The sequence below is a fragment of the Leucoraja erinacea genome, chromosome 29 (genome assembly GCF_028641065.1).
Source record: "Leucoraja erinacea ecotype New England chromosome 29, Leri_hhj_1, whole genome shotgun sequence".
In the NCBI taxonomy this organism is placed as follows: Eukaryota; Metazoa; Chordata; class Chondrichthyes; order Rajiformes; family Rajidae; genus Leucoraja; species Leucoraja erinaceus.
Genome location: NC_073405.1, coordinates 29452049 through 29596227, shown reverse-complemented (window position 1 = coordinate 29596227; position 144179 = coordinate 29452049). Strand labels below are relative to the sequence as shown.

Here is a 144179-nt window from a genome sequence, read left to right as displayed (position 1 = left end):
CAGTTTAAGAATAAAGGAGAGGCCATTTAGGGCTGAGATGAGGAAAAACTTTTTCACCCAGAGAGTTGTGAATCTGTGGAATTCTCTTCCACAGAAGCCAGTGGAGGACAATTGACTGGATGTTTTCAAGAGAGAGATTTAGCTCTTAGGGCTAACAGAATCAAGGGATATGAGGAAAAAGCAGGAAGGGTTTTCGATGATCAGCCATGATCAAATTGAATGGCGATGCTGGCTCGAAGGGCTGAATTGCCTACTCCTGCACCTATTTTTATAAGTTTCTATGTAACTGTCCAACTGTTTTTTAAAACCTCCATTAGCGGCATGTTTCATACCCCCACCATTCTTGTCCAGTTAAATCTTTCCCCCTTCGCCTTAAATCTATGTCCTCTGGTCCGGGATTCACCTACTCTGGGCAAGAGACTGTGCACCTACCCGATCTATTCCTCTCATCATGTTTACACCTTTATAAGATCACCCCTCATCCTCCTGCACTCCAAGGAATAGAGTCACAACCTACTCAACCTCTCCCCATGGATCAGACCCTCGAGTCCTGGCAACATCCTCATAAATCGTCTCAGCACCCTTTCCATCTTGACACTATCTTTCCTACATCATGGTGCACCGAACTGAACACAATGCTCAAAATGCGGCCCCACAAACGCTTTATAAAACTGCAACATGACCTCCCAACTTTTACACTCAATATAGAATATACATATAGTACGTACATACTCAATAGTTGTTTAAGAAGAAACTGCAGATGCTGGAGAATTGAAGGTACACAAAAAAGCTGGAGAAACTCAGCGGGTGCAGCAGCATCTATGGAGCGAAGGAAATAGGCAACATTTCGGGCCAAAACCCTTCTTCAGGCTGATGTAGGGGGGGGGGGGGAAGGGGGGGGGGGGGAGGAAGTAGAAAAGGAAGAGGAGGAGCCAGAGGGCTGAGGGAGAGCTGAGAAGGGGAGGAGACAATAAGGGCTACCGGACATTGGAGGTCAATGTTCATGCCACTGGGATATAAACTGCCCAAGTGAAATATGAGGTGCAGCTCCTCCAATCACCTGTGGTGCTCACTCTGGCCATGGAGGAGGCCCAGGACATAAAGGTCGGATTCGGAATGGGAGGGGGAGTTGAAGTGCTGAACCACAGGGAGGTCACGTTGGTTAATGCGGAGGTGTTCGGCGAAACGATCGCCAAGCCTACGCCTGGTCTCATTGATGTAGATCAGCTGACATCTAGAGCAGCGGATGTAATAGATGAGGTTGGAGGAGGTGCAGGTGAACATCTGCCGCACCTGGAACGGCTGCTTGGGTCCTTGAATGGAGTCGAGGGGGGAGGTAAAGCGACAAGTGTAGCATCTCTTGCGGTTGCAAGGGAAAGTGCCCGGGGAGGGGGTGATGCGGGTGGGAAGGGAAGAATTGAGCAGAGAGTTACGGAGGGAGCGGTCTTTGCGGAAAGCAGATGGGGGGGAGATGGGAAGATGTGGCAAGTGGTGGGGTCACGTTCTCCAATTTCCGGTAGCCCTTATTGTCTCCTCACCTTCTCAGCTCTCCCTCAGCCCACTGGCTCCTCCTCTTCCCTTCTTCCCGCCCCCCCCCCACCCTACATCAGTCTGAAGAAGATCTTTGCAGAAGCCTATTTCCTTCGCTCCATAGATGCTGCCGCACCCACTGAGTTTCTCCAGCACTTTTGTCTACTCAATAGTTGTGTGCTTTAGGAAGCTATGGGATGAATCCACATCTACCGGCCACTGTATCCAGACATTTTAGAGAATGTAACCACTGCTGACTAAAATAGAGCTGAGGTGACCTTTACTAGAGTGAACATACCCTGCTGCAATTACTCGTAATGCAGCAGTAATAATGGACTGCTGGAACAGAATGGGAAATGAAACATAGATAATCTATAAAGATGCACTTTGCGGAAGATTAAAGACTGATAATAATTACAATTATAATAATGCTGACAATTACATTGCATTCGATCAGTTCTCACCGTTTAGCTGCACAGCTCATTCACAAACATCGGAAATTTAGTTCAGCTCAGTTTAGTTCATTGTCACGTGCAACGATGTACAGTGAAAAGCTTTTGTTGCATGCTAAGTCGTCAGCAGAAAGTCTACACGTGATTACAATCGAGCCATCCACAGTGTACAGATACAAGATTAGAGAATAACTTTTGGTGGAAGGTATAGCCAAAAAAGTCCGATCAAAGATAGTGCGAGGGTCACCAATGAGGTAGTAGTTCAGGACTGCTCTCTAGTTGTGGTACGATGGTTCAGTTTAAGGAGTTTCAAATACGTAAAGAAGGTTTTTGCACAACCCACACCCGCCCGCCACCCATCACCACACCCCCCCCCCCCAACCCCACCCCTTCCCCCCCCTCCCCCTCCCCACCCCCTCACCATACACATACTTGCAGGCTTGGAGACATGAAGTCGAAAGACATACAGCAGTGAAACAGGCCATTTGGCCTAATCTGCCCATACCGACCAAAATGCCCCATCTACGCTAGTCACACCTGGCCACCTGGCCCAATATCCATTCAAACCTTTCTTACCCATGTACCTGTCTAAATATCTTTAATATATTGCTACTGTACCTGCCTTGTCTGAAGAAAGGTCCCTAATCAAAACATCACCTAACTATGTTCTCGTTAGATGCTGCCTGAACTGTTGAGTTACTCAAACAGACTAAAGAATGATCCCGACCTAAAGCTTCACTTTTCAATATTCTCCAGAGATGCTGCCTGACCCGCTGAGTTACTCCAGCACTTTGCATCTTTTTGTCTCTACTCAACACCCTGACTGATGAGGGCCAGTGTATCGAAAGCCTTCTTGACCACCCTGTCTACCTTCAATAGAATTCCAGGACCGTGACTGAAGCGGGTGTCACGGTGGTGCAGCGGGTAGAGCTGCTGCCTCACGGCGCCAGTGAGCCGTGTTCGATCCTGACCTTGGTTCTTGGTTCTTGGGTCCTCCAAAATATTCCAACTGGAGGTGGTGAAGGGAGGGATTAAGCCAGAAAGGGTATAAAGAACACACACTATAGAATTTGACATAAAACATAAAACATCCCCACACAGCAGAATCAAAGTTCCCCACTGTGTGGGAAGGCACCAAAGTCAGTCTCTTCCTCCACTGTTCCCCGTGGTCAGGGCCTCCCCGTGCCCTCCGCAGTTGCAGCTACGGGCGGCCCGATGTCCAGGACCGCTCGCCGGGGTGACACAAGTCCGACGTCGGGGCTGCGGGACGTCCTCAGCGGCGTGGACACCAGAGTCGGCCCCCTCCTACCGGAGTCGGCGGCTTGCAAAGTCCGCAGGCCGCGCCGGGTGGAGACTGCTGCTGTAGACCCTCTGCAAGGCGCCCCAGGACTCCACGATGTTGTTCAGCGCCGCCCGCGTTGGAAGCTCTCCGCACCAGAGCTCCACGATGTTGGAGCAGCGGCCCAACGCTCCGGAGCTCCAAACGGCGACCCAGGTAGGCATCGCCCGCTCCGCGGTGACTCCAGCGCTGCGCCGCCGCTGTAGCAGCCCTGGTCCGGTTCCCGGTCCCCGGCAGGAAAAGCCGCTCCGATCCAGCTGGTAGGCCGCGAGGTGGGGGGCGAGGACGCGACTCGGAGAAATAGTCGCGTCCCCGCCAGGAAGAGTCTGGGAAACGGTTTCCCCCTTACCCTGCCCCCCTCCCCCACATAGAAAAGTTAAAGTTTCCCGCAACACAAAACTTTAGACTAACTAAAAATAAAAAAAAGATTGAAATAACAGACAGGCTGTACAGAGGCTGCTGCAGTGCAGTGCCCCCTCCCTATATGCCGGCTGTGGTTGGTTGCATATTCTTCCTGGGGCCACGTGGGTTTCCTCTGGGTGCTCCACTTTCCTCCCATTTCCTAAAGATGTACAGGTTTGTAGGTTAATCTGAAAATTGCCTTTAGTGTGTAGATAGTGGATGAGAAAGTGGTATAACATAGAACATGCTCCCCACAAGGTACTATGCAATACTCTTTTATTGTTTATTCATTAAAGCAGGCCATCTGAACACCTTTGAAACTTATCAAGCATAAAACAACCTAACGGCCTATTCAATGCATTTTAATTATTATTTTCCAGACAGGAAAAGGCATGGAGAACAGAAGGCAACAAACGGAATGGTCAGCAAGTCCCTGCAGGCTAACTCTTCTGTAAGAAATGTTAGCGGATGGTATCCAACCAGACACAACATCTAGTGAGCAAGGTGGAGAAAAGAAATTAGCTTTTGATTTTCACAATTTATATCATTTACCTCCCTCCGGCTTCACATTTCACTCCTCTTTAGTTTAGTTTAATATAGAGATACAGCGGGGAAACAGGTCATTCAGCTCACCGAGTTCGTGCCGAACAGTGATCCCCGCACACTTACACACATGAGGGACAATTTTCAATTATACCAAGGCAATTAACCTACAAACCTGTACGTCGTTGGAGTGTGGGAGTAAACCAGAGATCTCGGACAAAACCCACGCTGATCACAGGGAGAAGGTACAAACTCCGTACAGACAGCACCCACGGGCAGAATCGAACCTGCTGTCTGGCGCTGTTAGGCAGCAACTCTACAGCTGCGCCACCATTTACACAGAGGGTGGCGGGTGTCTGGAACACACTGCCAGGCGTGGGTTGGGACAGATATGATTGTGGCATTTAAGATCGCACCAACCCGCGATTCCCGCATTCTGACACAATCCTAGGGACAACTTACATTTACACCAAGCCGATTAATGTACAATCCTGCACATCTTTGGAGTATGGGAGGAAACTGAAAATCTTGGAGAAAATCCACACAGGTCACGGGGAGAACGTACAAATTCCGTTCAGACAGCACCCGTAGTCGGGAACGAACCCGGGTCTCTGGGGTTGTAAGGCAGCAGCTCTACCGCTGCGCCACCGTCCCACCTTCGTTTCTCCTTATTTATGACACCATGACAGGTATGTTAGTGGCATTTAAAAGACTTTTGGATAGGTATTTGGTTGGCAGGTAATGGAGGAATATGGGTTATGGGCAAGTTGGTAAGTGATGCTCTTGGCATCATGTTTGGCACAGACATTGTTGGTCGAAGGGCCTGTTCTTGCACTGTACTGTTCTATGCTCTATATCCAATGGATACAGAGCAATAACTTACAGTGAAAACCTATCATAGGTTTTCCCAGAATGGAAAAACTCAAAGCACAATCTGTTAGCTGTGAACCGACGAACAAAATGAATTGACTCCACCCTCAGAGGCATTGAAAGGAAATAGCTATATATTTTTTTAAACTTGTGCAATTAACATAATATTCACAGCTTCACATTTTTCACCTACAGCTCGCTCTTCTAGATTTAGTTAAGTAGTCTTCAGTGGCAAAGGATAGCCTTGGGCAGGGACACATTTAACTTGATGCATGGTTAATGCAGTGTCCCTAAAACAAGACTTTGTTTTCACCCACATTTGACAGGAGAAATTGATGGCACGATATAATAGCTGTAACTTAGGGACCTCCAACTCCTGTTCCAACACTGCCTTGTCTCCTGTCTGCCTCTACCATAGATTAGTTTTGTCCTTAGTTTAGTTTAGAGATTCAGCGCGGAAACAGCCCTTTCGGCCCACTGAGTCCGCATCGACCAGCGATCCCCGCACATTAACACCATCCTACATGCTCTAGGGACAATTTACATTTACACCAAGCCAAATAACCTACAAACCTGTGCATCTTTGGAGTGTGAGAGGAAGCCAAAGATCTCTGAACAAAAACCCACGCGGTCATGGGGAGAACGTACAAACTCCGTACAGACAGCACCCATAGTCGGGATCGAACCCGGGTCTCCGGCGCTGCAAGCGATGTAAGGCAGCAACTCTACCGTGGTTGGTGCGTGCAAGGCACATGATAGAATGAACTTTTTGAAAAGATTAATTGTTCATAAGTTCATGTCATAGGAGCCATTCGGCCCATCAAGTCTACTCCACCATTTAATCATGGCTGATCTATCCTACCCTCTCAACCTCATTCTTCTGCCTTCACCCCATAACCCCTGACACCTGTACCAGTCACTTATCTGTCAATCTCTGTGTTAAGAATGTCCATTGATTTGGCCTCCACAACAGTCAGTGGCAATGAATTCCACTGATTCACCACCCTCTGACAAAATAAATTCCTCTTCATCTCATTTCTAAAGGTAATTCCTTTAATTCTGAGGCTGTGCCCTCTAGTTCTAGATTCCTCTACGAGTGGAAACATACTCTTCACCAAAGATACCTCTAGTATCTTTGCTCTCCACATCCACTCTATCTTGGCCTTTCAATATTAAAATGCTAATTATACATTTGTACCTCCTGCTAACCATAGATTTGTAACTTGTCCTTCTACACAAATACAATTAGAGCAGATTTTGGTTTTGCCGAATGCCCAACCAGGTGCTAACAATAAATTGATTGATATGATGGATTTATTGAAAGATACAGCTTGAGAACAGGCCCTTGGCCGACCATCGATCGTCCATTCACACTAGTTCTAGGCTTTCCTACTTTGGCATCCACTCCCAACACACTAGGGACAATTTTACAGAGGGCTAATTAATCTACAAGCCAGCAAGGATTTGGGATGTGGGAGGAAACCGGTGCACCAGGAGGAAACCCACGCGGTCACAGGGAGAACGTGCAAACTCCCCGCCGGCAGCACCCGAGAACAGAATCAAGTCTCTGGTGCTACCTGCTGTGCTATTGTGCCACATGCGTGCAAAATATATAGTTACTTTGAGATCAAACGGCAACGATCGATTAGCAGAACGATGCCCTTCAACCCCTCACGCAACTCTCCAGAAGCTGAAGGGGAGATGTATTTCTCACAGCGCCAGTGACCCGGGTTCGATCCTGACTATGGGTGCTGAACGTGTGGAGTTTGTACATTCTCTCTGTGACAGCCTGGGTGCTCCGGTTTCCTCCCACGCTCCAAAGGCATACAGGTTTGTTGGTTAATTGGGGCTTCTGTAAATTGCCGGGTATCGGACACAGAACTAGTGTACGGGTGCTCGTGGGTCAGTGTGAACTCAGTGGGCTGAAGGGCCTGCGTTCATGCTGTTTGTCTCCGACTTTGTGACATTTATTCCTCGCTGTTTAAAAGTGCCTTCTCTTGCCATGGGTGTGTGTTCCCTTTAAACACACCAGCTCACATCACCCTTTCATGCTGCTGCTGTGACCTGTTCCCCAGCCCTGGCTGTTTGCTGCAGAAAGCTCCTGAAATTGTGGCTTGAGGTCTGCTCCAGGCCTGGCCGAGGGCTTCCTCCCATATGGTGGCCAGATGCGAGCGCCAACTGGTGCTCTGACGCAGCCCGCGGGCTGAAGCAGCAGAAGTACCAAGCTGCTGGTCAGAGGCATCAAAGGAGACGGGGGATGGACAACAAGTCAGGAAATGTCCGACACAATTTCATTCTGACTCCACTTTAGAGTTACTTGAATCGTAATGTCACTGACATCTAGAAATCCCTAACAGTCATCAGGCTATTAGACACAAAGAGAGACACAAATCTGGAGTAACTCAGCGGGACAGGCAGCAGCTCTGGAGAGAAGGAATGGGTAACGTTTCTGGTCGACCCTTCTTCAGACTATTAAACATGACAACCTCTAAATAAGCTCTGAACTATTTAAACGTAGGGGCATTGGTTTCATGTTTTGGCACTATTATTGTTTGTTTGTTCTTATGTACGTGTGCTTGTTGTGTGTGTGTATGCATATATATTTATATATATATGTATGTGTATACACGTGTATATATATGTGAGTGGGGCTATGTATGTATGTATATATATCTATATACACAAACACTGAACTTTTTTTCTCATTGATTATATTGTGTACAGTGTACGATGTTTACATATTGTGTTGCGCTGCTGCTAGTAAGAATGTTGTTGTTCTGTATGGGACATATGACAATAAAATACTCTTGACTATTACAAACCAGGGATTTGAGCAGAAATGCTCTCAGTGCACAGTGGTTATGCACGTGGCGTGGGTTATTGTGGTATTCTATGCAGTTTAACGAGCAGTTAATGATGCATGCTTCAATAGTGCACCTGCACAGTGAAAATCGTTCTGCATATTTACACTTGCGAGTGCCGACATGCTTTGGCGCCATTTCCACACGTCCGTTCCTCCCCCGCGCTTGGAGATGTTCCCGGTCCAAGCGAGCCCCAGGCTCCTGCCGGGCATTTCCTCCGTCGCCTTCCACTGGATCGGCCCTGCAAACCGACGTCCCTCTCAACACTAATTGGATAAAACTGCAATGGACCAACAACAACTTAAACCATCACAAGAATGTTAAAGCAAGAGTGAACTCTCATTGTAACGGATCGCAGGCATGTGAATGATGTCCGTTGTTGCCGATTGTCCACTGTAACAGTAGGGAGGTACGATGACGCAGCGGTAGAGTTTCTGCCTTAAGGGCCTGTCCCACTGACGCGACCTTTCAGCGACTGTCTTCGACCTTCAAGCTCGAGGGTACTCGCCTGAAAACCTCGAGCTGGATCGACTATCAGCAATGAAACCGCGATACCGACCACACACACACACACACACACACACACACACACACACACACACACACACACACACACACACACACACGAACAGCCACACAAACACAGATACACACAAACAAAAAACCAAACACACACACACACACACACGCGCACACACACACACACACACACCTACACACACACACACACACACACAGACCCCACACACACACACACACACACACACACACACACACACACACATACCCACACACACACACACACACACACACACGTCCCCCACACACACACACACACACACACACACACACACACACACACACACACACACACACACACACACACACACACACACACACACACACACACACACACACACACACACCGGAAAAGCGGGAGCCAGGGAAAGCGGTGGGGGAACGCTTTCTGAAATTCACATCCGTGATGAACAATAAGGTAAAAGACGGCTGCATTTTGTGGCCTTGCACCCTGTGTACGGTAAGTCCTTTAGAGAGGGTGGGGATGGGGGGGGGGGAGGGGAGAGAAGGCGAGGGAGGGAGGGAGAAGGGGAGAGAAGGGGGGGGGGGGAGAAGGGGAGAAGGAGTGGAGACACTTTTAAGCAATCAGACAACGTTTAATAAAGATTAGCAGGCATTTAATATTACCGGTCGGTTTTCCTTGGTCCTGAAAACTCCAATGAGCCAATTGCCCGGTCAGCGAAGGGGATTGCCTACGGCTGCCCTCGACTGCCTGTAACTAAATAGCGACCCCACTCCACTGCACTACGCATTCAAAAGAACCATGCCGACCAAATTCTACTCACGGAAAATTTTTCAAAATGCTGAAAATGTTTCCTTGACCAAACTGAGGCCGCATTTAGAGCATTGTGTTCAGTTCTGGGCACCATGTTATAGGAAAGACGTTGTCAAGCTCGAAAGGGTGCAGAGAAGATATATGAGGATGTTGCCAGGACTGAGCTACAGGGAGAGGTTGAGCAGGCTAGGACTCTATTCCTTGGAGCACAGGAGGAAGAGGGATGATCGTATCATGGTTTACAAAATCATGAGAGGAATAGATTGGGTAAATGCACAGAATTTCTTGCCCAGTGAAGGTGCATCGAGGACCAGTGGACATAGGTTTAAGGTGAGGGGGGCAACACATTTAATAGGAACCTGAGGGGTTTCTATTAAACTAATTGTCCATTGAGCTAACCGCACCCAAGTCTGCCAGCAACGTGGCAAATTTGACCCAAATCCCAAACTGCAAGAGCTACGTAAGTCCAGGCCAAGACTCACAGAGGCTGGGAGACTGCATTGTTATTGCTTCTCCTTGTGCCTAATGTGGAGAAAAGGGAGAAAGAGGCCAACAAGCATGACAGAACCACCAATGTGGAGACACTAAATGGAGCTCAAAGGAAGGTGTGGTGGGAACTATTTAATTGAGGTGTAAGGGGTTTTTAATTTTTAGATTCTAGTTTTAAATGCAGTGTGGAAACAGGCCCTTCATCACACTGAGTCCATGCCAACCTGCAATCAACCTGTATCCTTGTTCTATCCTAGGGGTAATTTTTACAGATGCCAACCAACCTACTAGCCTTTACGTCTTTGGAGTGTGGGAGGAAACCGGATCCAACAGAGCAAGCCCACGCGGTCACAGGGAGAACGTGCAAACTCTGTACAGACAGCACCCGTAGTCAGGATCGAACCCGGGTCTCCGGCACTGTAAGGCAGCAACTCAACCTCTGTGCCACCCTGTCACCCCAGTATTGGTCCATGTGGCATGTTTGAAGGGTTAGATTGGCTCAGGAGTCTATGCTGTCAATTAAACTTTACTGAGATGCAGTTTTGGTAAGACTCAGACCTGACAAATATTCTGTCCTTTTCCAAGCCGACACATGCCTCAGTTGGGAATAGTTTTGAGCTTGTACATTCTTGTAAATAATTAATAGCCTACTGACTACAAACACCAGTGGTGGTGGCATTGAATCTTCTAATTCAATAAAGATTTCATGATTATCCTGATGAGATGCAAGTTGACTCCTTTAGACTTTAGAGATACGGAGCGGAAACAGGCCCTTCAGCCCACTGAGTCCACACTGACCAGGGATCAACATGTACACTTGCCCTATCCTACAACACTAGGGGTAATTTACAATTTCTACTGAAGGCAATTAACCTACAGACCTGGATAAACGCAAAGTGCTGGAGTAACTCAATGGGTTAAATAACATCTCTGCAGAAAAACAATGGGTAACCCTTCTTCAGAATGTAGAGGGGAGGAGGCAGGCGGGGGACTGGAGGAAACAAAAGGCCAGAACAAAGCAGGGCCAGCAACAGATGACCATGGAAGGGTGGAGCCCACAATGGCCCATTGTTGGCTTGTGAAGTGGTGATAACGAAGCGACACAAGGATGCGAACAGTGGAAATGGTAGGATGATAGGGTTGGGGGAGGGGGGAGGGGATGTGGGGGAGGGATGTGGGGGGAGGGGGAGGGGGAGGGGGGAGGGAGGGAAATGTAAGGTTTACTTCAAAATTAGAGAAATCAACGTTCATACCGGTGGGTTGTAAGCTGTCCAGGCAAAATATGAGGTGCTGTTGCTCCAGCTTGTGTGTAGGCCTCCACTGACAGTGGAGGAGGCCCAGGCCAGAAAGGACAGTGTGGGAATGGGAAGCGGAGTTAAAATGTAAAGCCTGTACGTCTTTGGAGTGTGGGAGGAAACTTGAGCGCCCGGAGAAAACCCACGCAGTCACATGGTGAGCGTACAAACTCCGTACAGACGGTAGCCGTAGTCAGGATCGAACCTGGGTCTCTTGCACGGTTAGGCAGCAGCTCTGCTGCTGCGTCACCATGCCATTCATATTCAACTCAAACTGCAAATATCATTGAGTGTTAGTTTAGTTTACAATTTCACAAGTTCACGTCATAAGAGTAGCATTGGACCATTCGGCCCATGGAGTCTACTCCGCCATTCAATCATGGCTGATTCTGTCACCTATTCCCATTTTCCTGCCTTCTAGTCATATCCCTTAACACCCATTCTAATCAGGAACTTGTCTATCTCTGCCTGAAAAATAAACACTTACTTAACCTCCACAGCCCTCCACGGCAATGAATTCCACTGGTTAACCACCCTCTGACTAAAAAGATTTCTCCTCACCTCCTTTTTAAAAGAACTCCCTGCAATTCTGAGGCAATAATCTCTGGTCCTGGACTCTCCCACCAGTGGAAACATCCTCTCCACATCCACTCTCTCTGTGCCTTTCATTATTCTGTAAGTTTCAATGTGGTCCTCCCTCAACCTAAACTCCAACGAGTAGAGGCCCAGTGCTGCCAAACGCTCAATTGATGCTAACTCGCTCATTCCTGGAATCATTTTTGTAAACCTCCTCTGGACCCTCTCCAAATCCAGCACATCCTTCCTCAGATACCGGGCCCCAATTTATCAAGTACTCCAAATGCAGCCTGACCAGCGCCTTATAGAGCCTCAGCATTACATTTGAAATACAGCGTGGAAACAGGCCCTTCGGCCCACCGAGTCCGCACTGACCAGTGATCCCCACACATTAACACTACCTGCACACACTGTGGACAATTTTGACATTTATACCGAGCCAATTAACCTCCAACCTTGTACGTTTGTGGAGTGTGGGAGGAAACCTATGATCTTGGAGAAAACCCTCGCAGGTCACGGGGAGAACGTACAAACTCCGTACAGACAGCGCCCGTAGTCGGGTTCAACCCGGGTCTCTGTAAGGCAGCAACTCTACCGCTACGCCACCATGCCGCCCCTTTGCTTGTGAAATGGAGGCCTGTTTTCCTTGAAGTATTGAGACAGGAGCTGAGGGTTTTTGATCACTCTCCCTCGTGCTGTAGTAATGTGCGAACAAATTGCTCATTGTCAACCACGTTCATAGCTCCGTGTCTAACTCAAGCAGAGCTAACAGGAACTCCCAAAGGAACCTCTTTGTGTGGTGACATTTTACTGACAACATCTAATTTAGATTAGTTTATTGTCACGTGTACCGAGGAACAGTGAAAAGTGTTTTTGTCAGTCAGCAGAAAGACAATACATGACTACAACCGATCCATTTAAAGTGTATAGATACATGATAAGGGAATAACAATTAGTGCAAGGTAAAGCCATTAAAGTCTGATCAAGGGTAGTCCGAGGGTCACCAATGAGATAGATAGTAGTTCAGGACTGCTCTGTAGTTGTGGTAGGATGGTTCTGTTGCCTGATAACAGCTGGGAAGATACTGTCCCTGAATCCGGAGGAGTGCGTTTTCACACTTCTGTACCTTGTGCCCGATGGGAGAAGAGGGAGTGGCCAGGATGCGAGCCATCCTTGTTTATGCTGCTGGCCTTGCCGAGGCAACGTGAGATATAAATGGAGTCAATGGAAGGGAGGTTGGTTTGTTTGATGGTCTGGGCTGAGTCCACATTTCGCTGCAATTTCTTGCAGTCCTGGATGGAGCTGTTCCCAAATCAAGCTGTGATGCATCCCGATAAAATGCTTTCTATAGTGTGCATCAGTAGATGTTGGTGAGAGTTGTAGGGGACAGGCCAAACATCCAACCCCTTCCAAGGAAGTAGAGGCGCTGGTGTGCTTTCTTGTTTGCTGCTTCAATATGAACGGTCCTGGAGAAGTTGTTGGTGATATTGACTCTTAGGAATTTGAAGTGTTCAACCATCTCTACTTCAGCGCTGTCAATGCAGACTGGGGTGTGTGAACCACAACACTTTCTGAAGTCAATCCCTAGCTCCTTTGTCTCGGACATCAACAGAAACAACCCAAACTTATTACCTATCATGCTGTCTAATAACATTATGCATTCAGTAAAATCAGACTAAAGGTACAGAGAAAGTTGAACTTTGTTTAAAAAAGTTCACCCATTCACTGGAAAAACTATTTTCAAGAATTTAACTTGAGCAAGCCAGGTTATAGATTTAGTTAAGAGATGATCAGTGGACTTAGACTTAATGTGAGGGGGAAGAGATCTAATAGGAATCTAAGGGGTAAAGTTTTCTCACAAAGGGTGATGGGTGTATGGAACAAGCTACCAGAGGAGGTAGCTGAGGCTGGGACTATCCCAACGTTTAAGAAGCAGTTAGACAGGTACATGGATAGGACAGGGTTGAAGGGATATGGACCAAATAGTGGCTGGTGGGGACATGTTGGCCGGTGTGGGCGAGATGGGCTGAAGGGCCTGTTTCCACACTTTATCACTCTGTGACTATGAATCTATGAGATGATCGGTTCCAGGGCAAATCCATTGGACAAATGTAACATCCAGTGAGGATGTAGGTCACTTATATGGATCATCAAGTCTTTATGGTGAGATCATCAGGAACATTATAGAGCCTTTAGTTTTAGTCTTGAAAATACAGCGGGGAAACAGGCCCTTCAACCCACTGAATCCATGCGGACCATCTATCACCCATTCACACTAGCTCTATGTTATCCCACTTCCTCTTGTCCCTACAAACTCGGGACAATTTAATCAGCAAACCCGCACGTCTTTGCGATATGGGAGGAAACCAAAATAAAAGACATACCTTTAGAAGAGGAGTTTCTTTAGTCATAGGGTGGTGAATTTGGGGAACTTATTGCCACAGAAGGCTGTGGAGGCCAAGTCAGTGGATATTTTTAAGATGGAGATTAATAGGTTCTTGATAGGGAAGGGTGTTAAGGGTTATGGGGAGAAGGCAGAAGAATGGGGTTGAGGGGAAAGATAGGGGGCAGATCAGCCATGATTGAATGGCGTAGAGTTGATGGGCTGAATGGTCTATTTCGACTCCTATCACTTATAAACATGAAACTAGAGCACTAGGAGGAAACCCACCTGGTCACAGGGAGAAGGTGCAAACTCCCCACACAGACAGCACCTGAAGTCGTGATCCAACCCGGCTCTCTGGCGCTGTGAGACAGCAGCTCTACTTCTCCAACACAGATAATCCCAACGTCTTTGCCAGTGGAATCTAATAACATTGACTCCTGATTTTAAGCCGCATTCCGGGCTCCAAGCAAATCTCTCCCGGAAACAAAATCTTCACCTAATTTATCCATTGGCCATAAAAGCACTCTCCAGAGTAAGATACAATTGGACAGGGCGGCACGGTGGCACAACGGTAGAGTTGATGCCTTACAAGCGCCAGAGACACGGGTTCAATCCTGATTAGGGGCGCTCTCTGTACGGAGTTTGTACGTTCTCCCCATGACCTGTGTGGGTTTTCTCCAGTGCTTCGGTTTCCTCCCACAATCCAAAGACGTACAGGTTTGTAGGTTAATTTGATTTGGTAAATTGTTCCTGGTGTGTCGGGTAGAACTGGTGCACGAGTGATTGTTGGTCAGCGCAGACTCGGTGGGCTGAAGGGCCTGTTTCCACACTATATCTCTAAAACAAAAACCAAAATTGATTATGAGACTAATTGGCTTCGGTAAAAATTGGAAATTATCCCTAGTGTGTAGGATAGTGCTTGTGTACGGGTGGTTGCTAGTCAGCGCGGATTCAGTGGGCCGAAGGGGCTGTTTCCGTGCTGTATCTCTAAACTAAGCTAAACTAAGATGCACACAAAATGCTGGAGTAACTCAGCATGATAGGCAGCATCTCTGTATAGAATGATTGGGTGACCTTATGGGTCAACCCTTCTTCAGAATCCAGAGATGCTGCCTGTCCCGCTAAATTACTCCAGCATTTTGTATCTATCTTTGGTGTAAACTAGCATCTGCAGTTCCTTCCGACATTAAACTAAGATGCAATTGGACTTATGAAATAACTTGACTGCAGTAACGTGAGGATTTATTTACACTTTAGAGAACCATTTCTTTGACGATCTGGCTTCACCTTATTTCTGGCTAAACCGTACACAAGTGTCGCTTTGGTCCACATCCCAGATGGAGTTTAGCAGTTGCTTCTTTGGACCCAGAGGCCATTCTTGAGACACGCTGTTCACGCTTGGTGACAATCCACAATGACACACAGCTTGAAAGGACATTGAAACGAATGAATACGTCCACAAATCTCCGCCCATCACAGAGCTACTTCTCAGAAGTGGAAATCGTTTCCTCGATGCGTTGCTACACGCAGAATGCAATCCTGAACGATTATTCATGAGGGGGGCGTGTCTGTCGCTAAAGGTTTCATTGCCACTAAAAAGATGCATATTATGAATATCAATATTCTTGTTCCATGACATGGATCTCAAGTGTCAAGATTTAAGAGAGTTTAATTGACATATGGCCCAGACGGAACCATCACATTCTTACTTGCTGCAGCACAACAGAATATGTAAACATAGTACTCTGTAAACAATATAATAAACAGAAAATGTTTTATATACAATTATCAATATATGTATAACTTTTTTCTGTTCATTATATTGTAATTAATTTACATATGTAAATATATATGTATATATAGATATAGATATATGCATATACTGTACACCCACATACACTGCAAGGGCCAGGAAGTGAGTGGGTAAGATTATCTCTGACCCCTCTCACCCTGGCCACAAACTCTTTGAATCACTTCCCTCTGGAAGACGACTCCGGACTGCAAAGCCACCACAGCCAGACATAAAAACAGCTTTTTTCCACGAGTAGTCTGTAACCAAAAGTCTGGAGTCTCATTTTGCTCTGGTATTTTATTTCATTCACATATTTAAACTATAATGTTTTATTATTAATGTTTAATGTTTTATGTTTTATTTTTAATTGTTTACTGTATGTCGTGTTGTTACTTGCGAGCAGAGCACCAAGGCAAATTCCTTGTATGTGTATATGCTTGGCAAATAAACTTATTCATTCATTCACACACATATATACACATGAAAATAAACAAACAAATAATAACCATGCGAAAAGACAAAACCAATGCCCCCGAGTCTACGTAGTACAGAGCTTATTTGGAGGTAGTAGTGTTTACTAGCCTGATGGCTGTAGGGAAGAAGCTGTTCCTGAACCTGGATGTTACAGTTTTGAGGCTGCTATATCTTCTCCCCAATGTCAGGAGTGAAATGAGTGTGCGGCAAGGGTGGTGTGGGTCTCTGATGATACTGGCTGCCATTTTTAAGGCAGCGACTCCTGTAAATCCCTTTGATGGTGGACCTTGTACCAAAATACACAGGTGACTTCATATGTCACATCCAGAGGGAAAGAATGAATGGAAATCAAAACACACAGGGACATCATAGAAACATAGAAACATAGAAACATAGAAATTAGGTGCAGGAGTAGGCCATTCGGCCCTTCGAACCTGCACCGCCATTCAATATGATCATGGCTGATCATCCAACTCAGTATCCCGTACCTGCCTTCTCTCCATACCCTCTGATCCCCTTAGCCACAAGGGCCACATCTAACTCCCTCTTAAATATAGCCAATGAGCTGGCCTCGACTACCCTCTGTGGCAGAGAGTTCCAGAGATTCACCACTCTCTGTGTGAAAAAAGTTCTTCTCATCTCAGTTTTAAAGGATTTCCCCCTTATCCTTAAGCTGTGACCCCTTGTCCTGGACTTCCCCAACATCGGGAACAATCTTCCTGCATCTAGCCTGTCCAACCCCTTAAGAATTTTGTAAGTTTCTATAAGATCCCCTCTCAATCTCCTAAATGCTAGAGAGTATAAACCAAGTCTATCCAGTCTTTCTTCATAAGACAGTCATGACATCCCAGGAATCAGTCTGGTGAACCTTCTCTGCACTCCCTCTATGGCAAGAATGTCCTTCCTCAGATTTGGAGACCAAAATTGTACGCAATACTCCAGGTGTGGTCTCACCAAGACCCTGTACAACTGCAGTAGAACCTCCCTGCTCCTATACTCAAATCCTCAAATCCTTTTGCTATCCTCTTTTTCATAATGGCACAGCGGTAGAGTTGCTGACTTACAGCGCCAGCGACCCATGTTTGATGCTGACAATGGGTGATGTCTGTACGGAATTTACATGTTCTCCCTGTGACCGCGTGGGTTTTCTCTGGGTGCTCTGGCTTCCTGCAATTCTCCCAAGATGTGCAGGTTTGTAGGCTAATTGGGTTCTGTAAACTGTTCCTGGAGTCTAGGATAGAACTAGTGGATGGAGTGACCACTGGTCGGCGCGGACTCGGTGGGCCGAAGTGTCTGTTTCCACACGATCACTAAAACTAAAAAATCTAAAACTGAAAAAGAAATGCAGATGCTGGAAATCTGAAATGAAAACAGGAAAATGCTGGAGATATGTCAGGCAGCACTTGTGGAAAGAGAAAAAGATGGTCGTCAGAGGTTTTAGTTTTAGTTTTGGAGATACAGTGTTAGAAGAGGCCCTTCGGCCCACCGAGTCCACAATGAGCAGTGATCATTCTATCCTACACACTAGCGACAATTTACAGAAGCCAATTAACCTACAAACTGGCTCATCTTTGGAGCATATTAGGAAATCTGTTGCTCCCTCTTCTCTCCCATCAGGCAAGAGGCATAGAAATGTGAAGACACGCACCTCCAGATTCAGGCACAGTATCTTCCCAGCTGTTCTTAGACAACTCTTAGAGAGCGGTCCTGAGCAACTAACCACCTCACTGGAGAACCTCGGACTATCATTAATTGGACTTTACTGGACTTTATCTTGCACTAAACATTATTCCCTCGTGTCTATGTACACAGTGGATGATTCGCTTGTGATCATGTGTACTCTTTCTGCTGAAGATAGAGACAAAATGCTGGAGTAACTCAGGAGGGTTAATGGAGAGAAGGACTAGGTGACATTTTGAGTCGACACCCTTCTTCAGACTGATGTCAGGGGAGAGGGAGATACATAGATCAGGAAATGTAAGGTGTGAAAATAGGACAAAGGGAATGGAGATCAAGGAAAATGTAGAATAGATCATTGTTGTCTGGGAGATAGCTGCATTTTTTAATCTCTGTTCAAAGCAAACAGAAATAAAATGTATTCAGAGACAGAAAGACTGCTTGGAAAACTGGGCAGGGGAGGGATGGAGAGCGAGGGTTACTTGAAGTTAGAGAATACTCATACCGCTGGGGTGTAAGCTGCCCAAGCGAAATATGAGGTGCTGTTCCTCCAATTTGCACTGGGCCTCACTCTGGCAATGGAGGTGGCCCAGGACAAATAGGTCCGTGTGGGAATATGAGGGGGAGTTAAGTGTTTAGCAACCGGAAGATCAGGTAGGTTTAGGCAGACTGGGCTGAGTTGTTCAGAGAAAGGGCTGTCACGGTGGCACAGCGGTAGAGTTGCTACCTTACAGCAAAATGCAGCGCCAGAGACCCGGGTTCGATCCCGACTACAGGTGCTGTCTGTATGGAGTTTGTACATTCTCCCCGTGATCTGCGTGGGTTTTCTCCGAGAGCTTCGGTTTCCTCCATCACTCCAAACATGTACAGGTTTGTAGGTTAATTGGCTTGGTAAAAATGTAAAATTGTCCAAGTTGGCGATATGCAGAGTACTGCCCTGCCGACTGCAAAATTCAGGATCGATCGTTCACGATCGTTAGTCGGTGTTGATGGTGGGCCGAAGGGCCTGTTTCCCCACTGTATATCTAGAGTCTAAAGTCTAAAAGACTGTTCAACCACAGACCACAGCATAGAAATCCAATTCCTGCCTCTGTCCAGTTAATGTGCGTAGTGCTTAGAATAGAATAGAATAGAATAGAATAGAATAGAATAGAATAGAATGAAATAGAATGCCTTTTATTGTCATTCAAACAGCTTGGTTTGAACAAAATTGCATTTTCTAGTCTCAACATTACAAAAAAAACCAGGACACACACTTAACACAGTTTACACAAACATCCATCACAGTGAATCTCCAACACCTCCTCACTGTGATGGAAGGCAGAGGTCTTATCTCTTCCTTTCATTCTTCTCTCGCGGTCCAGCAGTCCAACTGCAGGGTCAAGGCTCCCGATGTTAAAGCCCGCGGTGGGCGATGGTCAGTCCCGCGGCCGTTAAGCCGCACCGGGCGATGTTAGGCCCCGCTCCAAGTCCTCACGATTCCGGCGGGAGAAGTTGCAATTACGGGAGCTCCTTGAAACGGTCTCCCACCAGGGACCTGCGATCTCCCGATGTTCCTGGCCACAGGGCCTCCGAAGCTCCGAAGTCGGGTCACAGCTGCACGCCACCACAGCTCTTCCCGTTCCGAAGTCGGCCAGCTCTGTGATGGCAGTTCCACCGCGACTGGAGACTTCAAGGTTCACTCCAGCCGGAGGCCGCCGCCGGCTCCACGATGTTAGGCCCAATGACATCGGAGACTCTTCAGGGAAAAAGTCGGGTCCCCCTGTAGAGGGAAGAGATTAACGGTTTTCCCCACCCCCCACATATACACAGCTAAGAAAATAATAAAAACTAGAATCAAAACATACATTTAACGAGACAAAAATAAAAAAAGACAAACGGACTGCAGTCGAGCCGCTGCCGTTAGGCGACACCACACCAAACCAGAATATAGATTAGTACAGCACAGGAACAGGCCCAAAGTCCATGCTGAATATGATGCCAGGTTCAACTCCTGCCTCCTCTTAAAGGCCGCACTCATATCTGTCCCGCCACCACCCCCGGCAGTGCATGCTCGGCACCCACTAGCACAGACACGATGTGTCGAACAGCCTGTTTCCCCGCAGTAAAGACTGCATTGGGTGCCTGCATGACTGGGAGGGAGCAATGGGAAGGAGAGGTGTCGCAACTCCTGCAGTTGCAGGGGAAAGTGCTGTAGGATTGGGAGTGTTTGGTGAAGACAGAGAGGTAACCAGAGAGTTACAACGCGAACAATCTCTTTGAAATAACGAGAGGAAAGAGAAACTAGACAATAAGATTACACCAGGGGTGACTGGGCGGAAATGAGGTTCACGTTTATTATTGTCCCATGCACCGAGGTACAGTGAAAAGCTTTGTTTCGCATGATATCGAATCAGATAAGACAACGCTATACGTAAATATAATCGTCAAACTCAAGTACAATAGGTAGACGAAGGCAAAGAAGATGGTACAGAGTGCAGAATATTGTTCACACTATTGTAGCACATCAAATAATTATATTGCATAAAAACAGGCCCTTCAGCCCAACCTGACCAAGGTGCCCCATCTCAGCTTGTTCACTTTGCCTTCATTTGGCCTATATACCTCTAAACCTTTCCTATCCTTGTACTTGACCAAGTGGCTGTTAAATGCTGTTAGAGAACCTGCCTCAACTACATCCTGTGGCAACTCATTCCATATACCCACCACCCTCTGAGTGAAAAGTTTCCCCTCACATTCCTTTTAAATCTTACCCCTCTCAACTTAAACCAATGCTCACTGATTTCTTCAAATTCCTGGGCGTGCATATTTCCGACGATCTTTCCTGGATCCAGCACACTGATGCAATTATAAAGAAGGCACATCAGCGCCTCTACTTCCTGAGAAGATTACGGACATTTGGTAAGTCAAAGAGGATTCTCCTGAACTTCTACAGGTGCGCAGTAGAGAGCATACTGACTGCTTGCACCGTGGCCCGGTTCGGCAACTTGAATGTCCAGGAGCGGAAAAGACTGCAAAAGTTGTGACCACTGCCCAGTCCATCTCCGGCTCTGTCCTCCCCACCATCAAAGGGATTTATCGTAGTCACTGCCTCAAAAAGGCAGCCAACATCATCAGAGACCTGCACCATCCTGGCCACACACTCATCTCACCACTGCCATCGGGAAGAAGGTACAGGAGCCTGAAAACTATAACGTCCAGGTTCAGGAACAGCTTCTTCCCTACAGCCATCAAGCAATTAAACACGATAACCTCATAAGCTATGAACTATAATAGAATAGTAAGATTAAACGAGTACTTACCAGTACGAAGTTTGATCTGTATTTTATGAGGAGTTACGATGAGGGATTACGTGAAGAACCCACCCAGCGCGCAGGCGCGGCATACTTCCAAGCAGCGGTGTGGAATCACAGATAGACACAAGTTGAAGTAAAGATAGTAAAGACCAATGAGACATCAGTCCGAGTTTGATCTATACAATGAGGGTGGGAGCGGAGGGCACGTAATCCCTCATCGTAACTCCTCATAAAATACAGATCAAACTTCGTACTGGTAAGTACTCGTTTAATCTTACTATTTTACTTCGGAGTCACGTGAGTGACTACGTGAAGACTTCAAAGGTCTGTGATTTCAAACCGTGTAACAGTTATATCACTCACTGCCGAAAGATCATCGAGGGAGGAAGTGGTATCTAAAGACCAACAAGTTTGTTTAGTTTTAAAAAACACAAATGTTTATTTAACTACAACAAAAAATAGCTCCCCTGGGCTTTTAAATTATAAGTTTGCGGTTTCTAAGATTCTTTCCGCAAAGACGTCCTTTTCCATCAGCGGTTTCCTGTAGAATTTTTGGAAAGTCGATTCCCTAGACCATCCCGCTGCTCTGAGGATGTGGTCTAGGGGAACCTGCATCCTATCCGCCGCTGAGGTGGACGCTGCCCTGGTTGAATGGGATTTAAAAACATCTGTGTTAATCCCTGCCATGTTAAGGACCTGTTTCAACCATCTGGATATTGTCTGGCTGGTAACCCGTCCAAAAGGCTTTTTGTGGCTGACCCATAAGGCTTTTTCTCTCCCTCTAAGAGTTTGGGTAGTGTCTAAATAATGATGAAGGTGGGTCACCACACACAGCCTAGGTTCTGGAGGGTATGCCCGGAAGATCAACGGGGAGTTGGATGTACCTGGTCTGCTCTGTTTTACCAACCCTGGCATGGTGAAAGTAATGGTATCTGGGGTGGTCACCATGTGGTTCAGATTTAGCTGATGCAGTGACTGAACCCTTTGAGCTGAGACAAGCGCCATGAGCATGAGGGTCTTATAAGTGGACTGTTCCAGGCTCAGGGATCCCACCGGAGGCCAACCTCGAAGGTGTGTCAATACTACACTCACATCCCACATGTGGGTGTATCTAGGTGTAGGGGGTTTGGTGTTGTAGATCCCTTTAAGTAGTTTGATAACCAGAGGGTGGGATCCCACACTATGCTGTCCTATGGGCATAAGGTATGCGGACAGGGCGCTCCGAGCTGTATTGATGGCACTGTAGCTCATCTTTAGGTCATGGTGCAGGTGGGCCAGGAACTCCAGCACATCCGAGATCGAAGCCGTCTTGTAGGATGTCCCTGCTTCCAGACAGTACTGTTCCCATTTCCTGATGTAGGTCAGGTACTGTTTTTTGGAGGAAACTCGCAGGGATGCCGACATGGTGGCGATTGTTCTCTCTGATAACCCCAATCCCCGGTAAGGTCTGTTCAGAATCTGGAAACCAGGAGGTTCAATTTTTGGTGGCATGGATGACTAATGCCAGTTACCGGGTGAGTCAATAATTGGGGGTGGTTATGAAGGACCATAGGTGTCTCTACCACCATGTCGTGGAACAATGGGAACCATGGTTGGGTAGGCCAGTCGGGCACGACCAGAATGCCGGAGGCTGAGTCTGCCTGAATTTTCTGGAGTACCCGACTGATGAGGCAGAAGGGAGGGAAAGCATAGAAAAAGAAATTTCCCCAATCCAGCGTGAAGGCATCTACCGCTGCTGCCTCTGGGTCTGGTTCCCAAGCCACATACATGGGTAGTTGGTGATTTAATCTAGACGCAAACAAATCTATATCTGGCGTACCATATTGCTTGACAATTCTAGCAAATAGTTTTGGGTCCAACATCCATTCGATGTTGTCATTGAATTTTCGTGACCTGGTGTCCGCCACTAAATTTAGCTTGCCTGGTAGATAGGCAGCTGATAGCCAAATATGTCTCTCGACACACCATTGCCAGATTATAGTAGTTAATTTGTCGCATGATACTGATTTTATGCCACCCATGTGCTGGATATAAGATACCGCCGTAGTGTTATCAATCATAATCCTAACATGCACATGGCGCATATCAGATGTATATGCTTTTAGCCCATAAAAGGCGGCGAGCATTTCCAAGAAGTTAATGCCCAGTGATTGTAGTAGCGATGCCTCTGAGTTAGTCCATCTGCCACCTGTGCTGTCTATGGAGTTAGTAGCTCCCCAGCCTAAAGCACTGGCATCCGTTGTAATGGTTATGTTAGGATTAGTGACGGCGATAGGACTGTAACTGTGCCAAATATTATCGACCCACCACTGAAGTTCTGATTTGGCTTCAGTGGGTAACTCCATTTTGCGGTCATAATGCCCTCTATTAAGACGTAGTGCATGAGTCCTTGCCCTTTGCAAATTTTGATAATGCAAGGGCCCATGTTGGGCAGCCGGGAATGCTGCTACTATGGAGCCAATAACTCTGGCTACGTGCCGTATCCTTGGTTGCGGTGTAGCAATTAAATTGTTACAAGCTTCGATGAGTGAAACTTTTTTGTTTCTAGGCAGAGTGACAGTCATATGGATAGTGTCAATAGTGAAGCCTAGGTAATCCATGTTAGTAGTAGGCTCCAATATTGATTTATCTGGGTGTAGGATGAATCCCAAAGTTTCAAGGAGTTGTTTAGTGGCTACAACTCCTGCGACAGCTAGTTCCCTTGTTCTCCCCAATATGAGAACATCGTCCAGATAGGCCACGACTAAATGTTTTTGTTCTCTCAATTTTTTCATGGCCACTTTGAGAATTTTTGTAAATAATCTGGGAGCTGTCGTTAAACCATTGGGCAAGGCTCTGTACTGCCACAGTTGGCCCATCCAGATAAATTTCAGATATTTGTAATAATCTTTATGAATGGGTACTAAATAGTAAGCATCCTTGATATCTATGCTTGCCATGTAGTATCCCTTGGAGATCAGTTGTCTGGCAGTGACAAATGTCTCCATTTTGAAATGTTGATACTCAACAGACTGATTGAGTGACGTCAAATCAATAATAATGCGACACCCACCATCTTTCTTGGATTTGAGAAAAATATTTGATACAAATTCGTGCGGCTCGTGTGTGGTCATTTCTATGATGCCTTTAGCCACGAGCCTATCTAGTTCAGCTTGTCCTTCTACCTTCTCAAGTGCTGAGGGAAGGAATACCCTTTGGGGCATGTGCTGAACTGGAGGTTCTAAGCCTGGTTTGAATTCAATTTTGTATCCACTGATACTGTTGAATATAAACTTATTGTTAGTTAAGGAGCACCAAACATGCTTGAAGAACCTCAAACGTCCTCCTGTTAATACAGCACCCATTGTCTGTGTATGTTGGCAGGAACCAGACCCACCTACCTCCATGTTTATTTGTGGGGCCATTTTCGGTAGGTTTGGCCCAAGGTTGTCCGTGTTGGTGCTGCGGTGGGGCGGCGCATCTTCCCACGGCTCCGCCCTGGGCCCCGCTCTAAAAAAGAGCTCTGGGGGTAGTGGGAGGCGGTCACCAGGCTTTCACCAGCTCGGTACCTGCTGGTGGATGCCGAGGCGTGCTGCCAACTGGGTGTCTTCACCCTGCTCGGTCCTGGCCCTGCCCTCATGAGGCCTACTGGTTTGGCCGCCTCTTCCAACTCCTTCAGTTTTTTGGCCAAATCTGCACCAAATAGCAGCGCCTCTCGTTCGGGCGCTGGAGCTTTGCAGAGGCCTGCATATGTCGGGTTGAGGGCAGGCCTAATGTTGTCCCGCCGTAGGCTATTGAGCTCATAAGTGGTGCTGCACATCAATGCGAGTGCATCCTGCTGGGGTATGGTTAGGTCTTCGTTCCCCATGGACCGAGCAAAGGCGGTGATGGCTGCTGAGTGGAGTTTCAGGACCCGCTGCATCTTTACTTCCTGAGCCCTGATCTGCTGCCCCAGCTGGTTCCATATCTGCCCGTTGACCGTTTTGACCCACAGCGCCTCGCAATTCTCTGGCGCTGTGTACGTGTCAACGGCCTGCTGGACGACCTTGTCCTGCAGCGGCTTGTTGGACAGCCTGTTAATGCTGGCCGCCATTCTGGGTGGCAATACCATCCCAGTTGTTGGGGGCGCTGCGTAGCGGCCCACTACACCCAGTAGCTCTTCTTCTAGCACGCCCGGCATACTGATGTTATCCTCCGCCTGCCCTTGGGATAGGCCAGCCCAGTCCTGGCCTCCCTTACTGCCCTCGAACATAGAGGGTACAGAAGGGTGTGGTGAGGAGGAGGCCAAAGCCCGTCCTCCTGGGAGATGCCTAGCCTGCATCTCCTCATCGATCATTCGCTCTAGGAGCTGCCTCATGCAGCTGATGCGAGCGTCTCCCCGTTTCGGTGGTGGAGAGCGTTCCCGTTCCTCCGATGAATCGGAGGACACCGGCCGGTCTGTTTTATGGGTAGCCTTCCTCCCTGTGCGGGGCGTCGATATCTGCAGCACAGGGGGCGGCTCGGTGTCGGGTGAGCGGGAGCGTTGAAATGGCTCCTCCGCTACGAGTGGCTGCCGCCCAGCTATGGACCCCTCCTCGGGTGGAGTTGGGCAGGCAGTCCTTCTGGCTGGTCGCTTTCGAGAGGCCATGATTCTCCCTAGAGCGACTCTGTAATACAAAAAAGGCACTTACCTGAGGTCTTGTCTTTATGCTGCAACTGGAGAGCCTGGCTCCAGCTGCTGCCGCTGTTGCACTGCTGACGTAATGCCGCGCCTGCGCGCTGGGTGGGTTCTTCACGTAGTCACTCACGTGACTCCGAAGTAAAATATTATAATTATTATTGCACTATTATTGTCTGTTCTTTTTTTCTGAGTTTTTGTTATATTATTCATTAGGCTTACATGTTGTGCTGCAGCAAGTAAGAATTTCATTGTTCTATCTGGGACATATGACAATAAAACACTCTTGACTTGTTTCCCCATACCCTGGGTAAAAGTCTCTGTGTATTCACCCTATCTATTCCCCTCATGATTGTATCCACCTCTACAAGATCTCCCCTCACCCTCCTGTGCTCCATGGAATAAAGTCCCAGCCTGGGTAGACACAAAATGCTGGAGTAACTCAGCGGGTCAGGCAGCATCTCTGGAGAGAAGGAATGGGTGATGTTTCGGGTCGAGTCCCTTCTTCAGACCTGACCTAAAACATCACCCATTCCTTCTCGCCAGAGATGCTGCCTGTCCTGCTGAGTTACTCCAGCATTTTGTGTCTACCTTCGAGTTAAGCCAGCATCTGCAGTTCTTCCCTACACACAAAGTCCCAGCCTGCCCAACCTGTCCCTATAGCTCAGGTTCTCGAGTCCTGGAAACATCCTTGTAACTCTTCATGTTGCCTCAAAATTTAAATTCCCCCTGTTGCTTGCATAGTTTAATTCTCCAACATGGTTCCAGTCCGGCCTAGGTTCTATCTGGGCACGTTGCAGCCTTCTGGACTCCATATCGAATTCTCAAATGTTAAGATACTCTTTATCTTTGGCTGTATCAGATCTCTCCATTTCTGCCACAAGCCATCAACCTGTAGTTTAGTTCAGTTTGGAGACACAGCATGGGAACAGGCCCTTCGGCCCACCGAGTCCACGTTGACCATCGTTCTATCTTATTCCATTAACACATCCACTCGTTCCTTACACACCAGGGGTGATTTTTTTACAAACCTACAAACCCACATGTCTTTGGGATTGTGGGTGGAGACTGGAGCACCCGGAGATAACACAATGTGTAACAGTGAGAATGAGCAAACTCCGCACAGACAGCACTGAAATCAGGATGGAAGCTGGGAGTGTTGGTGCTGTGAGGCAGCAGCTCTACCAGCTGTGCCACTTGGCATCTTCAGCCTCTGGCGTTCCAGAGAAAACAATTCAAGTTTGTCCAAACTCTCTTTGTAGCTAATAGCCTCTAATCCAGGTATCATTCTGTTAAACCTCTTCTGCACCCTCTCTAAAGTCTCCACATCCTTCCTGTAATGTAAAGGCACAGTGGCGTAGTGTAGAGTTGCTACCTCACGGCACCAGTGACCTGGGTTCAGTCCTCACAATGGGTATTGTCTGTGCGGAGTTTGTACCTTCTTCCTGTGACCATGTGGTTTTCCTCCAGGTGCTCCGGTTTCCCTCCCACCATCCAAAGACAGGCATGATGACCCACTGAGTTACTCCAGCATGTTATGCCTATCTTCGGTGTAAACCAGCATGTGCAATTCTTTCCTAAACTAAACTAAACTGATTCATCATTCATCATCGTTGAAAGCACTAGCGATGCAGTGGTGCTGGTTTCCAACAGGAACAGTGACGGACGCGCCACACATCTCTGTCCTCCAGTTCCGGTGGACTTCTGCCGCTGGAAGTATAGGATTTTGGTGTGTGTGCTTTATCATCATTCCTTACAATGCCATGTACAACAGTGGTCGCAACTTCTACTGAAATGTGGATGGCTGTTGGCTCACTAGAAGCTCATCCGCCTTTTGACAGGTCTTGGTTTTGGTCCTGCTGGGGTCCACAGCCCCATCCTCACCTGGAAAACCAGGTGGGGGAGAAGATTAAGTCACCGACTAGATGTGACAAGTAAAATGGATGAAGAGGTGCCAGTGGATGTAGTGTATCTAGACTTTCAGAAAGCCTTTGATAAGGTCCCGCACAGGAGACTGGTTGGGAAAATTGGTTGGCAGACTGGAAGCAAAGAGTAGGAGTGAACGGGTACTTTTCAGAATGGCAGGCAGTGGCGAGTGGAGTGCCGCAAGGCTCGGTGTTGGGGCCGCAACTGTTTACCATGTATATTAAGGATTTGGAAGAGGGAATTAGGAGCAACACTAGCAAGTTTGCAGATGACTCAAAGCTGGGTGGCAGTGTGAACTGTGAAGAGGATGTTAGGAGGTTGCAGGGTGACCTGGAAAGGTTGAGTGAGTGGGCAGATGCGTGGCAGATGCAGTATAACATAGATAAATGTGAGGTTATCCACTTTGGCGGCAAAAACAAGGGGGCAGATTATTATCTCAATGAGGTTAGGTTAGGTAAGGTACAGGTTAGGTTAGGTTAGGGAGGTACAGCGAGACCTGGGCATCACTGAAAGTTGGCGTGCAGGTACAGCAGGCAGTGAAGAAAGCTAATGGAATGTTGGCCTTCATAACAAGAGGATTTCAGTATAAGAGTAAAGAGGTTCTTCTGCGGTTGTATAGGGCTCTGGTGAGACCACATCTGGAGTATTGTGCACAGTTTTGGTCTCCTAATTTGAGGAAGGACATTCTTCTGATTGAGGCAGTGCAGCGTAGGTTCACGAGATTGATCCCTGGGATGGTGGGACTGTCATATGAGGAAAGATTGAAAAGACTAGGCTTGTATTCACTGGAGTTTAGAAGGATGAGCAGGAATCTTATAGAAACATAGAAAATTATAAAAGGACTGGACAAGCTAGATGCAGGAAACTTTTTCCCAATGTTGGGTGAGTCCAGAACCAGGGGCCACAGTCTTAGAATAAAGAGGAGGTCATTTAAGACTGAGGTGAGAAAAAACTTTTTCACCCAGAGAGTTGTGAATTTATGGAATTCCCTGCCACTGTGGGCAGTGGAGGCCAAATCACTGGATGGATTTAAGAGAGAGTTAAGGGCCAGTCCCACCAGCATGTGACTCCATGCGGCAAGCGCGACCAAACCAGAAGCGGGGGCTGTGTGGTGGTCGAGTGAGTGACATGAAATTCGAGCGAAGTCCACGGGAAGTTCGCGCGTGATGTACGGCATCGAGGCGGTGCGTACGGCGTCAAGGCGGCAGCGGAATGGCAGGACGTTGCCGCGCGGAATTTTTGAACATGGTCAGTTTTTCGGAGCCCCGACCAGCTCCACGCAACTCCATACGGCTCCGTCGATCTAAATGGGACCGGTCCCGCGAGGCCGTACGGCTCAAGCGACCACGTTAGGTCGCGCTTGCCGCATGGAGTCGCATGCTCGTATGACAGGCCCTTTAGATAGAGCACTAGGGGCTAGTGGAGTCAAGGGATATGGGGTGAAGGCAGGCACGGGTTATAGATAGGGGACGGTGCTGGCTCGAAGGGCCGAATGGCCTCCTCCTGCACCTATTTTCTATGTTTCTATCCAACCATGGAGCAACTAGTACGGGATTACATGGTACCCGTGGCGGGGGGAACTAAACTAAACTAAATTGCATGAAATACTCCAAGTGCAGTGTGTAACGTAGGCTCAATATTCTCTCCCTTTTAGAACAACTTCACCTGCCGGGCATGTCCCTCAATACTGCTGTTGGCAACACTTGTCAAAGAACATACAACTGTACAGCACAGGAACAGGCCCTTAGGCCCACAATGTGAGTTCCAAACACAAAGTCAGTTTAAACTAATCTTCTCTCTCCGCACATGATCCACACCCCTCCACCTCTTACAGATCCATGTGTCCATGTGCCCATCTCAAAACTTCTCACATGTCTCCACCGCCATCCCTGTCCCTGACAGCATATCCCAGCGTCCACCACTCTCTGTGTAAAGTGTCTGCCCACATCTCCATTAAATGTTGTCCCTTGCACCTTAACGCTATGTCCACTAGTTTAGTTTAGTTTAGTTAGAGATACAGCACGGAAACGGGCCCTTCACCTCACCGAGTCCACGCTGACCAGCGATCCCCACTATTATACTATATTATTAACACTATCATTAACACACTAGGGACAATTTATATTTATACCAAGCCAATTAACTTGCAAATCTGTACATCTTTGGAGTGTGAGAGGAAACTGAAGATCTCAGAGAAAACCCATGCAGGTCACGGGGAGAATGTACAAACTCCGTACAGACAAGCACCCAAAGTCAGGGTCAAACCCGGGTCACTGATGCTGTAAGGCAGTAGCTCTATTGTTATTCCACCATGCACCCCTTAGTCTTTAACATTTCCATCCAAGGAAACAGATTCTGACTGTCTACTCTATCTATGCAACTCATAATTTTATATACTTCTACCAGGTGTCCCCTCAACCTCCACCGTTCAAGACGTCTCCTTATAACCAATACCCTCTAACCCAGGCAGCATTCTGTTAAATCGTTTCTGCACCCTCTCCAAAGCTCCACATCTTGTAATGGAGTGACCAGAACTACAGGTAATACTCTAAATGCGGCCAAACCAAATGCTGGTTAGCACGCAACGGAAGCTTTTCACTGTACTTCAATACACGTGACAATACACTAAACTGAACTGAATTAACCAAAATCCTAAAAAGCAGCAACATGATTTCCTGACTCTTATACTCAATGCCCCGACTGATGAAGGCAAGCATACCATACGCCTTCACACAAAAACAGAAGCATAATCACCATCTGCACTTCAACGTAAGGGTGTTGGGGGTTATGGGGGGAATGGGGTTGAGAGGGAGAGATAGATCAACTATGATTGAATGGTGGAGTTAACTTGATGGGCCGAAGGGCCTAATTCTGCTCCTATGGTGATCATGATAAACCTGGTCCCCATTTGATGTCTCAAGCCTTCAGGGACACTTCAGGAATCAAGCAGAATTTATGAACGGTCAAACTTGTCCCACCCCTGTCATTCCTCCTTCTTCCCAGTCCCGTTGAGCTGAAGATACTGAAGTTTGAAAGTGCGCACCACCAGACTCAGAAATAACTTTGAAGTTAGACACAAAATCCTGGAGTAACTCTGCGGGAATAGGCAGCATCTCTGGAGAGAAGGAATGGGTGACGTTTCAGGTCGAGATGCTTCTTCAGAAATAAATTATTTCCCTCTATCTTTAGGCTTCCGAATGTTCCTTGCAAAGACTGGAGTACTTAAGAGTTTAAGAAGGAACTGCAGATGCTAGAAAATCGAAGGTACACACAAATGCTGGAGAAACTCAGCGGGTGCAGCAGCATCTATGAAGCAAAGGAAATAGGCAACGTTTCGGGCCGAAACCCTTCTTCAGTACTGTTCGATTCACCTCTACCTCATTGCGGACATTGGACTTTGTCTCTGGAATTGGTGCACTACAAAGGTGAGAACTATATTCTGCATTCTGTATCTTCCCCTTCACTCTGACTACTGTACTTGAGTTTGGTTTGACTGTGTTTGTGTATAGTATTCTCTGCTCTGTTTGGACAGTGTGTAAAATAAAGCTTTGCACTGTACCTCAGCACACGTGACAACAATTAATCTAAACCTAAATCTAATCGTCCATGGTTACTCATTTTAATTGGCCTTAACTCCCTTTCACAGACAAGAACTTTGTCCTGCCTCGTGTTGTCTTTGTGACGGTACATGCAACTCTAAAAAGTTAAAAGTCATTATCTTGTTTACCAGCCAGGTGACACATATGATAAGGCCAATGTGGGTCGGCACAGTGGCGCAGCGGTAGAGTTGCTACCTTACAGCGTTTGCAACGCCTGAGATTCAGCTTTGATCCCGCTGTCTAGAGGGAGTTTGTACCTTCTCCCCGTGACCTGCGTTGGTTTTCTCCGAGATCTTTGGTTTCCTCCCACACGCCAAAGACGTACAGGTTTGTAGGCTAATTGGCTTGGCATAGTGTAAAAATCATCCCTAGTGGGTGTAGGGTAGTGTTGATGTGCGGGGATTGCAGGTCGGCGGGGACTCAGTGGGCCGAATGGCATGTTTCCGTGCTGTATCTCTAAACTAAACTAAACTAAAAGGGCTAAAAGGGACTTGCGCTGGAGGATGAGGCAGACTTTCGGCAGCAGTGGCAAGGCTTGCATGCCTCACTTTTTACAAGGCGAAAAAGCAGGGGGCAGTTCAAGCAAGGCATCTCTCCCAGATGAGCTCAATGCGTCCTATGCACCCTTTGATAGGGAGAACATTGAAGTGCCTTCCCGGGCCCCCATAGTCACCAAAGGTGTTAGAATCTCAATCACAGAGGCCGACGACAAATGTTTCAGGGGGTTGAAACCTCGGAAAGTGCCTGGACCTGATGGTGTTCCTGGTCGTGTCTCGAAAACCTGTGCAGACCAACTGGCTGGAGTTTTTGTGGACATCTTCAACCTCTCATTACTGAGGTCCGAGGTTCCAACCTGCTTTAAGAGGGCATTAATAATACTAGTGCTCAAGAAGAGTAAGGTGACGTGCCTCAATGACTATCGACCAATGGCACTAACATCCGTGGTAATTCAATGCCTTGAGAGGTTGATTATGGTGCATATCAACTCTTTACTCAACACAAACTTGGGACCCAGTATAATTTACCTAAAGTAGTGAACACTGCCCAGTCCATCTGGTGCATTGAACACTTATTATCCAGCCGCTTATTTCTAAGTATGTCTTTCACATCATCAACACGAGGGAAATATCCTTCCAGAGAAAGTAACGGGACCGATTCCATTCCCCTCAAGAACCAATAAAGGTGCACCACAGATTTTCCAACAGCCTTGGTTCAAGAGCCTTGCCGTATTATCTGTTTTGACGGACCAACAGAGGTCATGATCTCAGGGGGGGTGGCCGAGATATCGGCCCACAAAGCCGGCCGCGGAATTCGGCTATGGATCTGCCGGAGTTCCAGAACCCCGGCCACAGGGAGTAAATGTGGACACACAAAGGGACTGCAGATGCTGGAATCCTGAACAAAACACAAAGTGCTGGGGGGATCTGAGCAGGCCAGGCAGCGGCCGTGGAAGGAATATTCAGAGGACATTTCGGGCTGAAGAAGGTCTGAAGGGTCGAGACCTGAAAAGTTGTCTCTCCACCTCCCTCCGCAGATGCTGCCTGACCTAATGAGTTCTTCCAGCACTTTGTGTTTTGAGCAGGTCTAAGGCGGCTCAACATGGTAAAGCTCACAGACACCACAAGCAGAAGCAGGTAGTGGTGGCGGGAAGAGCTGAGGAGAAAGGTTGGAGACACACAAGAGACTTCGGAAGCTGAAACCTTGAGCATGAGTCAAACGGTTGGAGGAGCTCAGCAGGTCAGGCAACATCTGAGGAGAAAGGTTCCTGAGAAACATTAGGAATACTAAGATTTATCCAAGCAGTTGAATCTTTGGTTCTTGAAAGATGGCATAGTGGCACAGCGGTAGAACAGCTGCCTGAATGAATGAATGAATGAATGGATGAATGAATGCATGATTGGATGAATGAATGAATGAATGAATGGATGACTGAGTGAATGCATGCATGTATGAATGAATGAATGAGTGAATGCATGAATGAATGATGAATGAAATGATGAATGAATGAATGAATGAATGAATGATGAATGAATGAATGATGAATGAATGAATGATTGAATGATTGAATGATTGAATGGATGTATGAATGCATGAATGAATATGTTTATTGGCCAAGTATTCACATACAAGGAATTTGCCTTGGTACTCCGTCCGCAAGTGACAACATGACGTACAGTGACAGTTAGGAATGAGCCGCCACATATCCGGTTTCAATCATGACTATGGGTGCTGTCTGTACAGAGTTTGTTCGTTCTTCCCGTGACCTGAGCGGGTTTTCGCTGGGATCTCTGGTTTCCGCCCACACTCCAAAGACATACAGGTTTGTAGGTTGATTGGCTTCAGTAAAATTGTAATTTGCCCCTAGTGTGTGTAGGATAGTGCTAGTGTACAGGGATCGCTGGCTGGCGTGGATTTGGTGGGCAGAAGAGCCCCTTTCCACACTATATCTCTAAACTAAACTAAACTGAAACTAAGTCTGAAGAAGGGTTTCGGCCCGAAACGTTGCCTATTCCCTTCGCTCCATAGATGCTGCTGCACCCGCTGAGTTTCTCCAGCATTTTGTGTACCTTCAACAGAAACTAATGCGTGGGAAGGAATTGCAGATGCTGGTTTACACCGAAGATAGGCACAAAATGCTGGATTAACTCAGCAGGACAGGTAGCATTTCTGGATAGAAGGAATGGGTGACGTTTCAGGTCGAGACCCATTCCTTCTATCTAGAGATGCTGCCTGGCCCGCTGAGTTACTACTGCATTTTGTATCTATAAACTGAAACTAAACCAAGGCATCCATGGCGATTTTGATAGCCTTTATTGTGGTGTAATTTTGTGCTTGCATCCGAGCTGTGCATGATCCTACTGTTGTGATCTTATACAAGTCACACGTTATTGGTGTGAAACCATTTCCTGTTTACAAAACCTCCTGACTGGTCTTGTGGTGCCCTACTCTTGTGGGAAATTGGCCTGTTCCCCAAAGCCCAAGGCAGTCGTATTTTGTGTGTTACCATGCAAAGGAGAAGTTTTGTATATAAATTCCCTGGCAAGTAACTCATCAGCGACTGACCTGAGGCCTGCAGAATATGGAACATGCAACATGGAACATGGAACAGGACAGCACAGGAACAGGCCCTGTGGCCCTCAATGGCTAAGCCAATCTCTCACTCGATCTCACACGATCCATATCCCTCCATTCCTTTCTTTGCCTTAAAGCAAAGTTTTAATTGCCTGGATTCAAATCCTTTGCCTATCCACGTGCCTGTCTAAAAGCCTGCTAAACAGTTCTATCATGTCTGCCTCCAAAGTCACCCCTGGCACCTTCCACACTCTGTGTAAAAAACTTGTCCCACACATATCCTTTAAACTTTGCCCCTCTGACCTTAAAGCTATGGGTTTTCTCCGGGTGCTCCGGTTTCCTCCCACGTTCCAAATGCGTGCATGTTTTTCGTGTAATTGGCTTCTGTAAATTTCACGAGTGCGTAGGATAAAGGTAGTGTTTGGGTGATCGCTGGTTGGTGCGGACTCGGTGGGATCTGTTTCCATGCTGTATCTCTAAACTAAACTAAACTGAGATCTCGGGTATATGGTATTTCCATCTTGGGGAAAAGGTTTTGACTGTCAACTTTTAGTTTAGTTTAGTTTAGTTTAGTTTAGTTTAGTTTAGTTTAGTTTAGTTTAGACACACAGCATGGAAACAGGCCATTCAGCCCACCGACTCCATGCCGACCAACGATCACTACTACACTGCTTCCATCCTACACACCAGGAACAATGTACAGAGGCCAAATAACCTACAAACCTGCATGCCTTTGAAATGTGGGAAGAAACCGGTGAAAATCCACATGGTCACGGGGAGAACGTACAAACACCGTACAGAAATCACCCATAGTCAGGTCTGGGGCTTACCTGATTCACGAGTACGGAGCTGTACGGAGTTTGTACGTTCTCCCCGTGACCTGCGTGTGTTTTCTCCGGGATCTCTGGTTTCCTCCAACACTCCAACAACATACAGTTTTTTTAGGTTAATTGCCTTTGGTATAATTGAAAATTGACCCTAGTGTGTTTAAGTATGTGTGGGTCCCTGGTCGGCACGAACTCGATGGGCCGAAGGGCCTGTTTCTGCACTGTATTTCTAAACTAAACTAAATAAACTAAACGTGCAAGTTTGTTAGTTTATAATTTCATGTGCATATGAGCAGAATTAAGTCATTCGGTCCATCTCGTCTACTCTGCCATTCAATCATGGCTGATCTATTTTCCCCTCTCAACATCATTCTCCTGCCTTGTCCCCATTACCCCTGACACCAGTACTCATCAACTAAGTAAAGTGGCTTCTGAAAAAACTCCCCCTGATGTGTTGGGAGTGGATGAGAAAGTGGGAAGAGTGTTGATCGATGGTTGGCGAGGTCTGGCTGGGCCAAAGAGCCTGTTTCCACGCTGTATCTTTCCATCAGTCAATTAAAATCTATTTCCATTTACATCACTTTGGGGAAACAAGTGAGGTGTTCATATTTCAAAGATATGCTGGAGTAACTCAGCGGGGCAGGCAGCATCTCTGGAGAGAAGGAATGGGTGATGTTTCCAGTCGAGATTATTCATATTTCACTTTTGGCTTGAGAATTAACAATTATACACACCTTTCAAATCCTTGGCTGACTCTACAAGAACTTCTCTAAAATCCAATTAAATCTTAATTTTTTAATTGTAAGATATTATCTTGGTAATACACACCTGGTAGCGATTACCCTCATTAATTAGGGAAGTTATCAACCATCTCGTTGGCCTACTTAGTTGTTTCGCATTGATTTGCTCAGATTCAGATGCCAAGTTTAAAGTGTGAAATAATAATTGGACATTTTCAAAACATGTTTCACTAACCAATAATTAGCAGGTCGGTAAATACTTTGCAAAATATTGTTTGGTGTCTTAATTCAGCACAATCAATGCTGCAAGTTATATCTAAGGGGTGGAAGAGCTTTCTGCTCTTTCTTGTATTAAAATCTTTTAAAATGTTTGTGAGCAATGCGAAACAATGAGGCAGACTGGAACTACACCCTAAGTTTATGTGATGGTCATTCAGTACTTAATAGCAGCAAGCAAGAAGCTGTTCCTGAATCGTGTAGGGCGGCACAATGGTGCAAGGATAGAGCCGCTCCCTAACATGCGCCAGTGACCCCGGTTCGATCCTAACCTCGGGTACAGTCTGTGTGGAGTTTGCACGTTCTCTCCGTGGCTGCATGGGTTTCCACCAATTTCCTCCCATACCCCAAAAACATCCCAAAAGTGCAGCACGGTGGATCAGCGGTTGAATTGCTGCCTTACAGTGCCAGAGATCCGGCTTCAATCCTGACCATGGGTGTTGTCTTTACGGAGTTTGTACGTTCTCCCAGTAACCTGGATTAAAGGGTGCCTTCAATTGTCTGCTCACCAAGCCATTTTAGCTCATTTGCGTAGAAATTGGTTGCATCATTTTAATTTAAAATGATGACTTGTTTATACATGACTCTCTAAAGTACAGCATATTTGAAACACTTGACATTTCCTTGATTTTGCCAAGTCGCCAAGTCTTTTCTTTGTGCTAGAAAAAAATATCTTTGCTTGCTTCTACCTGCCAGTTCCACCCTCTTATCTAAATAAACTGGCCAACAATGTCTCAGCTGCACTAGTCCCACACCAGCATTTGGTCCATATTGCTCCAAACCTGCCCATTCCATGTACCTGTTTAACTGTTTCTTAAATGTTCGGATAGTTCCTGCCTCAACTACCTCCTCTGGCAGCTTGTACCATACACCTACCACTTTGTGTGAAAAAGTTACCCCTCAGATTCCTATTAAGTCTCTTCCCCTTGTCCTCTGGTCCTCGATTCACCAACTCTGGGAAAGAGATTCTGTGCATCTACCCGATCTATTCCTCTCATGATTTTATACACCTCTATATGATCACCCCCCATCCTCCTGCACTCCAAGGAACAATGTCTTGGCCTACTCAACATCTCCCTATAGCTCAGACCCTCTAGTCCTGGCAACATCCTTGTAAATCTTCTCTGTAACCTTTCCAGCTTGACAACATATTTCCTGTAACACAGTGCCCAAAACTGAACATAATACTCTAAATGCGACCTCACCAACGTTTTATACAACTGTAACATTGCCTCCCAATTTCTATTAATTAAAGTTGGTAAACTGCACAAACATTAGTTTGCTTTATTAAAACCTACTAAATCTTCGAGAAGATTATGTAATTGTTAAAACAATGTACGATACTAGTTTATTTACTTATGTAACCTTGGGGTTGCATTTCTTCCATTCCTTCTTATTTTGCACGATTTCTAACTATGTTTGATTGTGCCTGGGGTGGACTCAAATGTGTTATGTAATCGTCAAATATTTTGACGTTTCGTGTAGTCTGAGCAACGTTATTTCACCAACAAGCTATTTTAAAGACAGCAGTGACCAGAATATTACAGTCTTACATAACAGTGGTGAATCTCTGGAACTCTCTGCCACAGAGGGTAGTTGAGGCCAGTTCATTGGCTATATTTAAGAGGGAGTTAGATGTGGCCCTTGTGGCTAAAGGGATCAGGGAGTATGGAGAGAAGGCAGGTACGGTATACTGAGTTGGATGATCAGCCATGATCATATTGAATGGCGGTGCAGGCTCGAAGGGCCGAATGGCCTACTCCTGCACCTATTTTCTATGTTTCTATGTTTCTATGTTTCACACTGCCGGGGTAATGGCTCCAGCATCTTCAAGGTCGGCTGCCGGGACACGAAGATGGCCGGGCGAGGGGAGGAGAGGGGAAGAGAGGAGAGGAGGGACGTCGGTTTATCGGAACTGCTCCAGTACATCGAGAGCGTGTGACGACCAGACTTGGGACTTTAAATAACGGCACCAAAAATGGCGGCACCTAGGTGTGTAATATATGCAAAAGGAATTTCATTGTGCAGTTGCAATTTGACTAATAAAACTCCAGGGACAATTGAACCATCATAATGCTGGGAGTTTAGTCTAGTTTAGTTCAGAGATTCAGCGCAGAAATCTTTGTTTTTTGTTGGGACTTTAAAAGGCGCAGCAGAAGAATTGCTGTCTTACAGCACCAGAGTCCCAGATTCGATCCCGACTACGGGTGCTGTCTGCACGGAGTTTATACGTTCTCCTCATGACTGCGTCAGTTTTCTCCTAATCTTCGGTTTCCTCCCAAACTCCAAAGACGTACAGGTTTGTAGGGTGATTGGCTGGGGAAAATGTAAATTGTCCGAAGTGTACATAGCATAGCGTTAATGTGCGGGGATCGCTGGTCGGTACAGACTCGGTGGGCTGAAAGGCCTGTTTCCGCGCTGCATCTCCAAATTTAACTAAACTAAGCTTTACAATGGTTAAATCATCACAGGTGCCATCTTTTTCACATAGGCAACTGCTATCTGAAGATGGGTCTCGACCCAAAACCTCACCCATTCCTTCTCTCTAGAGATGATGCCTGTCTTGCTGAGTTACTCCAGCATTTTGTGTCTATCTTCAGCACTCTGCAAACCACTCCTTCATCCTCTCCAACGCCTCCACATCCTTCCTGCAAATGGTGTGACCAGAATTGCACACAATACTCCAAATTTGCCCTAATCAAAGTCTTAGAGAGCTGCATCATGACTTCCTGACTCTGATAATCAATGCCCCAAACAATGAAACCAAGCACACTGTACACCTTCTTTACTTGTGCTGTGTCTATCTACTTGTGTTGTCACCATCAAGATCCCTCTGTACATTAATGCTATTAAATGTATACTACCCCTTACACTTGCCCTTCCAAAGTGCAGTACCTCACATTTGCTCACATTAAACTCCATCTGCCATCTCTCTGCCCTTTTCTGTAGCTGATTTATTCTCACTGCAGACTTTGACAGCCTTCCTCACAGTCTGCAACTTCACCAATCTTGGTGTCATCTGCAAACTTGCTAACCAACCCGTCTACATTTGTGTCTAAATGTTGGGTTCTGAGATCGCCAAACCACCAATGCAGTCTTTGGAAACCCAAGGAACTGCAGATTCAGGAATCCTGAGGAAAAGTACTGGAGTAACATAGAAACATAGAAAATAGGTGCAGGAGTAGGACATTCGGCCCTTCGAGCCCGCACCGTCATTCAGTATGATCATGTCTGATCATCTAAAATCAGTACCCTATTCCGGCATTTTCCCCATATCCCTTGATTCAGTTTGCCCTAAGAGCTAAATCTAACTCTCTCTTGAAAACATCCAGTGAATTGACCTCCACTGCCTTGTGTGGCAGAGAATTCCACACATTCACAACTCTCTGGGTGAAAAGGTTTTTCCTCATCTCAGTCCTAAATGGCCTACCCCTTATTCTTAAACTGTGACCCCTGGTTCTGGACTCCCCCAACATCAGGAACATTTTTGCTGCAACTACCCTGTCCAATCCTCTAAGTTGTATTTGTTTCTATAGGATTCCCTCTCATCCTTCTAAATTCCACCGAATACAAGACAAGAGTCAAGAGTGTTTTATTGTCATATGTTCCAGATAGAACAATGAAATTCGTACTTGCTGCAGCACAGCAGAATATGTAAACATAGTGCACTGTAAACAATATGATAAACGAGAGAGAAAACAAAAAGTTCAGTGGGTATATATACACATACCCACAAGTACACACATATATATACACATACACACATACTCAAAAAGCAAACAATAATAGTGCAATAATAATAGTAATCTATTGTAGTTCAGAGCTTATTTGGGCTTATAATGTTTAATAGCCTGATGGCTGTAGGGAAGTAGCTGTTCCTGAACCTGGATGTTACAGTTTTCAGGCTCCTGTGCCTTCTTTCCGATGGCAGAGGTGAAATGAGTATGTGGTCAGGATGGTATGGTCTCTGATGATGCTGGCTACTATTTTGAGGCAGCGACTCCGATAAATCCCTTCGATGGTGGGGAGGTCAGAGCCGATGATGGACTGGCCTGTTCACAACTTTTTGCAGTCTTTTCCGCTCCTGGGCGTTCAAGTTGCCGAACCAGGCCATGATGTTCCCCACTGTACACCTGTAGAAGTTTAAGAGAATCTCTGACATATCGAATCTGTAATCTTTTCAGGAAGTAGACGCTTTGATGTACTTTATATATAATTGCATCAGTGTGCTGGGTCCAGGAAAGATCGTTGGAAATATGCACGCCCAGGAATTTGAAGTTTTTGACACTCTCCACCATCGTCCCATTGATATAAACAGGATTGTGGGTCCTCATCTTTCCTCTTCCAAAGTCCACAATCAGTTAATTGGTTTTACTGATATTGAGAGCCAGGTTGTTGTGCTGGCACCATTTGGTCAATCGATCGATCTCAAATCTATACCATCTACTCATCACCATCTGTAATTCGTCCAACAACAGTGGTGTCATCGGCGAACTTGAAGATGGAGTTTGCACTGTGTCAGGCTACACAGTCATGAGTATAGAGTGAGTAGAGCAGGGGGCTGAGCATGCAGCCTTGAGGTGCTCCCGTACTGATTGTTAATGAGAAAGAAGTATTTCTGCCAATTCGAATAGACTGTGGTCTGCGGATAAGGAAGTCGAGGAACCAATTGCAGAGGGATGCACAGAGACCCAGTTCCATGAGCTTAGTAACCAGCTTTTTTTAATCAAAAAATGTATTCAATCATTAAAAATAATATTTACAACACAATAAAACAAAACAGAACCCACCACCATAATACAAGACAAACAAATATACTAAATAAATGACTATACAGCTATGTTACAATCCTTGTCAAAGATGCATTCAACCCCCCGCAGTGCCCAGCGGTCCCGGAAATCCCCCAGGGTGCCTGTGAACAGTGCGTAGTCCCTCTCTGGTACCACCCGGGTATGGATGTAACCCCGGCAAAGGGGCAGGCAGCCAGCTCTGGCAGTGCCCTCTTCTGCCTGGCGCCATGACTCGTGGATGGCCCGCTTGGCCCTACCCTCTCCCCCATGCACAGGCTGTCTAAAGGTGAGAATGGTAGGTGAGAAGTGCAGCCAGAAGCAGCCCCTTTAGATATTGGAACAGGGGCTGCAGCCTCACACACTCCATATACACGTGGTACACAGACTCTTCCAGCCCGCAACAAGTCGGCCCGCTGCCGCTGAGTTACTCCAGCACTTTGTGACTATCTTTATAAGATTTGGCTTTAACTCAATCAAATGACAGTCCTTGTCTCCCTAATATGATTGTGCGATGAATATCTGCAACTCTTCCCTATTCCTCACTTTCATTCCATTCCTCTTTCTTCTCCATTCTCTATCTTCACCTCAGCTGACTGTCTATCTTTATTTCCGTGTACCACATTTTTATATTTACTTACAACATGGAAGGATGTCATTCGACCAAGTTCTGCCCCCCACTCGTTTTTGAAGTTATCAAGTGACTTGACTTCACAGCTATGGATGAGTGTGGTGTGTGCACTCCGAGCTGTTATAGTGCTGGCTACAGGTTGGTACTAAAGACCCTTCAACAAGATACCAACAATTCCTACAAAGTAAGAATGGAAAATGCTAGGATCAATCAGCAAGTCTGACAGCATCTGTAGAAAAGGAGCTCACGTTTCAGGTTCTCCAGTGCTGATCTCATTTTAAGAATTTACATTTTGGATTAATTTTCAATAATTCCAACAAGTTTGCTGCCAGTTGTTCCCTCATTTTCACACATTCCATCGTGTTCCATTCTCTGTCTTGACATCTGTTCATAGTCTATCTACATTTCCACACACCATCTTTCATGCGACATAGAAGAATGCCATTCAGCCCATTGAGTCTATGCTGGAATAGACCAATTCCCTTCCCCCACTCATTATCCCTGTGATGCATTCTCCCGTGTTCCCATCCACTGCCTCGCTCCCAGATTTAGTTTAGTTCAGAGATACAGCACAGAAACAGGCCCTTCGGCCCACCGAGTCCGCACTGGCCAGTGATCCCCGCATACTTAAGGCCTTGTCCCACTTGGGCGTCATTTACACGACATCATTTACCCGTCACAAAGCACGACGTGCGCACGGTGTGTGGTGACGTAGCCAGTGATGCGCAGTTGCATGCGCCGCCCCAGGATTTTGGGATGTACAAAATCTTTGCGCGTCATCTGCGTGACGTGCAAATGACTCCCAAGTGGTACAGGCCCTTTACACTATCCTCCACACTCTGGGGACACTCCAACCTTCCACTATTCACTAAGTTTCAATGAGTTTCCCACACATTACTAATTCATTTACACAATAAAGGTCGAGGGGAGTTCCCCTCGACACGGGTACCATGTAATCACATGCTACCTGCTCCATGGTCGGAAAGTCGGTGACTAAACCATCTCCCCCACCATCTCCTGGTGTGCCAGGTGAGGAGAGGTCTGTGGACCCCCAGCAGGACCAAAAACAAGACCTGTCATAGGGCGGATGTGCTCCTAGATAGCCAACGGCCATCCACACTTCAGTAGACGTTACGATCACTGTCGTACATAACATTGTAAGGCACCGTGCCCGTTGATGTTTTCAACTATGATGATGATGATACACAATAAAGATTTATGCTTCAATGGCCAACAAGGTTTACGATGCAGAGAAAGGGATGGAAGAAAGGATAGGGCAAAGTGAAGGTCTGTAACTGAGGGAGCGGATGTAACGGAGATGAACAACAAAGGGAATGGAATAATGTCCAATAAGGAAGAAGTGAGGAGATGTTTTCATGGGAGCCCTGAAGGTTGGAGAGTATATGGTGAATAGAGTGATACAGTGGTGTAACCAATAGAGCTGCTGCCTCAGAGCTCCAGTGACTATCGTTGTATCCTGACCTCTGGCGCTGTCTTGGTGGAGTTTGCAAGTTCTCCTTGTTTCTCTGGACTTTCTGGTTTCCTCCCACATACCAAAGTTTGCAGGTAGACACAAAATGCTGGAGTAACTCAGCGGGACAGGCAGCATCTCTGGAGAGAAGAAGTGGGTGACGTTTCAGGGTCGAGACCCTTCTTCACGCGACCCAAAACGTCTCCCTTTCCTTCTCTCCAGAGATGCTGCCTGTCCCACTGAGTTACTCCAGCATTTTATCTCTACTTGCAGGTTTGTAGGTTAATTGGTTTCAGTAAAAAAATTGTAAATTGCCCCTCGTGTGTGTAGGATAGTGCTTGTGTATGGGGCGACCGTCATTGGGGTGGGCTCGGTGGGCCAAGGGGCGTGTTTCTGTGCTGTATCTCTAAAGTTTAAAAGTCTAAAGGCTTTTATCTCTTGAACTAGGATAGAGTTTAAAGCCTCAAAATGACGAAAGGTCCACTATCATATTGCTTCATTTTAAATTGCTGTTAAATTTGCATTGACAGGTAAGGTCACATATTGGGAAAGAACTTTGGAAATCTAGAAGATATAAACTCGTGCTGGATCATATTGAATTAGGACTATATAAACTCGTGCTGGTCACTATGTAAATTCTCAATATCTTGTCCTGACGTGTTGATATTTCGCCAGTTCCAATCAGGACTATGTTTCTGCTTAATGGGCGGCTGGGTGGCGTAGCCTTAGAGCTACTGCCTTACAGCGCCAGAGACCCGGGTTCGATCCTGACTATGGGTGCCGTCTGTACGCAGTTTGTACATTGTCCTCGTGACTTGCGTGGGTTTTCTCAGAGATCTTCAGTTTCCTCCCATACTCCAAAGGTGTACAGGTTTGTAGGTTAATTGGCTTGGTATAAATGTAAAAATGACCCTAGTGTGTGTGGGATAGTGTTAATGTGCTAGTTGTAGTGGAGTCGGTGGGCCGAAGGGCCGGTTTCCGTGCTGTATCTTTAAACTAAACTTAACTAAACTAAAGATGTCGTCTGGTGGAGTCCAAACTTGGATGCCTGCAAACCACGAGGCACAAGAATGTTCATATCCCGCTTGTGTAGCTAACAACACAATTATATGAAGATTGAAGATAGACACAAAGTGCTGGAGTAATTCAGCGGGCCCAGCAACGTTTCTGGTGAACATGGATAGGTGACGTTGCAGGCCCGAACCTCTCTTCAGATGGATATGAACATATATCCATAAGGACATTTAATTCTAATATTTATGGTAACTACAAACCCGCCACCCCTTCTCATTCCCCCCCCCCCCCCCCCTGTCTTCCCCTCCCCTCTCCCCTGCGCCCCACCTGTACTCGCCCCTATTTCTCCCCCCCCCTCCTCCCACATTGCTTCCTCTAGCTTCACTATTTGCAACTCTTCAATCCTTTTGTCTCACATTTTTAATCTTTTTATCTCTGGCCTTTGTCCAACCATATGCTGAAGTCAGACACAAAGTGCTGGAGTAACACAGCAGGTCGGGCAGCATCTATGGACAAAAAGAATGGGTGACATTTCGGGTTGGATCCGTCTTCAGTTTGTCCAACCACCTGCTTACCAACCCCAGCCTTCACTGTATCCGCCTAGTATCTACCACACTCTTTCCTTCCCCTCATCTCATCCAACTTTCCCACCCCATTTCACAATCATACTGAGGAAGAGTCCCGACTCGGAACGTCACCTATCCATGATCTCCATGGATGCTGCCTGACCCGCTGAGTTACTCCAGCACTTTGTGTCATTTTTTTTGTAAACTAGCATCTGCAGTTCCTTGTTCCTAGCTTTGACGATGTTGTGGTTATGGCAGTATTAATTTCTAGTTCAATGCAGTGATCCCAAACTGTAAAACTGCATCCAAAAACTCAGCACATATAACCACAAGATCAGGCAATTATTCCTCATGGGTAGGATAGACTTGTCATAAGTTATAGGAGCAGAATTAGGCCATTTGGCCCATCAAGTTTTGACATCTAACCATGGCTGATCTATCTTTCTCTCTCGACTATATTCTCCTGCCTTCTCCCCATAACCCCTGACACCCTTACTAATCGAGAATCTGTCAAACTTGGAATCTTGGAATTATTGACCCTCAGGTGAGACTCTGTTCATTTAGTAGATGCTTAAGTCTGAGTGAAAGAAAGAGACACAAGTTACTGGAGAAGTCATGAGGAAGTCAGGCAGCATCTGTGGAGGGAAAATTCAGGGCATTCCCATGTGCCTTCCCGCTGAGTTCCTGCAGCACTTTGTGTTTCTGTCAGACTGTGAGCCTAGTTTCCCCTTCAAAGGAATGACAGCATTACAGAGCAGCCCCGCGTCTAAAACATATCCTTTCCTCAACGCTATTTCTTTCATAGTATTCATCTTTCTTTCTGTTTGCAAACAACATGAATTGTGAGCTTTTTTTTTCACTTCTACCGCTGATCCCAGGGATCAAAGGAAACATTAAATGCATGCAACAAAAGAGCTGCAAATTCTCGGCAGTTCAGGCAGCAACTTTGGAGCGGAAAAAAAAGCAGAATGACATTTTATGCCAACTTCCTTTCAGAAAAGCCAACATTTCATGTTCTCTGGCAGAGTGTGCTGCCTGCCATCCCGGGGTGCACAATATTCGATCAAACCGCAGTATTATCATCCATGAATGGTTGTTTTCCCTGTCGTGTAGTCTATGACACAGTGCACTACAAAAGTATCCACTAAAGATAGACACAAATAGCTGGAGTAACTCGGCAGGTCAAGCAGCATCTCTGGAGAAAAGGAATGGGTGACATTTCGGGTCGAGACCCTTCTTCAGACTGAAGATCAGGGGAAAGGGAAAGAAGAGATATAGATGGTGATGTACAGAGATATAGAACAAATGAATGAAAGATATGCAAAAATGTAAAGGTATTTGGCCATTGCTAGCTGTGGGTGAGGTCACAATGAAACTCAGCAGGACAACATCAAATTCTACACACACACATTCAATCAGTTTAAACAAGACAATTGCTTATAAACTATCCAACATGAAAACAAATGTATGAAGATTGACTTCTCTAACTTAGAGTAACCCCTGCTTTCCCTCTCTCTCTCTCCATCCCTTCCCCATCCCAGTTCTCCCAACAGTCTGACTGTCCCCGTGATAACATTGTACCTCAGTCTGCTTAGTTGTCACCTTCTCCAAGCTAACAATGGTCTATTCTCCCTTTCCCTTGATCTGCATCTCTTTTGATATCTTGCACTTCCTTATCTCTGTAACGCCCTATCCCCTGACGCTCAGTCTGAAGAAGGGTCTCAACCCGAAACATCACCCACTCCTTCTCTCCAGAGACACTGCCTGTCCCGCTGAGTTACTCCAGCATTTTTGTGTCTATCCTCGGTGTAAACCAGCATCTGCAGTTCCTTCCTACGCATGTCCCCTGAGTTGATGTGATGGTTAATAAATACAATTATTTTCTCTCTTTATGGTTTCCACCAAACCAGATGCACACTGCGGGACTGGTATGCAATATACTTTGTTTCCTTTGCCACTTGCTCAGCGCGGCAAAGTCATTGTGTGTAGTTACACCTTTACATACATTGTTAGACTTCAACCAGAGATTGCTATTTCACTATCACTAATAAGTACTAATGTGCAAAACATGTCTGGTGTGCACCGTATCGGTCTCTGAACTGGAAGAGAAGTCGAGCAGCCTGAAGTGTCAGCTCACGCGTCAAGTTGTGGCAGATGGCTCGGTATTTGTACAATGTGTTATGGTCTCCTATTTATTTGCTGGTTCAAGACTCCAAAGGCGAACTCGCATCGCCAATCGAAGCAATTTTTACCTACCTACCTAACAGGTAGGTCTGTCTAGCCGTTACCCCGACTGGCGTCTCTGCTATGAATATTCGCATCTTTTATAATTAAAAAAAACATCCTTCCAAAACTCAGGCCAACAGGTTCAATTGTAGCAATTGCAATTGCAATTCAAGATTCCAGCATCGGCAGTTCCTTGTATCTCAATTGTAAAACAGGATCAGTTGCCTTTTAGTGGAGAGGTAGCTCTTTGAAGTTAGTATTCTCCCGTATTAGATTTCCAAGGTTTCTAAATAAATCTTCTAATCTTGTATTGTATATGGATGTGGATGTGTGTGTGTGTGTGTGTGTGTGTGTGTGTGTGTGTGTGTGTGTGTGTGTGTGTGTGTGTGTGTGTGTGTGTGTGTGTGTGTGCCAATGCACCGTGTGTGTGTGTGTGTGTGTGTGTGTTGTGTGTGTGTGTGTGTGTGTGTGTGTGTGTGTGTGTGTGTGTGTGTGTGTGTGTGTGTGTGTGTGTGTGTGTGTTTTGTTTTTGTGTGTGCGTGTGTGTGTGTGTGTGTGTGTGTGTGTGTGTGTGTGTGTGTGTGTGTGTTGTGTGTGTGTGTGTGTGTTTTGTGTGTGTGTGTGTGTGTGTGTGTGTGTGTGTGTGTGTGTGTGTGTGTGTGTGTGTGTGTGTGTGTGTGTGTGTGTGTGTGTGTGTGTGTGTGTGTGTGTGTGTATTTATTTGTTTGTGTGTTGTCACATCTTCTCGAAAAAACAAGCGCTAACTGTAAAATGTTTACATATTCAGGTAGAGATTTACCCCCTGGACTCCGAAATCGCCTTATCTGAAAAATTCATGCTTTATTTCTAGAGTTATTTATGAAAATGTTCACACATCCGAAAATAAACGAGATGGTCCTGCTGATGATGTCACAATGGGTCTGCTGCCCGCAGCCTGCTCTGTGTTCCACGCGCTGTGAGTGACGTCACCCACCGACTACTCCCCACCCCCCCGTACTCGGGCCCTGGAGCCTGCAGCCTGCAGCCTGGAGTCGCCAGCCGGGAGTGAGGGAGTATTCCGTTCGGGAACCAGCCTTTCCCTGTGATGAGCCCTCCCCCCGGTTTCTGGATTGAAGCCATTGAACTCGCAGTCCTTTGGTTGATGCCCGCCCTGCTGCCCGCTCCCTGCTCCACACTCCCTTCCTCCTCTCCCCCACCTCCTCCTCTGCCTCTCCCCCCCCCTTCTCTCCCCCCCCTCTCTTGCCTCCTCTCTCTCCCCCCTTCTCTCCCCCTCTCTTTTCCCCTCTGCCCCCCCCTCTCTCCCCCCCCTCTCTCTCTGTTTCTGCACCTCTATCTCTGTCTCTGCCCCTCTCTCTCTGTCTCTGCATTCTATCTCTGTCTCTGCCTCTCTCTCTCTGTCTCTGCCCCCTCTCTCTCTGCCCTCTGTCTACCCCCTCCCTCTCTCTAGACACGCCTATGAGTTGGGGGCTATGCGTCAGTGGATAGGGCGGGGATGGGGTAAAAGGAGCTTATGAACAATATTGATAAGATATCAAGGGGGTGGTTAGTGTGTGTGTGTGTGTGTGTGTGGGCCCAGCCTGGGCAATCGTTTCGCCGAACACCTCCGCTCGGTCCGCAATAACCAACCTGACCTCCCGGTGGCTCAGCACTTCAACTCCCCCTCCCATTCCCCATCCAACCTCTCTGTCCTGGGTCTCCTCCATGGCCAGAGCGAGCAACACCGGAAATTGGAGGAACAGCACCTCAGATTCCGCTTGGGGAATCTGCATCCAGCGGGCATGAACATTGAATTCTCCCAATTTTGTTAGCCCTTGCTGTCTCCTCCACTTCCTCAGCTCTCGGGCTTGTCTCCTCCCATCCCTCAGCCCGCGAGCTCCTCCTCCTCCTTTTTCCTTTCTTCTCCCCGCCACCTACCATCAGTCTGAAGGAGGGTTTTGGCCCGAAACATTGGCTATTTCCTTCGCTCCATAGATGCTGCTGCACCTGCTGAGTCTCCAGCATTTTTGTGTACCTTCTACTAAACTGTGAGTGGTTTTACTGACCTGTCAGTGCCCTTAATGTGGTTTGAAAATATAGTTTGGAAATGCTGAAGCTGTGGTGCCTTTGGTTTGGAAATGCTAAAGCTGTGTTGCCTAATTAAAGTTGCCTTGCCTAATTAAAGTTGCCTTGCCTGATTAAAGTTGCCCTGACTAATTAAAGTTGCCTTGCCTTCTATATAATTAAAAGTCTAATCTTGACCACATCCTGTTTGCCCTTTATGTTGATTTTAGAAAAAAACGCTGCCACGTACGGTTGTGATTTTTGGCCATCTTACTCAGAGTCCCACTCCACTCATCAGGTGCAGAGGATATTTCCCATCGATGAAAAATAAAAGAGTTATTAGTGTTTAACAAATGTTGAGATTCTCTCTCTTCTTTCAATCACGCCATGAAGGCCACGTCCCTTCTGGTGGAAGGGGGAGGGACTATAAAACCCAGAAGTGTGGACGTTGCTCAGTCTCTGCAAGATGGAGGAGGGAGAGGTCACGACGTGAGTGAGTGAGCTGCCAGCACAACAGGATTGAGTGACTGAGCCGCTAGCCCAAGAATCCAATCGGCCCACAATGTCCATACTAGCCCTCTTGAAACCAGTCCCTTCTGTCCACAACACCCATACTAGCACTCCAGAAAGCCCCCACCCCCACTGGCCACCAATATTGGAATATTGCATTGGGGGACCACCCCTCCCGTGTGATGCTGAGATGCAACGGGTCCCACTTAGTCTAGTATTCTTATAAAAGTCTGATCTTAGATGTGTATTTATTTGTGTGTTTGTGTGTTATCACATCTTCGCGAAAAAACGACGTGGTAAGAGTAACATTTTTACATATTCCAGTAGAGATTTTTCCCGTGGAGTCCAAAACCGCCTTATCTGAAAATTTCAGGCTTTATTTCTCGAGTTTTTACTGAAAATGTTCAAAATCTGACAAATCTTTGAATTTAAAAACGACTGTCTTTCGCTGATGATATAAACTGTATATCACTGCACAATATGTACATGTATGTATGATATAGATGTGCACATTGATATATGTACACACACACACATATATATATTTTAGATAGATATATAATTAACAGTTGATATATATCCGTGTGTGGATAGTTTTATATATAACTTTGCATACACATAATATATATATATATAAATAAATAGTGTTTGGCATTAGAGTATTATATGCAATGTATATATTGGATATAAGAAGTAAAATTGTTACGTGAAATATAGTGCCGTTTTCAAGTATATATATTAAAATACAAAGTACATATATATATACATATACAAAATAAATAAATAAACATTATATATATATACACACACACACTTATATATATGTAGACACAAAATGCTGGAGTAACTCAGCGGGACAGGCGGCATCTCTGGAGGGAACGAATGCGTGATGTTTCGAGTCGAGACGCTTTGTCGAGCCGAAACGTCACCCATTCCTTCTCTCCAGAGATGCTGCCTGTCCCTCTGAGTTACTCCAGCATTTTGTGTCTACCTTCGATTTAAACCAGCATCTGCAGTTCTTTCTTACACTTATATGTATGTATAGAAACTTTGTATGCGTATATATATGTACGTTGTGTTTTAACTGTAATATATTGTATGCCTATATATATATATATATATACTATAGGCATACAATATATTTCATATGTATATAGATATATATAGATAGGTATATATATATATATATATATATAGGCATACAAACAACTCTATATTTCACATGTAACAACTTTGCTCCTTGTTGTATCCAAAAGTTGCTGCTATGGCAACAAGTTTTTTGAGGAAGAAATTGTTTGCAACTTTCAACCTCCCAAAATGAAAAGTTCCCGTCTGCATGGAAGCGCAAGCAAGCGAGCAAGCAGGAGCGAGGGAGAGCAGCGCATGCGCGCCCACTGGGAGGGAGGGGGCGGGGTCAGGGCTGTGCGCCGTCGGTGAGGGGGCGGGGCCAGGGCTGTGCGCCGTCGGCGAGGGGGCGGGGCGCTGCGCTGGGGGTGGGGGGGGGGGGGGGGGGGCCGAGACGTCACGTGAGGGCGGCACATGCCTGCCGCTGACAATCTGGGCTAGAATTCCAGGCAGGAGGCAGCGCGAGCACTGGGCAGTCGCGCAACTGTGTGCACCGCCGCGGAGCACCGAGCTCCCCCCCCCCATTCCCCCCTACTCTTCCCCCCCTCACCTCAGCCCATGAGAGCACCTTGCAAGCTGCAACCATGAGAGGTAAGTCGACGCTCGTGGAAAAGCAAGAATGCAATGTTTTGTTATTTTAAATTGCGTGCGTTGGCACCTGTTATTTCCTGCAGTTTATGCTTCCAAGTAAAGGGGCAGCGGTTCCAATGCAATGTCTGTGATATTTTTTTTATTATCTAATGAATGCAGACTCCCTAACTTTAGTTTTGCTTTGCACATGGGTCCGAAACTTGCAATGTTTTCTTCCTACTATTGCGGGCTCCGATGCAAGCTACGAACTCATCTTTTGCCACTTCCCCGACAGCCGCTGTGTGTGTTTAGTGTCCATGTTCATAATTCTCTGTTGCGCATTGCACTGGAAAGAGATCGGGGATTGTTGTCGTTGCTTGCATTTTGTTTGGGTTCCCTTGCATGCTGACGGATTGGGTCAACGCGGGGCTTCTTGTCTCAGCCCAAGCGGGGAGGAGGAATGGACCGTGCAAAGTTGGCGTTTAACAATCTGCGCCCTGCAACTTTTTGTTTGCGACATTTGCAAACTGCAGGAACTTTTATTTAAAGCGTTGATTGCGGTGTACTCGGCCGTCAGTGCCAGACTGTCAGAGCGTCCCAGTGACCTAGATCTGTCAGAAGGGATAAATCTGGAGGAGGAGATGCGGGGGCGGCCGAGTGCTTCTGTGCATCTCAGTCCATGTGTGCACTGAACAACATTGTAGCATCAGGACAAACGGGGGCAACATGCACTGCGTTCAATGCGCCCACCGTAAGGTACAAAATAAAGCGGGCTGCCCTCTGTGTAAATGGGATCAAAGTTCAAGGAGTTTGTACTCTCCAAATGTGCCCAATTATTTATTATGATTTGTATTGAACGTGTCGCTCTGCAAGAGGCATTGTCCTTGGCATTTAAATTATATATGTTTTAAAAGCCCAGCAAGAAAAGTCACCAAGTATGGAATTATCCTGACAGCCCATCTTCTCACCTTTGTCAACTTTCAGGGGAAGAAAGTATTCCACGAAATATTTAGGTTCTGTATACTGATTGTGCGTAAGATTGGCTAAGTTTTATTGCTGCAGCTGAATGTAGCTGTTTCAATTAAATAAATTAAAACTGGATTTTTATTTAAAAAATCAGCAAGTGTGGCAGTAGTCTTGAAGCTGGAATTGTCAACTTGGTTGCCTTATCTAAGTGCTTTTATCAACAAAATCTCACATTAGTTACATTCAGTAGTAAATGTGTGTGCATTTTGAAAAATACATTTGGGAACTGTCGAACTATACACAATTTAGGTTTCTGTGTCAAATTGCACGAAAGAGTTTCGATGTAAAATGGAGTAAAATTGTGTCATGGTGTGAATGTTAAGCTTTTGAGTTTGGGTGTAAAATGGAGGAATAGACGATTAATAGAACAATATCATGGTGACCGGACAGTTGCTGGGAGCCCTCTGTTGTTATGAATGCCCGTCGGTGTGGTAATTCAGATTATTTTCCCGTTAGAATACTGGATAGTTGCTGATTTAGTGGAAAGATCCGTAGATCCTTTGAAGAGGAAGCAGATGAAGCCTTGTTGGCGTTGACGACTGTATCTGTTGTGCGATTGGCGTGAATAAAATCTAAATATTACAGAAGGTTTACTGTGACTGGAATTGCGGGATTACAGGCATTAAATTTCCTTGAGATAATTCTGAATGTTTAAATGTTCCATTTTTATTCCTTGTTTTATTCAGAACAATAAATAGACGAAGATGCTTTTTCTCTGAGGAAAATACATGTCTAAAATATTTTCTATTTCATGGTGGTTACAAATGTATAAAGAATGGGAACAGTAGGCATGTTTATGCTTTTTAAAATTTAATGGCATCTAAATTAAAAAAAAATTCTTAGTTTCCGTTAGAATATTATATCGCGTCCAGTTTTGTTTCTTGGTACGTTCAGTGAAAAGATGGGCCTATTAAATTTCTTCAACACGCTAAGACTTTCCACCTCTTCCTCCCCATGTGTAAGTCTTGCATCATTACGACCCTTCACGTCACGCCCTGAGAGACACCCGAGAGCAGAGAAACAAAAGCGAGTGTCAGTTTATTCCAAAGTCAGTGCTATTACTGTCATTGTGCTCATTGTATTAGCATCTTCCACTGAAATTAACAATTTCTTTATCCCCAAGAACATCTTGAAACCTAAGACCCACTCATCCAATTTATACTCTTCGTTAATAGTCGTACAGCATGGAAACAGGCCCTTCGGCCCAACTTGTCCATGCTGACCTTCTAAGCTAGTCCCTCCTGCCTGCTTTAACCCTTATCCCTCAAAACCTTTCCCATCCATGTACCTGTCTGAATGTTTTTAAAATGCTGTCAACATACCTGCCTCAACTACCTTCTCAGGCATTTCATTCCACATACCCACCACCCTCTGACTGACAAAGGTGCCCCCTGGGTTCTTTGGACTCAAAGGGCCGAAGGGCCTGTTTCTGTTCTGCATGCGTCTTTGACCCTAAAGGTCTAATCATTCAGCATGGAAACGAGCCCTGCGGCTCAACTTGTCCACACCGACCAAATGGTCCGCCTATTCTCTAAATCTTTCCTGTCCATGTACCTATCCTAAGTGTCTTTTAAATGCTGTTATAGTTCCTGCCTCAACCACCTCCTCTGGCAGCTTGTTCCGTATGCCTACCACACACTATGTGAAAAAGTTGTCCTTCGGGTTCCTATTAAATCTCGCCCCCCCCCCCCACCTTAAACCTATATCCTCTGATTCTTAATTCCTGTACACTGGGTGAAAGAATCTCTGCATTTACCCCATCTATGATTTGCTCTTCAGTTTTGTCGAGTAGATGATGGATAGCTGACAAAACCAATGGATTTGAGGGGAAAAGGGGTCAATGCCTTGCATTAGAGTTGGCAGGTGTTCTACGAAGGTGAAGTAATAGTTGGCTAAAAGGAAAATGGAGTGTTCCTTTCAGCTGTTATATAACTATACAGTTAGAGCCCCGCCAAGGTTAATGTATTACGTGTAAAATTAGTGCAGGGATATTTATCATTAGATAGATTCCATTGTGATGATGTGCTGCATATTTCCATTTTTAGCATTTTTGCTCTTTTAACAACCTGAATAATTTTATTCCGTTTCTGTCATCCTACAACAGTTAATTTAGTTTTCGGATACTGAATCTGACAGCATTTGAATTGAAAAAATGTTCCCTTTCAAAATGCTGTAAGTATAGTGTGCTGGCATTCACACTCTGGGACTTTACTGTTCCTTTATCTTTGATTATTTTTTCTTAAGGAAATCCAACAATTTACGAATTAATGTAAATTCCCTGAACAATTTGAATGATTTTTAATTGATTCTTGACAAGTGAGTAATCCGATGGTTTGACTTTTAACAGATACAGTAATTATTCAAGATCTCTCCTGGAGAGTTCTGTTCCCCCATTGTTATTTCCACTTTTTATACATGACTTGCATAAGGAGTTGGCTTGTGTTGCATTCACTAACTGTTAAATAGAAGCTGGAGCTGTGAAAATGCTGCTTGTTGTTGTAAAGATGCTCGTAAGAGCTCCCTCAGTAGAAAGACATAGTCTTGCGTAGTCTTGACAGTTTGCCCTTTCTACTAAATGAGGTTTGGCTTGGGGCTTTGTCCGACCAGAACCAAGTATGTTTTGGTCATTCTTTGAACCATTGTTAAACAAACCCGAGGCTTTGATTCTGATTGTTATTTTCGCCTAATGTAATAAAAAGAATGTTGTCATTCCTAATAGAAATTTGCAAAAATATAATACGCATGATGTTTGTTCCCATGTGAAGCTTGTTATAAAGTGAAATCCTATCTTTTTTTTCCAAATGAGCTAACTTTTGGCCCAATTATGTATAGGATACAAGGTGATTAAAGGTTTCAGACCCAAGGAAGTGCAGATACCAGGTTACACAGTGTTGGAGTAACTCATCAGAACCGACACTATCCCTGAAGAACTTGGACAGGTGACATTTCCTGCTGGTTCTGAAGAAGGGTCCCGACCTGAAGCGTAATTTGGCCATGTTCTCCGGAGATTAAAGATTTCAAGTTGAATCTGAAATCTTGCAAGCTCCTTTTTTTTGGTAATTGCTATCCCTTTTTGATAAGCCTGGGGAACATCTTAGAATGATGCAGACCGTATATTTGTAATGTCTGATGGAGAAGAGATTAATACATTACCACCTGGAATATATCTTTAGAAATCTGCAGAGCACAACCTCATCACACTTGAATCTGAATCCTTATGTGCAGCCCCAATTTAAACGAGTGTCATCTCTTTCGGCACGGAACTTGGCCAACTGGTAGGTCCGTTCTCCATCACCATTCAGGCAGACTAAAGTATCAGTTATCAATTTCTACCAGAGTTTTATCCAAATATATATTCTTTGACAAACTTACTTTATTGCAAAGGAATGCCATTAGTTTTTTTTTTAAAGGATACGACATCTTTCCAGAGGAATGAACTCAATAAAAGTGTTCTATTTCATTCATCCCTTCAAAACTTTGCTCAATTTTTAATCAATACTTAATTGGTTTGGTTTAAAAGTGCAATTTAAACCAAACTAAAACGGCATGCATCGGGCCAGTGAATGCATGTAATGTTTTATTTGGATTTCCTCAATCGGATCACCAGCAATGCTTAAGAGTTTTTAATGTGGTGATTTATTATTCTGTTTTCAAACTCCATGTCTCAACATTAGACCACTCTTGTTTCTTTCGCCAATCCTAGAATTATTGTTTGAGTATTATATTAGTACACATTAACAATAATATACCCCCCATCCAACTTGTACTAGCTTCAAAGTCGTCTGTAACTGGTTTTCACCTAGCCCACAGCTAACAATGGCCTGTTTCCTTTATCATCGTTACCTTTTTGCATATCTTTCATTCATTTGTTCTAAATCTCTCTATCAATGTCTATATCTCTCATTTTGATTTCCCTTTCCCCCTGACTCGCAGTCTGAAGACGGGTCTATCCCCCACTTGGCCCGTCTTAACCAACCTGATCTCCCGGTGGCTCAGCACTTCAACTCCCCCTCCCATTCCCAATCTGATCTTTCTGTCCTGAGCCTCCTCCATTGTCAGAGTGAGACCCAGCGCAAAGTGGAGGAACAGCACCTCATATTTCGCTTGGTGAGTTTACACCCCAGCGATATGAACATTGACTTCTCTAACTTCAGAAAGCCCTTGCTTTCCCTCTCTCTCCATCCTCTTCCCCTTCCTATTTCTTCCACTACTTAGTGTCTCTGACTACTTTCTATCTTTGTCCTGCCCCTTCCCCTGACATCAGTCTGAAGCAGGGTCTTGACCCGAAACATCGCCCATTCCTTCTCTCCAGAGATGCTGCCTCACCTGCTGAGTTACTCCAACATTTTGTGTCGACCTTCGATTTAAACCAGCACCTGCAATTCTTTCTTACACGGTCTATCCGAAATGTCATCCATTCCCTTTCTCCAGAGATGTTGTCAGACCTGCTGCATTACTCCAGCTTTTAGTGCTTATCTTCGATTTTAAATTAACATTTGCAGTTCCTTCCTACACATTAATGAGAAAATATTTGTTTTGAAAAATCTCTGAGGGATTTTATCATCTTGTTATGTGTTGCTGTCGTATTAAAGAGATTAAGCAAAGATTCTTTCAGTTTATAAATGTTTACTTTCTTGAATCAATACATATGTTCTCAATGCATTTGCACAATTGGCAATTTTATATTGCTAACATAATGTAAAATGTTCCATAATACGCAGGTAGAAGTATCTTTGGATTAGAAAAATGTAAATTCAGTGCCAACAATCGTATCCACACAGTTGTTCATTATATTTTTACAGCATCTTACCTCTGAAGATTCAAGTACACTTTAATAACTAACGAAACTCCTCTATTAAACCATGTTTGTCAAAGATGAAATATCTTTAAAGGTTGACAGTCATGGTGAAAAATGTATTTTACACTCCCTACAGGATGAAAACAGGTCCTTTGGGCCACCTATACTGACCATCAATCACCTGTTCGCACTAGTTCTATGTTATTCCACTTTCTCATCCACTCCCTACACGCTTGGGGCAATATATAGAGTCCAATTAACCTTTGGGATGCGGGAGGAAACCGGAGCACCCGGAGGAAACCCACAGGGAGAACGTGCAAACTCCACACAGACAGCACTCTAGCTTGGTGTAGAAGCCTGTTGTCTGGCTCTGAGGCACCAGGTCCACCAGCGGTGCCAATAAGTAGGAATCTTTCTCCTCAGAATTTCACTACTTTAATTAGAACGCATCCTAACTTTCCGAGAGCATAGCGGTCAGATTTAAAATCATTAATATTAGATTCTGCCCAAATAATTTTCTAAGCTTTGTTTATCCAAGTACTTCTTTAAAATCTCTTGTTTATTTGGTTTGTTTTGGGTGGCAAGAACTAATGTTGTATTCATAAAGATATCCATTAAGGCTGGGTTACCAATAACTTAAAATAGACACAAAAAGCTGGAGTAACTCTCAACGGGTAAGACCGCATCTCTGGAGAAAAGGGATGGGTGATGTTTCGGGTTGAGATTCTTCTTCGTAACTTCTGGCTGCTACACTGGATATTTCTGCTGTGTCATTTCACTCTCTGAACTTTCTTCCCCTTTGCTCCGCCTATTGTACTTGAGTTTGACCTGATTGTATCTTTTATAGCATTATATTGGATAGCATGCAAAACAATGTTTTTCACTGTACCTCAGTACACGTGACAATAATGAAGCTAAACCTGGGAACATCTCTAGAAGAACATTGAATTCTCTCATTTTAGGTAACTCTATAAGCCTCTCCATTTTACCATATTTATACCTCCCATGCCTTTCCCATCTCCCCTGGGCCCCACCTAGGCTCACACCTATCTCTCCCATTCCACCTACATCCTTTCCTCTAGCTTCAAAGTTTGCAACTCTTCAATCCTTTTGTCTCATACCTTCTGTCTTTTCATTTCTGGCCTTTGTCCAACTATTTGCCTTTCAAATCGCCCTCCTCGCCTGTGTTGGCTTATTACCTGCCATGCTTTGTCCTTTCCCACCTCTCAGCTTTCTTCACTCTGCCACCGCCCTATAATCGGGCTGAAGGAGTGTACTGACCCATAGTGTCGCCTATCCATGTTCTCCTGAGATGCTGCCTGACCCGCTGAGTTACTCCTGCACTTGGTGTCTTTTTTTATAAACCAGCACCTGCATTTCCTTGTTTTTCCCCATCTCTAGATGGCCAGCAAACGTTTTCCATTAAATCACGTAAACTCACTGAATGCAACTCTTGCCCCTAGTGAAAGTATGGCCAGTGTAAGGTCAGCTTGCCCAATCTGCCTGCACTGACTGTATAGTCTCAATGTCACCCCCATTGATCACGAGGCACGAGTCTTCTGGGAGGTGAGACAACAATAAAAAAATCTTTGTGGAGTTTGCACGTTCTCCATCCGACTGTGGATTTCCTCCAGATCCTCTGGTTTCCTCCAACATCCCTAAGACGCGCAGGTTTATAGACTCTGTAAATTGCCCCTAGTGTGTAGGAAGCCAAAGTGGACAACATAGAGCTAGTGTACCTGTATGTCAATTGGCCTCTGTAAATGGTCCCTTATGTGTAAGGAGTGAATGAGAAAATGAGATAGCATCGAACTACTGTGAGTGGGTGATCGATGGTCGTCGTGGGCCGAAGGGCCCGTTTCCATGTTGCATCTCCAAACTAAACTGTCAAATGAAAACGTTCGTAATGTTGCTAGAATGCAAAATACCAATCTGTTATAATCTATGTTGCTGAGGTGTTTACTGAACATGAAAGGTAAGGCCCTCTGAACAATCCCAAAACTTTACAATCATTAATAGAGCCAAGATTTTACCATGAATGCCATGTGCCTTTTCATGTATTTTTTGTTCATTTCACCACGTAATGCCTTTTTCACGATCAAGTGCTTAAATCAGCCTTTTTTTGCCGTTTTGCTAAAAGGTTGTTTGATATTTTCTCTAGTTGTACCGTGATTACAATGACGTTTTCTATGTTAACATGTTAATATTAATGTTATTATTAACGTGTTAACATAGTATAACTTACAAGAAAACGTCCCCACCGGGGCGAAACCTGGGACGCCACCCGTCGTTCATTCATTCGTGCCACTGCCCGCTGGTTCAGTCTTCTCCAAGATCTATTTAAGAAAGAACTGCAGATGCTGGAAAAATCGAATGTAGACAAAAAATGCTGGAGAAACTCAGCAGTTGAGGCAACAACTATGGAGAGAAGGAATGGGTGACGTTGCAGGTCGAGACTTCTTCAGACTGATGTTGGGGAGGGGGGAAGAAAATTAGAGGCAGAGACAGGACTAGAAGGAGATAGACAAAAATGCTGGAGAAGCTCAGCGGGTGTGGCAGCATCTATAGAGCGAAGGACATAGGCAACGTTTCGGGTCGAAACCCTTCTTCAGACTAAAAGGAGAGCTGGGATGGGGGAGGAGTGAGAAGACAAGGGCTATCTAAAATTAGAGAAGTCAATGTTGATACCGCTGGGACTACCCGAGCGAAATACCCAAGCTGGCCTCCTCTTAAGGTAAATGTGAGAGAATGATTTCAGCTAACAAAAATCTTGAAGAAATAGAAAACAATACTAATGTTCTCAAAAGTAGTAGTAATGCACAAGATATCGACATGAATATAGAGTCTGTAGCTTGTTTCGGGTATGCACCAGTGAACCTTAGCTGAGGAAGAAATACATTTTTTACAACTGAAGCATATTCTGTCTGATAGACGGCATAGTTTGACACCAAAACAATGCTAGTAATTATGTGCAAACGGGCAATTTTGGTCATTTAATGTAGTGTACCTTTATATTATCATTTTTAGCCATATTTTGGTGGTGGAAATAAATGCCTTTTTATGCCTTTTTTGTCAATAAATGCCCTTTTCGTGCCTTTTTTGTAATTTTATTATGCCTTTTTGCCTGCCTATTTCAGAGTTTTTGAGTGCCTAAACATCCTGGCACTAATCATTAACCATGTGCAGAGACCCAAAATATAGGCAGAGGATCAGTAAATACTGTGGGCAATGGTGCAAATGGGTATTATTGCTGAGTTATTTAGAAGCAGTATGTATTCTGCTTAACTGTACAATAGATTGTATAATAAAGTGTCATCCTATTTTGCTCTAACTACCGGCCAGATTTCTATCTAGCTCTTTTAAAGGTTTTTTTTAATGTACAAGTACAGACCAAGCTTTATTTTCTTTAGCTACTGCATAACAGGGCGTGACCCTCAGAGTTATGCATTATGACACGGAGACGTGTTTCCTTGAGTTTAGAGATACAGTTTGCAAACACATCTTTTGGCCAACCGAGTCATCGCCAACCAGCGATCCCCGTACATTAACACTATCCTACACACTAGGGACAATTTACAATCTTTACAGAAGCCAATTAGCCTACAAATCTGTATGAATGTGGGAGGAAACCCATGCAGTCGCAGTGAGACCATGCAAACTCCGTACAGACAGCACCCGTAGTCAGGATCGAACCCGGGTCTCTGGCGCTGTAAGGCAACAGCTCAACCACTGTTCCACTGTGCCTTTGTTGACAATATTTCGGCTTGTGCTCTGTGATTAGATGTTCAATTCAATTCTCACTTTATTGTCAATACAAGTATAGGTACAACAAAATGCAGTTTAGCGTCTGGTCATAGTGCAAGATAGTAGAAGTAAAAATAAAAATACAAAGTTGGCATACAATAAAAGTAAAAAGTTCAAACCGCACACCAAGATCTGTTGTGATAATACTCACTACATAATCTGTCGTAACTTTCAAATGCCACCAGTGGAAGATGTTGCAACAGGATACTGATTCACTTGCACCCAGTACAACTGTTACAGAAATCTCTGAATCTTGTGGATTATAGAGTACAATGGAGTTTTCTTCACACTGGCTGTTCATCTTTGAGGAGGGCAAAGGTCTCAACCCGAAACGTCGCCTATCCATTTCCTCCACTGATGCTGCCTGACCTGCTGAGTTACTCCAGCACTTTGTGTTTTGTTCAAGTATTTCAGTAAACTGTTTTCAGAAGCGCAAATAACTGTGGAAAATGGCAAGTAAAAGATAAATGCAGCACAGTGGTGCAGTTGATAGAACTGCTGCCTCAGTGCCAAAGACCCGGGTTCATTCCCAACTTTGCTGTTTATGTGGATTTGGCACGTTCTCACTTGGACCGCGTGGGTTTCCTCTGGGTTCTCTGGTTTCATCCCACATCCCAAAGATGTGCATGTTTATAGGTTAATTGGCCTCTGTAAATTGCCCCTTGTTTGTAAGAGTGAGATAACATTAGAACTGGTGTAAACCGGTGATCACTGGTTGGTGTGGGCCGAAGGCTGGTTGCCATGCTGTATTCCTAATTACAAGTGTGATGCCTCAAGAAGAATCTCTCGTTGGGCGTTGGGTCCAAAGGCCTGTTTCTGTGCTGTATGACTCGATGACTATAAAATTCAGCTAGCAGAATTCCATTATTGTTTAGTTTAGAGATGTAACAGTGAAACAGGCCCTTCGGCCCACTGAGTCCACAACGATAATCGATCACCCATATACTAGCTCTATCTTGCACACAAGGGACAATCTACAGAGGCCAACTCACTTACAAACCTGCACGTGATTGGAATGTGTGTGGAAACTGGAGCACACGAAGAAAACCCACATGGTCACAAGGAGAACATATAATTTCGGTTGAGACAGCACCCGAGGCCAGGACCGAACCGGGGTATCTGGTGCTGTAAAGGGACGGTCCCACTGCGGCGACCTAATCTGCGAGTTAAGAAGAGGGCACTCGCCTGGAAAACCTCGAACTGGATCGACCGTCGGCGTTGAAACCGCAAGCTGGCTGTATCGACTACACACACGCGCATACAGCCAGGGAAAGCGGGGGAGCGCTGTCTGAAATTCAGAGCCGACATGAAGAGGAAGGTCAAAGACGGCTGCACAGTGTAGTGCCAGTCCTTTAGGGAGAAGGGGGGGGAAAAGGAGTGGAGACACTTTTAAGAAGTATAATAAAGTTAAGCGAGCATTTAACTTACCGGTCGGTTTTCCTTGGGCCTGAACACTCCAATGAGCCTATTAAAATGCCCAGTCAGTCTATGGCTGCCCTCCACTGCCTGTAACTACATAGCGACCCCACTTCACTCCACTACAAGTTAAAAAGAACCATGCCGACCAAATTTTACTCGCGGAAAACTTTTTAACATGCCAAAAAAAATGTCAGCATGTTGAAACATTTTCCGCGACCTAGCTGAGGCCGTGAGTATTCGGGAACTTCCCTCCAGCATGAAGGAGAGTTCCAGTGACCTCGTAGGACCAACCAGGACCACGTGTCGACCATGCTGCGAGTTTGAGTCGAGGGCAAACTCTTCTAATCTCGCAGATTAGGTCGCTGCAGTGGGACAGCCCCTTAAGGTAGCAACTCTAAAGCTGTGCCACTATGAGAAGTTAGAATGAAGTAAAAGCAAGTTAGTTTTAAGTTGTAGAGAATATGTCCACAAGTGCGCAAGTGTGAAATTTCCAAACTGCAGGTACTTGATGACAAACCACCTTACCGGTTGAATGTTGGCCCAATATAACCACCGTTTAAAGATGGATGGCACAGAAAGACCAGTTTCTTGACTATTGAACCTTTTGTTGTTTTCGGTTTTGCTTACGGTTATGTAATGCAATAGCACAAATTTTACTTAACCGTTGAAAGGCAAATGCTTTCTAGACATATTTAACTATTTCCCCTGATATTCTGTTATGTAGTTATTTTTATTGTCCTTGCATTCTACTTCATTGGAACATTGAGTGGTGTGATTCGGGAGCTGCAGGTATTTTAACTGGTATATTAGAGGCCCAGTTTAAACATCGATAAACATTTCCCATGGATGTGTGATTAATTGTATATTTAACGTTGCTGTTCCTGATAAAATGTTGCTTCACAATAGTCCCTTTGCCTCTCCACCCTCCCCCCTCGGAGCAACCTTGAGTTTTCATTTGGTGAAAGAAAAAATAATCTGTTGTTGTGTAATGTTGTTGTAAGTGTGGAGGCGGAGGCAAAGTTAGAGCAGACACAAAGCGCTGGAGTAACTCAGACAGCATCTCTGGAGGACTTGGACATGTGACGTTTCGGGTCGAGACCCTTCACATTTTGCATTCTTGCATCTTCTGTCATTACGGCCGTTTTCCGCATGTCGAGAACTGGTATTTACCGCCACCTAGTGTGTACAATGCAAACTGCGCAGCACATCCTTAATGGCCAACATTAATCTTTCTGCTAAAGTTTTTTCAATGGACTGCAGGATAAAAGCATGCTTCCACATTGTCACTCGTTATATCTGTTCCAAGTTTAGCATGTCCCTGATTTAACACACCCTAACATCCATCTTCTTCATCCAGACAAATATTGAGTGACGTCTTAAGACTGAAGACTTTACACTAAATTGACCCAGAGAGTTGAGAATCTGTGGAATTCTCTGCCTCAGAAGGTAGTGGTGGCCAATTCTCTGGATGCTTTCAAGAGAGAGTTAGAGAGAGCTCTGAAAGATAGCAGAGTCAAGGGATATGGGGAGAAGGCAGGAATGGGGTACTGATTGTGGATGATCAGCCATGATCACAGTGAATGGCTGTGCTGGATCGAAGGGCTGAATGGCCTACTCCTGCACTTATTGTCTAATGATTGTAACCATGTATTGTATTTCTGCTGACTGGTTAGCACGCAACAAAAGCTTTTCACTATACATCGGTACAGGTGACAATAAACTAAACTGAAACTGAAGAAGGGTCTCAACCCGAAATGTCACCTATTCATTTTCTCCCGAGATGTTGTCTGACTCGCTGAGTTACTCCAGCTTTTTGTGTCTATCGTGAGTTGACAATTGCCTAGTTGATTTTTTGCCGTCAGCTTGTTTTTGTCATTGTTGAGCCCATTTTGTCTACTTCCTTTTCATTTTTGTTCGGAGTAACACAGCAGGTCAGGCAGCATCTCTGGAGAAAAAGTGATAGAAGACATCCACACAGAACCCTCCTTCGGACCTTCTGAAGAGTGAGCTGCAGTTGCTGGTTGACAAGAAAAGATGCACAATACTGGCTTCTCAGTGGGTCAGGCAGCATCTCTGAAGAAGGATGACTGAAGAAGGGTCCCGACCCAAAACATCTCCTGTCCACATCCTCCAGAGATGCTGCCTGAACCGCTAAGTTACTCCAGACATTTAGTGTCATTTTGTTTTAAATTGAGCTGTATCGTCACTACTGTCCCTTGTTACAAACTTCAACAACTTTCAAGATAAAGTACAAAGAAATAGAAGTCATTGTGTGCTTGCAGCGAGTGAGGTGCCGTAGATGTGTGCGGCTGCAGGAACTGTTTCTTCTTGTGGCTATAACTTAAGAGGCAAAACAGACGGCTTGACATTTTGAAGAGCTATTTACTTCCTTTGCCACTCAACCTTGAAAAGGCTGTGTGTGGTTTCTGTGCACGCCAAGTAATTCTCATCTCTCTCCATGCCAGTCAGCTACTTATCTCTTTGGTTTGTGGGTGCTGTCTGCGACGGTTTCTGATTGCTGTTCTCAGCACTGGCATGGAAAATTGTTCAACCCAAGGGTTGATAATTAAAATAGAACAAAGGTCTTGATGTACTTAATTCTCTGGGGGCGGTACACTTAAACCTCAACAGCAAGCCAAAAATGAAACGGCACAACCAATAAACGTGCTCCTAGTTTATCCTTTTACAAACTGCTATCTGATCATAGAGGACAGATGATACAAAATAGCGTTGCTTTGCAGATAATTAAGATGGCTGTCAAAGATTGCAGCAGGATCTTGATCGGTAGGCCAGGCGGGCTGAGGAATGGTTGATGGAATTTAATATAGAGAAATGTGAAGTGTTGCATTTTGGAAAGTCCTACACAGTGGATGGTGGGGCTCTGGGGAGTATTGTAGAGCACAGAGAGATCTAGGAGTGCAGGTGCATGGTTCCTTGAAGATGGCGTCACAGATAGATAAGGTTGGCACATTGGCCTTCATCAGTCACAGTATTTAGTATAGAAGTTGGGAGGTCATGTTGCAGTTATATAATACGTTGGTGAGGCCATATTTAGAGTATTGTGTTCAGTTCTGGGCACCATGTTATAGGAAAGATGTTGTTAAGTAGGAAAGGGTGCAGAGTTATGAGGATGTTGCCAGGACTCAAGGGTCTGAGCTACTGGGAGAGGTTGAGAAGACTGGGACTCTATTCCTTGGAGGGCAGGAGAATGACGGGTGATGTTGTAGATGTGTATAAAATCATGAGAGGAATATATCAGGTAGATGCACATAGTCTCTTACCCAGAGGTGGGGATTTGAGAACCTGACGACATGGCTTTAAAGTGAAGGAGGAAAGATTTAATTTCATTTTGATGGGTAACTTTTTCACGCAAAAGGTGGTGGGTTTATGGACCGAGCTGCCAGAGGAGGTAGTTGAGGCAGGGATTATTGCAGCGTTTAAAAACAATTAGACGGGTACATGAATAGGATAGGTAAAGAAGGATAGAAGGTATAGAAGGGGCAACCATAGTGTAGTAGATAGGACATGTTGTTCTCAGTGGGTAAGTTGGGCCGAAGGGCCTGTTTCCATGCTGTATGATTCTATAACATAGAATATTGTCCACTTTCCGCTCATTGCTTCCGATGGATTGGGCCTGTTGTCAGTTTAGATACATACAGCATTATTTATTTTGCACGCCGAGACAAAAGTTAATGCTTCAAGGGTGCTTTATTGTCACGTATGACCGCACAGTGAAATTATTTTTGCACAGCTCACACGTGCACGAGCAGCCATACTTTGACGCCATTTGCAAAATGTCCGGTCCACCTGCTCGATGTACGTTAGTGGCTCCCAATCCAGTTAAGCCCCAGGCTGGTGCAGGGCCTCCTCCATCGCCCTTGGCCCACAAACCGACGTCTCTCTCCTGCTGACAAAACTTCCTTTCTTTGACTTCCAACCTTCCACCTGCCTCGTTACTGCATTGGACACCCTCTACGTCAGTTAACAGCATAGAGTGGTGCAGCTGGTTGAGCTGCCAGCTCACAAATCCAATGATCCAGGGTCAATCCTGACCTCCAGAGCTGCCTGGTGTGTTCTCCATGTGACTGCATGGATTTCCCAAGAAAGCTCCAGTTTCCTACCACATCCTGGAAAAAGATGGCTCTTCAGTCTGAAGAAGGGTCTCGACCTGAAACGTCACCCATTCCTTCTACCCAGAAATGCTGCCTGTTCCGCTGAGTTACTCCAGCATTTTGTGTCTATAATAGCTGGATCTGTTGGTCGGCTGGGCTCTGTAGACTGCCCCTAGTGTAGAAAGTCGGGGAATGGGGAAGGGAATGTGGGGAGAATAAAGGCTTTGCAACTAAACCTCTTGAAGACACAAGAATTTGCATGATACAATGTAGATGTGGACACCCAGGGCAACGGCAATATTGCTGATATAATAACCGGACTCTAAGGTTTGTGACATAGGAATGTTTCAATAAACCAGACTGAAGAAGGGTCTCGACCCAAAACTTCACCCATTCCTTCTCTCCAGAGAGGCTGCCTGTCCCACTGAGTTACTCCAGCAATTTATGTCTAACTTCAATAAATCATGTACATCAACAATATTTTGGTCGCTCAATTTTTTGTTTTGACACTTGATGCAAGTTGTTTTGACTTGAATAGCTCAATTGGATAGACGGTCTCTATCTATCTGTTACAAGATTCATTGACTCGATGCATCAGTGTTGTAGGTAGGTGGTGTTCTGTTCAGTTCAATCCATGCAATTTAGCTTCCTTCATTAAGGAGCTGGGGTACGACAGAGGCTGGAGATGCAGAATGTCTGACGCAAGCCTTGTCTTCAATTAAAAGGCTACAAATAATATGTGGACATTCTCAGGGAAATGTATTTCTTTTTTTTTGTTGTTGTTTTTTTTATTTTATTAGAAGTAAGTAGTCATATGGCACCAAAGTGCCTAATATATATTTTCAGAATACATTTTATGTACAACTTTTTTTTTTTTTGTTACATTGAAAAAAGATTAGAATAAGAAAAAGAAGTTAGATAGTAAAGGATAGAAAGATGTGAAATATAGTGTGTGAAGAAAGAAAACGAGTAAATGAAGAAAGTTGAGAGAAAATAGAGAAAATAAAATAAAATAAAAAAGAAAAGGAGATCATTATTTATAATCTTGACCAACCCTCGTCCAGTCCTGAAACAGTTATTTTTTACAATTGTGTTGCACCATATGATTCCAAAAAAACGACGAATGGAGACCAACTCGTTATGAATTGGTCTGGTTTATCCATTAGGAGGAATCGCATTTCCTCAAGATGAGCGGTGTCCAACATACTTGCAATCCACATTTTAAGCGTTGCTATTGATGTGCCCTTCCAAAATTTAAGTATTAATTTTTTTGCTATTATTAAACCATAGTTAAGGAATAGATTTTGAGATGTGTTCAATTTATTCCCATCTTCCATTACGCCAAATATAATCATTTCAGTCTTGAATGGAAATGTATTTCAAAGGAGCCATTATGTTGTTTTGTTGAAGGCCATTGTTAGCACGGAATAATGCAGGTCAATGAAAATCATAAAGTCAAAGTAGCCTTTATTATCATTCAGACCTTGCGGTCTGAACAAAATTTAGTTGCCTTGCAGTCCTACATATAGTACCAAAGTGACAAAAACACACTATAAACACAAATTAACATCCACCACAGTGAGCTCACCAGGCACCTCCTCACTGTGATGGAAGGCAAAAGTCTTAAGTCTTTGTCTCATCCCTTCTTGTTCTCCATCTGCGCCGAGGCGATCCAGGCTTCAGATGTTGTGACCCCGCCGGGTGATGGTAAGTAATGTAAGTCCCGCGGCTGAATCCGAGCTCCGCGAACGGGCCGGTTCAACTCCGCGGCCCAGGGTGGTCGAAGCTGCCGCCCTCCAGTCCAGCGGACGCAGCTGTTGTTGCGGGAGCTCTGGAGAACAGGTCTGTGACCTGCGAGCTCCCGACACTGGGCCTGCGGTCGGGTCGGGTGGCCGCTGTTGCCGGAACACTGCCCCATCTCCGAGGCCAGGTCGCCGTTGCCGCTGCCGGGTGACCGCTGCCGCTGCCCCAGCTCCGAGGCCAGGTCTCCGCTGCTGTCGGAACACCGCAGCTCCGGCGTCGGACCGCTGCCACTGGAACGCTGCCCCAGCTCCGCCATCAGGCCTCGGAGGAGATGGAGACGGGGGATACGACAAGAAACGTCGCATCCCCCCCCAAAGGAAGAGACCAAAAACATGTTTCTCCCCCCCACCCACACACATACACAACCTAACAAACCAAAGACCAACCAAAACAGGACAAAAGAACAACAAAAAAAAAAGAAAAAAACAGACAGACTGCAGGCGAGCCGCAGCTGCTAAGGCAGCGCCGCCATCATTTGGTTGCGTCATTTGAAGTTCTGGCTTTTGGATACAATCACGGGCTTGTGTAGATCTATATCAGGAAGAAGACATGCCAGTGCCTCTACTTTCTTCGAAATTTGTTATGTCACTGAATGCTCTGACAAAGTTAATTTTTAGAGATAGACAGAAAATGCGGGTCTGGAGAAAAGGAATAGGTGATAATTTGGGTTGAAACCCTTCTTCAGACTGAGTCGGGGGAAAGGGAAACAAAGGATAGTGAAAGGTTCGGAATAAATCAAAGCTGGCACTGATGACCACGGAAAGGTGGAGCCCACAATGGTCTATTGTTGGCTATGGAAGAGCTTATAACGATGGGATATATGGCAGGCCGGATGGAGAGGGAGGGAATGCGAGGGTTAGTTGAAATTAGAGAAATCAATTTTCATACCACTGGGTTGTAAGCTGCCAAAATGGAATATGAGGTGCTATAATTTATCAACTGGTCAAGTTTAAGCCCACCAACGTGGGAATGTGAGCCTCACACAGGGTCAAGCCTGATACCAGTAGACACTCCGGATATCAACATGTAGAGGAAATGTCCATTTAAGCCCTAAGAAATATAGATAAATAACTTTACTAGAACAATTAATCAACCATTCTGTTTCCAAAAAGTGTTCTAGGAACCATGTCACTGCAGTAAGAATAAATTTGGTTTCATTCCCTTGGGGATTGAAAACCTGTTTAGAATGATGTTATTATTACATAAGGCGGCTTTTACATAACATAAAAGTGGGGCAGCATAGTGACGCAACTGGTAGAGTTGCTGCCTTGCGGGTGCCAGAGACCCGGGTTCCAACCTGCTGACTGTACAGAGTTTGCACGTCCTCCCTGTGACCATATGTGTTTTCTTCTGATGCTCCTGTTTCTTCCCTCATTCCAAAGATGTGTGGGTTTCTAGGTTAATTGGCTTCTGTAAATTGTAGGGTAGAAGCAGTGTTTATGGGTAGTCGCCGATTGGCCTGGACCTAGTGGCTGAAAGGCCTGTTTTCGTGCTGTATCTCAAACCCAAAAACTGTCAGGTTCCTGAACGAACCTGCGCATCCCTAATCCTACTGGGCAAAGGAACTTTGACTAGTGTTTAATTGTCATCTGTACCAAAAACAGAACAATGAAATTATTTCTTGTACCAGCATGATTGGCTTCTGTAAATTGTCCTTCGTGTGTTAGGATGGAACTAGTGTGTATGGGGTGGTCGTTGGTCGGCCTGGGCTCGGTGGGCCGAAGGGCCTGGTTTTGCCTGTATCTCAAAACTCGGTCACGGTGGCGCAGCGGTAGAGTTGCTGCTTTACAGCTAATGCGGTGTCGGAGACACGGGTTCGATCCCGAATATGGGTGCTGTCTGTACGGAGTTTGTACGTTCTCCCCGTGACCTGCGTGGGTTTTCTCCGAGATCTTTGGTTTCCTCCCACACTCCAAAGACGTACAGGTTCGTAGGTTTGTTGACTTGGTAAATGTAAAAAATGTCCCTAATGTGTGTAGGATAGAATTAATGTGCGGGGATCGCTGGTCGACGCAGACCCGGTGGGCTGAAGGGCCTGTTTTTGCCTGTACTTCAAAACTAAATTATAAACTAACACCTTATTCTAAAACATTTCACAGGTGAAATAAGAGCCATGTGGGTCCTGAACTGGAGTAGGGGCTGTTTAAAACAACAGGTTTAAATATAGACATTAAGTAAAGCTGTACTACAAATACTGAATGGGAAGCGGAGCATTGGGCTGGAATTATGGGTTTGAGCTGGATGGAACAAACTAAAGGATTTTGCTTCCCTCCTCGCTGGAAAATAAACCTTAAGATTGGTAGTTGGACCTAATCCTCTCCCTGACGAGAAGACAAAGTAATAATATAAAATATCGCGAGCTGTTCAATAGGTGCAAGTTAAGGCAGAAATGTTCCCACATAACCAATGGAATAACTGAACCACTAAAATATACTGCAAATGATATCTGGGAATGACGGCAAGGGTGCAGAACAGAGGAAGGTACAGCACAAGAACAGGCCCTTCGGCCCACAATGTCTGTGATATATAGGACCTCTGCCTGCACCTGATCTATATCCATTCCCTGCATATCCATGTGCCTATATAAAGGCTCTAAAGCCCACTTTCATATCTGCTTTTACCACCCTGGCAGTGCTTTTCAGGCACTAAACGCCCATCTTGCTCTGCACGTGACCTTATAAGCTTTACCCCGCTCATCTTATAACTATGCTGGAATTATGGATAATTCCATAAGTTATAGGAGCAGACCGTGGCCATTCGGCCCATCAAGTCTACTCTGCCATTCAGCCTTCTATCCTTCTCAACCCCATTCTCTTCCCTTATCTCCCCCTCCCCCCAAACCCCTGACGCCCATACTAATCGAGAATCTAGCCTACTTATGCCCCTTATAATGTGATGTACTTCTATCAAGTCTCCCCTCGACTTCAGCACGACATTCTACACTATTTTCAAGTCAAGTGAACTTCAATCAAGAGGGATGAAACTATGTTTTCTAGAGAGTGTTAGATATACCTCTTGGGGCTAATGGAATCAAGGGATATGGGGAGAAAGCAGGAACGGGGTGCTGATTTAAGGATGATCAGCCATGATCATACTAATTGGCAGTGCTGGCTCAAAGGGCCGAATGTCCTTCTCCTGCACCAATTCAAGGCAAGACTAACCACCTCTGTTCCCTCCATATAGAATGGATCATTCTCCATATTTCAGTACGATGCGACCACATGGCATGTGTTCCTTCTCCTGTTGATTTTGCATTACAAAGGGATTGTTCCCTCTGCGATTCCTTGGTCCACTCAACCATCACCACCACCACCCACCTCTCATGGTTCCATCCCCCATTTGCAAACGCAAGTGGTGCAACCCTGGCACCTTTCCCTCTTTCCACCAGCCAATGATCCCAACACTCAGAGATACCGAGTGGAAGCTGGCCCTTCAGCCCACCTAGTCCGTGCCTGCCAGCGATTACCCCGTACACTGACATTATCCTGCACGCCAGGGACCATTTTACAGAGGCCAATTAACCTACAAAACTATACATCTTTGTAATGTGGGAGGAAACCGAAGCGCCCAGAGAAAACCAACGTAGTCACAGCGAGAACGTGTAAACTCCACACAGACAGTCGCTGTACTCTGGATAGAACCCTGTGGTGCTGGAAGGCAGCAACTCTACCGCTGCGCCACCGTGCTTCCCTACACGCCTTACAGGTAAAGCACCAATTCATCTGCCATTGATCCAACTAAGTTGACTGCAATTCCATGTTCACAATGCTATCTTCCTGTATGTGAGGCAGCCACATTGCAGGGTGCCGGTGTCCTGTCTTCAAAGGTAACTAACTCTGTGCTTCAAGCCACCTGCCACTCTAAATCTCCATTTGACTGTTCTATTGTCGGACAGGACAGGCAGCATCTCTGGAGAGAAGGAATGGGTGCCGTTTTGGGTTGAGACCCCTCAGACTGATGTCAGGGGAGTGGGCGGGACAGAGATAGAATGCAGCCGGAGACAGCTGGTGGGAGGAGGGAGAGGGGATGGAGAGAGAGGGAAAGCAAGTGCCGTCTAGGTCACCAACCTTAGGTGTTACCTCAGATTTTCTAACCACAGTTGCCTGACCTGGTGGAGTGGTTCCAGAGTTACCTGTTTCTGTTTTAAAACAAAATAATGAAAAAAGGTCTTTTCCTGTTCCTGAAAATTTCAGGCCCATTGAACGTCATTAATTCTCTGAGGGTGTGGCAAACATATAAACACTCACATGTTTTAGAAGTGTCTCGATGAATACTTGAATCATCAAACCATAGAAGGCTGCAGACTAAGGCATGGTAAATGGAATTAACACGGTGGCGCAGTGTTGGAGTTGCTGCCTTACAGCGCCAGAGACCCGGGTTTGATCCTCACTACGGGTGCGGTCTGTACGGAGTTTGTATGTTCTCCCTGTAACCTCGTGGGTTTTCTCTGGGTGCTCCGGTTTCCTTCCACACTCCAAAGACGTAGAGGTTTGTAAGTTAATTGGCTTTGGTAAAGATTGTAAAGAGTCCCTCACGTGTGGGATATCACGAGGTCATTGTGATCACTGGTCGGCGTGGACTCAGTGGGCCGAAGGGCCTGTTTCCATGCTTTATCTCTAAAGTCTGAAAGATGGCTAGCATGAACGTGGTGGGCCGAAGGGTCTGTTACCATGCTGTGTAACTCTAAATGGGGGAGAAATGATGCAGTGAAGATTTTAGAACCATGTTGTGATTTGTGACCAATATGTAATTAAAGACTTCCTTTAATCAGCTCCCCTCCGATGTAGTGGGTTCAAGGCACCCTCCATCATTGTCATTCAGAGCTGAAGGACGAACCCATTTACTATGTTGTCAACATTATGGCCAGTTGAATATGGAAGGGAGTAGTAAGAGTGAAAGCTGGGAAGGGGAAGGGGGAGAGAGGAAAGGCAAGGGCTACCTGAAGTTAGAGAAGTCAATGTTCATGCTGCTGGGGTGCAAGCTGCCCGAGCAAAATACGATGTGCTGTTCCTCCAATTTGTGCTGGGCCTCACTCTGACAATGGAGGAGGCCCAGGACAGAAAGGTCAGTGTGGGAATGGGAGAGGAGTTTAAGTGGGTAGTAACCGGCAGATCAGGTAGGTTCAGGCAGACTGAGTGGAGATGTTGAGCAAAATGATCTTAGCTTGGTCGGTGATAAATGGGAGTTCACACCTGGAACCCTTTCGACTTTTCATTGTTTTACAATTGCCATTTGTCCTTCACACTCCAACCACGTGACTGCCCCTGAATGGATGCCCCTCTAAGCCCGGGATTGAGTTTTGAGGGATCGGATTGATACAGGTACCATATGATCAATACTCCCGTGCTCACTAGTTCAAGGTTGAAGCTTTCCCTCTGGTTATTTTCTTAAAACAAATGTTGTAACCAATGGAGAACAAATGATTACCATCTCCTCACTCAAGTTGTTGCAAAGCCGAAGTGTGAGTCCATTACCGATCCTGGTCCGTGGCATAATAACTTGTGGCCAGGTAGTTTCAGATGGTTGAGTAAGAGACACAGCGCACCACATAACTGTGGTTCATCCATCTGGTCTGTAAATAAATGTTTTTATACTTATTGGTAAGTGAAAGGAAGTGCTTGCCACTCTATGCTTTTTGTATTTGGACTGTGGTTCGACACATCAAGGGAGGTGATAAAATTAAATGCATTAGAAGCACTTTGTATCATTGTCATTGCCCTCATGCAAGTTTACCGACCTTTAACAAATTAATTTGCTTAACCCAATTTTGTTTCCTTATTAATATTTGTTTAAATGTGCCTTCAAAGCATTGAAAATAGTTCAAACCAAGAGCAGCAGCAGCTGGATCTGGAGATCTAAAAGAGCCATAAAACTGGAAAATTGGATAATCCAATCTTAAACCATAATGTGATACCTTAATCTCATAAATGTTTAGTCTAGAGATACAGCGTGGAAACGGGCCCTTCAGCCCACCGGGTCTGCGCTGAGCAGTGATCCCCACACATTAACATTGGCCTACGAACACTAGGGACCATTTTTACAATTTTACAAAGCCAATTAACCTACAAACCTGTAGGCCTTTGGAATGTCGGAGGAAACCTGAGCTCCCAGGAAAGACCTACACAGGTCTCGGGGAGAACGTACAAACTCCGTACAAACAGCACCGGTAGTGTGGATCGACCCTGGTTGTCTGGCGCTGCACCACTGTGCCACCCTGTTTAACGATAAACACCGTGATTAACGTAAATGATGATCTCAAATGGGCACTCTTGCCTCCGTTTAACAGTCTGATTGTTCGACAAGGCCAGAGTCAATTCACTGGACCAATCAATTTAAAAGTGAAAATGTTCAAAGCTGCCGGATTTCTAAGTATTGGTGTCTTTGGTTGGGTCCATTACTCGAGAAGCTGAAAGCACTGCTTGTGGTTTGTACATTTCGCAGCCAGCATGGATTCTGTTCATGCTCAATGCAGCCAAAGTCTTTGCAATTAATGTTCGTTACAAGATACAAGATGCATTTAATTGTATCTTGTATCTTGTATCGTTAGTCCAGTGTTTCTCGGCCGATTTATTCTTCATCAGTTCTCTTGTAAATCCTTTTCTCTTTCACTGAAATCACAAAATGTAATATTGCCGAATAAAGTTTAAAAAAGCTGTCAAGGGGAGGTGTGAAGAAGCTGTTAGGTTATTCAATAATGCAAGATATTTTAGCGTGTACCAGTGTGAAAGAACTTGCGATAACCACAATTCTTGCATTTTAAAGTCATCGTGTTTTGTTTCCAAACTGTTGTGTTTCTCTCCCTCTCCCCCTTCCCTCCCTCTCCCCCCCCCCTCTCCCTCCCCCCCCCCTCTCCCCCCCCCCTCTCCCTCTCCCCCCCCCTCCCTCCCCCCCCCCCCCCCCCCCCCCCCCCCCCCCCCCCCCCCCCCCCCCCTCTCCCTCCCCCCCCCTCCCCCCCCCCCCCCCCCCCCCCCCCCCCCCCCCCCCCCCCTCCCTCCCCCCCCCCCCCCCCCCCCCCCCCCCTCCCCCCCCCCCCCTCCCCCCCCCCCTCTCCCCCCCCCCCTCTCCCTAAAACCCTAACCCTAACCTCTGTAAATACCTCCAGATAAATAAAAGTGTTCCATGCGTCACAATACTCCGGGATAGTGAATTCCAGAGATTCATCACCCTCTCCAGGGATATTGCAAGTGAGATCAGCTTTAAGTTAACAAGTTTGGAAATTGGTTTCCACTGGCCCACTGCTGTGGCACCCTAACCCATACCCTAACCCTAACTCTAACACCCTGAAACGGAGGCGCCGACATGGTGGAGCCGAATGGTACCATTCTGCTGGAGAGACCCAGGTTCGATCCAGACCTCGGGTGCTGTGTGTGTGTGGGGTTTGTGCGTTCTCCCTGTGACCGTGTTGGTTTCCTCCGAGTGCTCCGGTTTCCTCACAATCCTAAAAACGTGCAGGTTTGTAGCTTAATTGGCTTCAGTTTCATTGTAAATTGTCCCGAATCTGTAGGATAGTGCTAGTGTAAAGGGATCGCTGGTCTATGCTGATTCGGTGGGACGAAGGGCCTATTTCCACGCTGTATCACTAAACTAAACAAATTTATACTGGTAGAACTGAACGTAAACACACATATAGCTCAGTCCAACTCTGTACATCGTGACCAGCATATGACAATATTGCCCACTGTACACATCGGGCGAATCCAAAGGCACTCATTTGCAATTGAGTCTGTGTTATGCCACTGTTCATTCACACTACATTGCTTGCCTAATCTGGTTTATCTTTTAGTTCTGCCCACAGAAGGCCATCTGTTGTATGTTTTTGCTCTCTATCTCTGTTGCGTAGCTTTGTTAGGCTGAACATTCTGCTAATCTAGGTGTAATGAGAGAGTTGAACCACTTTTCTACTGGTGTAAGAACTTACGTGCAAGCTGTTCCTGCCTTTATGTTGCTTTAGAGATACAGCGCAGAAACAGGCCCTTCAGCCCATCGAGTCCACGCTGACCAGCGATCACCCCGCACCCTGGCACTATGCTACACACCAGGAACAAAATACAATTTTACCTAAACCAATTAACCTACAAACCTGTACGTCTTTGGAGTGTGGGACTAGGCCAGAGAATCCGGAGAAACCCCACATGGTCACAGGGAGAACATACAAACTCCGTACAGATAGCAGCCATAATCAGGATCGAACCCAGGTGTCTGGCGCTGTAATGGGCCTGCCCCACTTAGGCGACTGTCATAGTCATAGCAGGTCACCGAAAAAACAGGGACTGGACCCCCTTACGACAATGTCTACAACAACCCGCCACCTAATCCACGTCAAGTTCCGGCAAGTTACCGACAACCGGCGAGGAATTAGGACGTCCACCTATGACCACACCTATGTCCAGCCGCAACAAGGTGAGACCATTCAGTCGCCGGTCGGTACCTGTCGCCGGATGACGTAGGTAGTCGCCAATAGAATTCACCGAAGTCAGCGCCCGGCGACAACCTAGGGAATCCTGGCGACAACCCACGACAGCTCCTACATCAGGAGGAGTCAAGCCGACTATCACCAAAAAGTTTTGAACAGTCAAAATCCAGCGGCGACCAGAAAAATGCTACGATTCTTTGGGCGACTGAGGAGACCGACACCCCGGTCACCATGTGGTGGTGACTGCCCAGTCACCTGTAGTCGCCTAGAAAATCGCCTAAGTGGGATGGGCATAAGGCAGCACCTCTACCGCTGCGCCACTGTGCCGACCTGCATCCCATTTGTCATGCAGTCAATGCAATGCAAACGTTTTAACTTCTGATTGGCGTGTCCTCTCACTAAATGTTTTATAATCATTTTAAAAAACACATTGTTCCAATGTTTACAGTGTACTATGTTTTCATATTTTGCTGCTATCTGGGACGTATGACAATAAAATACTCTTGACTTGAATCTGCAGTAAACCACACTTGGAGTTTTTGTGATGAGTTTTGCTCCTTAAGCACAGATTCCATCTCGATTAAAGCCATTTTATGTGGAGCCCATTCAGGTATTAGTGAACACCCTTTGAAGCCAATATTTCGGGCTGAATGTGAACCTAAATTAGGCACAAATTGATGGAGTAACTCAGTGGGTCGGGCAGCATCTCTGGAGAAAATAATAGTTTCTTCCCAGCTATGATCGGGCCACTGAACCACTCTATTAACAACGAGAGAGGTCCTGAGCTATTATCTACCTCAAGGGAGACCATCGGACTATCTTTAATCACACTTTACTAGACTTTATTTCCACTAAACGTTATAGCCTTTATCGTGTGTACACTATGGCTGGCTTGATTGTAATCATGTACTGTCTTTCTGCTGACTGGTTAGTACGCAGCAAAAGCTTTTCACTGTACCTCTGTATACTATACGATAAATTAGACCAAATAACTGTTTTCTTCAGAGATGCTGGCTGAGTTACTTCAGCATTTTGTGTCTGACTGGTAGAAACCAACATCTGCAGTTCCTTTATTATATTGTGTTTGAGCTTGTAGCTCTGGTAAAATGACCCTGCCAGCAAGTGTGGCAACACAGTGGTGCAGCGGTAGAGTTGCTGCCTCACAGCGCTAGAGACCCGGGTATCATTCTGACTACAGGTGCTGTCTGTATGGAGTTTGTATGTTCTCCCTATGACCTGGGTGGGTTTTCTCCGGTTTCCTCCCACACTCCAAAGACATATAGGTTTGTAGGTTAATTGGCTTGGTGTAATTGTAAATTGTCCGCAGTGTGTGTAGGATAATGTTAATGTGCGAGGATTGCTGGTTGGCCTGTTTCTACACTGTATCTCTACATTAAACTAAACACATGCTCCTGCTCTGATTTTTGCTCTGGTTATGTGACTTAGTAGCATGTACACATTGGATTCCAATCATTGTACATGTCAAAGTTGGCAATTGGACCTACAAACATTTACCTCTGGAGCCTTCAAAGACCAGTTATCCTCACTGATAATTTCCTTCCAGTTTAACTGCAAATCTAAAGATGCACAAAGTGTTTCTCAAGTTTTTGCATGACGGAGAAGGAAACCAACCAAGACCCAAAGTGCTGCAATAACTGAGCTGGTCAGGCCACCTCCCTGGAGAACATGGTTCGGTGATGTTTTGGATCGTGACCCTTCTTCAGACTGGTTTGGGTCTGGGCCTTTCTTCAGACTCCCTGCCCGACCCATTGAGTTACTCCAGCACTTTGCGTCTTTATTTGTAAACCAGCATCTGCAATTCCTTGTTTCAGGCAGCCATTTTGTAATTGCCTCCATGCCACCTCAGAGCAATTCCATCAATCCCTTCCCCCATTTTCCTATTGCCTATTCTCTCTCGCATGCCAATGATCTCCCCTTTAATTCACCAACTATCCAGCAACACTAGTCATGGAGTTGTCCAGGACAGGAACAAGCCCTTCTGCCCAACGCATCCATGCCGACCAACATGGCCAAACTATCTAGTCCCACTTGCCTGTGCCTGTCACACACCCTCCAAACTGTTCCCATCCAGGCACCTGTCCAAGTGCTTTAAACCGTCATAATTGTATCTGCCTTCAACACATTCTCTGGTGGCTCATTCCACATATGCACCACCTGTAGCAAATAAACCTATCAACTGTAAATAGACAAAGTGCTGGAGTAACTCAGCGGGTCAGGCAGCATCTCTGGAGTAGAAGGATGGGTGACATTTTGAGTCTGAGCCTTTCTTCGGACTGAAAGTAGAGGAGGCGGTGGGGGAAACATCTTTAAGTCTGAAGAATCGTCACTCATCCTTTTTCTCCAGACATGCTGCCTGACTTGCTGAGTTACTCCAGCACTGTCTTTCTTCTGTATAAACCAGCATCTGCAGTTCCTTCCTAAACCTACCAACCAAGTGTGCATTGTTACGTTTTACCGCTGTTTTTTTCCCCAAGCCATCTCATAATTACGTTAATTCTTATCTCGAACGTACAGAGATTGAATGAGACGCGTGTGGGCGAATATACTTGACTTGTCGAAAGTTAACAATATTGCAAAAATACATTTGGGGTTATATTTAGTAACAAGCTCAAATAATTTACGGGGAACATGTTAGTGGATCTAACCAAATCCTGTTGGCTGGAATCTGTTTCTTTGCGTGGGTTGTAATGTTGGCTGCATCTCGACAGGCACAGAGTCAAAGACACAAACTGTGTGATTGAATTTGTAAATCTGTCGTTTGCAGCCATAATCTCTTGCAGTTCCCAGATGCAGTAAATGACTCATCACGGTGATAACTTCAAGGAAATTTGCAAATGCATCAGTTGATGCAGAGTCCTGAGCAGGACAGTGACTTGACATCCACCCCAAACCTGTTTTGCTGGTGTTTGAGCCTTTAGCACTAAAGCTACACCACAAAGGTTCTTACAACACCCTTATGAAAGCCATAATTTACTTGTGGCTGGCAGGCTAACTGATTAATGTTTATGATATGTAAATACTTCACTAATGCTTGCCGAAACATGCAATTACATAACACTCTTTCCCCAATGTGACATTTGAAGATTGTGTTTCACCCCCAGAAGATCCAGCAGATTATTAGTCCTGCGAGGGATAGTTTTGATTAGCTTAGAGATACAGCATGGAAACAGGCCCTTCAGCCCACCAAGTCAGTGTCAACCATTGATCACGCATATACTAGTACTATGTCTTACACACATAAGAGGGCAATTTACAGAGGCCAATTAACCTATAAACCTGCATGTCTTTGAAATGTGGGAGGCACCTGGAGAAAACCCATGCGATCACAGGGAGACACACAGACAACACCCGAGAACATGATCGAACCATAATCTTTGATATTCCTCATACACTAGCCCTATCCTACACACTAGTTACAACAACCAATTTTACCAAAGCCAATTAACCTACAATCCTGTATGTCGGAGCACCCGGAGAAAACCCACGCGGTCACGTGGAGAAGGTACAGACTCCGCACCGGAGGACAAGATCGGCAGGTAGCGCTTCACATTTTAAATGTGACTGTCTGAAGACAGGTCCCGACCCGAAACATCATCTGCCCATTCCCTCCCTCCCCAGATGCTGCCAGACCCGCCGAGTTCCTCCGATTTGGGTTTTGCTTTTAAATGCGACCACTTGTTTGCACAGACTGCAGAATATTAATGCCTTGCAAAGCTCACAGAAGTGCCTCTGTAATCTCATCCAAGCAAGCTCAACACTTTCCAATAATACCATCAAATCTGACGATCTCACAGCAAAACGTTCCAACTGGCCAAGTGATTTTGAAGCAGGCCTGCTTGGCACTATGGTTTTGACACAATGCCAGATAGTTCTGTGACGTACACTCGCATCTTGGTCACTGGTACCCACCGCCCATTGTACAGCACTGCTTGTAATCCAGGTGTCACTTGTGTTCCTGCTGAGTATAGTAGCGAAAACTCTCATTACTTGCATCTTTAAATAATCAAAACTAATCCCCACTGCTGTACTTTCATTGTAACTAAAGTATATGTGTGCGAGCCAAAACTAGTTTTTCAATAAAGTGCATATTTTTGCTGTAGTTTTAGTTTAGTTTCTTATTGTCATGTCTGCTGTGGTACAGTGAAAAGCTTTTTGGCGCGTGCTGTCCAGTCAGCTAAAAGATTTCGAATCATGCCATCCAGAGCGTACAGATGTTGGATAAAGCATATAACGTTTAGGGTGGAGTTGTTGCCTTACAGCGACAGAGACCCTGGGTTCGATCCCGACTACGGGTACTGCCTATACAGAGTTTGTACGTTCACTCTGTGGCAATGTGGGTTTTCTCCGGGTGCTCCGGTTTCCTGTCACACTCCAAAGACGTACAGTTTCTAGGTTTAATAGGCTTCAGTAACATTGCAAATTGCCCTTGGTGTGTAGGATAGTGCTAGTGTATGGGGTGATCGCCGGTCGGCGTGGATCGAAGGGCCTTTTTCCATGCTGTATTGGTAATGTCTCGAGCTTAGTGCAAGATAAAATCCAGTAAAGTCTGATTAAAGATAGTTTGAAGATCTCCAGTGAGATAGATGTGATGTCAGGAACGCTCGCTAGTTGGTGAGAGGACGGTTCAGTTTACTTCAGATAACTGATAATTTATTATGTGCATCTAATATGCCTGTAATGCTGCAGCAATGAAGAATGTCATTGTTCTGGCCCATATCCGGTGCATATGATAAATGCACGCACTTGACTCTTGACCTTTTATTTTATAAAATTTGCAACACAGTTTCGTGAAGGCTTAACGGCAACGCATTATTTCCAACTCAGAAGTAACACAAAAGCTTTGAGCCTTCAATCAGTAAACTCGCAAGAGGTTCAGTGTAAAAAGCAACTGATTGAAACTTCTTACAGGAATCTGCTCCTTTTGCTTTCTCAGCAGAATATAACCTGTGAAGTTTTTTTTTCAAAAACATGGTCTGACACCGAACAGGAAATGTTTTTGTTTCCTTCGAAGCTTCCTGTTATTTTTATTTACCCACTCACCTTAATTTAATCAATTTTTAATTTAATTTTTTTCTCAGCAATTCTGTTTTCCAAGAAGTCACTTTTATTTTTGCAGCTTTAGAGAAATGGCAAAATTCTGGAAATAATAAGTGTGCTTAAAAACCGTAAAGTGTGGATTGTGTTGGTAGCAAATTCAGGTTTAGGAGCCGATTCTTCTCTACAGCCATCAGGCTATTAAACACTACAACCTCCAAATAAGCTCTGAAGTACATTGTCTTTTTGCACTACTATTGTTTTTGTGTGTGCGAGTATATTAAAATATATATATTATTTTAATCAGTTTACATATTCTGTTGTGCTGCTGCAAGTAAGAATTTCATTGTTCTGTCTGGAACATATGACAATAAAACACACTTGGCATCCTGCCATTCTATATAATACTGTGAATTGGCCACTAAGAAGCTAAGCACAACGACAGAGGTTTTGGACTGAGTGTTTACATGGGCTGCTAAGTGGCAATATAATGAGAATTGGAATAATGACAATCTCCAGAAAAATAATCTGTCCACCTGTACCAATAAATGGCAGTGACATCAGCATGGACCTTACCGTCAATGTCCTGGGTTCACTATTGGTTAGAAACTCAACCGTAGCACCCAGATAGGTAGTGGGGCTACAGGGTTAGGGCTGAGTTTGGATATCCTGGGGTGAGTCCCTCATCTCCTGACCTCCAAAGGTCTTTCCACCATCAACAAGATTCTAACCAGGAGTGTGGTGGACTAAAGCCAACAAAACACAACACAACACTTCAGGGAAATACAGCCTCCTCGCTTGATTGGTATCTTATCCCCACTCTAAACATTAATTTCCTGTACTCCTGGTGGCTGCTCTGTGTACCAGCTGCAAACCGTACTCCACTAACTGGCTGAGCTACTCCGACATGCCTTTGTTCTAGGTAGAGGGATATGGGGGGGGGGCAGGCGGGAGAGCAAAGTGGGGGGGAAGGGGTGCCGAGAATGAAGACTGACCAAATGTAATGAATATTTTGTGACTTTGTTGGTGCCCTTTAGATGGTGACTCTTTGCATACTTTGTGTATGGTTTCTAAAAACAAAGAATTTCACTGGACCCAGTATATTTTTCAATAACGTATCACCATACCTCCCAAACCAGTGACCTCTCACTGACATGGAGGCATGTTAATCTTAAGGATGCCTTCACCAGAAAAAGACATAAAAGGCTGGAGTAACTCACAGTTCAGGCAGCATCCATGGAGAACCTGGATTGGTGATGTTTTGGGTCGGGGGGCCCTTCTTCCATAACACAAAGTGAAAATAAGCAAGTGATGAATTAGGGAATAATTATGCAGGCTGACCTTGTAATGCAATTTCGATCAGGAGCGAGAGAACCACTTAAAGGTCATTCAGATTGATTGCAAGGAGGGAGAAAGAGGGAAGAAATAAAGCTGGAGGGGAGGGAGGAGCGGCGCAGGGCAGGTAATAACTCTGGCAAGGGAGGTGGGATTGATAGCATTCATGATCACAATTTAGTTTATTGTCACATGTATCGAGGTACAGTGAAAAGCTTTTGTTGTATGCTAACCAGTCAGCGGAAAGTCAATACATGATTACAATCAAGTGTACAGATCCAGTCTATAGATCTCTGATAATAGAATAACGTTTAGTGCAAGGTAAAGCCAGTAAAGTCCGATCAAACATAGGCCGTGGGGCCCAGATGAGGTAGATAGTAGTTCAGCACTGCTCTCTGGATGTGCTAGGATGATTCAGTTGCCTGATAACAGCTGGGAAGAAACTGTCCCTGAATCTGGAGTTGTGCGTTTTCACACTTCTATACCCTTTGCCCAATGGGAGAGACTGATCATTGATTATGCTGCTGTCCTTGCTGAGGCAGCGTGAGGTGTAAATGGGGTAAATTGAAGGGAGGTTGGTTTGTGTGATGGTCTGGGCTGCGTCCACATTGTTTTGGAATAAGTGCTGGAACTCTCTCCCCTGCAGACTTGTGGAATACCAAGCACCTTGGAATGTGGTTTTTTGTTAGACTTGCCCTATAAATGGCAATTGCTTATATTATATAATTGCTCTTATTTGGGCAGTCAGGGTGGCGCAGCAGTAGAGTTGCTGCCTTATAGCGAATGCAGCGCTGGAGACCCAGGTTCGATCCTGATTACGGGTGCTGTCTGTACGGAGTTTGTACGTTCTCCCCGTGACCTGTGTGGGTTAATGTGCAGGGATCGCTGGTCAGCGCGGAACCGGTGGGCCGAAGGGCCCCGTTTCCGCTATATCTCTAGACTAAACTAACCTGCCCTCTTTCCCTTCTTGACTCATGATCTTGTTTATAATTCATAGTGGGAACTAATTGAGAGCCTAAAGCAAAGAATGGCTGTTTGTGAAAGCAGGCTCTCCGAGTTCCTAACAGATTGCTTTTTTCAATATACGTCAAAGAGTCAGAATGTTACATAACTTAATACATTAACCATATCTCCACCGTATTATAATGAATGGTATTGCAGAGGGACAAGTTAACATGGACGTATATTTATTTCCCTACACCTGCTTGGTTACAATGGGACAATAGAAACAAAGAATAGGTTATATTTCGTGTCGAATCTGAAGAAGGGTCTCGACCCAAAACGTCACCTATCCATTTTCTCGGGAGATGTTGCCTGACCTTGGCTTAGTTTGGAGATACAGCGTTTAACTAGGCCCTTGGGCCCGCCGAGTTCAAGCCAACCAGCGATCACCTGTTCACACTAGGTCTATCCTACACATTAGGGGCAATTTAAAGAGGCCAATTAACATTAGAATGAGGTAGATGGTAGATCAGGACCGCTCTCTAGTTGGTGATAGGATGGTTCAGTTGCCTGATAACAGCAGGGACGAAACAGTCCCTGAATCTGGAAGTTTGCGTTTTTGCATTTCTGTACCTCTTGCCTGATGGAAGAGGGGAGAAGAGGGAGTGACTGGGGTGAGACTCATCCTTGATTATACCTGCATGTAATATACCTTACACATTACCCCTGCAAGTAATCATTGTTACAACAGCAGGTGGAGAACAGTCTCCTCTTCACACTGCTTCAGAAGGCTGTAGAGGCCATACAATAGATATATTTAAGGCAGAGATTGACAGATTCTTTAGAAAGGGTATCGGGGGTTGTGGGTGTCGGGGGAAGGCAGGAGAATTTCAATGAAGGTTGAGAAGGAAAGATAGATCAACCCCCATGATTGAATGGTAGAATAGACTTGATGGGCCAAATGTGTAAGCAGGAACTGCAGATTCTGGTTTAAACCGAAGATGGACACAAAGCTGGAGTAACTCAGCGGGACAGTTAGCATCTCTGGAGAGAAGGAATGGGTGATGTTTCGGGTCGAGACCTTTCTAAGGGTCCCACCTACAACTAGAGAGCGGTCCTGCTTGGAGACCCTTGGACTATTTCTAATTGTACTTTACTGGGCTTTATCTTGCAATAAATGTTATTCCCCAAGTCATGTATCTGTACACTGTGGACGGCTCGACTGTAATCCTACATAGTCTTTCCACTGACTGATTATCATGCAACAAAAGCTTTTCACTGTACCTCAGTTCACGTGACAATAAACTAATCTAATCCTCTGGCAGCAAATCACCCTTAATCCTTCCCCTTCCTTAAAACCTTAACTATCTGACATTTTCACTTTGAGCAAAAAGTTCTGACTGTGTACTCTAGTTATGTCTCTCATAATTTTATAAACTTCTCCCCTCGGCACCTGATGTGCCAGAAAAAAATCAATTCAAACTATTCAATAGTGCTTCATAAGTTCTGGGATCAGAATTAGGCCATTTGGCCCATCAGAGGTTAGACACAAAAAGCTGGAGTAACTCAGCGGAACAGTCAGCATCTCTGGAGAGAAGGAAGGGGTGACAAGGGGTCACAGGTCAATCCAGGACAAGGGGTCACAGCTTAAGGATAAGGGGGAAATCCTTTAAAACTGAGATGAGAAGAACTTTTTTCACACAGAGTGGTGAATCTCTGGAACTCTCTGCCACAGAGGGTAGTTGAGGCCAGTTCATTGGCTATATTTAAGAGGGAGTTAAATGTGGCCCTTGTGGCTAAGGGGATCCAGGGGGTATGGAGAGAAGGCAGGTACGGGATACTGAGTTGGATGATCAGCCATGATCATATTGAATGGCGGTGCAGGCTCGAAGGGCCGAATGGCCTACTCCTGCACCTAATTTCTATGTTTCTATGTGACCGTTCTCTAGTTGTGGGTGGGATAGTTCAGTTGCCTGATAACAGCTGGGAAGAAAGAAACTTCTTCTGGTGGAAACATCCCAGGTGGTGGTGGAAGCAAGTATGATAGTGACATTATGGGATATTTAGACAAACAAGTGAACACATAGGGAATGAAAGGATATGGACCATGTCCATGCACAGATATGGGTGGTGGCAGATCCTCACCTTCATCCAAATAAAATAAACACTCTCCCAGGACAATAGAATACAAACCCATTGTTTTTATTCCTCTTCCATTCCTTAACATCACGGCAACATGTTTGCTCTGAAGTTGAAAGTGTTTCTCGTGTGTTGATCAGTACAGGTGTTGGAGGTTATGGGGAGAAGGCAGGAGAATGGGGTTGGGTGGGAGAGATAGATTAGCCATGATTAAATGGTGGAGTAGACTTGATGGGCTGAATGGCCTAATTCTACTCCTAGTCCTTATGACCTTATGTATAAGGTCCTCGAGTGGAATGACCATCTGCTCGGTGTGTGCCAGGAGCTGCACCACATCTGATGCCCCACCATTCATCTCCAGCTCATACCAGTCTTGGTCTCTGCTCCTTGCGAAGTGTTAATGGCATTTCCACTATCTTTCCCTGGGAGGTTGTGCAGCACAGTGTTGACTCCGTGTTGCCAGATCTGACGGGTCATTTGGCATGGCGGTCGGCATTAACATAGAGGGGCCGAAGGGCCTGTTCCTGTGCTGAAACAAAATTGCTGTTTGGGCAGCAGAGTTCCACTTTCCCTTTCGTTTGGGATTTCATTGAAATGAAAATTTGATTATGATGGTTTCCGCCTTTCCATACTCATGCCTGCCTTGAGGAAAGCAAAATCATTTCGGCTCTAATTAATCCTCCAGCATTTATTTCCGTGCTCCTAATTTGTTCTGTTCCAACTTAATGACGCCGTTGTACGGTAAGCTTCTTTAGACGTCTTGAAGCAGGAAGTATTTTGAGCATTAAACAAGTTGACGCAACAGGTTAGGCAGTATGTGTGGAAGGAATGGGCTGATCCAACCAATGTGCAGGTTTAGAAACGAGGAGCTGCAGATACTGGTTTATACGACAGGTAGGTAGATAAGAAGTGTTGAAGAAGTCTTGAGAGCCTGAAAAAGGGTCCCGACCCAAAACGTCACCCATCCTTGTTCTCCAGCAATGCTGCCTGACCTGAGTTACTCCAGCACTTTGTGTCTATCTCCAATCTTAATGTTTATTCTCTGGCAAGGATTTTATGTAATTGGTGAAATGACTTTTCATGCTGAGGTTTGGATGTTCCTGCAACTCTTATGAGTTGCCCACATTCTTGGCTGCTTCATGTCTCTAGAATTTAGAAGATTGAGAGGGGATCTTATAGAAACTTACAAAATTCTTAAGGGGTTGGACAGGCTAGATGCAGGAAGATTGTTCCCGATGTTAGGGAAGTCCAGGACAAGGGGTCACAGCTTAAGGATAAGGGGGAAATCCTTTGGAACCGAGATGGGAGGAACTTTTTTCACACAGAGAGTGGTGAATCTCTGGAACTCTCTGCCACAGAGGGTAGTTGGGGCCAGTTCATTGGCTATATTTAAGAGGGAGTTAGATGTGGCCCTTGTGGCTGAGGGGATCGGGGGGTATGGAGAGAAGGCAGGTACGGGATACTGAGTTGGATGATCAGCCATGATCATATTGAATGGCGGTGCAGGCTCGAAGGGCCGAATGGCCTACTCCTGCACCTAATTTCTATGTTTCTATGTCAAGCTTGATGATGAGAAGAAGTGAGCGCCTGGTGGATACACCTTCCATTCGTAGACTTTGCAGGCTGTAAACTGAAAGTGGGGACTGACACCAGAAAACTACTGGGTGGCACAGCGGTAGAACTGCTGCCTTACAAAGCCAGAGACCAGAGTTCAATCCTGACTATGGGTGCTGTCTGTACAGAGTTTGCACGTTCTCCCTGTGACCGCGTGGGTTTTCTCCAGGTGCTCCGATTTCTTTCAACAGTCCAAAGATGTACAGGTTTTTATTTTAAGTGGTTTTTGTAATTTGTCCCTAGTGTGTAGGGTAGAACTAGTGTGTTGGGTGATCGCTAGTTGGTGCGGGCTCGGTTGGCCAAAGAGCCAGTTTCTACGCTGTATCTCTAATAATAATAAAATTATTTCGGCAAACCATGACATACAGACCTCAGCACTTCTATGGTACATTCAGTGGTGGTTTGACTGCAGCCCTTCGGACTACAGTTGTACACAGACAGCTAACTATCTTGTCATTACATGGGTGGGATCCAAATTGCCAAAATCTTGCCCAACTGATCAAGATCCTGCTGTAACTTTTGATGACCATCTTTGCTATCCAGGATACGACCCACTTTAGTGTCATCTGCAAATTTATTAATCATGGCTGTTACAGTCTCATTCAAATTGGTGATATAAACTCATTTGTCACGTGCACCATATTCTCTCCAATTCGTTCTTGACATGACTTTTTAGGGTCTAGGACAATGGATTTGAGGGAAAGATAGATCAGCCATGATTGAATGGCGGAGTAGACTCGATGGGCCGAATGGCCTACTTCTGCTCCTTCAGTCCCAATTGCCCACGTCGATCAAGATGCTTCATCTAAGATCATAAGACCATGAGTCATAGGAACAGATTAGGCCATTTGGTCCATCAAGTATGCTCTGCCATTCGATCATGGCTGATCTATTTTCCCCTCTCAACCCCATTCTCCTGCCTTCTCCCCATAATCTTTGACGCCTTTACAAATCAAGAACCTATCAATCTCCGTTTAAACAATACCCAATGACGTGCCCTACGGCCTAAGCTAGTCACATTTGCACGTATCTGTACATGGGTGTCTTTCAAATACTATGATAGTATCTGGTCTTAACATGCTTTGAATTTGGTTTTGTAGTCTTGTGTTTGGTACAACAGCGATTAAAATTCTCATCCCCGTGATATCACTTCCATCGGCACAGTCATTTTATCTGCAAGGTCAAATTTTCATACACTCAGCTGATTTGACCAAACGTGCTCGGCTACTGATCCAAAACTATTGCATAAAAAAAGCACCCAAAATGGCACTCCAAGAATGAGTTATTTTGTGAATGTATTCCCTAACTATCACATTCTGCTTGTCCTAGATTTACAGCTTTCAGCTGCTCCCAAAGGCTTTGGATTAAAGTGATTTTTTTTTTTTTTTCCCCTCGTCCCCTGCGTACCTTTTCAAAAAGATTTGTCGGCATATCGTATACAGGTCCACCTGTTTTTTGTTTCTTCTCTTTCTTCTCTCCTCTTATTCTATCGTTTTATTTTCCCGAGCAACTGGTGGTCCTGCACCCCTTTAATCTGGGCAAAATTATGAGAGGCCACTTGAAACAACCTCCCCACCGAAGTCCCCCTAAAAATGAGGCATCCGATGTCGACCTTGTCTGTACTTCCGCTGCCGATCACCAGGTCAAATTTGCTTCCTGTGGCCGGGGCTGGCGGATATGTTCTCATCGCCGACTTTGCGGGCTGGTATCTCGACCACACCGGTGACCGAGGCGGATCTTTCACGAACCGTTGGACTTCTCTCATCCGCCTTACCGCAACTGTTGTGTCGGCTGCGATTCGGTAATCCTGCCGGGAAAGCAGCGCCTCGGCCTCGCGGCCGCCTGCCGGTCTCACCCTCACCGGGACTACCGAGGGCAACGAGTTAGCCAGCACCCAGGCTGCCCGTGCCAGAAATGCAAATTTCACTGACAAATTAATTCACGTTTAAAATTTGTGTTATTTAACTTTCCAGCAGTCTATGGCGCTTCAGAGACACGGGAGGAGTATAATTAGTGGGTTGGAGGTGTGTTGTTATATCATTGTTATGTGGCCTCACTTGGTCCAGCAAAACGGATGTACAACAAGGCTCTACAACCTTGGGGCCAGGAAATTTAGTGGTGGACCTGTACTTTTGTTCAGACTCCTCCATTGGTTGTTAGATACACAGTCCCAGCCTCAACTACTCTGGCAACTTGTTCCATACACCCATCATCCATGTGTGAAAAAGCTGCCCCTCTGATTCCTATTAAATCTTTTCCCCTACACCTTATACCTACAGTGCTCTCCATAATGTTTGGGACAAAGACCCATCATTTATTTATTTGCCTCTACTCCACAATTTGAGATTTGTAATTTAAAAAAAATCACATGGTTAAATTGCACATTGTCAGACTTTATTAAAGGGTATTTTTATACATTTTGGTTTCACAATGTAGAAATTACAGCTGTTTATACAATAGGATGGCCAGGTTGCAGTTTGCCAAGAAGTACTTAAAAGAGCAACCACTGGAAAAAGGGGGGGGAGAGAAGGATTTGATTAAAAACGTGTACTTAAACGCGACGAAATGTAATGAGGAGCGGATACTTAGAAAGAAAAGTGAAATCTCTACCGAGATGGAAAAGATCTCGGCGATTGTGCGTCTGGATTCGGCGTGGCAAGGAATCAAAGGAAGAAATGCAGCCGGCAGCCATACATGTAAATGGATCCATTCCGATTGGACATCTGCGAGCATCGGCCATTCCGATTGGACATCTGCGAGTATTGGGCATTGTGACATCACACGATGGAACAAATCAAAAGGCAGAAAGGCAGCCGGACGGCAGGCGACAGCCACAGAGTTTTATATAATAATAGTTAACACAGTGGAGCAGCGGTTAAAGTTGCTGCCTCACAGCGCCAGAGACCCGGGTTCAATCATGACTGCGGGTGCTGTCTGTACGGAGTTTGTACGTTCTCCCCATGAGTTATCAACGGATGCTTCGGTTTCCTTCCGCACTCCAAAGACATACAGGTTTGGAAGTTAATTGGCTTCTGTAAAATGTCCCTGTCCTAGTATGTAGGATTGTGCTGGTGTGCGGGTGCTTGCAGGTCAATGTGGACTCGATGACCTATTTCCATGCTGTACCTCTAATATGTGCTGTTAAATTCTATAGACTACTGTTTTCATCTCACTGCTGACCTTATCAACGTTCATTATTAACATCCATGCCAAAAAGCGCCATAGGGATTCTTGTTTACTACGAGAATATGTATTTCGTGTTTGTGATCATATGGTCAGTTCCAAAGTCACGGACGTATTTCAGAAGATGGGCTGTGTGATTGCATTGAATGGAGTGTACAGCAAAATAAAAAGCGGGGTGTCAGGATTAAACTAAGCCTGCCATATGACCTGATGTCATGCATTGCTTCAGTAATTCACAAGGGAGATTTGTGTTTTTAGAACAAAACTTCCTCAGTTAAAAAATATATTTACTCTTGAAAACTTAAGAGTATTTTCTCACAAGCGACTCCAGTAGAAGTAATTTTAACCAAATCTGTGACGTTTGAATGTAAGTAACCATGGTTGATATCTTTGAGGCTTACAGTCTTCGGAAATTTTAAAAGAATTATCAGCGTGCAGGTTTTATCTTTTCATATTTCGTCTCATTAAAGGGAGCATTGTATCCTGCAACCTACTTTGTTTTCTACTTTTATAAACCAAAACATGTGCACATGATCTTTGAACGTAAGCCACTCCGACCTTCACAGAAGGCCACATTAGTAACGCAAAACCATGCAGATAGGGCATCTTGGTTGGTATGGATGTGTTGGGCCGAAGGGCCTGTTTCCGTCCTGTATGACTGAGCTATTTTGCTTGGTATTTAGTTTAGAGATACAGTGTGGAAACGTTCCCTTCGGCCCACCGGGTCCGCACCGACTAGTGTTCCCAGCACATTAACACAATCCTACACACACTAGGGACAATTTACATTTATACCAAGCCAATTAACCTACAAACCTATATGTCTTTGGAGTGTGGGAGGAAAATGAAGATTTTAGTGAAAACCCATGCAGGTCACGGGGAGAATGTATTGGAACAAGCTGCCAGTGGAGGTGTTTGTGGCAGGTACATGGATAGGAGTATTTGGAGGGATATAGGCCAAACGCAGGCAGGTGGGACATGTTGGTCGGTGTGGACAAGTTCGGCCGAAGGACCTGTTTCCAAGCTGTATGTCTCTGAATATGACTCCCTCTTGTTCAGGCTTGGTTCTGTATTTGGAGATACAGCGCGGAAACAAGCCCTTCGGCCCACCGAGACCACGTCGACCACAATCACCCGTACACTAATTCTATCTTACACTGGGGACAATTTACAGAAGCCAATTCACCTACAAACCTGCAGGTCTTTGGCGTGTGGGAGGAAACCAGAGCACCCGGGAAAACCCACGTGGTCCCGAAGAACGAACAAACTCTAAACAGGCAGCACTCATCGTCGGGGTTGAACCCAGGTCTCTGACGCCATGAGGCAGCAACTCTGTCGCTGCGCCACCGAGCCGCCCTGGATGTATTCCTGAAGATGGAAGAGTTAGTTTCTCCTGGTCTAGATTTTCACTCCCCTGGAAACTCACAGCTGGCATTTTCAGGTCATTCGTTAAATCTGAGAATATTTTTGGAGTGTTTGTCCAATGGAAATTGTCAAATGCAAGAGACTGTCAGGATGGCTTGTTCATAGGTTGCAGTGTTACTGTCCAGAATACCTTGCATGGTGAAGGTATATCAGGGCAGTTGTGCAGCGTTGCATTATTCTGCAAGTACAATCTGCACGTGACAAGGGTGCAGATAATGCAAATTTCATTTCCCATTTTCAGTTGTGGGGTAGTGGGCTTCATAACACGAGGCACACCATGGAACATACGTGTTGCAAATGAATTATGGCTCTGAATTGATAACTTAATAAATGCTCTGCTTAGTTATTGAACAATGGGAATACGCAGATAATATTGGCCTATGGTTTAATAGTTCTCCCCAGTGGGGGAGAACTCTTTTTCACAAATGTCTGCTTGTTTTTTGGGCTTAGATCACCTTTTGCCTGGACTGTGAAATCATTGTTTAATCTCTTATTGTTCCCCTCTCCACATTACAGCTCAAATCGAAGTGATACCATGCAAAATCTGTGGAGATAAATCTTCAGGGATTCACTATGGCGTCATCACTTGTGAAGGATGTAAAGTAAGTGAGATCACCAAAATTACTTAATTCCTTTCTCTATCTGGTGCTCTGCAGTGCGTTTGGTTTTTGGCGCCATTAATCTGGAAAAGGTGTGCAGTGAATATTTATGAGGACTTGGAGGTCTGAGGTAGAGACAGATGGAGGTTGGGCAGGCTAGGACTTTATTCCCTGGTTGCGGGAGGCTGAGGGGTGATCTTATAGAGGCGGGAAAGATTACCAGGGGAATAGATAGAGTAGACGCCCAGTCTTTTACTCGGGGGTAGGAGAATCAAGAACAAGAAGGCTTAGGTTTATTGTGAAAAAGGAACCATTTAACAGGAACCTAAATGGTAGCTTTTTCACTGATGATGGTGGGTTTATGGAACTGGCTGCCAGAGGAGGTTGTTGAGGCAGGTACTATAACAACATTTTAATAGATACTTGGATAGGTACATGGAAAGGAAAGGAAAGGGTTAGAGGGATGTGGGGGCAAATGGGACAAGGGGCAATTTGGTCAACATGGACTGTTTGGGCCGAAAGGCCTGTTTCCTGCTGTAATGACAGTGATTCAATCTTCTCATCACCCCTTCTCTTCCATCTATTGTACCTTCACGAGCGTGGAGCCATTCTATTTAAACACTTAAAATCGGATCATAAAATATAGTAATTGAACCTCCACTAACTTTACAAAGCAGATTTAATTGGGGTCAATGCATGTATCCTTTTCCATAATTGCATTCTCAAATGATCAGCCACGCCCCACTTACAAATCTACTATAATTTAAATTGTGTACAAATACAATTCTCTCAACCTTTCCTTGTGCCATTGGTAGTAATCTTCAATTTATATTCTTAAGTTATAGATGACTAGAAAGTTATTTCTGATTTGCACCTTAACACTGCTCAAAATTAAAAGAGTCATTATTAGATTTTATTTTCCTTAATATTCCCTATTCTAATGTAAAAGTCCCCAATTCATTTTCTCTTCACTAATGCATCTCATTCCTAATTTTACCGTAGCTAATTCCTTTTAGACTCGAGAATTTGATATCCTTCCTAAAATAGGTTGCGCAACGGAGCATAGCTTTGGAATGGTGACCTAGATAAAGGCTTGCATTTAGCATTTGTATTCTACCCAAGAGCGGCACTATGGTGCAGCTGGTAGAGCTGCTGTCTCGCAGTGCCGTAGACCCAGTTCGATACCGACTTTAAATGCTGTGCACAGAGTTTGCTCGCTCTCCCTGTGACTGCGTGGGTTTTCTCCGGGTACTCCGGGTTCCACACACACTCCACACACACTCCAGAGCTTGTAGCTCTGCAAATTGTCCCTGGTGTGTAGGATGGAACTAGTGTACTAGGGGGAGATCGCTGGTGGGCTCGGACTTGGTGGGCCAAGGGGGATTGTTTCCACGCTACATCTGTAAATGAAACTCTCCGATTCCTGCGTCTCTTCTGTTATAAGTTTTACTGACATGCCAGGCACATTGTTACTGTGTGCTGCTTGCGAGGACATTGGAGGTCATGAGCGAGGTAGGAGATGGGAAAGGCAGGGTGGTCTCAGCTCCACTGAACAAAAGAGAATCCCCTCTTCAGGTGGACCTTCTTAGAGATGAAGATCAACCTGGAACACTCTGGTATCATTGAGACATTATTCATCATCTATCTTCATCTGAAATACACAACCAACCTTTGACAAGAAACTTCATGTTGCAGTCATGAAGTTATACAGCATGAAAACAGGCCCTTTGGCCCAATTTGCCCGCTTCAACTAACATGTCCCTTCTACACCAGTCCCACCTACCTGCTTTTGATCCATATTCCTCTAAACCTGTCCTATCCATGTACTTGTCTAAATATTTCTTGAACATTGCCATCGTACCTGCCTCAACTACCTCCTCCAGCAGCTCGTTCCATATAATAATAATAATAATAATAATCTTATTTATATAGCACATTTTCAGTCAACTTGCATTGACCCCAAAGTGCTTCACATAATTACATTACATTTACACACAGGCAAAGGTGGGTGAAGTGTCTTGCCCCAAGGACACAACGACAGTATGCACTCCAAGCGGGATTCGAACCGGCTACCTTCCGGTCGCCAGCCAAACACTTAGCCCATTGCGCCATCTGTCGTCCAACTCACCACCCTTTGTGTGGAAAAGTTGTCCCTCTTAAATCATAACACCCTTATCTTAAACCCATATCCTCTGTAAAATCACTCCTTTGCTCCTGCCCTCCAAGGAATAGTCCTAGCATGCTCAACCTCTCAGGACCTCGAATCTTGGCAACATCCTCGTAAATCTTTATTTCCTTTCTAGCGTGACAACATAATTCCTTTAACATGGTGCCCAAAACTGCATGATACTCAATGCGGCCTCGCCAACATCTTGTACAACTATAACGTGACCTCCCAATGTCTATACTCAATAATCTGACTAGTGAGGGCCAATGTGCCAAAAGCCTTTTTTGACCGCCCCATCGCCTACCTGTGAAGTCACTTCCAACAAACTATGGTGCCTGTACTCCTAAATTATTCTGCTCGACTACACTGCCCAGAGCCCTACTGTTCACTGTATAGGTCCGGCCCATGACAGGAGTGCTTCCGAAATGCAACACCTCACATTTCACATCACTCATAGAATATGGAATAGTACAGGATGTGTAGGAAAGAACTGCAGATGATAGTTCAAATCGAAGATAGACGCAAAATGCTGGAGTAACTCAGCGGGCCAGGCAGCACCTCTGGAACGAAGGAATGGGTGACGTCTTGGGTCGAGACCCTTCTTCAGACGGATTCTTCTGACCTCCGTCAACTGTGACCTACATAGCTCCATTCCTTGAATATTCATGCGCCCATCTTCAGATTGGAGTTGGGGAGGGGGGAGAAAGCTGGAAGAGTGGTGGGGGCAGGACAAATCCTGGCAAGCCTTCTTCATTGTGTTTTATTTCAGACTTTCAACATCTGCAGTTTTCTCACAATATTCAGTAACAGAAACTACAGCAGCCAAAGCTGGCACAGGTTCAGAACATTGAGCAAGAATGTAGGCGGAGGTCTCAATTGAACTTGAAAGAAATTAGTTATTTTTAGCTGACATACTTCATGTATGTAATCAGAGCTACAAAATTCCTCAATGGTTATGTAAAGAACTCATTATTTCCAGCAGGTAAAAACAACACACGCCTTTTCCAATTGTCACCGACTATGTCAGTGACCCATTTGTAGATGTTCATCTTGACCTCTCTGTAAACCTCAGTCTATATCTTAATTGGCCCTTTCTTGTGTTTACCAATGATCCTAGTACTCACTAAATTGTGTAGGAAGGAACTGCGGATGCTGGTGTACACTTTAACTCCCCTTCCTATTCCCACACTGGCCTTTCTGTCCTGGGCTTCCCCCCCACTGTCAGAGTGAGGCACGATGCAAATTGGAGAAACGCCACCTCGTATATTGTCTGGGAAGCTTACAACCCAGCGGTATGAATATTGACCTCGCCAACTTCAAGTAACTCTTGCATCCCCTCTCTCCCCGTCCCACCACCACCCTAATCGCGTACTAGTTTCACTGTTGTTCCTCTTAGTTTCATGGTTAGTATCCCCTTGTTCCCCACACCCACCATTGTGGGCTCCATCGTTACTTGATCATCAGTGCTTTTTGCATACGTTTTATTCATTTGTCTATGTACCTTTTCATATCTCACATAGAAACATAGAAAATAGGTGCAGGAGTTGGCCCCATTTGGCCCTTCGAGCCAGCACCGCCGTTCATTTTGATCGTGGACGATTAGCCATCAGTAACCCGTGCCTGCCTTCTCCCCATATCCCTTGATCTCGTAGAGCTCTATCTAACTCTTTTAAATCCATCCAGTAAATTGGCCTCTACTGCCCTCTGTGGCAGAGAATTCCACAAATTCCCAACTCTCTGGGTGAAAATGTTTTTTCTTACCTCGGTTTTAAACGACATCCCCTTTATTCTTAGACTGTGGCCCCTGGTTCTGGACTCCCCCGACATTGGGAACATTTTTCTTGTATCTAGCTTGTCCAGCCCTTTTATAATTTTGTCTACTTCTGTAAGATAACCTCTCATCCTTCTAAATGCCAGTGAATACAAGCCCAGTCTTACCAATCTTTCCTCATTTGACAGTCTCGCCACCCCGGGGATTAACCTCGTGAACCTAGGCTGCACTGCCTCAATATCAAGGATGTCCTTCCTCAAATTAGGAGACCAAAACTGCACACAATACTCCAGGTGTGGTCTCACCAGTGCCCTGTACAATTGCAGAAGGACCTCTTTACTCCTATACTCAAATCCTCTCGTTATGAAGGCCTACATGCCATTACCTTTCTTCACTACCTGCTGTACCTGCATGTTTACTTACAGTGACTGGTGTACAAGGACACCCAGGCCTCGTTGCACTTCGCTTTTTCCTAATCTTGTTTCCTCCTCTCCTGACACTCAGTCTGCAGAAGGGTCTCGACCCAAAACGCCACATTCCTTTTCTCCAAAAAAATGCTGAATTACTCCAGCATTTTGTCTATATATTCACTAAGTTGTATCGGCTCTGAGTCTGGCAGCTTTTAATTTTCATGTCCTCCTCCTCCTAAATTAGAAATCTTTCCAGGAAGTTGCAATCCCCTCTCTCTGTAACTACTGCAGGTGAAAGGTGAGGAGTAGCAATGAGGATGCCTGGGATCAACTTATTTGCCAACTAGTCTGTTGGAACACATTGTCATATATAAATAATTTTAAACACCGTGCTGGAGTAACTCAGAGGGTCAGGCAGCATCCCTAGAGAACATGGACAGAGGGCACAGGTCTGTGAAGGGAATGGACTGATGACCTTTAAAGGGCCTGTCCCACTGTACGAGGTAATTCAAGAGTTCTCCCGAGTTTCCCCTGATTAGAACTCGGAGAATTACGGTAATAGCCGCTCGTAGGTACCCGGGGTTCTGTGGACATTTTTCAACATGTTGAAAAATCTTCATGAGTCTTCACGAGCTTACCGCGTTTCACGAGTACCTGCCGTTAGCTTTATGAGCCGTTAAGAGATGTCCTGAGCTCTGACGCACCCACTGCGTACATTCTACGTACTTACCATGAGTTTGATTTTTTTTTTAACTCTGGTGAGCGCTTGAATTACCTCATACAGTGGGACAGGCCCTCTAGGGTTAGGATCCTTCTTTTACAAAAAAGACGGGGGCACAACGGTGGAGTTGCTGCCATACAGCGCCAGAGACCAAGGTTTGATCCTAATTGCAATTGCTGTCTGTAGGGTGTTTGAATGTTCTCCCTGTGACTCCAGTTTCCACATTCTAAAGACATACAGATTTGTAGGTTAATTGGCTTCAGCGCATGTGAACCTCTGTCTCACCTGGAAGGACTGCTGGGTCCGTTGGATGGAGGTGAAGGAGGAGGTATCGAGACTTGCCAGGATTTGTCCCACCCTCTCCTCTATTCCAGCTTTCTCTCCCTTACTGAAGAAAGGTCCCGACCCGAAACGTCACCTACCCTTCTCCCCACCCCCCCCATGGTTGCTGCCCGGCCCACTGAGCTACTCCAGCACGTTGGGTCTTTTTTTGTAAACCAGCATCTGAAGTTCTGCATGTCTACCATAAATATAGTTATGATATATGTGTAAGAGACATGTATACGAAAGCAAAATGTAGCGGATGCCAGTAATCTGGAATAAAAACTGAAAGTAGATGAAGTAGCAACTGGTTATCTGCAGATCATCACGTCTGCTGAGAATATCTAACAGTTTACGTTTCCATTTCTGCAATTTTCATATGCGTGTCAAGAGTCATTTTCAGCTTTTTCGTAATAGGAAATTCTCTGCAAAAGGATTCTTCTAAAAATAGATCCTTTATTGAAATAAATGAACTGGCTTAATGCCAAAACTATTGCAAAATAATGAGCTACTGTTTTCAATGCATCGTTGTTTTTCCTCAAAGCATAAAACGCGTAAATGTTCAGTTTCCTTCAGAGAAATAGTAATAAAGCACTTTAAACAACTGCAGTTGCCACAAAGTGCTGTACATGAGAACTCATGGACAAGAAGTTATTACAAACCATTAAAAACCGTAAAACAAAGGACTATAAAACAGTAAAAATTAAAAGACATTAAAAGCACTAAAAACAGGAGCAATGTCTCAGCCAGTGTCGAAAGCCAGAGAATAAAAATGAGGTTTTAGGGTGGATTTGAAAATGGACAGTGAGGGGGCCTGTCTGGCGATAGGGCTTTATACAGCACGGCCCGAGCTAACCTGAAGAGAGGCATCAGAGAGGCCAAATCAAACTACAGGAGGAAGATAGAGGACCACCTGGACAGTAATAACAGCAGGCAGGTGTGGCAGGGGATCCAGTATCTCACCAACGATAAGATCAACCTTGGAGCTGTTGAAGGTGATGCCTCATTGGCAGAGGAGCTGAACCACTTCTTTGCTCGCTTTGAAGTGGAGCCACTCGAGACAGCCACATCACAGCACATGGTCCACAGCAGCCTAACCCTCAAGATAGAGGAGCATGAGGTGAGGCGCACGCTGCGGGCCATCAATCCAAGGAAGGCTACTGGACCCGACGGCGTCTCTGGACGCGTGTTGAAGGACTGTGCAGACCAGCTGGCTGGAGTCTGTACGAGGATTTTCAACCAGTCTCTGGCCCAGTCCACTGTTCCACCCTGTCTGAAGTCCTCCACCATAGTCCCCTTGCCCAAAAAAACCCACATTTCCAGCCTCAACGACTACCGGCCAGTCGCACTCACACCAGTGGTGATGAAGTGTTTTGAAAAACTGGTCCGGGGTCATATCACATCACTCCTGCCCCGAAGCTTTGACCCCCACCAGTTTGCGTACAGAGTGAATGGATCTACAGAGGACGCTGTAGCCACAGGTCTCCATGCTGCACTGTCCCACCTGGAGCAGCAGGGGAGCTACGTGCGGATGCTCTTTGTGGACTACAGCTCTGCTTTTAATACCATCCTTCCCCACAAACTGGTGGACAAACTGGGGGACTTGGGACTTCCACACTCCACCTGTACGTGGATAAATAGCTTCCTGTCGGGTCGCAGTCAGAGATTCAGAGTGGGCCATCATACATCCACGGCCCTCCGCCTCAGTACCGGCTCTCCACAGGGCTGCGTACTGAGCCCCCTGCTCTACACCATCTACACACATGACTGCACCCCCGCCCACCACAGCAACACCATTGTCAAATTTGCGGATGACACTACGGTGGTGGGACTCATCTCCGGGGGGGACGAGTACGCCTACCGGGATGAAGCGGAGCAGCTGACAGTGTGGTGTGAAGAAAATAACCTGTTCTTCAACACCTTAAAGACAAAGGAAATAATAATAGACTTCAGGAAGAATAAAACGGACATGGTACCATTGACTATCAGAGGGGACTGTGTGGAGAGGGTGGCGGATTTCCGCTTCCTGGGAATCCATATTGAGGAGGACTTGACGTGGAGTGTGAACACCACTGCGCTGCTGAAAAAGGTCCAGCAGAGACTGCACTTCCTGAGGGTGCTCAGGAAGAATAACATCACTCAGAGACTGCTGCTGTCCTTTTATCGGTGCTCCATTGAGAGCATACTAACATACTGTGTATGTGTGTGGTACACCAGCTGCACAGCGGCACAGAGGAAAGCGCTCCAGAGGGCCATTGACAACGCCCAGAGGATTGTCGGCTACCCTCTCCTTACCTTGGAGGACTTACACAGTTCCCGCTGCATCAAAAAATCCCAGAGTATCATAAAGGACATTTCCCACCCCGGACACTCCCTGTTTGAACTGTTGCCGTCAGGCAGACGGTACAGATCTACAAGGACAAGGACGAACAGACTAAAAACAGTTTTTACCCCACTGCTATAAAAGCACTAAATGTAGCGGCCAAGGAACGCAGGGGCGATACAGACTAAGGGACTGTGGTACACTGTGAAATCGACAGAAGGATGGAGGGTTGGGTGTTTATGCGTGCTATTAAACTAGATAAACAAATGTGTTATTTCGTGATATTTATTTTAGTTGTTTATCTTTTAATATTTTTACTTGTATGTATCGTTAGCTTTTAGAAATGTTTGAATGGTGCACTGACTGGCTGACATTTTTAAATTTTGTTGTACATGTTCATGTTACAATGACAATAAAGAAACTATTCTATTCTATTCTGATGTGCAACGGCAAGGTGTTCCAGAGTGCCGGAGCAGCAACAGAAAAGGCTCTATCCCCTCTGAGCTTCCGCTTAGACCTTGGTACCTCAAGGAGCAGCTGATCAGCTGACCTGAGGCACCGGGCAGGAGCGTATGGGTGGAGCAGCTCAGAGAGGTAAGGCGGGGCGAGCCCATTCAACGTTTTAAAAACAAATAAAAGAATTTTAAAATGAACTCGAAAGTGCACTTGGAGCCAGTGAAGGGAGGCCAAAATTGGCGTAATGTGCTCCCTCTTTCGAGTTCCGATTAAGAGGCGAGCGGCAGCATTTTGAACCAGCTGGAGACGAGCCAATGAAGCTCGTGCGACTCCAGAGTAGAGTGCGTTACAGTAATCCAGCCAAGATGAAATAAAGGCATGGATTACCGTTTCAAAATGCTGCCGCTCGAGAATGGGCTGCACCTTTGCCAGCTTCCTTAGGTGAAAGAAGCTGGACTTAACCACCGCGCCTATTTGTTTATCTAGTTTAAAATCACCGTCCATCGTAAAACCCAGGTTTAAAACTGTTGGCTTTACGGACAATGCCAGTGGACCCAAGTCAACAAAAGGAGGTTCACGGCAGCCATTAGGGCCAAACAAAATCTCCTCTGTCTTTTTTTCATTAAGTCCCAGAAAGTTTAAGGCCATCCAGGACTTAATGTCCTCAAGACAAGACAGAAGTGATTTTAGAGAATAGTCGTCTTCCTTCCTGAGTGGCATATATAACTGGCTATCATCTGCGTAAAAGTGAAAGGAGATGCCATGCCTTCTTAAAATTGAGCCCAGAGGAAGTAGGTATAGAGAGAAGAGCAGGGGCCCTAAAATTGAGCCCTGTGGAACCCCATATGCCATGGGAGCGGAGGAGGATTCAAAGTCAGCAAGGCTTACAGTGTGGAAATAGGCCCTACAGCCCACCAAACGTGCTCACCGGCGATCCCCGTACACTAATCATCCTCCACACACTAGGCTGCCTACAAACCTGTACGTCTTTGGAGTGCGGGAGGAAACCGGAGCACCCGGAGAAAACCCACACAGATCCTGAGGAGAATGTACAAAGTCCGTGCAGACAGCACCCATAGTTAGGATGGAACCTAGGTCTCTGGTGCTGCAAGGTAGCAACTCTACAGCTGTGCCACCCTAAACCACCTGGTAAATGAGAACACCACAGAACAACTGGTGAAGCCCCCTCATGGAGCCGAATATCCAAGATCCATTCCACTTAATGCTGGGTTAGTGAGTTTCAACTGTGGTCCCAAGCAGTGCTATTTCTCGACAACACGGTGGCACAGCGGTAGAGTTAAGGGCCTGTCCCACGAGCATGCGACTCTATGCGGCAAGCGCGACCTAATGTGGTCGCTTGAGCTGTACGGCCTCGCGGGGCCGATCCCACTTCGATCGCCGGAGCCGTATGGAGTTACACGGAGGTGACCCCGACATCGCGCTGGGCTCCGAAAAAGTGACTGTTCAAAAATTCCGTGCGGCAACGGCCTGTCGGCCCGCAGCCGCCTCGACGCCGCACGCACTGCCTCGACGGGCGTGCACAGTGCCTCGACGCAGTAGGCAGCGTCTTGACGCTGTACGTCCCGTGCGAACTTCCCGCGGACTTCGCTCGAACTTCACGTCACGCACTCGACCTCCGCGTGGCCCCCGCTTCCGGTTTGGTCGCGCTCGCCGCATGCAGGTGCGTGCTGGTGGGACCGGCCCTGTACGGGGATCACTCGACCTCCGCGCAGCCCCCGCTTCCGGTTTGGTTGCTCTTGCCGCATGCAGGTCGCATGCTCGTGGGACAGGCCCTTTACTGCCTTGCAGCGCCAGAGACCCGGCTTCGATCCTGACTACGGTGATCGTCTGTACAGAGTTTTAACATTCTCCCCATGACCTGCTTGGGTTTTCTCCAAGATCTTTGGTTTCCTCCCACGCTCAAGTCGTCCAGGTTTGTATTGACTTGGTATAAATGTAAAATTGTCTCTAGTGTAGGGAAGTATTAATGTGTGGGGAACAGCTGGTTGGTGTGGACTCGGTGGGCCGAAGGCCTGTTTCCGCCCTGTATCTTTAAACTAAATTTCTAGGTCTTGAGCTCAGAGCCTGCGGAAGTGTTGCGTGTGTAACCCCAAATTATAACTAGATGGGTGGGAAGGAACTGGTTTAAACTAAAGATAGACACAAAAAGCTGGGAGTAACTCAGCGGGTCAGGCAGCATCTCTGGAGAAAAGGAATAGGTGACTTTTCGGGTAAAAAAAAAAAGGGTCACGACCCGAAACGTCGCCTATTCCTTTCCTCCAGAGATTCTGCCTGACCCGCTGAGTTACTCCCAGCTTTTTGTGTCTTTCTTTGACACTGAAACTGACTGGCTCCTAAACTTATTTTTAACCCGAACCAGGGTTTCTTCCGAAGGAGCCAACAGAATAACGCCGCGTATTCCTGCCCGCGCACGAGGAATTGCCTCATCGACCGAACGAACCGTAACAGGTGCCAGCACTGCCGCCTGCAGAAGTGTCTCACACTGGGGATGTCACGTGATGGTAAGGCAGCTGCCAACTGGTTTAACCATCTGCATTGTTTTTGCTGCAAATCACATCATGCCAAATAAAAAATGTCATTACATTTTTATTTAATTTTTTTTCATAGTATACAAGGGAATCGCAAGGACCAAAAGGCACCCTAGTCTCCCCTCTCCCATCAAGGTGAATGGGACAAATTCGGGGAGTTTTTCCCAGCTGTTTTATATGGAATCAGAGTGGGCTGAACTACTATCTACCTCATTTTGGGCTTCCTGGCACACTAAATGTCATTCAATTATCATGTATCTATCCACTGTAATGGCCAGATTGTAATCATGCATTGTCTTTCTGTCGACTGGATACCATGCAACAAAAGCTTTTTACTGTACCTCAGTCCACAGGAGGTAGTTTGGGAGGCTGGGTACACTGAAAGGCTTTTCGTGTTAAAAACAATGCATGATTGGACATGTACATGGATAGGGGCAGGGGTATAGATTTTATAGGTCATTTTTTGCGCAAAGGGTATATGGACGAGCTGCCAGTGAAGGCGTGAGGGGATCCGGGTAGCTGGGACTTTGGAGGGTTGGCAAACATAGCAGTGTGGTGCGATAGTTCGGTGTGGGGCCTGTTTCAACACGGTTTCCACACTGATATGCCACCCTCAAAGACTCGAGGGTTCGATCCTGACCACGGGTGCTGTCTGTACGGAGTTTAGTTTGTAAGTTCACCCTGTGATCCCCGCACGCTAACACTATCCTACACACACCCGGGATCATTTACATTTATACCCAGATCTACCAGTGGGGAGGAAATCCTCCCCACACTGGTATGTAGGTTAATTGGCTGGGTCGAACCCGAGTCAAATGTACAGTTATCCGGCCAACAAAGTGTACCCGGGTGCCTAGGATACCCTCTGTTATCCATGTACATGTCCAATTGTTTTTGCGGGGATATCCCGCTGGTCTGTAAAAGACGTTCATACCCCCATCTACCCCGAGTTACCCTCTGATCCTATTAAATCTCCCTTCACCTTGAACCTATTTGGTATCCCTTCTCTATAAGATCGCATCTACCCGATCCCTCATGATTTGGTATACTTCTATAAGATCGCCTCCCCTCATCCTCCTACGCTTCATGGAATAGAGACCCAGCCTACGCAACCTCTCCCTATAGCTTACACCCTCTAGTCCTGGCAACATCCTCGTAAATCTTTTCTGAACCCTTTCAAGCTTGGCAATATCTTTCCTATAACAGGTGCCCAGAACTGAACACAATATTCTCAATGCAGTCTCACCAACATTTTATACAACCGCAACTTAACTTCCCAACCTCTGCACTCAATACTGTGGCTGATGAAGGCCAATGTGCCAAAAGCCTTTTTCACCACCATATCTTACTGCGCCTCGACTTTCAAGGAACGATGCACTTGTATTCCTACATCCCTCTGCTCTACAACACTCCCCAGAGACCTACCATTTACTGTGTAGGTCCTGCCCTTGTTTGATGTCCCAAAATGCAACACCTCACACTTCTCTGTATTAAATTCCATCCACCATTCCTCCGCCCACCTGGCCAATCGATCCAGATCCTGCTGCTATCGTTCACAACCATCTTCACTATCTGCAAAACCACTAACTTTTGTACCATCAGCAAACTTGCTAATCTAAGTCATTGATGTAGATGACAAACAGTAACGAGCCCAGCACCGACCCCGGGAGACACCCCTAGTCACAGGCCTCCAGTCTGAGAAGCAACATTCCACCATCACCCTCTGCTTCCTTCAATGGAGCCAATTTGCTATCCATTCAGCTATCTCTTCTTGGATCCCATGCGATCTAACCTTCCAGAGCAGCCTACCATGCGGCACCTTGTCGAACGCCTTACCAAAGCCCATTAACACAACATCTACAGCTCTGCCTTCATCAACCTTTTTGCTCACATCTTCAAAAAAATCGATCACATTTGTGAGACACGACCTTCCATGTACAAAGCCATGTTGACTGTCCCTAATCAGCCATTGCCCATCCAAATGCCTGTGTATCCTATCCCTCGGAATACTCTCCAGTCACTAACCAACTACAGATGTTAAGCTCACCGGTCTATAGTTCCCTGCAGCCCATCTTAAAAAGGGGTACAACATTTGCCACCCTCCAATCCTCTGGCACCTCTCCTGTATTCAACGACAACTCATAAATTTCAACCAGGGCTCCTGCAATTTCCTCTCTAGTTTCCCGCAATGCCCTCATATATCTGAGCAGGCCCTGGAGATTTGTCTACCTTCAAACACGACAGTACCTTCAGTACTTCCTCGACGGTGACCCTGACTGCTCTCATGACACTTCCAGTAACTGCTCCAATTTCCTCTGTCCTACTGTCTTTCTCCTCTATAAATACAGAGGTGACCGCTTTGATTCCTGAGAGGTCCCACTCTCTCTTTAGTTACCCTTTTCCCCCTAATGTACTTATAAAATCTTTTGGGATTGTCTTTTATGCTACCCGCCAGAGCTATCTCCTAGCTCCTTTTTGTCCTTCTGATCTTTTTTAGTTTGCACCTTAGTTCCCGAAACTCCTCCAGGGATGCACTTGGTCCCAGCTGCCTCCACCTGTCCCATGCATCCTCCTTGTTTTTGACTAACGTCACAATTTCCCTCGTCAGCCACTTTCTTCCGTTTGCCTGCTTTGCCCTTCACTCTAACGGGGAAAGTACACATCCTGAGCTCTCTTCAGTCCACTTTTAAAAACCTCCCACTTGGCCGATGTTCCTTTCCTCTCGAATAACCTGCTCCAGTCACCTTCAGCGAGACCTTATCTCATGCCCTCAAAGTTGGCCTTACCCCAGTTAAGCATTTTAACATGTGGACCCTCTCCCTCCCGATCCATAACTATCTTAAACCTAATTGAACCGTGGTCACTTGTCCCAAAAGGCTCCTCCACACACACTTCATTAACTTGCCCTTCCCAATTTCCCAATACTAGATCCAGCATTGCCCTCTCATGTGTGGGGGCCTCCACATACTGTTTAATACTGGCGCTGTAAGTCAGCAACTCTACCGTTGCGCCACCGTGCTGCCCTGCGCCCACGGTGATTGAGCGGTCACTAGCAAGGATTTTTTTCTCCTTTTCCGCAGCTGTGAAGTTTGGCCGGATGTCCAAAAAGCAGCGGGACAGTCTGTACGCGGAGGTGCAGAAGCATCAGCAACACCAGGAGCAGATGGCAATGAAGGAGGATGCGGATGGTCTGGTGCGGGGCTATCCTGACAGCGGCCTGGGAGACCTGGACGACATCAGCAGCACCTTCTCGGACGGTCTGCTCCTTGACTTTCCCCTCACTCCCGATGGCGGAAACAGCTTTTATAACTTTGACACCTCGGCCTCAGCTGAAAGATCACCAGACCAGTCGGCCATGGACGTCAATGACATTAAATACATCAAGCAGGAGCCCATCTATGAAATCATGCTGGAGCCCAGCTTGTTCCCCTATCCCTCTCCAGAGAACAGTCAGCTCGCCATTGAGGTTTCCATGGCGGAGATAGGTATGTATACTGCCTCAGTGGATCAGTGTGTGCCCTGTCATTTTACATGTTCTCCACCTGAATGCCGCATAATTAAGGATGAGGAAGCTGTTCGGCTGCGTTGTGTTCCTCAGTACAAATGACATCCCAAGACTATTCCCTCCATCATAAGCATTTCCCCTTCAAGACGGTCAGAACATACTTGGTGATTGTAGTTTTGCTTCCATACTTGTGCATCTTTCAAACAGTGTGAATGAGAGTGACAGAGATTAAATCTCACACGGGTTTGTATCTGACGTCATAGTGAAGCCACGTGGAAATGGGTCCTTCGGCCCAACTTGCCCACACCAGCCATCGGGTCCCATCTACAATAGCCCCACCATTGATGACAAAAAAGCAAAATGCCCAAACCTCCGTGTTAAGCAAAAGGAGAACTCTGAGAACTTTTGCCTTTGGCATTTAACCACTCACCCACCCAAACACCCACCCACCCACTCACCCACCCACACACTCACCCACCCAAACACCCACCCACACACTCACCCACCCAAACACCCACCCACCCAACCAAACACCCACTCACCCACCCAAACATCCACCCACCCACTCATCCACCCACCCACTCATCCACCACTCACCCACCCAAACACCCACCCACCCACCCACTCACAACCCACCCACTCACTCACACCCATTTACCACTCACTCACCCACTCACCCACTCACTCACCCACACACTCACACACTCACCCACACACACACTCACCCACACACACACTCACCCACCCAAACACCCACCCACTCACTCACCCACACACTCACTCACCCACACACTCACTCACTAACCCACCCACCCACGTGCAAATCAAATCCAACCAGTGGAAGTGGATGGACATTTTGCCACAACAGAAACTGATCGGTTTTGCAAGAAATAGTAACGAGAGGCCAGACAATGACCTTGCTTTTTCTCGGCAGAGGGAATGGGATCCGTAGGATAAAATGTCATGAACTTGGCAGCCTACGGACCACTCTAAGTCCTGCTTCCTCATCTCCTCCAGATCGAATATCACAGAACGTGGTGGAGTCCCATCTCGAGACTTGCCAGTACACCGTGGAGGAGCTGAAGCAGCTGGCCTGGCAATTGTACACACAGGAGGAGATAAGAAACTTTCAAAATAAGGTACAATTTCAAGAGACCTTGCGGCACAAAAAATCAACTGAGGCAAACAATTCCTAAGAACCGATTTGTAGACAAGATCTCCATCTTGGTTATTTCAAATTATCTCAGTCATTCAGCGTGGAAACAGGCCGTTCGGCCCAACTTGCACACACCGCCCAACATGTCCCATATACACTAGTCCTACCTCTCTGCCTCCTGCTAAACCTGTCCTATCCATGTACCTGTCTAAATGTTTCTTAACTGTTGAGATAGTACCTACTGCAACTACCTCTTCTGGATGCTCGTTCCATATATCTATTCCTCTCATGGTTTTTGTGAACCTCTATAAGATCACCCCTCATCCTCCTACATGCCAACAAATAGTCTCTTCCCCCCCTCACCATACTCTGGGCAGGGGTAGTATACAACGCAGAGATTTTCACTTTACCTCAATACTCGTATCAATAATAACCCTACATTAAACCAAGGATCATTCTGATCATAACATTGAATGACAAAGCAGAAGCAAGTGGCCAGAAGTGCCAACTCTTGCTTCTATTTCTTATGATGGCTTCTATTGAAAAGGCGTTGAATATTTTCATGCTACTCAAAATGGTTCCCAATACTGGAATTGAACATACAGGCCCTTAGTTCCTAAGACAGACACCAAATGCTTGAGTAACTCAGCGGGTTAGGCAGCATCTCTAGAGAACATGGATAGGTGATGTTTTGGGGCGAGGCCTTTTATCACACCCGGGTCTTGAAACATCACATTCCATATCTCCAGAGACGCTGCCCGACCCGCTAAGTTACTCCTGCATTTTGTGTCTATCTTCAGTGTAAACCAGCATCTGCAGTTCCTCTTACACACCTGTTCACCACAAGTTCTATGATATCCCACACTTTCCTCACCCACACCCAACACACTAGGGCCAAATTACAAAGGCCAGTTGGCCTGCAAACCCACACGTCCTGAGAATATGAAACCGGAGGAAACGCATAGAGCCACAGTGAGAACGTGCAAACTCCACACAGGCAACGCCCGATGTCTGGATCGAACCCGGTTCTTGAACTGTATCTGCAGAATGGGGAAAGGTGATGTCTTTTGTACCATCCATTCACTTTGACCCTTTGTTGTAAACAGTCGTGTGAGGCCATGTGGCAGCAGTGTGCGATCCAAGTCACCGATGCAATTCAGTACGTGGTGGAGTTTGCCAAGAGGATCAGCGGTTTCATGGACCTGTGTCAGAACGATCAGATCATCCTCCTTAAAGCAGGTAGATACTAAACCCACTCCATCACTCTTAAGAAGCTGGTAACATGGGCACCTCCGCAGAATCATTGAAGTCCCAGTGTACAAAGCTAATGGCATGTTGGGCTTCATAACGAGAGGATTTGAGTATCGGAGCAAAGAGGTCCTTCTACAGTTGTACCAGGCCCTGGTGAAGACCACACCTGGAGTATTGTGTGCAGTTTTGGTCTCCTAATTTGAGGAAGGACATTCGTGCTATTGAGGGAGTGCAGCATGGGTTCACCAGGATAATTCTCGGGATGGCGTGACTGGAAATATGATGACAGAATGGAACGACTGGGATTTAGAAGGATGATTGGACATGATAGATGCAGGAAACGTGTTCCCGATGTTGGGGGAGTCCAGAACCAGGGACCACAGTTTAAGAATAAGGGGTAGGCCATTTAGAACTGAGCTGAGGAAAAACATCTTTCACCCAGAGAGTTGTGAATTTGTGGAATTTTCTGCCACAGAAGGCAGTAAAGGCCAATTCACTGGGTGAACTTAAAAGAGTTAGATAGAGCTCTAGGGGCTAGTGGAATCGAGGCATATGGGGAGAAGGCAGGGATGATTGTAGATGATCAGCCTTGATCACATTGTTGGTGGTACTGGCTCCAAGGGCCAAATGGCCTCCTCCTGCACCTATTTTCCAAAAACCCTGGTTATTAAACACCTCTTTATAACGGATCTCAGTTACAGTTGTCTGTTCATGCTGGTTGTTAGCGGGCGGTGCGCTGAAGCTTCAGATCTTCTGTAGTGTTTTGTTTGTACGTATATGGAGTGTTTGTTTACTCGTTTGACTTCCTGTCTATTTAGCAGTTCTGGAGCTGCTGCGTAATCGGAGATGGTGCTGAGCGTTGCTTGTCACTTCATGTCAATAGCTGTTAGTCAGCGAGTCGGGGGGGGGGCGAGAGAGCGAGGAGGTAAACAATCTTGCAGAGCTTGGCAATGGGCATGCAACAAAGTGGGCGGGTGGATGCGGAAGCACAGCGCTCCTCTGCTCCTCCGCCATCTTGGCAACTCCTAGCCTCGGCCACCTGGTAACGGCGCAAAGCTCCCATTGTCGTCGTCGTCCCCCCGCCCCTGCCCGCCCGCGTTTCCGCCAGGTTACCCAACGACCTGGCGCGGCACGGCAGGAGTGGAGAGAGTGAGCGGCGAGGATTATTACGTCACATGTGGGATCTGTGGCTCTGCCGTTCCCTGGCTGCGAATCTCCCCCACCACACCCCCGGTTCAACCCCCCACTCACGAGTGGGGAGAGGTACCCTCAGTGGCGCAGCAGTAGAGTTGCTGCTTTATAGCTCCAGAGACCCTGGTTCAATCCTGACTACGGGTGCTGTCTGTACAGACTTTGTATGTTCTCCAAGTGACCGCGTGGGTTTTCTCCGGGTGCTCCGCTTTTCTCCCACACTCCAAAGATGTACAGATTTGTAGGTTAATTGGTTTCCATTCGTTGGGCTAGTAAAATGGCCCTAGTGTGTGGAGGATGGTTTATACAGGGTGATCGCTGGTTGGGGCAGATTCGGTGGGACGAAGAGCCTGTTTTTGCGCTGTATCTCTAAACTAAACTAGACTGTGGATCAAAGTTGTAAGAGTGGACACTTCTCATGGAGATGTAGCCATTCCGCTTATTACATTTACTAACTTGTGAAATATTCTATAGATGTGGTTTAAGAGGAGGATGTATGTTGTGAAAAACCAGTGTAGCTGCATGGCTTCTTTTGAAAAGTTGCACAATAACATTTGACATTTAATTTTAAAATTAAAAAGATTTTTGCAACTGTGCTGTACACGAGTTGTGCTGCTCATCGTACCTGACCCGGCGACTCTATTTAACCCGTATACCCGTGGCCATCGCTGCCACATTCTGCACCACTGTCCAGCCCAGCACCTATTTTTATCGCAGAATAAACTCCGCATGTGGATAGTGAGCGACAATGGATAATCTGGCTGGATTTCTTGCCCGTTTTATAACCAAGGCCCACAAGCTGTTACAGTGGTGCTTTGTGGAGCTAGGCAGACAGCTGCATCTCACAAGCACTCAACCATTGATGCTTCACTCCTAAACATTTTAAGTAGTGTATTGATCTACTAATTACAGCAGCGGCAAAGCGCATTGAAGACGTTGTGAATTTGATGGAACAAGCTCGGAGCGATCCAATCAAAGAGAGTTTGTTTCCCATTCCCTTTGCTATTTGAGTGCCTGCTTCAATTTTACTTGCAAGTTTGCTTCAACTCTGGTGTGTCCATAACCTGGTCTAAGCATCCAGTGCGTGTCAAATATTTTCCTTTAGCTCATCTATCCATAAACCTGAATCTAAGGCCGCCTCTTCACTTTTGTCCTCTTAGAACTATTTTAATAATTTGGGCAGCACAGTGGCGCTGCGGTAGAGTTGCTGTCTAACAGCACCAGAGACCCGGGTTTGATCCTGAACATGGGTGCTGTCTGTACAGAGTTTGTACGTTCTCATTGTGACCTCGTGGGTTTTCTCCAGGTGCTCCCGTTTGATCCCATACTAAATACGTACAGCGTTGTAGGTTAATTGGCTTTGGTAAAATTGTTAATCGTCCCTAATGTGTAGGATAGTGATAGTGAATACTATGTTTACATCATGCAGCAAAAAAACTTATACTTAAATTCTGGAAAAATGCACCCACATTGGCGCTCAAAATCTGGATTTCAAATATGTCTGAAATGTTACATCTCGAAGATATGAGATTCGTCCTATCAGGCACATCAGGCCAGTTCTTAAAGATTTGGTCTCCCTTTATCGACTTATTACAAGCATATGGTGCAACACAACCGTATAAATTAACTGTTTCAGAACCGGGTGAGGGTATATATCCCTTTTAATTTTTCTATCGGGCTTTATATCTTTATGGGCTCTTTCTCTCAAATGTTTCATAAACTATCAATATCACTACTTTATTTAATATTCTCTTTCTCTCATTTACTTGCTTTTGCTACTTTTTTTACTACTAAATTTAAAACACAAAGTTGTACATGAAATGTATTATGTTATTCATGCTTTATATTATTGTACATTGCTTCTAATAAAAATGTATTTAAAAAAAAAAAAATTATGACATTAGTAAACAGATTTTTGTCGTCTTATCTTAGGTTGCCTTGAGGTGTTGTTGGTGCGAATGTGCCGGGCATACAACCCAATGAACAACACGTTGTTTTTCGAAGGGAAGTACGGCAGCACACAGATCTTCAAGTCCTTGGGTAAGATTGCGGAATAAAGATCGGGTGTCTGAAGGAAATGCAGCCCATCAAGTCTACTCCGCCATTCAATCATGGCTGATCCATCTTTCCCTCGCAACCCCTTTCATAGAAACATAGAAATTAGGTGCAGGAGTAGGCCATTCGGCCCTTCGAGCCTGCACCGCCATTCAATATGATCATGGCTGATCATCCAACTCAGTATCCCGTACCTGCCTTCTCTCCATACCCCCTGATCCCCTTAGCCACAAGGGCCACATCTAACTCCCTCTTAAATATAGCCAATGAACTGGCCTCAACTACCCTCTGTGGCAGAGAGTTCCAGAGATTCACCACTCTGTGTGGGAAAAAAAAAAAGAAAAAAGAAAAAATGGGCCTTCTCCCCATAAGCCCTTGACACCCGTACTAATTCAAATTCTGTCCAACTCCACCATAAAAATATCCATTGACTTGGTCTCCACAGCCTTCTGTGGCAATGAATTCCACTGATTCACCACCTCGGACTAATAATCCCTCGCACTAGTCTAGAACCATGTTCACCTGCCCGCATCTGTTTTATCAAGATGATAAACTGTCTCCTGATGTTTTTTAGAATCTATTTTCTGTTTAATCTCTGCCCACATGTTTCAGCGAATGTCTGAGAGTATTGAGTATAGAAGTTGGCTGATAATCTTGCAGTTGTGTAAGACGGAGGTAAAGCCGCATTTAGAGGATTGTGTTCAATTTTTGGCACCATGTTATAGGAAAGATGTTGTTAATTTAGAAAGGGTACAGAGCAGATTTACCAGGATGTTGCCAGGACTCGAGGGTGTGAGCTATAGAGAGATGTCTGGCAGGCTGGATCTATTCCTTGAAGTGCAAGAGGATGAAGGACGATCTTATGGAGGTGTATAAAATCATGAGAGGAATAGATCAGGTAAACGCACAGTCTCTAGCCCAGAGTAGGGGAATCGAGAACCAGAGGATATAGGTTTAAGGTGAAGAGGAAAAGATTTAATACCCCTTTTCAATTTTTTCACACAATGTGTGGTGGATTTATGAAATGAGCTACCAGAGGAGGTAGTTGAGGCAGGGACTATAACCATATAATATAATAACCATATAACAATTACAGCACGGAAACAGGCCATCTCGACCCTTCTAGTCCGTGCCGAACACATAATCTCCCCTAGTCCCATATACCTGTGCTCAGACCATAACCCTCCATTCCCTTCCCATCCATATAACTATCCAATTTATTTTTAAATGATGAAAACGAACCTGCCTCCACCACCTTCACTGGAAGCTCATTCCACACAGCTACCACTCTCTGAGTAAAGAAGTTCCCCCTCATGTTACCCCTAAACTTCAGTCCCTTAATTCTCAAGTCATGTCCCCTTGTTTGAATCTTCCCTACTCTCAGTGGGAAAAGCTTTTCCACGTCAACTCTGTCTATCCCTCTCATCATTTTAAAAACCTCTATCAAGTCCCCCCCCTTAACCTTCTGCGCTCCAAAGAATAAAGCCCTAACTTGTTCAACCTTTCTCTGTAACTTAGTTGCTGAAACCCAGGCAACATTCTAGTAAATCTCCTCTGTACTCTCTCTATTTTGTTGACATCCTTCCTATAATTAGGCGACCAAAATTGTACACCATACTCCAGAATTGGCCTCACCAATGCCTTGTACAATTTTAACATTACATCCTAACTTCTATACTCATCCCTACATCCCAACTTCTATACTATCACAACATTTAACAAATATTTAGACAGGTACATGGATAGGACAGGTTTAGAGGGATACGAGCCAAACGCAGGCAGGTGGGACTAGTATAGATGGGACATGTTGGTCGGTGTGGGGCCGAAGGGCCTGTTTCCACACAGTATGACTATGACTCTGACTGAATTTACAGAGTTGGAATTTCTTCTTTCCCTCAGGTTGTGACGATTTTATCAGCGTTGTATTTGAATTTGCCAAAGGTTTGTGCTGCCTGCATTTAACGGAGGAAGAGATTGCGTTGTTCACAGCTGGCATCTTGTTGTCACCAGGTAGGTACACTAAATATTTCTGCACCGTTGTAGGAGATACAGTAAATGTTGGTCACATCTTATTCATAACGAGAGAGATACAAAATGCTGGAGTTACTCAACGGGTCAGGCAGATCTTTGGAGAGAAGGAATAGGTGATGTTTCGTGTTGAGACCCTTCAGACTGAATGAATTAATTAATAAGTTTATTGGCCAAGTATTCACAAACAAGGAATTTGCCTTGGTGCTCCGCTCGCAAGTGACAACGTCGTACAGTGACAGTTAGGAAAGACACATAAAACATTAAACATTAATAATAAAACATTATTGATTAAACATGGGAATTAAGTAAAATACCAGAGCAAAAGGAGGCTAAATTTCGTTCAGACCATAAGGTCTGAATGACAATAAAGGTGTATTCATTTCAATACAGGTTTTTATACATTTTGGTTTCACCATGTAGAAATTACAGCTGTGTTTATACATGATTTCACCCCCACCCCCCCACCCACATTTCAGGGCACCATAATGTTTGGGACACATGGCTTCACGGGTGTTTGTAATTGCTCAGGTGTGTTTAATTGCCTCCGTAATGCAGGTAATAGAGAGCTCTCAGCACCTAATCTTTCCTCCAATCTTTCCATCACCTTTGGGAACTTTTATCTCCTGTTTTGCTGTTTATCTCCATGGGACTAAAGTTGTGTCAATGAAAGTCAAAGAAACCATTATGAGACAGAGAAACAAGAACAAGAGACACCAGGCAAACCTTAGGCTTACCAAAATCACCTGTTTGGAACATCATTAAGAAGAAAGAGAGCAAAGGTGAGCTTATTAATCGCAAAGGGACTGGCAGGCCATGGAAGACCTCCACAACTGATGACAGAGAATTCTTTCTATAATAAAGAAAAATCCCCAAACACCTGTCCGACAGATCAGAAATGCTCTTCAGGAGTCAGGTGTGGATTTGTCAATGACCACAGTCTGCAGAAGACTTCATGAACAGAAATACAAAGGCTACACTGCAAGATGCAAACCACTGGTTAGCCGCAAAAATAGGATGGCCAGGTTACAGTTTGCCAAGAAGTACTTAAAAGACCAACCACAGTTCTGGAAAAAGGTCTTGTGGACAGATGAGACAAAGATTAACTTGTATCAGAGTGATGGCAAGAGCAAAGTATGGGGGAGAGAAGGAACTGCCCAAGGAGGAGGAGCCATCTTGGGGTCCGTTTAATTCACTTTTTTTTTGTAGTTCTAGTGAGTCCTGTGTTTTGTTTGTGGGAGAAATAGACTTTTTATTGTGGGGTGAAGGGGGTAACTATATTTCCAGGTCCCTACCTGGTTGGTGAGGCAGCTTTTTCTCCGGGCTGCCCCGTCGACCCGTCCTCGTGGCCTACCAGTGGGCGTGGAACGCCGTTTCCTGGCGGGGACCGCCCAGCACCTCTGCTTCGGTGGCGGCACAGCGCTGGAGCGCTATCGCGGAGCGGGCGATGCCTTGCCTGGGTCACCGCGCTGGATCGACGCACTGGAGCTCCGGTGAGCTGTGACCGCCGTGTTCAACACCTCCGGGCTGCGGGTCTGTGAAGCGGGCGGCGCCGACTTCAACATCGGGAGCCTGGGAGCTCCAAACCGGCGCGGCCTTGTCAGCTTCGGAAGCCGCGATCTCCGGTAAGGAAGCGGCCGTTCCAGGTGGCCCAGCCGCTGAGAGGACTCTCCCGACGCCGGGGCAACAGCACCCAGCGAGAACGGCCAGGAACATCGGGCCTCCGCAGAGGCAATAGTGGAGGCCTCAATAGGCCTGACTTTGGGAGAACTGGGGATGGGGACTGGACATTGTTTCCTTCCCCCACAGTGGTAACCATTGTGGGGGGATGATTTTTGTGTGTAAGTGATTATTTTAATTTGTGTCCAAGATGGCTGTCGGAAGGGAGAGTCTACGCTGGCGCGGTTTAGCTGCCGCTGCTCTCTCTTCACATTGTGTTTTTGATTTTTTTGTCTTTGGATCGAATTCTGTCTTGAATTTGTGTATTGGTGATGTCTTTATTATTTATTTTACTCCGATTATATGTTTTTTACTCTTGTTAAATTCTGTAAGGTGTCCTTGAGACTTTTGAAAGGCGCCCACAAATAAAATGTATTATTATTATTAAGATCCAAAGCATACCACTTCATCTGTGAAACACGGTGGTGGGGGTGTTATGGTCTGGGCATGTATGGCTGCTGTAGGTACTGGCTCACTCATCTTCATTGATGATACAACTGCTGATGGTAGTAGCTTAATGAAATCTGAAGTGTATAGACACATCCTATCTGCTTAAGTTCAAACAAATACCTCCAAACCCATTAGCCGGCGGTTCATTCTACAGCAAGACAATGATCCCAAATATACTGCTAAAGCAACAAAGGAGTTTTTCAAAGCTAAAAAATGGTCAATTCTTGAATGGCCGTCAATCACCCGATCTGAATGCAATTGAGCATGCCTTTTATATGCTGAAGAGAAAACTGAAGGGGACTAGCACCCAAAACAAGCATAAGCTAAAGATGTCTGAATTACAGACAATAGACAATGGGTGCATGAGTAGGCCATTCAGCCCTTCAAGTCACCACCGCCATTCACTCTGTGATCATGGCTGATCATCCACAATCAGTACCTCATTCCTGCCTTCTCCCCATATCCCTTGACTCCACTATCTTTAAGAGCTCTATGTAACTCTCTCTTGAAGGCCTCCGGAGAATTGGCCTCCACTGCCTTCTGAGGCAGAGAGGCCTGGCAGGGCATTAGCAGAGAAGGCTCACAGAAACTGGTGATGTCCATGAATCGCAGACTTCAAGCAGTCATTGCTTGCAAATGATATGCAACAAAATACTAAACATGACTACTTTCATTTACATAACATTGCTGTGTCCCAAACATTATGGTGCCCTGAAATGGGGGGACTATGCATAAAAATGGCCTTAATTAAAATCTGACAACGTGCACTTTAACCACATGTGATTTTTATTTTTATTACAAATCAGAAATTGTGGAGTACAGAGACAAATAAATAAATGATGGGTCTTTGTCCCAAACATTATGGAGGGCACTGTAAATTTGCAATTCCTTACTGCACATTAGTTTATAAGTAGTTTGATTGTGAGCCAAGTGTAGGGATCCATTTGTTCAATTCCAACTCTTAGGCCCTTTTCCATGGTTCCTCATTTGATCTATGTCACCTGAACCTGTAAAACCTGTAGAGCAAACTTGTTTGAAATTCAGTGACTGAAAGGCTCCAGTTTCATTTTGATTCAATTTAATTGAACAGGAAGAATGTATGTCCCATCTACACTAGTCTCACCTGCCTGCATTTGGCCCATATTCCTCTAAACCTGTCCTATCCATGTACTGTCTAAATGTTTTGTTAAACATTGTGAAAATACCTACCTCAACTACCTCCTCCGGCAGCTCGTTCCATATACCCGCCACCCTTTGTGTGGAAAAAGTTACTCCTCGGGTTCCTATTAAATCCCCCCCAATCCCATGTCCTCTGGTTCTCGATTCCCCTCCTCTGGGCAGGAGACTCTGCGTCTACCCGATCAATTCCTCTCATGATTCTGTACAGGCTGATGGGCGTCGTTTTGTGTCGGACATCTTCTTTAATCCTGTCCCAAAATGTCATCTATCCATGTTCTCCAGAGATGCTGTCTGACCTGCTGAGTTATTCCAGCATTTTGTGTCACTACTTGGTATAAAGCAGCATCGGCTGTTCTTTCATGGTTTAATCATGGCTAATCTCTGCGCTTTTTATGACTCGTTACCTGATGGTTTTGTAAACTGAACTGAGCTGATTGATTAAAAGATACAAAATGGAAACCAGCCCTTTGGCCCATCGAGTCCATGCCTGCCACTCGTCCACACTAGTCCTATGTAATCCCACTTCCTTATCCAGCCCTTGCACATTTTGTGTCGATCCCTCAAACCAAACTTTAAAAAAAAGGGAAAAAATGAGAGAAATAGAAACAGATGGCACAATGGTACAGCTGTAGAGTTGCTGCTACACAGTGCTAAAGACCCAGGTTCAATCCTGACTACGGGAGCTGTCTATATGAAGTTTCTAAATTTTCCCCGCAACTGCGTGGGTTTTCCCCGGGTGCTCCGTTTCCTCCAACACTCCAAAGACATGCAGGTTTGTAGGATAATTGGCTTTGGTAAAGATTGTAACTTGTCCCTACTGTGTAGGATAGTGCTAGTGTACTGGGTGGTCGCTGGTCGGCGTGGACTCGGTGGGCCGAAGGGCCTGGATTCTTGTTGTCACTCGAAAGTAAACTAGGGGATTGGAGTAGGATTAGTGTAAATGGGTGGGTGGTCAGAAAGGATTCAGCATGCCGTATGAACTTTATGATGCTTCACTAGCAAACAAGCTATTACTGTTCCAAACACTTCTTTATCGGGTGTAGAACAATATTTCACCCCTCTCTTTAAGATCGACCATGGCTCACAGAAGCCAGAAAAGTTAAGAAGCTACAGGACAAGATTTATGAGGCGTTGCAACACGTCATTCAAAAGAATCAACGGGACGATGACAAGTTATCAAAGGTAAAGAACTATGTATCAACTTGGCTGTAAGATGGAAAGTTATTTTGGGGGAAAATAAATATAAACACAGAAATTAGGGCAGCACAATAGGGCAGAGTTGTTGCCTTCCTGCGCCAGAGATCCGAGTTCTATCCTGACCAAGGGTGCTGTCTGTATGGAGTTTGTACGTTCTCCCCGTGACCTGCGTTGGTTTTCTCTGGGAGCTCCAGATTCCTACCAAAGCCCAATGACGTGCAAGTTTGTAGGCTAATTGGGTTGTTGCAATTGTAAATTGTCCGTAGTGTGTGTAGGATAGTGTTAGTGTGCGGGGATCGCTGGTCGGTGTGGACCGAAGGACCTGTTTCTGCTCTGTATCTCTAAATTAAACTAAACTATGCCTCATACCAGTGGTCGCTGGTCGGCGCCGACTCGGTGGCCGCCTGAAGAAGGGTTTCGGCCCAAAACGTTGCCTATTTCCTTCGCTCCATAGATGCTGCTGCACCCGCTGAGTTTCTCCAGCATTTTTGTGTACCTTATGCCTCATACAACTTGTGTTCACAACATGGCACACTTCGATAATGCTATTCTCGGTTAAAAACTTGAATTTCTACCTATGATTGGTGAGGTAAAAGATTTTGGGGAAACTCTTTCTGTTCCCTCTCAACTGATTGCAGTCTCTCTGATGTTTGCACTCATCATTTAGTCTAGCACCAGGGGGCACGGCCTCAGAATGAAAGGACATAACATTAGAAAAGAGATGCGGAGGAATTTCTTCAGTCAGAGGGTGGTGAACCTGTGGAATTCGTTGCCACAGACTGCTGTGGAGGCCAAGTCAGTGGGTGTTTTTGAAGCAGAGATTTGTAAGAGTCAGGGGCTATGGGGAGAAGGGTTTGAGAGGGAAAGATAGATCAGCCATGATTGAACGGCGGAGTAGACTCGATGGACCGAATGGCTGATTGTGCTCCGATGACTTTGGAACTTATGAACTCTTCCCTTCCTCCACCACAGCTGATATCCAAGTCATCGCTGCTGAAGTCGGTTTGCAACCTTCACGTGGACAAGCTGCAGCTGTTCAAGTTGCTGCACCCACAAACGGTGCACAACTTCCCGCCACTCTACAAGGAGGTGTTCAGCACGGAAATGCAGTATCCTGACTCCACCAACAGCTAAACGCGGCGTTCCCAAAGTGGGAAATGGACGGGCTGTAAACTCCTCCATCCCCCAGTGGCAATAGCTCGAGAATGAATGTACTGCACTCCATCTTGTTTCACCGTCACAGTCGAACGAATGTAAATAACCAGACACTGAGTAGTGGAAATACTGACTTTTGTGCATGGCAATTAAAATCAACTCCATTGTGATCATGGACCCGAATGCAACATTACAAGACTCTCCCTCCAAGGTTCTTTATATAAAATCTGTTTTGTTTTTTTCCATCAGTTTAAAAGAAAGAGCAGCAAATTAAAGGAATATAGATAGTATTTTATCTGTAATGCAAACCTATATATGTTATTAAGTTGGTTTCTTTTTACACAAAGGCTCGGTGACTTCAGACTTGTTCTTGTTGAGGTTGGATTTTTCTTTCTCCCGAACATTTCTTCAGAATGACGGCATCGAGAAGATTTGAGAAAGTGTGGGTCAAAGTCCCTTGCAATTGGCATCCAACACTGCTGCAGATAGCAATTTTTTTTTTTAAACTCTGAAATCCTATACATGTAAATGTCTATATGTTGATATTACTGCTTTATATCTTTAGGCTATGGTCGATAAGATGCCTGCATGTAATAATAGCTCAAACCTATGGTACCTATTCAAACTCTGACTGTGCTGGTGGACAATAGTCACAGCTTAGCTACGCATTTACATTTATCCCTAGGACAAAAATCTGGTGTTTTCCCACAAAGTGGCCTGAAGGTGCGGCTCGCACAGAAAATGCACATTAGACATTTTTTTGTTTAACGGTTCACAGTTTTGATCTTTAACTAACAGCAGGCCAGCATTTTTTAACCAGCCTGTGCAGATCTGAAGAACCCAATTTACAAGATTGGACCTGGGCAGATGCAACCAATGACAATAAAAAGGTTTCTCTGTCCCTTCTGCAAAATGGCCGCAGTTAGCAGAAAAATAACATCAGTGAGCCTGCACTGTATAAGAATGAGGTGCTATTTGCCCACAGACTTCTCGCTCTGAGATCCAATTTGTTGAACGAACTACTGGTCAAAAAATAAGTCATGTTAAATGGTTTATCCAAAGTCCACAGCCACCTTTTAAAACTAGTAACGCATTTTGTACCCCTTTGGAAGTTCTTATCAGCTGTTCCCATCAAAAGTTAAATTGGATTAGTTGGTTGTCAGTAAGGAGGATGCAATGAAATTCCTTATTGAAAAGGAGTAAATAATGCAGATACAGAAGTGATGAGATGTGGCGAGTGTAAAGGTTGTGTGGTGCGAGACTGTTGTGCAAAGTGCAGTTAGTGCAACAGGATATGAGAGCAGGATAATGGAATGTGAATGAGGTGGAGGTAAGGGGAAGGGGGTGTATGAAAGAGGGATTGGTTCAGGATGGACACACAATGCTGGAGCAACTCAGCGGGTCAGGCAGCATCTCCAGAGAAGAGGTGATGTTTCAGGTTGAGACCCTTCCGGAGGAGTCAGATAGCAGAGGGGTAGAAGCCGTAGTTAAGTCTGGTTGTCCGAGCTTCCCAGCTGTTGTATCTTCATCACAGAGGGCAGAATAGGGGGAAACAGGCCAGGAGTATCCAAATCCTAAAATAGTTTCTGAATATTATTTACTCATCGGTATCTTTTACTGAAATGATCTTCACTGCTTAATATGTTTCTGACCAGCAGCAGTAACCAACACGTTCTAAATCATTACACTTCTACTGCTGTTATGCGCTCCATTCCATGTACCAGGGAGGAGAAACTGTTCGACGTCCTTGCCTTGTGTCAAAGAGCAAGCTTTTATAAGTATATATATATAATTTTGCGTAGCGAGTAATCTCATTTCTCCATTACTGGTGTCCTATAAGGGAATATAGTCATAGAATAATATATAACATACAAAATAAATTATTTATTAACTTAATCGTGGTTTGGAACTTTACACACAGTGGGTCTTTTCATTTAAAATACCATTTGAAACTGGGGAAGAATAATAATTTGTTTCTAATTCAAACGGGGAGGAAGCTGCAATCATGTGATACAAGTCCAGGTTGAGCACAGTTGAGGAAGTCCCTAGGAAGTTACTTGTGCACTGGAAGTTAGTTGTAGCAGGAGTTATAAATCCCCCAAAAAACAGATTGCTGCACTGAGACATAAAGAGGAAGCACTCCGTACTTCACCTGAGGGACATTCCTGACCTGATGACTATGGTCTCTCAGTGGCTCTGTAAATGGACACAGTTCATTTACCTTTAGAATGGTGCCGAGGAGCAATTTCTTAGTTGGCGTGTGGTGTGCCACTGAAAGCTGCGGAGGTCAAATCAATGGATATTTTTAAGGTGGAGATTGGTAAATTCTGGGTTGGTGCAGGTGTCAGGGGTTATGGGGAGAAGGCAGGAGAATGGGGTTGAGGGAAAGATTGATCAGCCATGATTAAATGGCAGAGTAGACTTGATGGGCCAAATGGCCTAACTCTGCTGCTAGACATTATTAACTGTGTTAGACTAGGTCCAGGCAGTCTAGATTTGACGTGATTGTTTAAAATCAATCCTCTGGACTTGAGGGTGAATAATCGCAACTTGACTGCTGTCTACTGAATGCCTTGGATAGATACAAAATACTGGAGTAACTGGGTCCGGCAGCATCCCCGGAGATGATGAATAGGTGACGTTTCGGGTCGGGACCCTTCTTCACACTGATTGCAAGAATGGGAGGAAAGAAAGCTCTAAGTGTCCTGAATGCCTTGGTGTGAGTGGACCCTTGCAGAGTCCACTGGGCGCAGGCTCAGACACATAGAAGGCTCTTTTTAAGCAAAGTAGCGGAGAGCCTTCGGAGCAGCGGAGTCTTTTGTCTGACAACAGAGCGGGGTGGAGGAGAAGAAGAGTAAAGGACAAAAGTGGGAAAAGTTGAGACACGACGGAACGGTGGAAGTGAATAGCACATGGTCTAATCGGCATTTCTGACCCCCTTGTCTTCTCCAGTGCAAGAACTAATTGGAACATATTGGCAGAGTACAGGCATGGAAACCCAGAGGGTGATTCTGCCTTTTAAGTGGGAGCGAATATTTAAAAAAAACTTATGAAACAACAAAGTATTATTTTCTTGCAAATTTGGACATGGGTACGTGAAGGATCCGTTTGTTGAATTCCAGATTTTAAGCACTTTCTTCTTTGTTTTATATGAGGAAAAAAAAAGAGATTTCTTTATGAAATATTCATTAGATATAGCTGTGCTTTAGATCTTCTGGTGCATTGATGTGTCTTATATATTCGTTTCAACACCTGCAGCGCAGGATACGGCTTCTGCTCGGAAACAGAAGGATATAATTAGTCTGTATTTTGCATATCTGCTTGGCAAAAATTGTATTCAAAGATATTCTGCTGGGATTCAAAAGCAGATTCATTCCTTATAGGATACGTTTTGGCTCCTGCTATACGGTAGCATCTCACACCACTTTAAAAAGAAAATTTAAACTTACACTGTATTATTTTTGTCAATGTTGTGGACAAAATGAAATGAATGAGCACCCAGCTATTTTTCCTCTTTCGATATGGTGAAACCCGCTTTCTCTGGCACATTTATTGACAAAATATTTGTTACCTAGTTTAGAAAGTCATTTTGATGTTTATTGCTCTGTATCGTTAAACTGTAATTCTATTTTTTTTAAGAAAAAAGAATGAAATACTTATATAAATGTAAGATGAGAAGAATAGAAAGATTTTTTTAAAAGCCTTATCTGGATTTCAATGACAAACAAATTCTTATTTTAATATATTGTGAATTTAAGAATGATTGGGATAGCAATTAGTGATTCTATTCTAGATGCATAATGTAAAGGATGTGTATATGAACCATAATAAAATTATATATTATATGAACATGGAGTTTTTAAATGTGTAAGAAGGAACTGCCGATGCTGCTTGAAACTGAAGATAGACACAAAACGTTGAAGTAACTCAGGGACAGGCAGCATCTCTGGACGGAAGGAATGGGGGCTTTTTGGGTTGAGACCAAGACTGGTCTCTAGACCCGAAACGTCGTCCGTTCCTTCCCTCCAGAGATGCTGCCTGTCCTGCTGAGTTACTCCAGCTTTTAGTGTCGTCGGGAGTTATTAAATGCTTTTGTTTCACTTTCGTACACAGTATGACAAGTATTGCAATGGGTCTGATGTTATAAATTGAGCAAAGTAGTCAGGACGGCATGGTGGCACAGCGGTAGAATTGCTGCCTAATGCCCCTGTCCCACTTAGGAAACCTGAACGGAAACCTCTGGAGACATTGCGCCCCAGCTAAGGTTAAGGGTGGTTATTTGGGAGGTTATTCTAGGGAGGTTATTTGGGTGGAACAGAAATGGGGAAAGTGTAGTTTTGGAGTTTGTAAAATGTGTGCAGGATAGTTTTTTTGCAGCAATACATAGAGGTACCTACTAGAGAAGGGGCAGTGCTGGACCTCCTGTTAGGAAATTAGACCAGTCAGGTGGTGGAGGTATGCGTTGGGGAGCACTTCGGGTCCAGTGATCACAATACCATTAGTTTCAATATAATTATGGAGAAGGTCAGAACTGGACTAAGGGTTGAGATTTTTGATTGGAGAAAGGCTAACTTTGAGGAGATGCGAAAGGATTTAAAAGGAGTGAATTGGGACATTTTGTTTTATGGGAAGGATGTAGAAGAGAAATGGAGGACATTTAAAGGTGAAATTTTAAAGTACAGAACCTTTATGTCCCTGTTAGATTGAAAGGAAAGAGTAATAGTTGGAAAGAGCCATGGTTTTCAAAGGAAATTGGACACGGTTTGTAAAAAGAGAGAGATCTACAATAATTATAGGCAGCATGGAGTAAATGAGGTGCTTGAGGAGTATAAAGTATGTATAAAGAATCTTAAGAAAGAAATTAGAAAAGCTAAAAGAAGATATGAGGTTGCTTTGGCAAGTAAGGTGAAAGTTAATCCAAAGGGTTTCTACAGCTATATTAATAGCAAAAGGATAACAAGGGATAAAATTGGTCCATTACAGAGTCAGAGTGGACGGCTATCTGCAGACCCAAAAGAAATGGGAGAGATATTGAACTTCAGTATTCACCAAGGAGAAGGATATTGAATTATTTGAGGTAAGGGAAACAAGTAGAGTAGCTATGGAAACTATGAGTATCAAAGAAGAGGAAGTACTGACACTTTTAAAAAAATATAAAAGTGGATAAGTCTTCAGGTCCTGACAGGATATTTTTTAGGACATCGAGGGAAGTTAGTGTAGAAATAGCAGGGGCTATGACAGAAATATTTTAAATGTCATTAGAATCGGGAATGGTGCCAGAGGATTGGTGTACTGCGCATGTTGTTCCATTGTTTAAAAAGGTTTCTAAGAGTAAACCTAGCAATTATAGACCTGTTAGTTTGACGTCAGTGGTGGGCAAATTAATGGAAAGGATACTTAGAGATAATATATATAAGCATCTGGATAAATAGGGTCTGATTAGGAACAGTCAACATGGATTTGTGCCCGGAAGATCATGTTTGACTAATCTTCTTGAATTTTTTGAAGAGGGTACTAGGGAAATCGATGAGGATAAAGCGGTGGATGTTGTCTCTATGGACTTCAGTAAGGCCTTTGACAAGGTTCCACATGGAAGGTTGGTTAAGAAGGTTCAATTATTGGGTATTAATAGTGGAGCAGCAAGATGGATTCAACAGTGGCTGAATGGGAGATACCAGAGAGTAATGGTGGATAACTGTTTATCAGGTTGGAGGCCGGTGACTAGTGGGGTGCCACAGGGATCTGTGTTGGGTCCACTGTTGTTTGACATATATATATCAATGATCTGGATGATGGTGTGGCAAATTGGATTAGTAAGTATGCAGATGATACTAAGATAGGTGGTGTTGTGGATAATGAAGTAGATTTTCAAAGTCTACAGAGATTTAGGCAATTTGGAAGAGTGGGCTGAAAGATGGCAGATGGAGTTTAATGCTGATAAGTGTGAGGTGCTACATCTTGGCAGGACAAATCAAAATAGGACGTACATGGTAAATGGTAGCGGATTGAGGAATGCAGTTGAACAGAGGGATTTGGAATAACTGTGCACAGTTCCCTGAAGGTGGAATCTCATGTAGATAGGGTGGTAAAGAAAGCTTTTGGCGTGCTGGCCTTTATAAATCAGAGCATTGAATATAGAAGTTGGGATGTAATGTTAAAATTGTACAAGGCATTGGTGAGGCCAATTCTGGAGTATGGTGTACAATTTTGGTCACCAAATTATAGGAAAGATGTCAACAAAATAGAGAGAGAGAGAGTACAGAGGAGATTTACTAGAATGTTGCCTGGGCTTCAGCAACTAAGTTACAGAGAAAGGTTGAATAAGTTAGGGCTTTATTCTTTGGAGTGCAGAAGGTTAAGGGGGGTTTGATAGAGGTCCTTAAAATTATGAGAGGGATAGACAGAGTTGACGTGGATAAGCTTTTCCCATTGAGAGTAGGGAAGATTCAAACAAGAGGACATTATTTCAGAATTAAGGGACAAATGTTTAGGGGGAACTTCTTTACTCAGTGGTCCCTGTGTGGAATGAGCTTCCAGTGGAAGTGGTGGAGGCAGGTTCGATTTTATCATTAAAAAATAAATTGGATAGGTATATGGACGGGAAAAGAATTGGAGGGTTATGGTCTGAGTGCAGGTAGATGGGACTAGGTGAGTGTAAGTGTTCAGCACGGACTAGAAGGGCCGAGATGGCCTGTTTCCGTGCTGTAATTGGTATATGGTTTTGTAATATGGTTACTCGCCGCACTCTGTTTGAAAGACAACTCACTCCGCAAATCTCCTCTAAATTGTACCCGTCTCACCTTAAGCACTCCGTGTTTAATTCAGGTTGAACCACAATATTTGTGGAACATCCTGCTCCAGTTTACGTCAATGAATGTCTGTCATTGGCATAACAAAGCTGTTCGGTTTGTGGCTGATGACTCACAAGGATGTGTCCAGCCAGTTTCACACCTGACGCAAACTCACCTGGAAATGATCTCATGCGCTGTCAACAACTGCATCACATAACACCGTAAAAAGTAGGTATTATATAATCCAACAAGCTGTTTTTTCAGAGCCACCTTCAGCTTTTGTGCCTTACCAATGGCTAACCTAGACATACAGCCATACAGCATGGAAACAGGCCCTTCGGCCCAACTTGCCCACATCGACCAACATGCCCCATCTACACTTGTCCCACCTGGTTGCTTTTGGCCCATATCCCTCCAAACCTCCCTTAACCATGTACCTGTGTAAATGTTTCTTCAATGTTGAATAGTACCTGCCACAACGACCTCCTCCAGCAGCTCGTTCCATACACCACAGCTCTGGTAACAAAGTTACCCCTCAGCTTCTCATTAAATCATTCCCCCCTCACCTTAAACCTATGTCCTCTGCTTCTCAATTCCCCTACTCTGGGCAAAAGACTCTTCATTTACCCGATCTATTCCTCTCATGATTTTGTACACGTCTACAAGATCGCCCCTCATCCTCCTGTGCTCTAAGGAATAAAGCTGTAGCCTGCACAACCTCTCCCTATAGCTCAGTCCCTCGAGTCCTGGCAACATCTTCGTAAATCTTCTCTGTATTCTTTCCAGCTTGACAATATCTTTCCTATAACACGGTGCCCAGAAATGAGCACAATCCTCTAAATGTTGCTTCACCGACATCTTACAGAACTGAACTGTAACATGACCTTTCAATTTCTATACTCAATACTCTGACTGTGATGTTATCTGTTATCTACATGTGATGACGAAGAACCATTGATGAAATAGCTAAATCACTGCCCGCTCTTCCACAGAGAAGAACTCAAAGCTGCTCAAACCTGCCACAGTTTAACCTAGACACAAGGAACTGCAGATGTTGGAATCTTGAGCAAAACACAAAGTGCTGGAGGAACTCAGCGAGTCAGACAGCATCTGGGGCGTGAATGGACAAATGACGTATCGGATCGAGACTCTTCTTCACTGAATCTGATTTCAAGGCTGAAGAAGGATCCCGACCCGAATGCCGTCTGTCCATTCCCTCCACAGACACCACCTGACCCGCTGAGTTCCTCCAGCACTATGTGTTTCCCAGTTTAAGTAGAGGTCAGCATGGTCATTCATAACTTCCTAAATTCATGTCATAGGAGCAGAATTAGGCCATTCAGCCCATCGAGCCTACTCCGCATTTAATTAATGGCCAATCTATTTGTCCCTCTCAATCCCATTCTCCGGTCATCTCCCCATAACCCCTGACACCCGTACCAGGGCTGCCAACTCTCGCGCTTTGAGTGAGAGACTCACGCCCTCAAGCAAACTCTCACGCCCTCACGCTGATCAGACATTTCTCACGCTCAGTGGTGAGAAATTTTGTGATCAACGAAAATTTCAAAACTCGGATAAACTGCATGGTCCGCGGGTGTTGGAGAGCCGGGGCTGCGGGAGGGATGGGAGCAGAACCAGCGGCGGGAACAGATGCGGGGAGCCGGGATTGTCGAGTGTTTGCGGCGCTGTGGAGTCGCTCGCTGCAGCACTGGTCATGGAGCACTCCGGGCAGTGCGAGTGTCCCGGACCGTGGAGCCGTCGGAAGCTCCGCTGCCGCTGCCGCAAGAGACTCTGTGCCGAAGGGGTAGACTCTCAAAGGGAGGTGGAGGGAGAGAGGGTAAGGAGACGGGGGGAAGAGAGAGAGAGGGGAGAGGGGACAGGGGGAGTGGGACAGGGGGGGGGGGGGGGGGTGAGAGGAGAGAGACAGAGAGGGCGTGAATGGAGAGAGAAGAGGGAGGGAGAGGGGGGGGGGAGAGAGAGGGGGGGGGGGTGAGGAGGGGGGGAGGGGGGAGAGAGAGGGTGAAGGGAGGGGAAGGGGAGAGGGGGAAAGAGAAAGAGAGAGAAAGAGAGAGGACAGAGAGGGCCAGGGGAGAGGGAGGTGGGAGGGAGAAATGGGTGAGAGAGAGAAGGGGGGAAGAGAGAGAGGAGAGACAGAGAGAGAGAGAGAGGAGAGTGTGTAGAGAGGGAGATAGAGAGAGAGGAGAGAAAGTGGAGAGAGGGGGAGAGGGAGAGAGAGAAGAAAGAGGGGGAGAGAGTTAGGGGAAAAGAGAGGGAGAGAGGGGAGAGGGAGTTAGGGTGAGTGAGGTGAGAGAGGAGAGAGAGGGGGGGAATAGAGAGGACGGGGGAGAGGGGGACGAGGTGAGGGTGGGAGGGAGGGGGGGAGAGAGAGGAGGTGTTAGGGAGAGGGGGGGGGGGAAGGGGGGGGTAGAGAGGGGGGAGAGAAGGAGGGAGGTGGAGAGAGAGAGAGAAGAGAGAGAGCGGGAGGGGAGAGGCGGTTGAGAGGAGAGAGAGAGCGATGAGAAGCATAGAGAGTGGGACAGAAAGAGGAGGGGAGAGAGAGGGGGGGGGAGGGGGATAGAGAGGCAGGGCTGCCAACTCCCATGCATTGAGCGTGAGAATCACGCATTTCACCAAATTCTCACGCTGATCACAAATTTCTCTCGCTCAATTGTGAGAAATTCTGTGATCAACGAAAATGTCAAAACTCATATCAACTGCATGGGCCGCGGGTGTTGGAAGCAGAAGCAGCGGCGGGGACAGATGCGGACGGGGAGCGGGGCTGGCGAGTGTTTTCCGGGCTGGCGAGTCGCTCACTGCAGCTCCGGCCATGGAGCAGCCTCAGTGCAAGAGTCCCGGGCCGTCGGAGGCGTCGAAGCGTTGCGCCGCTGCTGTGAGAGTCTCTGTGCCGAATTCGCCCAGGTGACCGGCATGGATCAGGCTGCGGCTCTGTGCATCCTGGAGGACAACCAGTGGCTGCTGGAAGTAAGTACCAAGCACTGGGTAGATATGGTGGAAGATAGTGGACTTCAAATGGGGGTGGTTGGTGAAAGCATCCTGCTTGTCTGCTAGATTTTCACTTACTGTAACTGCAGGAAATATGTTCGCGATGTTGGGGGTGCTCAGAACCATGGGTCACAGTTTAAGAATAAAGGGGGAAGGGGGGCAGTTAGGACTGAGATGAGAACAAACTTTCTTCATGCAAAGAGTTTGTGAATCTGTGGAATTCTCTGCCACAGAAGGCAGTGCAGGCCAATTCACTGGATGTTTTCAAGAGAGAGTTACATTTAGTTCTTGGGCTAACGACATCAAGGGATATGGGGAAAAAACAGGAAAGAGGCACTGATTTTAGATGAACAGCCATGATCATATTGAATGGCAGTGCTGGCTCGAAGGGCCGATGGCCTATTCCTGCACCTATTTTCTATGTTTTTATGCTTGAGTATATGGCAATAAAACTCGATCACTTGATTTTGAAGCATTCATGCATGGTGGAGGTATAATGTAGTCATAGAGTGATACAGTGTGAAAACAGGCCCTTCGGTGCAACTTGCCCACACCCGCCAACATGTCCCAGCTATGCCACCTGCTTTTGTTCCATACCTCCAAACCTGTCCTATCCATGTATCAGTCTAACTTTTTCTTAAATGTTGGGATGGTCCCTGCCTCAACTACCTCCACTGGCAGCTTGTTCCATACACCCATCACCCTTTGTGTGTGTAGATAGTTTATGCATACAACCAATCATACAGCTACCACAGCACCACTAATCCCGCCTTGGGTATCATTTATAACAACACCCACTTCTCCCTCTGCGCAGTTCAGTAGCAGACTGGAGTCAGCCACTACTTATGTGTTGTTTAAGTCTGAGTATGTATTAAAGACTATTTCAAAGTCACACGTGTGTAATGTCTCATTTACAGTGTGGATAAAGTTACCCCTTAAAAAGTTACCTCTTAAAAATACTTCATACAAAAAACATTGAAATCATACTTCTACAGTGCGCTAAAACACAATTTCAAGCTGAAAAATGCAAATGTTCTGTACCAATGGGAGGGGGACACTCTTCTCCCCCTCCCCCTCCCCTCTCCCCCTCCCCTCCCCCCCCCCCCCCCCCCCCCCCCCCCCCGGTCCCCCCCCCCCCCCCCCCCCCCCCCCCCGGGGCTTTGCTCCCTCGGGCTTGGTCTCTCTCAATATCTCACTCCCAACTCTCACCCAATGTTGGCAGCCCTGCCCGTACTAGTACAGAACCTAGTTGAACTTTCACTAAGGGTGGCATTGTGGTGTAGCGGTAGCATTGTTGCCTTACAGCCACAAAGACACAGGTTCGATCCTGACTATGGGTGCTACAGTGACGTGCGGTGAGGTCAATGGCTGGGGAGGCACTGGCTAGTATCAGAGCCAGATTTACACAAATATGAACCCGATAGAGGAAGCTTAAATTCACCATCCAATTGGCAGGTTGCACAATGACTACCGTATGCTTCATATTTCATATCAGCATTCTTTACAACACGTGCATTCAGGTTATTGATTGAGGATGATCAGCCATGATCATAATGAACGGCGGTGCTGGCTCAAAGGGACAAGTGGCCCCTCCTGCATCTATTTTCTATATTTCTAATCTAGCCCAGAAATCCATTTAATATATTTCTTATATTATTAACATCATTCAGCCTTATCAATGCAGCACACAAAAATAGATAAAACACAACACAAGAATTTAACAATAAACATAAAAACATCCCCCCCCCCACAGTGGAATCAACGTTTCCCACTGTGAGTGAAGGCACCAAAATTGAACAGGCCCCGCCCACAGGTGAACTTTGAAAGCTCAGTCCTCTTCCTCTGTTCACCCGTGGGCGGGGCCTATTGAGGCCTCTGCAGCCGCCGCTACGGCCCAGAGCCTCAGATCAGCCACTTCCCTACCGGAGACCGCGGCTTCCAACGTCCACAGGCCAAGCTGGGCCGAGATTCAACGCTGGCGACCCCCGCGATGTTAAGGCGGGACTGAGCCTACGTAATTGACGCACACTCTTCCTCCACTGTGCTCAAGACACGCCCCCTTGTGAGGCAGATGTGATCGCTGCCTCCCCTGGAGCTTTACCATTGCAGATTTATGTGAGACCAGCGAGCACAAATGTAATATATTTATATGTGAAATACATTACCTGGACTATGGAAGGTGAGGACATGTAATGAAGGGGGTTACAAACATTACATTGGTGACATACATAGAGATAGTAACAAGCACACGCTTATTGCCCACGCTCCATGCAGTTTCTGAGGGGTTGTGCAATCAGAGGGGAGGCTCAGCTCGTCACTGCCTCACCTCTCAGCTCTGCCTGTATTTGCAGCGGAGCTGCGAAAATTTTGCGATTTTGACTATAAAAAATTACTAGATCCATTTAGAAATGACATTTATAACACAGATCAGTGGAAAAATCTTTAGATTTAATTAATTTTATTATTATTTTTCTTTACTTTTCTTAACAGCTATTTTCATTGGGAGTATGACAGGTGCGGCTCTGCCTCCCCTGCCTCCCCCGACCGCAAGCCCCTGGGGTGCTGTCAGTACGGAGTCTGCATGTTCTCCCTGTGACCGCATGGGTTTTCTCCGGGTGCTCCTGTTTTCCTCCCACGCTGCAAAGACGTACAGGTTTGTCAGTTAAGTGACTTTGGTAAAATAGTAAAAATTGTCCCTAGTGTGTGTAAGAGAGTGTTAGTGTGTGAGGATCACTGGTCTGCATGGATTTGGTTGGCCGAAGGGCCTATTTCCACACTGTATCTCTGAACTAAAGTTAAATTGTACCAAAATTTAGCAATTCCACCACCTAACCTTTCCCCAATTAACTCATCTTGTCTATCAAGTGGGAAAGGATCGGGGTAGGGCTGAGGGCGAAAATGATTTGGATCAACCAAAATTGTACAGAGTGGCATAAATAGTGTAATGAAGAAATTAGGGGTTGGAATATTATTATTATTATTATTATTATCATCTCCACCCAAATGCTCATTGTTTCTTTATTCAACTGCTGGGATTAAGTTTAATTAATTACTGCTCAGGCCACTAAACGGAATGACAAATGGTGTAACCTTAAAAAGCATGTTATGGAGTCAGAGTCGTAGCCTGGATGGTTTCCTCTGGAACGTGGGAGGTTGAGGGGCTGATGGAAGTCTAGAAAATTACCAGAGGCATAGACAGGGCAGAGAGTCAGAACCCTTTTACACCAGGGTGGATATATCGGAGATAGAGGTCAGACCTCGTGGAAACAGGCCTTTCGGCCCAACTTGCCCACACCGACCAACATCTCCCACCTACACGAGTCCCACCTGCCTGCGTTTGAGCCAGATCCCTCCAAACCTGTCCTATCCATGAAGTGATTTAACGTTGAGATAGTCCCTGCCTCAACTACATCCTCTGGCAGCTCGTTCAATACACCCAATACCCTTTGTGTGAAAAGGTTACCCCCTTAGATTCTTATTAAATCTTTCCTCCCTCACCATAAGCCTATGTGTTCTGGTTCTCAATTCACCTAATCTGGGTAAGAGACTCCGTTTGTCTACCGATCTAGAACTCTTGTGATTTTAAAGACCTCTATAAGATGTTGTCTATATTCTCTTCACAATAAACACACACTTACCCCCGATTAGCTGATCACATAAGAGAACAATCCACAGACGATTGTTCAGCTAATCCCGGCTTGGCTTCCCAATGAGAGAGCTTTAGAGACATCTTGTGGCTTCTGGAAGTACGGCAATGGAGGAACATAAAAGAGGGATACAACACATCAAGATGACCAGGTTAGCTAAAACATTTAGTGTTATAGTTTCACTGTTGCTCCATAAATATATAGTTCCTGCTGAAAGAGTGGTAAAGAAGGCAAATGTAATTTGGTTTAGTTTAGTTCAGCACAGAAACAGGCCCTTCAGCCCACCGAGTCCGTGCCGACTAGTGATCACCCTGTACATTAGCAATATCCTACACTCTAGGAACAATTTACAATCTTTACTGAAGTCAATTAACCTACAAACCTGTACGTCTTTGGAGTGTGGGAGGAAAGCTTGAGCACCCGGGGAAAACCCATGCAGTCACAGGGAGAACGTACAAACTCTGTACAGACAGCACCCATAGTCAGGATCGAATCCAGGTCTCTGGCGCTGTAAGGCGGAAATTCTACCGCTGCACTATCATGCCACCCATATGGTATGCTTGCCTTCATAGGTCAGGGCATTGAGTATGTGATAGGAGCTCATGATGCATCTTTATAGGACCTTGGTTAGGCTACATACAGTCATACAGAATGGAAAGAGGCCCCTCGGCCCAACTCGTCTGGGCCTACCAAGATGCCCCATCTAAGCTAGTCCCATTTGGCCGTGTTTGGCCCGTATCGCTGTAACGTGCGGTTTTAAAAAATAAACCAATAACATACTGAGCCTATCTGCCTTCTTCTGTGGACTGAACAAGAAGTAGCTGAGGCCTTGTCTGCTAGGATGGATGGAGACTTAGGAAAGTGTGGAGAGGACCAGAACATCCAGTTTACCAGAACATCGCCTGGATTAGAGGCTATTCGATGCAAGGAGAGGTTGTACAGACTTGGATTGTTTTCCCTGAAACATCGGAGGTTGTGGGAGGACCTGATAGAAGTATGATGACAGGTGTAGATAGAGTAGACAATCAGAACCTTTTTTCCCAGGAAAATCAAAGATAGAAGGCATAGATTTACAGTGCGGTAGGCAAAGTTTAAAGGAGATGTGTGGAGCAAGGTCTTACACAGATGGCACGGGTGCCTGGAATACGCTGCCAGGGGTGGTGGTGGTATATACAGACAATAGACAATAGGTGTAGGAGTAGGTCATTCGGCCCTTCGAGCCAGCACCACCATTCACTGTGATCATGGCTGATCATCCATATTCAGTACATATATATACACGATAGCGGCATTTAAGAGGCTTTTAGATAGATGCATGAAAGTGCGGGAAATGGAGGGATATGGATCATGTACAGGCAGATCAGATCAGTTTAACAACATCATGTTTGGCACAAACATTGTGGGCCGAAAGGCACGGGCCTGATCTATGTTCAATGAATGTAAATACAATCAAGTCAATCTCAGATACAATAGATAGAGCAAAGGGGAAAATACAGAGGGCAGAATGTGGTTCACAGCATTGTGGTGCATCAGGTCTATAGACAAAGTCTAATGTCCGCAATGGGGTAGAGGTGCATCAGACAGTACGCTAGCTTGTGGAAGGGACGTTCAGAAGCCGAATAACAGGAGAAGAAGCTATTCCTGAGTCTGGTGGTGCTTTCAAGCTTGGTGTTTCTCAGGTGTAGAACTGGAAATGGAGACTTAATCCCATTAAACATTGTGCCATGTAACTAAAGGCCTAGCTAGAGTGGATGTGAAGACGATGTTTCCACTAATGGGAGAGTCTAGACCAGAGAGCACAGCCTCAGAATAAAAGGACGTTCCTTTAGAATGGAGATAGGGAGGAATTTCTTTAGCCGGAAGGTGGTGAATCAGTGGAATTCCTTGCCACAGACGGCTGTGGAAGCCAAGGCAATGAGTATTTTAAAAGCAGAGATTGATAGGTAGTAAAGATTTCAAAAGTTTCAGGGGGAAGGTAGGAGGATGGGGTTGAGAGGGGAAAATAAATCAGCCATGAGTGAATGGCGGAGCTGACTCGATGGGCTGAATGGCCTAATTCTGCTCCGATGTTTTATGGTCTTATGCTCTCTGTGTTGCAGTAACATTTGTCACAAGTACCAGTGCCCTTCAGACTGTGAAGAGACTTTAAATAAACAATACTAACTTTATTGAGCACCTCATGAATTACAGTGGAGATGTTTCCAGATTCAGTGTGGGTTTCTTGGTAGCTGAAGAATCCACTGGGCTCAATTGTTGACAAAAGGGAAATTGAACACATTAATCTTTTAATGAGTTAGTCATGCACCTTAACAAAGGAACGTAGTGCACTAATGTAACAAGATAAAGCTTTGTGCCATCTCTTCCATGTGCCAAATCTAGTCTAGTATTGGAATTGCTTGGAATACCAGGCCCACTACTGTGCCTGCACCTTTCTGATGGACAATACTGAGGGCAGCACAGCGGTAGAGTTCCTGCCTTACAGCGCCAAAAATCCAGGTTCGCTCCCGACTACAACTGCTGTCCGTACGGAGTTTGTATGTTCTCCCTGTGACCGCTTGGGTTTTCTCTGGGTGTTCCGGTTTCCCCCCCACACTCCAAAGCCCTATAGGTTTGTAAGTTAATTGGCTTCTGCAAAATGTAAGTTGTCCCTCGTGTACAGGATAGTGTTGGTGTACAAATGATTGCTGATCGGTGCGGACTCGTGGGCCGAAGGGCCTGCTTCCATGCTGTATCTCTAAAATCGAAGGTCAAACGAAAGAAAATATTACTGTCCCACAGAATAACTGTCAAGGGTTCTTAAGGTAATGGAACTACTAAGACACTACATTACATCCTCCATGGCAATTAATAAACATTTAAACTAAACTCAAGAAACATTTGAGTTTTTCCGTATTGGACAGCAAGATTATCTTTATCAAATATCTAATCTTTCGTCCCACCTCAAGACTCAAGATTAGCATTACAATCTTAATGATCCCATTTGGAATAGACTTTACACTTTAGAGATACAGGGTGGAAACGGGCCCTTCAGCCCACCGAGTACATGCCGCCCAGCGATCAGCACACAGGCTCTATCCTACACATTACACAAACAAATGAACCTACAAACTTGTATGTGGGATGTGGGAGGAAACTGGAGCACCCGGAGAACATCCTCGCTGTCACAGGGAGAATATGCGAACTGCCTATAGACAGCACCCGCAGTCAGGATCAAATTTAGGTCCGTGGTGTTGTACCAGTGCAGCTCCACCACTCCACCACTGTGCCAAACTAGAACCTGCATTATATCCACTCTTTGAATGGATTGTTAAATATGCGCAAAATGAATATGTGCTCTGGCCTTTCACCAGCGATTGGTTGTTGCAGTGCACATGACCTGAAACATACCTCCAATGGCCATAATAGTTTGAGTTTTAGTTTTGTTTAGAGAACAAGCCCTTCAGCCAATCAAGTCAATGTAACCATTGATAGTCAGAATCGATGGGCCAAAGGGCCTGCGCACAGGCTGCAAGGATGATTCTCTTATTGGCGCTCTTATTTTACAAGCAGAAATGCTTTGTGTTTTTGTATGGATTCATGTTTTTCAATGTAAATAAACCTCAGCTCAGTTCAGGATGTGGCACGGTGGCGCAACAGTAGAGTTGCTGCCTAAAGGGCCTGTCCCACGAGAATGCGACTCCATGCGGCAAGCGCGACCTAAAGGGCCGGTCCCACCAGCATGCGCCTGCATGCGGCAAGCGCGACCTAACCCGAAGTGGGGGCCGCGCGGAGGTCGAGTAAGTGGCATGAAGTTCGAGCAAAGTCCGTGCGTGACGTACGGTGTTAAGGCAACTGCGGGCCGGCAGGCCGTTGCCGCGCAGAATTTTTGAACACGGTCAGTTTTCCGGAGCTCCGCATAACTCCATACGGCTCCGGCGATCGAAGTGGGACCGGCCCCGCGAGGCCGTACGGCTCAAGCGACCACGTTAGGTCGCGCTTGCCGCATGCAGGCGCATGCTGGTGGGACCGGCCCTTTAGGTCGCGCTTGCCGCATGGAGTCGCATGCTCGTGAGACAGGCCCTTTTACAGAGCCAGAGACCTGGGTTTGATCCTGACTATGGGTGCTGTCTGTACGCAGTTTGTACGTTCTTCCTGGGACCGCGTGGGTTTTCTCCAGGTGCTCCTGTTTCCTCCCACACTCTAAGGATGTCCAGGTTTGTAGGATAATTGGCTTCAGTTAAAAAAATTGTAAATTGTTCCTAGTGTGTAGGATAATGTTAGTATACGGGGTGATCGCTGGTTAGCACAGACACGATGGGCCAGAGGGCCTGTTCCCGCACTGTATCTACCATCTATAATCTATCTCCTTAACTCATTCACATAGTGGACAATGTTTAATTATCATTGAACATGATACTTATGTCCCACCAAGTCCATGTCAACCATAGATCAACCGTTCACACTAGCTCTATGTTATTCCACTTTCTCATCCAATTTACCGAGGCCGATTAACCTATAAACCTGCACGCCTTTGGGATGCGGGAAGAAACTGGAGCACCCGGAGGGAAAAAAAACCCACAGGGTCGCAGGGAGAACATGCGTTACTCTACACGGATAGCACCTGAGGTCAGGATTGAACCCGGGTCTCTGGCGCTGTGTGGCAGTGGCTCTACTAGCTGTGCCGCTACTGGCATCTCGGTCGACATCATGTTCAGCACAGGCTTTGTGGGCTGAGGGGCCTGTTCTTGTACTGTACTGTTCTACAGTATGTTCTATGTCCTAACCCTGCCACTACGATGCTATTATTTGAGAGTATTTTATATTCTAACAAACATCAATACAATTTTTCCCCTTCTCTCTAATTGTTCTTTTAATACAAATAATGTCTTATGGCTCCAGTTGCTAAATTCTCTTAAAACTCAATATCTTGCAACATAGGATCATAATGAGGCCATTTGCTGCTCCGTATCTATATGCTAATTCTTGCCTTGGTTTCAGATCCCTTGATAACTTTGAGGCAGCAATTCTACCGCAGCGCCACTGTGCTGCCCAAATTACAATTATATACTGATAACATAATTTAAAATAAATATTTGAGAAAATATTATTAATACATAATGCACAGCTAGTAGAGCTGCTGCCTCACAGCACCAGAGATCCAGATTCAACCCTGACCTCTGGTGCTGTCTGTGTGGAGTTTGCAGTTCCTTTAGGTTCAGGTCAATGATTTTTACATGCACCAAGATACGGTGAAAAGCTTTGTTTTGCAATTCCTTCTACACAGAGCAGATATACCACACATAGATACAATCAGTTAAAACTCAAGCACAATGGATAGAACAAAGGGGAGGATACAGACTGCAGAATATAGTTCTCAGCATTGTAGAAGATTCTAGTGCATTAGTTCCTTAAACAAAGCCCAATGTCCTCAATTGGGTAGAGGTGAATCGAATAGTATCCTAGCTCATGGAAGGACCGTTCAGAAGTCTGACAATGGAGAGGAGGAAGCTGTTCCTGAGTCTGGTGGTGCGTGCTTTCAAGCTTCTGTACATTCTGCTGGACATGTGAAAGGAGAAGTAGGAATGACCCGGGTGGGATGTCTTTGCTTACGTTGTGGGCGCGGGAGATTCTTTGCGTACTTTGTGTATTGTAACTGGAACAAAGAATTTTGCTGTACCTAGGTACATGTGACAATGAAGTATCATTGAGTATTGAGTATGCTGAGAATGCATCCATGTGGGGTGCTGGTGTTGACAGTTATTGTACAGGAGGTGTTGTCACCTATTCACACTGATTGTGCTCTGTGGGGTCGGAAGGTCAAGGGTCCAGTGGCAGAGGGGAAGATGAATTCTCACTCCATGAGTTTGGAGATGAAATGTGCAGGAAGGAACTTCAGATGCTGGTTTACACTGAAGATAGACACAAGATGCTGGAGTAACTCAACGGGACAGGCAGCATCTCTGGATAGAAGGAATGGGAGACATTTCTGGTCACCTTCTTCAGAAGAAGGGTCTCGACCAGAAACGTCACCCATTCCTTCTATCTAGAGATGCTGCCTGTCCCGTTGAGTTACTCCAGCATCTTGTGTCTAGTTCGGTGATGGGTTTGGATGGGATTATGGTGTTGAAAGCAGAACTATAGTCGATAAATAGGAGTCTAACCTAGGAGTCTCCCAGTGACCAAGAAGGTTTTCTCCGGGTGCTCCACTTTCCTCCCACTTCCCAAATACATGCGTTCTTGTGGGTTAATTGGCCCCTGTAACGTGCCCCTAACGTATAAAAGTGGCATAACATAGAACCAGTGTGACTGGGTGGCATTGACCCGGTGGTCTGAAGGGCCTGTTTCCATCCTGTATCTCTAAACTTAACTGGTGAACTAAATAAAAATTGGTTACAACGCATTGAAATAAAATGAAAGTAAGAAAAAGTTGAATAACAAAATTAAATAGAGTCATAATCATTCAGCCTGGAAACAGGCCCTTCAGCCCAACTTGTCCACACCAGCCAATACTACTCCCACCTGCCCACGATTGGTCCATATCCCTCAAACTTGTCCTATCCATGTACCTGTCTAACTGTTTCTTAAACATTGGGATAGTCCCTGCCTCAACTAATTCCTCTGGGAGCTCATTCCGTACACCCACCATCCTTTGTGTGAAAAGGTTACCCCTCAGATTCCCATTAGATCTTTTCGCCTTCATCGTAAACCTATGTCCCGATTCCCCTACTCTGAGCAAGACAATGTGTGCATCTACCAGATCTATTCCTTACTACACATTGAAGTCATATGAAAGTGGAAAACAGATAAATAACATAATTAAACTTGCCCTGTTTTTCTTCAGGTTGCGATTCCCCAGGTCTGACTGACATAGAATCATAGCGACGTTTTGTAGCCTCAATGAGTCCATTGACGGAATATGATGTCTGGAACCTTATCCCAGTTTATACAGGATTTACAGTAGTTTAGTTTAGTTTAGTTTATTGTCACGTGCACCGAGGTACAGTGAAAAGCTTTTGTTGCGTGCTAATCAGTCAGCAGAAAGACAATACATGATTACAATCGAGCCATTCACAGTACATAGATACATGATAAGGGAATAACGATTAGTGCAAGTTAAAGCTAGACAATAGGCAATAGGTGCAGGAGTAGGCCATTTGGCCCTTCGAGCCAGCACCGCCTCTCAATGTGACCATGGTTGATCATCCCCAATCAGTACCCCGTTCCTGCCTCCTCCCCATATCCCTTGACTCTGCTATCTTTAAGAGCCCTATCTAGCTCTCGCTTGAAAGTATCCAGAGAACCCGCCTCCACTGGATCGTCCAAGGGTCACCAATGAGGTAGATAGTAGTTCAGCACAGCTCTCTGGTTGTTGGTAGGATGGTTCAGTGGCCTGAATAACAGCTGGGTAGAAGCAGGGTAATTGAATTTGGAGGTGTGCGTTTTCACACTTCTGTACCTTTTCCCTGATGGGAACGGGGAGAGAGAGGGAGTGGCTAGGGTGCGACTGGTCCTTGATTATGCTGTTGGCCTTGCTGAGGCAGCGCGAAGTGTAAATGGAGTCAGGGGAGGTTTGTTTGTGTGATGGTCCTCGTGACTCTGGTATGATTCTATCTAGGAGGTTGAATCCATTGGGAATCACAACCAAGTCTAGCACCATTCAGCTCATTACTTGTTACCACCTGCTGCTTGCTACGGAAGACATTTCCATATTTCTACAAATATTATTCTGAGAAATTAATAATTAATAATTTAAAATTAATGATTTTATTGTATTGTCTATTCAGGGAATATCCCCACCTCTCTCTAGAGTTTAAGGATACAGAGTGGAAGCAGGCACTATGGATCACCAAGTCTCCGCCGACCAGCGATCACCCCGTACACTAGCACTATCCTACACACTGAGGACAATTTTACCGAAGCCAATTAACCTGCAAAACTGTACGTCTTTGGAGTGTGGGAGGAAACTGGAGCAGCCGGAGAAAACGCATGCAGACACAGTGAAAAATGTGCAAACTCAGTACAGACAGCACCTGTAGTCAGGATCGAACGCGGGTCTCTGGTGCTGTAAGGCAGCAACTCTACCGCGGTGCCACCGTGCTACTTCTCCTCAATAACCTGCCTCTGTAAACAAGAAGTTCCCATCCTTGACTCCCCCACTTGTGGAGACAGTCATCTCCTTCTACCTCATCAATTCCTATCAAAATCTCAATGACCTCACTAAAATATACAATTATTGGCTAGACCCTTAACAGTATAAATGTACAGAGAGATCTTGGGATCCAAGTCTATTATAATGACAAGGAAAGTAGATGAAGAAAGTGGTGAAGAAGGCATTCAGTCGCTTGAGTTCTTTGATGGGGGCATTGTGTATAAGAGTCAGGAAAACGTGATGCAGCTCTGTAAGATTTTGGTTTGGCCCCAGAAAGGATGTAGAATTTGGAGAGAGTGCAGAAGAAGCTTACCATAATGATACAAAGTGCTGAAGGAACTCATGGAGTTAGGCAGCATCCATGGAATACATGGATAGGTGATGTTTCGGGTCGGGACACTTACTCAGACTGAACAGTCTAAAGAAAGGACCCGACCCAAAATGTCACATCTACGACTTTTATTGATGCTGCCTGATCCCTTGAGTTACTCCAGCACTTTCTGTCATTTTTTTGTAAACCAACACCTGCAGTTCCTTGTTTCTACATTTTTAACAAGATGGTAGCTGGATTAGCAGGTATTACCCACAGGGAGTGATTGGATGGACTTGGATTGTTTTCTCTGCTACGCGAGGTTGAGGGGAGACATGATCAAAGTGTATAAAATTATGAGAGGCATACCTGTAGATGGCGTAGACCAAGGGTTCCCAACCTGGGGTACATTTATCCCCAGGGGGAAAATTTCGCCTACCCAGGGGGTACATTTGTTGATTCTGGATTTTTACATATTTCTTCTCATCGACTGACTGTGTTTGGTTCTGCTATATCGGTATCTGTTCATCATTAGTTGTTCATAAGTAAGTGAAATAACATTATTATTTGCTATTAAAGTTGCCAGGAGTAAACGGGACAAAATAGGTTGAGAACCCCTGGCGTAGACAGTCAGAACCTTTATCCCAGGATGGAAATATCAAATTGGTTAAAGGTGAGAGGGTCATTGTGTGAAGGAGATGTATTTTATGCCGAGGGCAGTGGGTGCTGGAACGCACTGCCAGGGGTGGTGGTGGAGGCCGAAACAGTAGTGGTGTTTTAAGAGGCTTTTGGGCAGGTACATGGGAAGATAAGAGTTTGTCTTGGTATCATAATTGGCACAAATATTGTGGGCCGAAGGGCCTGTTCCTGTGCTGTAATATTCAATAGATAGACACAAAAAGCTGGAGTAACTCAGTGGGCTAGGCAGCATCTCTGGATCCACAATGCTCGCTGCCCCACCGGTCGTCCCCCCCCCCCCCCCCCTCCCCCCCCCCAACACCACCCCCCCCCCCCCCCCACCACCCCTGCCCCACACACCTCAGACCTCCCCCCCACTCCCCCATCCCCCTCCCACATCCTCCCCCCCCACACACCCCCCACCCCACACACACACACCCTCCCCCACACACCGCCCCTCCCCCTCCCACATCCCTCCTCCCCCCCTCCCCCACCACCCACCCCCCCCCGCCCACAAAACACACCCCCCCATCCTCACACACACCCCCCCCGCCTCACCCCCCCCCTTCCCACACCACCTCTTCCCCCCCGCCCACACACACTCACCCTCCCCTCCCATCCACAGCCCCCTTGCCACACATCCCCCCTTCCCCCCCCCCCCCCCCCCCCTCACACATGAAGAGGAGAGGGAGGGAGTGCTCAGGGATGAGGGGAAATGAACTGCGCCTGCGCAGTTAGGGGCTATGGGTGAGTGGTGGAATATTGCGTTGGGGGAACGACCCTCCCATGTGACTGGGACCCAATGGGTCCCACTTAGTCTACTGTTCTATAAATCTCCCTTGAACCTTTTAAATTCCAGAGAAACAAAGAATGCTTCAGATAATCTCTTCACAAATGTATGAATCACTTGCATTATAAGTTTTCCAAAGCCAATTTATTCTTATTAGAACGTGGTTCAAGAACTGTACAAAGTAAAAAAGTTGTAGTTTAATGACGACT

The 144179-nt window shown here is 45.6% G+C and overlaps 1 protein-coding gene across 1 annotated transcript; it reads left to right on the top strand.

Moving 5' to 3' along the window:
- Positions 1-51317: 51317 nt before the first annotated feature.
- LOC129711368 (nuclear receptor ROR-beta-like) lies at positions 51318-124458 on the top strand. Its single transcript, XM_055658982.1, has 10 exons — positions 51318-51373; positions 92937-93022; positions 103569-103710; positions 106818-107222; positions 108260-108381; positions 109505-109637; positions 112773-112880; positions 114795-114905; positions 119341-119453; positions 120441-124458. Exons 1-10 carry the CDS (start codon positions 51367-51369, stop codon positions 120600-120602), a joined length of 1389 nt encoding a protein of 462 aa, XP_055514957.1. The 5' UTR covers positions 51318-51366; the 3' UTR covers positions 120603-124458.
- Positions 124459-144179: the final 19721 nt, after the last annotated feature.

Excerpts from the sequence above, each read along its gene's own strand:
- LOC129711368 (XM_055658982.1), top strand. Across the intron at positions 107,223-108,259 it reads GGTTTCCATGGCGGAGATAG|ATCGAATATCACAGAACGTG; the intron begins GTATGTATACTG and ends CATCTCCTCCAG. Across the intron at positions 114,906-119,340 it reads TGGCATCTTGTTGTCACCAG|ATCGACCATGGCTCACAGAA; the intron begins GTAGGTACACTA and ends CCTCTCTTTAAG.